This window comes from Asterias amurensis, chromosome 14 (assembly GCF_032118995.1).
Source record: "Asterias amurensis chromosome 14, ASM3211899v1".
In the NCBI taxonomy this organism is placed as follows: Eukaryota; Metazoa; Echinodermata; class Asteroidea; order Forcipulatida; family Asteriidae; genus Asterias; species Asterias amurensis.
In genome coordinates this window covers 4030598-4174776 of record NC_092661.1, presented here as the reverse complement: position 1 = coordinate 4174776, position 144179 = coordinate 4030598, and the positions used below count along the sequence as shown (strand labels likewise).

Genomic DNA, 144179 nt, shown 5'->3' with positions numbered 1-144179 from the left:
GCAATGTTTGAATCTTGTTTCTCTAGTTATTTAGGCTGTTAAGGTGACAAAGACACTTGGTCATTAATGTTTTGACAGGTTCTAAAAAGAGTTGGTATTTTTAAGATCATTTTGAAACGAGATAAATTGTGTGCGATGTCCATCAATAATTTTAATTCTTTTATGGTTAACATGAGAACGTTTTAACATGTACAACAGCGAAGTGTACAATGGATCAAACTAGGTGTTTATTAGCGTATTAGCAGTATTAGTGTAGACTTATTCAGTTAAACCTCGGAACAAACATAGTAATTTGTCACACGGCTAGGTAATTATAGGAAGCATAAACACTAGTCCAGTATTAGTGTAGAATTATTAAACAAATAACTAAATTAGTTATTTTTCAATTTGCTTGTTAAAGTGATTTTGTTATGAATATTATGCCAAAAAGACACAGCAGGAATAGGTAATCTAAATAAGACGTCACTTTGTTACTTTAGTCATGCACTGTTTGCAGAATCACAGGTGTCTTTCTAGATGGAAAAAAACCCTTAATTTTCCGACATCGACGTCAGACTCAGTTTTATGCAAAAACATTGTAGTTTATGATTGGTACGAAATCATTAGTATGTAGTGGTTGGTTTGCAGATTTACATGAAGTTAAGCAGTAGGAGTAGTTGTTGATCCTTGATGTTCAATACTTTATTGGGACTTCATCAGCAATTTGTAGTTCCGTAGGATTTGAAACTTTGTTCTACTTAGGATCTTATCGTCACTGATCAAACCTTAATTTTCCGACATCGACGCCGGACTCATTTTTACGCAAAAACATTGTAATTTAAAATTGGTGCGAAAATCACTAGCATGCAGTGGTTGGTTTGCAGATTTTCCATGATGTTAATCAGTAGGAGTAGTTGTTGATCCTAGATGTTCAATACTTTATTGGGACTTCATTAGCAATTTGTAGTTCCGTAGGATTTGAAACTTTGTTGTAGTTAGTTGTTTAGAATTTGTTTAGAGATAGGTTAGTTGTTTTTTCTCAGTCTAGTTATCCTCCATAAACCCAATGTCATCTACAATATCTCCTGTAATGATACTCAATGCAATGAAGATGCAAATCTGATGTTTGTGTACAACCTCACTTTTGACTTTGAAATTTGACATTGATCGTTTGAACGTGTAATCACACACTCTGTTAAATATTGCGATGTTTTAAAGAATCCAAAACTTATGATTGATTTGAAACAAATTTATGAAAAATTGTAGTACTTCTAATGCAAGTGAAACCAATACATTCCTGAGTATGCTGTTCTGTTTTTTTGTGCTTGTCACAAAAATTCACAAATTTTTTCAAGTTCAGCCGCCATGTTGGAATCTTGTTTCTCTGATCAGCGCATCATCATCTGGGTTGAAGTCTTCGTTATTCTGATGGTACAGGACTCAATCGGTGACGGAGTGGAAGCATCCTTTTACACTTCAACCAAAATTCGAACTTGAAACTTTACTCCAAGAACTTAGCGACGTGTTTGCCCGAACAGGGGGAGACGTCCGATGGTACACTTGATACAGATTCATCAAACATTTTAACGGGCAATTGAATCCTTTCCGACTTTTGTTTTGGACTTTGAAAAAAAAAAATCTTAAGTTTTTTTTTGGCTTCGGACTTTTAAAAAACAATCTTTTTAGTTTGTCAATCATGTAAGGCAGGACATTGGTAAAACAGACTATCAATAAAACATTAACTTGATTTAACTTAATAAAATGCTTTCCTTCCATTAATACTTAGATCATTTAGTCGCTTCACTTTCTAGATAGTAGTTGGCCACACCGACCGGCACACATGTTTGCACAACTCTGCTGCTTCTACAGTTCAGTGGTGCTTAAAAAAATCAAAAAAATCCCTTAAAAAACGCCTTTTTTATATAGACTAAGTCAGCCAAAAAAATTTCTCGTGCCGTTGTACGGTTCGAAATTAACTCCGTAAAAAGTTTGGCCCTACCCCCCCTATTATTAAAATATTGATCAACCAAGTGCACCCCCTATAGGGGTGCAGAAGAGACTGTATCCCAAAGCAATGTACACCAACAATATAATCAACTAGAAATTTGCACATGACTCTTATACAAGGCGTCAAATTCAAATTACCATTAGATTATATAGCTAGGTACATCAAAATGGAATACAGCCCCTTATTAAAGGTATCGTCTTATAGCTTGTTGTGACTTTAAAGAACAATAAAATGGAGTCCTATTGTGGACTTAGTCATTTTTTGACCAAAAAACTAGCCATTGTTTGTACTTAGTAATTTTTTGAGCAGAAACTCATAGTCAATGTTTGTACTTAGTCTTTTTTGGACTTAGTCATTTTTTTGACAAAAACACTTGGTAATTATTGACTTTCGGTGTTCTATTGTGGACTTAGTCATTTTTTCGACCAAAAAACTAGCCATTGTTTGTACTTAGTAATTTTTTGAGCAGAAACTCATAGTCAATGTTTGTACTTAGTCTTTTTTGGACTTAGTCATTTTTTTGACAAAAACACTTAGTAATTTTTGACTCTTTGTGTCCTATTGTGGACTTAGTCATTTTTTTTCGACCAAAAACTCATAGTAAATGTTTGTACTTAGTCTTTTTTTTGGACTTAGTCATTTTTTGACAAAAACACTTGTCAACTTCAAAAACTTTCCAAGATTGATATTATAAAGTCACAGAACAAGCTATAAGATGCGGCCTTTACAGAAGATACAACATTGGTAGTTACGCTATTGTGAATTGAACTTATAAGTTTAATGCAGGAATTTAGTGAACATGCATTACCTTTAATTTTGGTAAGCATGCAAGTAAACATTTATCTAAATGTCCACTTGATGTAAAAACTGTATTGAGTTAAACAATAAATAAAAAAATGTGTTATGAAAACGCTGCAAGTTTGAGATAACGTTTTTTGTGTCAAAATTTGTGCACTCTATATGCAGTATATGAATACCAATGTTGTACCTTCTTTATAAGTAAGAAATGCAACCTGTAAACCATAAAGGAGTCGAATTTAATTAGTGTTGTTTGAAAAGAAAAAAAAAAAACGCTTTGATTCCGTAAAAATTCTGAGTTCTTGTAAGATGAAGAAAAAGCACAAAAAAATATTTTGCAAGTTTGCAGAAACCAAATAGTTAATTCATGAGACTAGTTTTGTTTTTGTTAGCCATGTGGACTCCTTTTGGATAAAACAGGTTACATTTCTTCCTTGGTTGATCATTTATATTTCTTAGCTATGGTTGTCATTAGCCAGCTGATATTTCTTCTAGGATATTTTGGGGGTTTAAGTTGAATTTTGAAACTATACACATTTTCAATACTTTCAATAAAAACAATTATGAATTGAAAGCTGTATTTGATTTTACAAATAAAATTTTTGAACTGTGGCACTTGAAAAGTGCATTAAAAGAAAAGACATTTTGAAATAATTTCAATGAGGTTTTCAAACAGTAATAAGACATCAACTGGCATATTTCCAACCATCAATTTAAGCAACTATCAAAATGAATAGTAAGGAAGCAATAGGAGTGCCAAAAGCACCCACAAAAACAAAATTTGTTTTAATTGAAACATTAAGGAAACATAACATACAACATAGTCATAATCAAGTTCTTGAGGTTGGGGTGGGTGGGGTAATGTCTAACAGTGTGGATGCACTAATTGAGTGTTATTGTTTTCTTTCTTTGGAAGACATTTAAAGTTTGTTCAAATAAAGTCTTGAAAATTCAAATAAACAATCTAGTCTGGTTTGCTTATTATTTTCTGATGAATCCTAATATTTGGACAATTATCGGTTCTGTGAACAGCTTATAACTTTGATGACTTATTGGTGTTGAGGAACTAATCAAAAATAACTTTTAGAAAAGAATTAAGGTTAGGGATACTTTTGGTAATTAATCAAACAACAGTCTCCTCACTCGGTGTGCCTCAATAAATGCATAAATAACAAACCAATGGAAGTTTTGGCTCAAATGGTCATCAAAATTGAAAACAAATTATGAAAAAAACACCATTCCAAGCATGAAACTGTGTGCTTTCAGATGCATGAGAAAGGCTTCATGCCTGAAGCCTTTCTCAGATTCAATTTTTTGGGGGTGAAAAAAAATTACCACTTTCCCTAAAACTACATTTTACCACTATAAGGGGTGTTTTTGAACATTTCAAAAGTATGAACATTTCATCGAGAAGGCGGGCTGAATTAAATGAAAGTTTTTAATAGAAATTTAAATCTGATCCTTCAGAGCCCCCACAAAAAAAGAAGAAGTCATAAATAATGTGGATTTTAGGAGGAAAACAAGCATGATGGAAATTTTGGCAAATGTGTTGGTATAAATTGTTATGGCCCTGTCTAGTAATAGAAAATCAACATTTTGGTTGCCTTACAGAATGGTTGAGGCTTTGTACCTCAGTGACTGCTGTTGTGGCTGGAGAGACTGCTGAGATGCAGGGAGAGGCAGCATACACTTCTGATGAAAAGGAAACAGTCAGATTTCACGAACTCTGAAAAAGAACAAAATTATATTTTAAGTATGGATGGAAAAATTACTTCAACGAGACAGCGTGTTAATTAAGGGGCACCTTTAAATTATCTCCACATATACATGAACTGTACAGTACTTTATGTCGTCAAATCTAATTCCCAACACACAAGAAAACAATTCAAAAGACATCAAGCGCCCTGTGATGTTACTCTAAATAACACTTGAAGTGAAGGAATTGGAGTAACAAAAAACATGTGGATAACTTTCCGTATGGCACTACCACTTTTTCACAAAAAGGGATATATCAATCAGGTATTAAATTAGATACTATATTATTTTATTTCGAATGAAAGAGTGGTGGCGCCATACGGAAACTTTTCCAAACGTGTAGTGCAAAGCGTAAGAACTCATCAGAAAAATCGATGTGGGTCAATGTTTCAACGAAAATATCCGCCCCTAACAATATTTTCCTCACTTGTATTGAGCGGGAATTCAGTGGTTTAATAAATTTTAACACAATCTACGTTTCTTCGATTTGTCTTGGGCTATATAATTAGTAGCTGACAATAATTTGACTGTATTGCCACGGAGGTAGACCTCCATGGTATTGCCACGACAATCTTGTCTTAGAAACCCCCTCAAATCTCCTATTTTGCGTGAACACAGGAATCACTTACCTGATTAGGAAGATTCTATGAACATCCGTGCAGTTATCATCGTGAAAGTTGTTGAATTTTGATGTCGGTTTTCGATGTAAAATGTTGCAAAATATCTGCTTTTTCACCACACACGTGGAACTGCACATTCGATGCCCGCGCTCAAAAAGAAAATGGCCGCGGGGAGCGGAGTAAAGGGGTGCATAATAAACCTCGTTCCCAGGGGTGCACTCCACCAAATAATCTCCCCTGGCACACAGTGCAAAATGCTAAATATTCAAAAATACATGAAAAATACTTAAAAGTCTCACAGCTCTTAACTTGAAAGGGAAAATTATTGGTTGACTCTTGAATTTTATTCTCTGCTTAATTTTTTTATGGGGAGTCTCTGGGCCCGTCTAGTTGTTCTCCCTCCAAGTAAAAACACCCCTTCACAGGTCTAATTTTCAAAACGTCCAATCATCAATCTTGAAAAATGTACCTACATCTCTCAGCAAATAGGACCATTTATTTCAAGGTCTATGTCATCCAAAATACCTCAAGCTGGAAGTCAACAACCCCCAGGTCACAATTGGGCAACATTTTACACTGAAACACTTTCCGGGGGCTCTCAAATCTGTCTACAGAATATTTTCAGGGCCTACAAAATATGAATGAGCTTGACGCTCTGTTTTCTCCTATTTGGTGGGGTGCACCCCCAGGGGTGATCGATCTCGCCGCGCCATTTTTTCCCCAGCATGCCTTGCTCGATGTGCATGCGCGTGACGTATACGAACGGCATCCTTGTATTGGCCGAAATTTGAAAGAATCATAGGTGGTGAGGCCAGCATTTTTTTTTCCCAGCACTTTAGCCTATTTTTGTTTTTAAGGTCCGATGTTGTGCTCTTCATGATGCAGTAGGCTTTTCTGAAGTCTTTTTATTGAACAGAAGCCAATAATAATATTTAAAGCAATAATTAGGGTGTTGTTATTTTTGCTTGAACATTGGGGCAAAACTTCAAAAACTATAATGGGTAAAATCCAGCATTTCTACCCAATGCAGCCTTATGATTTTTTTTCGAGCGAGCCGTTCTCACGGCTACAATAGCGAGTGAAAATTTCTCAAGGTATGATTTTTTATGAGTGAAAAGTTCACAAGGCTATAATAAAAAATATAGCCTTGTGAATTGTTTAGAGTGAAAAGTTTACAAGGCCTGCACTTATAATTTTTTTAGAGCGAACAGATTACACGGCCTTATGATTTTTTTCAAGCGAAAATTTCACAAGCCTTGTGAACATAAGGCTTGTGAACTTTGCGATCGAAAAAAAATCACAAGGCTATAATAGCCTTCTGAATTTGTTGCTCGAAAAAAATCACAAGGCTCTTTTCGCTCGAAAAAAATCACAAGGCTCTTTTCGCTCGAAAAAAATCGTCTTATAAAATCTTCGCTCGAAAAAAATCACAAGCTATATAGTCTGGTGAACTTTTCGCCCCCAAAAATCATGGGGCATATAATAATATAGCCTTGTGTTTGCTCGAAAAAGTTCTATAGGTATTTAGTATTTGTAAATAATTTTTTTTTTTTTTTTTTGGGGGGGGGGGGGGACAAAATATTACAAGTGCTGGACTTACCCCTTGTGGGTGTTTGTCCCAGTTTTGGGGTAAAGTATGATGAAAAAAAACCATACCCCTTATGTTTTTTTTTCTTTTTCAATCAATCCCTTGTGATTTTGTTCAATATTTGGCAAAAAAAAAATGATTAAAATGAAGAACTGGCCCCCTGTAACTTTTTCCCGTTTCTTTTTGCTGCCCAAATTTGATAAAAATGCTGGACTTACCCCTTGTGATTTGTTCAATATTGGGCAAAACAAAATTTCTTCTTGTGATTATTTGTCTATCTGTGCCCAAATTTAATCAAAAGTGCAGGAGATACCCCCTTGTGATTTGTTCGGTATTTGGCAAAACAAATTGATAGAAATGGCATGCATCTTTTATCAACTATTTGCAAAAGGGTAGGATTAGCATTTTTATACATTTTGTGTCAAAAATTGAAAAAAAGTTCAGCACTTTTATCGAATTTGGGGCTTTTAAAGGCAGTGGACACTATTTGTAATTAGCATAAAAACCTTTTTGGGGGGAACGAGTAGATCGAGAGGTTGATTGTACAAAACATCGTGACAAATGACTCCCTCTGAAGTAACTTAGTTTTCGAGAAAGAAGTAATTTTCCACGAATTTGATTTCGAGACCTCAGATTCAGAACTTGAGGTCTCGAAATCAAGCATCTGAAAGCACACAACTTCGTGTGACAACTTCAGTGTTTTTTCTTTCATTGTTAACTTGCAACTTCGATGACTGATTGAGCTCAAATTTTCACAGGTTTGTTATTTAACGCATAAATTATGTTGAGATATGAGGGCGTCATAAATGCTCTCTTCCTAAAATCAATAGCCATATATGTATTAAAGGTTTTATGAAGCTTTAAAAAGATCAATTTCTGTTTCCTTTCATCAAAGCTCACCGCTGAAACAATATGTTTAAGCGGCTGGTATTGGAGTCCACAGATCTGACCCCAAACCCAAAGTTCGACAGTGGCACAATACACACACAGTAGGTGCATGTAATACAATACCTGTTTGTAATTCTGCCTATATACCATTCTATACTGGAGCCAGAACACATAATGAATACTAAGCATGACCTCAATAAAATCTGACCATTTATGGAAATTATTCAAGTAGGCCATTGATAGATCTGTGTAAAACCAACACACCAGTCAAAGTTCAATTGTAGACTGGGCCACCACCCAAGATTGGCGACAGAAAATTGTGTAAACTTTGCTTTAATCCAGTTTATTACATTGTTTGCTTTCCTTCTTTTGTTGAACTTTATACTGAGTATACAAGGTACGCCTATAAGCCTACATGGCTGTTCGCATAATTATTTTCCAAATTCCCACACGTCTGTATGCATGCATAGAGAGTGGAACCATTGCATTGCTTATTATCACAACCTATGCCCCATTTTTCTCGACTGTAGCAGAGTAAATCGGGTGACCAGAAATATTGAAAGGGACATTCAAAGATTTTTTTTTTTTTTATAGATATTATGGGTGTTGGAATTGGTCATGAATCATGTCAGAATGTTAAATGTGACAATAGGGTGTTTAACTGCTATGTGTGTGACGTGTGACTATTATGGTGGAGCTATCAAGGTGTGACTGGGTGTTCATGAGTAGAACAAGTTTAAAGGGAAGGTAATTTTGGTAATTACCCAAAACAAATATTAACTTAAAAACTGACTTGGTAACTATCATTGGAGAGCTGTTGATAGTATAAAACATTGTGGGAAACGACTCCCTTTGAATAATGTTTTTGAGAAAGAGGTAAATTTCTCACTCAAATATTATTAAAAGACTAGCTAGAAGTCTTTTATTCCTATCTGAAAGCACACAAATTCGTCCTCACAAGGGTGTTTTTTCTGTCATCATTTTCTCGCAACTGCGATGACCGATTGAGCACAAATTTTCACCGGCTTGTTATTTTATGCTTATGATGGCATACACCAAGTGAGAACACTTGTCTTTGACATTTACCAAACGTGTACAATGCCTTTAAGTCAGTGACTCTGGGCTGTTGCAAAAGCATGGAGGAAATAAAAAAGTGAGGGTTCTAATTTCTGACAACCAATAAACTGCATATTGCTTTATAGGGTGTCTTAAAAAGGTTTCAAATGAGGAAAAAAAAAAAAATAAAAAAAATGAGTGCCAGCATCTAGAGTTTCTTGGTTCAAATCAGTTTTCTTTTTTTCTGTTTCAACCCAACATTATTTTATAATCCATCTTTTCAATCCTCTTATAATAATTCAAAGTCTAGTCTGTATGTATTATGAGGAAATGAAATTAGCTGTTGCAAGCTGCTTACCAACCAAAAAGGACAGTGTCTACATGGTATATTATTAGAAAAACATAGTTAAAGATGCTATATCAGATTTTTTGCCCCAAACATTAAAAAATAGATTTTTTTTGAGTGAATGGTATTTCAAAGAGTATCACCCGCTCTAACGAAAAAAGTTTAACTTTTACTTTTAATGGTCAGGAATCATGACAAAAATTTAAAACGCTTCTTATAAATAACATAAGAATTGGTCACGTGATATATTGTTGGGATCCCGACAAAACCTAATTCTGAGCATTTTATTTCACTGCTACTAATAATTGGTGGATTTTTTCGAGCAATGGCTCAAATGAAAGCTTGTAACTTTCTCAACCCCCATCAAAATACCTATTAGATTTTAAATAATTTTTTGGGGTCAAATCGGCCAAAAAATCTGACATAGCATCTTTAAAGGCCTGACATTTCTTTCTAATGTATTCTATTGACTATGAGCCTCAATTGATTAACACAAATCTATAGACCTAGTATAAACTTTGTTAACGATAACTTGTACATTCTTTGAGTATTCTGGCAGGCAAGATACTACACTGGTTCTATGGGAAAAATTACTTTTTTGTCATAGTGTCCACATAAAACCAAGAGTTGTGAAAGTAAAAGCAGGGGTGGGTTTAACAAAGGTAGCCCTATTAAACTTGGGACTAGTCCTAGGAAATGCTAAGAGATAGGACTGGTCCTAAGTTAGGACCAGTAACTCATCCTAACTTAGGACTGGTCCTATCTCTTAGCATTGCCTAGGACTAGTCCTTTGAAGTTAGGACTACCTTTGTGAAATCCACCCCTGGACATGTTTTGAGATGTGCCCCCTTTCATCATACAAAAAGTTGATTAAGAATTAGACAGTGCAATCTCCATAAAATATAAGATTTTACGTGTTTTTTTCCATTCAGCTGTGTTCATATCGTGCCTGCAGGAAGTCCGACTCTGTGGCCTTTTTGTAAACATGTGATGTCACAGGTCACATCTTCCATACAAAATTAAAGAAATTTCAAAGTGAATTTAAAACTGAAGTAACGTTACAATTATTTACAGAGACTGCTTTAATTTTAAACTTAGTTGTGAGAGTTTCGCATAATGGTTAACTAATTACTGCCATAGTACGTGCCAACCTGCTCAAGTGTTTAAGTTTATTTTTAACTGCTCCAAATGTCAGATTGAAATTCAGTCCGGGTTCTGGGCTGAGATCCTGGAATGAGAATTCCAAGGGTTCGGAAATCGAGACACCAGGAAGATCACTTCTACATATGGTAAGACTTTGTGGATGTCTATGAACAGTTTAGAAGGACTAAAGAGGTCATCTTTAAAGGACTAAAGAGGTCATCTTTAAAGGACTAAAGAGGTCATCTTTAAAGAACCAAAGAGGTCATCTTTAAAGGACCGAAGAGGTCATCTTTAAAGGACTAAAGAGGTGATTTTTTGTTTGTAGCACTGCAACAATATTGGTGTTTCAAAACTAAAATTGTTTCGAAACTAAAATTTCTCTGGTCAATACAAACATGTTGGGATTTTGACCAACAAATTGCGCTCAAGGGTAACACACACTTTTTGCAGTTTACAAAATTACAGCACCTCAGCAAGTAATATTTAAAGGGATGCGTTGTACCATCATTAAGTTTAATGTAAATTTGTGGACATTTGTGTTGTGTGTTGTACAAAGAGTACCCGAGCCCTTTAAGGGAGAACTCCGAGTACATTCCAACATAACATTATATTTCGTCTTTCTGAAACCATCGAGGAACCAAGTCACCGAAGCAAAACCAATGAACGCTTGTATTTGCACAACTCTTCAGGATTTAAATCGTCATTATCCTCGTATAATGTGTAATCTCCAAGCTGTAGTTTGGGAAACGTCCTGGTGTTAAATTCCAAACCACCCCACCCCCTTTAATTGAGTCTGAAGGTGAAGCCAAAAGTAAACAAAGACTTGAGTCAGGACATTTTCCAGATAAGTGTTCGGAGTCTGGTTCCAGACCAGTTAAAGGCACTGGACAATATTGGTAATTACTCAAAATAATTGTTAGCATAAAAACTTACTTGGTAACGATTAATGGAGAGCTGTTGATTTCATTGTAAAAAATGGCTCCCTCTGAAGTAACGTAGTTTTTGAGAAAGGGCTCCCTCTGAAGTAACATAGTTTTTGAGAAAGAGGTACATTGTAATTTTTCACTCAAACATTAAAAAGACTTCAGGCTAGAAGTCGTTTATTTGACACAGTAAACAAATTTGTGCAACAAAATTGTGTTTTCTTTCGTCGTTAGTCTCTTGAAACTTTGATGATCAATTGAGTCAAAATTTTCTCAGATATTTTATTTTATGCATGTTTATTATAGGGATACACCAAGTGAGAACACTGGTTAAACAATTACCAAAGGTGTCCAAGCGCCTTTAAGCGCTGTGGACACTATTGGTACATGTAATTGTCAAAGACTAGCCTTCACAGTTGGTGTATCTCAACAATATGCATAAAATAACAAACCTGTGAAAATTTGAGCTCAATCTGTCGTCGAAGTTGCGAGATAATAATAAAAGAAAAAAACACCATTGTTACACGAAGTTGTGTGCTTTCTGATGCTTGATTTCGAGACCTCAAATTCTACACTTGAGGTCTCAAAATCAATTTCGTGGAAAATTACTTCTTTCTCAAAATCTACGTCACTTTAGAGGGAGCTGTTTCTCACAATGGGTTATACTATAAACCTGTCCCCATTACTCGTAATCAAGAAAGGTTTTATGATGATAATTATTTTTAGTAATACCAATAGTGTCCACTGCCTTTAAGAGCTGTGGAATGTACTTTGGATGATAGTGCAGTAATCTGACATGTGAACGCTGATAATCTTTTTGATAATAGATCTGTGAAACTCCCCCGAAAAATTGCAAAATAAAATTTTAGAAGCGGGGACGACTAAGATCATTAACACAAAATAAACTGTAAAAAAAGAGAACAAAATCTGCATTTGTTATTATTAGGCTAACAATAATAACAGAAACACATGATAAAATAATATTATTATTATATTTCTGGTAATGAAACCAAGCATACCGTATAAATATGCGAACGATATTTTAAATTTACCAATTTTGTATCAGCTACATGTACATCTGGTCTTAATTAACATGTTGTTATCATTTTATATTCGCAAAAAAAGGCGAATCTTTATACATAAAAATTGGCGAGATATATTTTCGGGATTTTATTATTGTTTTTCTTGTGTTTGAGATGATCAATTGAAACATCCACCTGGAGAAATCATTAAGTGCACATTTTTGTTACTAACAATTTATGGCTCATTCTCAGATTGGACAGGTTTATTTTGATTATTTTTTTTTTATTACAACTAGCTGTATTGTGCGTGACTCCTGAATAGAAATCCTGTACAAGACGATGAAAGGTGGCGAAGATAATTAATTGATGGCAAGCATTTGATGCCAGATAATGGCTGAAAAGAACCTGTGTATTGTGGCCAGGTAATTGGAAGTGGCCACACGAGGCAGGTTGCTGCACTGGTGGATACAGCTAGCACTGTTTTAAAGGCAGTGGACACTTTTGGTAATTACTCAAAATAATTATCAGCATAAAACTCTTCTTGGTGACGAGTAATGGGGAGAGGTTGGTGGTATAAAACATTGTGAAAAACGGCTCCCTCTGAAGTGTTGTAGTTTTCGAGAAAGAAGTAATTTTCCATGAATTTGATTTCAAAACCTCAAGTTTAGAAAGTGAGGTCTCGAAATCAAGCATCTGAAAGCACACAACTTTGTGTAACAGGGGTGTTTTTTATTTCAATATTATCTCGCAACTCCGACGACCAATCAAGCTCAAATTTTCACAGGTTTGTAATGTTATGCATACATGTACATATGTTGATATACACCAAGTGAGAAGACTAGTCTTTGACAATTACCAATAGTGTCCTGTGTCTTTAAAGTGTATAATAATTTACCTATGTGTAGTAGTTTCAGCTTCTTTAAAAAGTCAAAATCAAAGAGATGTTTTTATGAGTCGCGCAATGTACCAAGATCGATTTCACAAAACTCTTCCTAACTTAGGATTAATCTTAGGACTTATTTCATGGGAAGCTTTTTACCATCATTATCTTTAAACTGTTTTGTTAGCACAAAAAAAAATTATGTAATCTACGGTACATGTACTAGTTCTTTTAAGCGTATTTTAAAAGCAGTCAAGTTCCCGGAAACATTTTCAGTATTCACTGCATAGCTCTCTCCTTAGAAAAATAATAGTATCAATGACATACTATCGAAGAATTTCTAAACAAAGAGATCAAAATAGAATGTAGTAATCTCGCGATAGCGAAACTTCATAACATGAACAATAATAGAAAAGCACCGCCCCCATAATAATTGACGACTTGATGACTTTTATAACAAAGATGCATTTTGTTGGTTGTTGTTGAATGACTTCGAGATCTATTGTGGGATTATTCGAGTTCTGACCTTCAACAGCTTTTTGTACATGTAGTCTGCACAAGTACAATACACATTGGAAGTACATGTATTGCTTCATTGCAGGCATTACCTTGTGCCCTGATTTGGTAAAATGGTGCATCTCAAAAAAAAATATTTCAAGAAAAATAGAACTGCCTTTTAATTCTTGAATATGGGATGGTGAATTGTTTTTGTTCACTCATCCAATAAATGACAAAAGTGAAAACCCATAAATATTATTAGGTTTCCACTTTAAAAAAAAAGACTTTTTGATATCATTGAAGAAACTTTTATTAGTTTATTTGAGATTTTCAAGTCAGAATCATGGAAAGATTGGTTAATTTTCAGGGGACTTTGTATGTAAGCAGGCATGGCAGGGAGAGTAACTGCTCTGGGAATCGAGGGCACTCACACATTACAAACACATTAACAATTGTTTTGACATTTCAAATATAATATGAATAACTCCAGATTTATTTGTCCTTCCTTAATTTCACTGTTGGTTATTTCATTTGACAGTCCAGTCTGCTGAAATACAGTACCAGTGCAAACATGTTGTATACTCTTTGAGAATAAAATGGAAAAACAAAAAGCTAAACAAAAAGTGTTCGTGTAAACAAAACAATACAAAAATGGTTTGGAGACGGCAAACTTATTTGAAAAAAAAATACAACAAAATAAAAATAACATCTTGGAGCCAAATGATGCACCCCCAACCCAAAGTTAAGACCTCCAAATAATGCCCTTTGTGTATGTTTTCACAACATGAAGCTAAAATTTGAGCTAGGATTCGATTACAAAAATGCTTAAAAAATTAACCATACAGATAATCAAATTTAATTGCTTAGCAAGTGTGATGTCACAATGTAAATAATTATGGTGAAAAATACTTCTTGAACTTTACAGCAGGGCACAATTTCAATGCTCTGCTTACCGCCAAATTCTGTGCTTATGATCTCAATTCTCCGCTTACGTGCAAGTGCCAAATTTCTGCGCTAGTAACGCAGAATGCCTAGTAACGTTGAGTACACACATGCACAAGCCAAAATTACCTGCTAACCCATGAAATACGCTTGATGTACATTGTAAGCACAGAGTTCCCTGCTTTCACAAACGCCGATTCTTTGCTAATGTTAGGCAGAGCCAAGCAAATGAACTCTGGATACGTTAAAGGAACACATTGCCTTGGATCGGACGAGTTGGTCTATAAAAAGTGCTTGGAACCGTTTTTTATGAAATACATATGGTTGGAAAGATGTTTAAGAGGTAGAATACAATGATCCACACAAGTTTGCTTCAAAATTGCGTGGTTTTCCTTTTACTGTGCGAACTAACACGGTCCGCCATTTATGGGAGTCAAAAAATTGACTCCCATAAATGGTCGACCGTGTTAGTCGACGAGGTAAAAGGAAAACCGTGCAATTTCGAGGCATGTTTGTGTGGATCATTGTATTCTACTTTTAGAACATCTTTCCAACCATATGCATTTTGTAAAAAACGTTTTCAAACGCTTTTCAAAGACCAACTCGACCGATCCAAGGCAACGTGTTCCTTTAATGTATTAGTTTATGCATTTCTTGTTAAAAAAACTACTGCGTGAAATAAAGAACATTATTTTGGTTTCCGTGTAATTATTTGAAGTAACAAATTGTCTTCCAACTTGTCAGTTGCCAAAACGGAGATACGAACATCAATAATATAAATTTCAAAGCAAACATACGATGTACATGTTTATATTTTTCTTTTAATTTTTCATAATTTTAAACATTACACATGGAATACATAAAAGCACAGTTGGATGTTCAAAGCAATAAGGTGTTTTGGGCTAATTTAAGAAATGATATCTAGTGAATACTAATTGTTATTCTTAATTAGTTAATTTACATATAATATAAAGAAGAAAACAAAGACAGATACCTAAATGTAAGAAAATGAGGCAAATTAAACTAAAAATCACAAGCTTTTAGCTATTTCTGTCATACTTTTAAAAGAAAACGGCGTCTTAACAAATAAGTCTAAATAATGCCAATAAACAGAAGGTAAACTAAACAACAGCAAATAGAATAGTACAACTACATAGACACCATTTCAAAAACTGTGTCCCTCAATTCCAAATAATATACGCAAAGAACATGACGAAGGGAAGAGTAACTGGCAACCAAGCACCGCGTCAAACTAAATCTCAAAACAAATGGCGTGCCATGGCCGAGTGGATAAGAGCACATGACTCTGGTGTTTTTGATTGGCCGAGTGTGGGTTCGAGTCCAGGTGTGACACAGGTTTATAGTGCAGTGAAATATGAATAGTGCTAAACTTTTAAAATCGCAACATTATTGTTTAATGCCCCCAGCAGGTGGTCATGGTGTATAAATGCTCCCAGGTCCACCTATCTAAAAAATATATTACATTAAAGGCAGTGGACACTATTGGTAATTGTCAAAGACTAGCCTTCACAGTTGGTGTATCTCAACAATATGCATAAAATAACAAACCTGTGAAAACTTGAGCTCATCAATCGGTCGTCGAACTTGCGAGATAATAATGAAAGAAAAAAACACCCTTGTCACACAAAGTTGTGTGCGATTATGGTTGATTTTGAGACCTCAAGTTCTAAATCTGAGGTCTCGAAATCAAATTCGTGGAAAATTACTTCTTTCTCAAAATCTATGGCACTTCAAAGGGAGCTGTTTCTCACAATGTTTTATACTACCAACCTCTCCCCATTACTCGTTACCAAGTAATGTTTTATGCTAATAATTATTTTGAGTAATTACCAATAGTGTCCACTGCCTTTAAATGACGAAAATAAGCTCTATATAAAGCACAATGGTGACTGAGTGCAAATGTTGTACAGCGATTGTCACAAACACAACTGTGACTACTAATTTTCTAGGCTACAAGAGATTCTTTGTCCACTGTGTTAACCTGCCTGGCCCTCCGACTTTCAGCGCCTGTCCTAGAAATACTGAGAACAGGTGAATGCTGGCCTTGTCGTACGTATCATTTTTAACACCTACATAGTACGTGCATTAGATGTGCATTTGCTCTATTTTTTTATAGTGTTGGATGTTTTCACATAATCAGGGGATAGTACACATACTTCCAATTTTTTAACAAACAAAAGAAATAAAATACATCCATGTCAAAGGTTAGCAAAGGTTGCAGGAAGTACCTGCAGTTTAAGCTTGGGCGATATCGATTTATTTTATTCACGATATATCACCGACAATATATCACGATATTCGCGATTAATTAAATTCGACATCATCAGTCTTCAAACTCCCAAGGAAAGTTGTAGAAGAGCTGTCATCGCATAAGAGAGGTGTTCTAATGACCTATTCTTCTGGTTTTACTCCAAACCTATGGGGTGCAAGATGTCTCAGCTAGGAAATACATCGCGATATTGCAATACTTAATCGATATTGCGATATATCGCGATAATTTTGATATCGGATCGATTTGGTTTTAATACATGTGTTTCGATTAAAACCAAATCGATCAAATACCAAAATCGTTTCCAAATAAGTATCGCGATAATCGATAATAACGTGGTATCGCCCAAGCTTACTGCAGTTACAATCCCAGAAAAAGTTAGTGGACCCAGTCGTTTAAATAAATATGTAGCGCCTGAAGTATCAAAGGAAGCAATTTACTAATCCATGCACATGTTTAGTCTAAATAAAACTGACATTCTTCTATAAAGAGAGCTCATGAACCAAGAAAGCCATGAAAAAGCTGACTGGATACACTTCAAAAGGTCAAAGCACTTTGTTTTTGTTTCTGTGAGAGTCCAGTGCTGCGAGCAATTGTGCAGATTTGAGCACAAAGCCGCTAATTATTATTATTTATATGATATTAAATGAATCTGTTTGTACATGTATGAGGAAAGGTGTTTTAGGGCAATCCGGGCCAAGGGGCAACAACGCATGAACAGAGACATGCTGTACAAATGCAATGCCAGAGGCATCCAGGCTAAGACTACATGTAGGTACACATTTACACCAGGGCAAATTGCCCAAGAACACCCAGACATTGACTAGGGAGGGCAGGGCACCAAGGTATGACCAGTGGTGCAAAGGCAACTCCAGTAATAATTATAATTTGGGGGGGCTAATCGTCCTTACTCGCAGCTAAGAGCTGAATTGCGAAGGACGCGGCTACAACGTGTTCGAGAAGCAGGCATGCAAGGGCGCATTCAGCTGCCAGCCACATCAACCCATTATGACCACGGAGCACAGCCAAGATCGAAAGTGTTTGATTTTTTCCTGAGGGAGGAAAACCGGTTAGTCTGGAAAACCCTTGTGGCACAGCAGAGAACCAACGCACAACTCAACTCACATATGGCCCCGACCGGGAATCGAACCGGGGTCACCTTGGTGAGAGGCGAGCGCTTTACGCACAAGCCAACCGTGCCACCCAAGTAAATAGCGACTCGGGACACAAAGGGAAATTGGCCAAGAGCACCCCGGCATTGACCAGGGGTAACAAAGGCAATGGTCACGGGAAATTAAGACAATGACATTTAAGGCATTTGGGCATTTGAGAAATACCCTAGATGCATTTTCATGATGCCTACATAATACATTATCTGTCAGACCCCAAAAGTAAAACAAGATTTGTATTCATCATGTTCATAGGGACAACAAGTCGAAAACAAATCGACCTCAACCAAAAATTTGAATATAAAGAAACTGATACTGTACATGTATACAATGAGCAGGATACATTGTAAGGCAGCATTTCATGCCATTCAATTGACAAAGCAAGCCACTGCTTGTGAAAAGACTACCTTTTTCCAGCAGTGCATGCATTTCAGTGACTGCAGTAGACATGATAGTCTCTCTCTAAAGCAGCTAAAGGTTCTCTTCCAGACAATTTCTTAATCTTTGACAAAGCCTAAAACCAACTGAATAATGACAGCCTCAGCTATAAATTGCATGTACACGTACACGTACCAAAGAGGTGTGATTATTTCCATTTCAGATTAAATGATTTGCCCAACAAATAAAGCCATTTAAGATCTCATTCCAAACTAAATATTATATCATTCACAAATAGTGATTCAGAGAGCTTCTTCAACTCCAAGTACAGTTGACATCACATAAATATAAAGGGTGCAAAGTTGAATATCCAACCAGGAGCTTGTGGTTAAAAACATGCCCTTGGTTATTCTTTCTAGTCATACAGTTCATTGTTACCATAGTGCAGTTTCCTCTTTCAATATTTACATAGCTTACTGACAGGCTCGACAGTCACTGTCGACGCCCTACGTTTGTGAAATATTGGTTGGTGTTTTGCCACTAGACAAAAAAAACACCCCTTAGATTACTATAAAACCAATCAGGGGTGGATTTCACAAAGAGTTAAGACTAGTCTTATCTCGAGTTAGGAAGAGTTTATCGTCCTAACTTATACATTTATTACGTATATCTCCTAGGACTAGTCCTAAGTTAGGACTAGTCCTAACTAGGACTAGTCCTAGTTAGGACTAGTCCTAACTAGGACTAGTCCTAGTTAGGACTAGTCCTAACTAGGACTAGTCCTAACTCTTTGTGAAATCGACCCCGGGACCTAATTTCTTAGAGCTGCTTAAGCACAAAAAGTAGCTAAGCACAACAAAATTATGCTTACCAGAACAGGGTTTCCAACCAAAACACCATGTCACATGCATAATTTGTGACTGGTATCCTGCTCATTTCTGCTGAGCAGAAGATGTAAAAAGTGGGACAGTTCTTTTCAGAACTGAGAAGTCTCTCAAGTTTCGAAAATCTACTTTGTGGTAGAACAAAACATAGTAGAATGAAAAGCAAGACAAATTCTCAAAAGAACAAACATGTATGTACATGTACATGTACTACATGTGTTACCGCAAACCAAATTGATACCTCAAATCCCACATAGCAGAAAGTTGTTCAGCAATATTTTCTGCTTAAAGCAGCTCCATGAAATTGGGCCCAGATCTAACCACTAAATGGAAGTTCAACGAACCACTAGTCTGGTTCCTGATAACTAGTTCCTATGGAAAGCATAAAATGAAGGTGGGAGTCCGTGCATTTCAGGAAGATAATATTGAGGAAAAAAAACCTTAGTTTCCTACTTGTTTTAAAATCACATTCAAATGGGGATCCTCAACTCTGCTTTTGGGGGAAGTTAATTTTATCGAAATCTAAACAAGGGTAGGGTAGGGGGCGGGGGAAAGATTGGGTTCGCAAATTCTTTTAGGTATAATGTAAATCATTCTTTAACTTTTGAAGGCTGGTCAAAAAAGTGCTTAAAAAAGTACTGCGGCTTCACAATCAGATACTTAAATACAAACAGGGCAGTCAGTTGCTCAAACGGTAGTTCTAAGAGTTTCCAGAAAGTTTTGAACCTTAATACTTTTTTGTCTCAGCAATTGGTACAAATCTGTGTAACTACAAAATTCTAAATAATTTTGCAAAAAGCACATAATTCGCTGAGACAGCCCAAAACCCAATCCAGAGGTTGATTCAAACCAAGTTAAGTTTCCTCAAGAAACTAAAACAATTCAACACTTGTCCCTTATAATATTGTTGATTGTCAATTTCAACTCAATAGCGATTATAATTTGTTGAAGTTGTAGGAATTACGTTAGTCTGTTATTTCAAATTCTTTAAGGAGTACAGGGGATAAAACTGGACAAAGTTTCAGAGTTTATCAAAAAACTGTGAAGTTGATTTTAAAGTCATTTACAATGTACAAGAATAATCCGTTGGAAAAAAAAGTACAGGCCTGGAATTTCTCAAAGGCCACGGCTTCCTTTGCCCTGGTCTTGCCTTGGTGCCCTTCAAAAGATTACATAGACACCTTAAATGCATGACATCATTCAAGTAGGGCGCCCTCATCTAGAGGTCAAAAGGAAGATGTTCATTTGCCAATCTTGTGCGCAGCGCATACAAATCAGCGCGTTTCCATTGTTTCATCGTTTACCTCTAAGCATTGCCTCTACGAGTGCAGCTTGGTGACGTCAAGGCACAAGGTTTATGGATGTGATGTGCCCCTTCCAACATTTTGTCCAAAGTGAAAGGCCATGCCTTTTAAAAAACTATGAAATTCCAGGCCTTAAAACAAAAACAAAACAAAAAAACAACATCCGAAACATGATCTAGAGGAATAGCTTGCCTTATTTGAGTCTGTAACCTGTTTTTGTCTTGATGTACAATCGGTCGAGTCCTCTTGTCTTGAACCAGCCGAATTCGATGTCTCGGTCCGAATACTTTGTCTCCTGGTACACCTCCTCTTGCTTCCAGTCCTCAAGATAGCGCTTCAAGCGCCCGTACTTGTTCTCCTCGTCTGGGATTTCGTAGCCCTGTTGGAGAAAAAGGACAACTTATTTAATTCTTGCGTTGGGGATAAAAATATATATGCTACAATATATCTTTAGTAGCACAGGCCTAACACTTCCTGAAAGCAACAAGGGGGTTTGCCCCATGGCCATTGCCTATGCCCTTGAAATGCTCCAATAGAAATTTACAGTTTCCATACTCCAGGGCCCAATTTCATAGAGCTGCTTAAGCAAAAAATTTGGTTAAGCACGAAAATAGCTTGCTTATTTTACACATGTTACTGGCAAAAATTTCATGCCATATACATGTACATTGCTTGTGACTGGTATTTAGCTGTTGTTTACTTAGCACAACATTTGAGTGGAGTCTTGGCCAGTATTCTGATTTTACTAAGCATGGATTATTTTGCTTAAGCAGAATTTTTTGCTTAAGCAGCTCTATGAAATTGGGCCCAGGAGGCAACGGGGGCGATTGCCCACATGCCCCCTGGCCATTGCCTTGGTGCCCTTGAAATGCTCCAGTAGAAGTTTACAATTTCCTCATAGGACAAAATGTCTTGGTCATGTTGGTGCGTTTGCCCTTTCAAAAAAGGAAAGCATTAGGCCTGCTACATGTACTTGTAGCAGTTGAGATAGAAGAGTGAATCCAGAGGGTGGTGGGTTTTAGTTAACTTTAGAACTTAACTGCATTATAAAACTCTGGGGAGGAAAGCTCATTGGTTAAAAAACCACAAGTTCAAAAAAGAAGTAAATGTGCTTACAGGCTTTAATGAAATTGGGCCATGGTCTTAAAGTATTCAGTACTTGAATGATCTGATAAACTACATTCATTATAACCTCAGACAGTTCCGCTATTCCTATTGGTGGAGAGCGCGTCACGTGGGTGTGTATAAACCTTTGTTTATGACCGGTAAAAAGTGTTAATTCATGGGCGTGACACGCGACCTTGCACCTGTTTTTATAAGACAGTTTCTTTATTCCTATTGTTCCCTATTGGTCGAGAGCAACGGCTGAAACAGTTGTGCCACATCGCGCCACACGCGCAACGCGCACAGCATTCCCTTATAAGGAGTTGTTTACCCGAGGGCGGCGGAGGGCTTTACCATTTCATAGCTGGAGGGGTGTTGTGTTGAAAGAAATCATTTAACAATATCATTTTTGCATTTATTTAACTTTTTGACCCCAAAAAATGTATGATGTTTTTGACGGAAAAGGTATTTATAAATGAGAATCAAAGTGTGTTGAATCGGTTTTCAACTAGTGGTTTAAACCTGCTGAGGCCTGGTTCTTTATAATTTACCTCAATTTCGTCTCGGTAAAATTATCAAGAACCAGGCCTCGTTGGGATTAAACCACTAGTTGAAAGTCTCTTTACCACACATTGATTCCCTTGATAAAACATTGGGGAGGAAAGCTCATGGTTTAAAAACAACAAGTTTAAGAGAGAAGTAAATGTGCTTACAGGCTTTAATGAAATTGAGCCATGGTCTTAAAGCATTCAGTACTTGAATGATCTGATAAACTATAGATGCCAGCCTGAAATACACACTGTGTACTGTGTGGCGAATGCATCTTCAAGGTACACAGTTAACCCTCCTACTGTCTGACCATTCAATGGTAAACAAACTACCTGGGCCCAATTTCATGGCTCTGCTTACCGAAAGCACAGAATCGGCGCTTACGGAAGCGGGGAATTTCACGAGGTAGTATCGATTTTTGACTTCTGCACGTGCATACTCAGAGTCACAAGGCATTCTACGCTTACAAGGCTAGTGCAAAAATTCGGCGCTTGCACCTAAGCGGGGAATCGTGATCGTAAGCGCAGAATTAAGCAGTAAGCAGAGCCATGAAGTAGACCCTTCCCATGAATGTAAATTGCACATAGCGCGTGCGCATTAACATTTTGGTTGGCAAAACTGAGGGAATATCGCGCTGTTTTGTACACGGCTAATGGCTGCGTGACGCAGACGCGATTGCGCATCTGCTTAGTGCACAACTCTATGGCGTTTGCCAACCAACAGGATCTGTACGCATGCGTGAAGGTAATTAGCATATTTCATGGGAAGGGTCCATTGGGCCCTGTATGCCAGCCCACAATCATGTGGTTAATGCGGATGTAGTACACAGTCATGACAGTCATGACAGTACACCATCCTACTGTCAGATCATTCAACAGTGTTCAACTGTTCAATGTCATCCACTGTGGTTTTCAATGGTAATGTAGTCATCTTTAATAAACTATGCCAGCCTGCATGCAATACAGTTTAATACATGTGGTGAATTCATCAACACAGTACACAAACAACTTTAAAGACAGTGGACACTATTGGTAATTGTCAAAGACCAGTCTTCTCACTTGGTGTATCTAAACATTATGCATAAAATAACAAACCTGTGAAAATTTTAGCTCATGTGGTCGTCGAAGTTGCGAGATACGAATGAAATAAAAAACACCCTTGTCACACGAAGTTGTGTGCTTTCAGATGCTTGATTTCGAGACCTCAAATTCTAAACTTGAGGTCTCGAAATCAAATTTGCAGAAAATTACTTCTTTCTTGAAAACTACGTCACTTCAGAGGGAGCCGTTTCTCACAATGTTTTATACTATCAACCTCTCCCAATTACTCGACACCAAGTAAGGTTTTATGCTAATAATTATTTTGAGTAATTACCAATAGTGTCCACTGCCTTTAACACTCCTGTGTAGACATTGTACGTGTGACACTTCATTATATCAATCATTCACTGTGGTTTTGAATGTATACAACAATGTATGTGAACTAGTGAACCCAATGTATGCCAGCCTGCAGTTTAATGTTTCAAATAAGTTAGCTGGTAAACTCATCGGAGTTTTTACTAAGTGTACATTAGTAGGTACATGTACATATCTAGGTCAAATAGTAGGCCTGGATATGGATTGCATTTGGACTGAAGTCTATGTAACTATTTACATACAGAAAGGCATTGCAGTACTTGAGATAGTAAACAAACTGTTGTAGCTATCTTATTGTTTGACTATCAGTGAACATGTCCCAGACTATGACCCTGGCAGCCCTGCCTAGGTTCTGCTTGGCAACTACCTCCTTATCAAGATTGACACCTCCGCTCATTAAAATCCTCAGACATGATACTTCACAGAGGCAACGAAGGCGATTGCTTCCGTGCCCCCTTTTCATTGCCTTGGTGCCCATGCTCTGCAGTTGAAACTTACAATTTTCTTATATGGTGCCCTTTGCCAAGGAGAAAATGCCTTGGTGTCCTTGCCCTTTCAAAAACCAAAGCATACATGCCTGAATTGTGTTCCTCCTTTTCCTGGATTCAATAGGGCCTAACTACAGAAATCTACAAATCTGACAACATTTCACCAGGTATTTGTAGAATATTATTGTGGTTTCTGGGTCACCGATCAGCAAGACTAGAGCCTAATTTCATGGCTCTGGTGACAGTGATCAAAGAATCTGCAGGGACTTACGCACTTACTTCAAATGTATTACACTACAGGTTAGCAGGGAGTTCTGCCTGTGTGGTTAAGTGAGTCCACTCACTACATACACCATGTACACAGCAAGCGCAGAAATTTGGCGCTTACCCTGTACATCATGTACATGTAAGCAAAGAATGGTGATCGCAAGCCTAGAAATTTTTGGTAGGCAGAGCAACGATTCATGGCTCAAGTAAGCACACCATTTATCTTGTCTGACATACTTAAATTCGTTCTTGCATTGTGATGTACTTTTTTAATTGCAAATATGGGAATTCACCCTCGGAAATGTTCTATAACCAGAAAACCCTGGCCACACTCCTTCAGAGAAGAAAAGGTGAATAAAGTCAAATGGGATCACGGCTTTGGTCTATAGGATCTTTTGACAGACCACCAAGGCAAAGATCAGGAGCAACAGAGGCCACCATGGCCCCAACAGCCCCATTGACAATCCTGGCCTACCATCCAATCTCACCCTCCCCAGGCATGGAACGTCATCTCTAAAAGGGCAAGGCCATTTTTATTTTGCAAAGGGCATTTCCATAAGAAAAACTTAAAGTCAGTGGGAAATCTTTTGAAGGGGCACCAAGGCCAAGACCAGAATGAATTTCCCATCATGGATTATAAAGTGATTCGAATTGAAAAGTAAAAGAGGCCCCAGCCTCCATATGCCGCAATGCATCTGGGGACTAAAAAAATTAGTCACGCCTAGTGTCGAAGTCACAAAATTTTGAGGCGCCACTAGTCGAGTAGTAAATTTCACTAGTCGCCCAGGCCTACTTTTAAAGAAGCACCAAGGCCAAGAGCAGGGGCACCGAAGGCCATGGCCAGACATGCCTCCCTTGCAAAATAACCAAAACTCACCTTGAAGATCTTGCCAGCGACTACGACATGATGAAGCCTTGGGAGTAGTCGGAGGTCTGGCTGTGTCAAGTGGTCTCCATCCAGGTATTTCTTCCCGCTTTCTTCCAGCTTGAGATTTAACTTCTCTAGTTCTCGGTTGAGGGCAGTCTTCATCTCTTCTTCCTTGTTGGGATTTGTGTTCTTTAAGTACCTGTTACAAAGAGAGGAACAAAAATAAATAATGATGACGTTTTCTAAAGCGTCGGTATCCACAAAACTGCCCAAGGTGCTTGCTCCAATTAAGGGTAGCATGGTTGGCTTGTGCGTAAAGCGCTTGCCTCTCACTAAGGTGACCCCGGTTCGATTCCCGGTCAGGGCCATATGTGAGTTGAGTTGTGCGTTGGTTCTCTGCTGTGCCACAAGGGTTTTCCTGACTATCCAGTTTTCCTCTCTCAGGAAAAAATCAAACACTTTCGATCTTGGCTGTCCTCCGTGGTCATAATGGGTTGATGTGGCTGGCAGCTGAATATGCCCTTGCATACCTGCTTCTCGAACACGTTGTATAGCCGCGTCCTTCGCAATTCAGCTCTAGCTGCGAGTAAGGACGATTAGCCCCCCAAATTATTATTATTTCAAATTTACTATTAAAATAAAGTTCATGTTTCAGTGGTGCACAGGAAAGACTGAAAAAGGGAGCTGCATAAAATAAAAAATGTTGGCAACAAGGCTGTGTGAAAGCACTAAACAAAACAGCAGTGAGAAGCTGCTCCCTCTGAAGTAACAGAGTTTTTGAGAAGGAGGTAATTTCACACGCAAATACTATTAGACATCTAAAAGCACACAAACTTTGGCAAGGGTGATTTTTTGATTATTCTCTTGCAACTTTGATGACCAATTGAGTATAGATTTCTTATTTTTATGCAGGTAGGGATACACCAAGTGAGAATACTGGTCTTTGACAATTACCTAAGGTGTCAGGGGGTGGTTTTCACATAGAGTTAAGACTAGTCTTATCTCAAGTTACTTGCCTAACGTGTAGTAGTAGGACCAGCCTTAAAGGAACACGCTGCCTTAGATCGGTCAGTTGGTCTTTAAAAAGCATTTGTTACTGTTTGTTGTAAAATGCATGGCTAGAAAGATATTTTAAAAGTAGAGTACAATGATTCACACAAATTTTCCCCGAAAATGTGCGGTTTTACTTTTACTTTGCGAACTAACACGGTCGGCCTTTTATGGGAGTAAAAAATTTGACTTCCATAAATGGCCGATCGTGGTAAAAGTAAAACCTCCCAATTTCGAGTGATACTTGTTTGGGTCATGGTACTCTACTTTTAAAATATCATTTTAATCATGCATTTTACAAACGGTTACAAATGCTTTCCAAAGACCAACTCAGCCAAACCAAGGCAATGTGTTCCTTTAAATTTTTAATATCTCCAACAAGTCGGACTAGTCCTAACTCTTTGAAAAGTCTACCCCTGTGCCTTTAAGGATTCTTGACTTACCCTGTGAATTTTCTGTACAAATCGATCCCAACCTGCTGCAAGGCTTTCTTCTTTGGGATGAGACAGGGTTCCCTGAAGACTTGCTCTAGGTAATCTACAATGGTCTGGACGTCTGATATGACACGATCGCTAACTGGGTCGACGAGACATGGCAGTTTGCCCACTGTGAAAAAAGAAGAAAAAAAATATCTATCATTTAAAATAATGCATCCATTGTTGTTTTCATCGTCTGAACTTTTGACACTTTGTGATATTGTCCAGCGCTAGCCAAGACCAAGGACAACAGAGGCCATGCATGGCCTCCATGAAATACCAGTCTGACTAAAATCGGTGCTTTCAGCCGGCCGAAGGATATGCAGGAGCTACTAGGAACAAGTTCGGGTGGTGACCATTTGTCAACCGCTGGTCAATGTTCCATGGTTACCTATGCATTGAATACATCCTGGGTACCAGGCAAAATCAACCAATGGTCGACTATAGTCGACTAAAGTACAGTCGCTTCTGCTGTGATAAAACTTCAATGAACCCATGGTTCATCCATGATTTTTGGATGAATCGAGGGGTTACTATTATCGCCAACCAGGACTTCCATGCTTGATTGACTGCCAACAGTTGGCATGTTCCAACCCTAACCATTCTAAATGCAACAATATGCACCAAATGGAAATAATTGTATCTTTTGTATTTGGCTGTCAACTCGGATGTCATTCTTTGACTGAATTTGTTGCATTCACCAGTCAAGTGACTTCATATTGGTGTTGCATTCAATTTTCCTAGTGATTACGACACACACCTAGGCCCAATTTCATAGACCTGCTAAGCACAAAAATTTGCTTAGCATGAAATTTCTTCCTTGATAAAAACAGGTTTACCAACCAAATTCCCATGTGATTTTCAGGATAGGCAAACAAAAGCTGAATACCAGTAACAAGCACTATGCAACAAACGGAAATTTGGCTAGTAATCCTGTTTTTATTGAGGAAGAAATTTCATGCTTAGCAAATTTTTGTGCTTAGCAGCTCTATGAAATTGGGCCCAGATCAACTTAAAGGATAACGTTGCATTGGATCGGTCGAGTTGGTCTTTGAAAAGCGGTCTGTAACCATTTGTTATAAAATGCATTATGGTTAGAAAGATGTTTTAAAAATAGAATACAAAGATCCACACACATTTGCCTCAAAATTTTGTGTTTTTCCTTTTACTTTGCAAACTAACACGTTCGGCCATTTATAGGAGTCAAACATTTGACTCCCATAAATGGCCGACCGTGTTTGTCGAAAAGGTAAAAGGAAAACCACGCAATTTTGAGTGATACTTGTGTGGATCATTATATTCCACTTTTTAAAATATCTTTCTAACCAATGTATTTTATAATAAACGGTTACAAACGCTTTTCAAAGACCAACTCGACTGATCCAAGGCAACGTGTTCCTTTAATGCGCATACATTAGCAGGGCAAACACCCTTGATCAGTCCTAACACAAGCAACATGCCTGCACAATGAAACAAATTCCCTTGTTGCGTTTTGTTGCATTTGGTATGGTTCTCATTTCAACTATTTTCTGTTGTATTTGACAGGGTCCAACATGTAGAGGGACCCTAATGGGGGTTATGATCTCAATGCATTATTTGAGTTGAATTGTTTTATTTTTAAGAAAATAGAATTACGTGTCGCTTTTGCAAACAACTTATCAACCAAATGGACCGAGGGTATAAATGCAAAAAATAGTTAAAATGTTAAAAAATAGTTAATGGCCTGACGTTTTGACCCTAGCAGAGTCTTTCTCAAAGGAACATTTCAGTTGACTCAAATTACAGTCTACCCTGACTTAAACTACAGTCAAGGTAACCGTATGTATAACAAACAACACACATCCTGAAGATGATCAGAACATAAGTCTGATCAAAACATTCGAGTTGTTAACCAACGTTTTCAGAACCAATACTACGACTCAAAAGAGATGTTCACACGGTGTTACCGCAAACATCTCTAATAATTACACTTCCAAATTGTAAAGTTTCAAATCCTATTACTATACCTCATACATATTCATGACAGAGAGTCGAGTTCTCATTGGTCCATTCATCATCACGTGCCAGGTGTTAATTTTGCTAACTACCAAGCGCGCACGTGAGGTGAGTATTCATGCAAGTGGTAAATGCGCATGACAAGTAATAGTTCCCCGGGAGCTATTCTACTTGTCATGCGCACTACCATTGCGCGACGTCATCCCCGGGCGCTATTGATTGAGGCACCGTTTTGTATACACGCACGAACAGCGCTCTCTTAGCGACATCCAACACATGAACAAACTTATCATGTGCATTTGTTTCACAGTAATCATTTTCTCTTGCTCAAAACTCATGTTCCGGTAACTGAATATGTATGAAGTACATAATGTATAGTAAAACAATAACATGGCTTATTTCGGGTGACTAGTCGATGAGCTCCCCTCTGTATTGGAAGTTGACAAACTAGTTGCTTCGCCTCGGGAACTAGTTTGTCAACTTCCAATACCTCGGGGAGCTAATATCGACTAGTCACCCTCAAACCATGTTATATTTGTTTAATAACACACATCCTTTACCTGATAATTTGTCGAACTCTGGTGATTTCTTAATTGTCTCTGTGATAACCTGGAACTTTGCCATTTCATTGACTTCACTCTTAATGGTGAGAATCATATAGATTTGCTGGCAGTGGACGTCGTCTCCTAAGCCTTTAAGATCATCCCCGGCCTGTGGAGAAAAAAGCAGCGAAGTGAAAAAATTTAATACTTGATGGTTTACCCAATTTACATAATGTAGGTCATCAGTGGTCAGTGCTGTTTTTGGTCATTTTAATTGATGGCAAACAAATTAATCGTTTTATCATCAGTCATGGTGACTTGAGCTGCCTGTTCAGAATTTAAATGAAATTCAATACGTAAGACATGCTCTAAAATGATATCTTCAATTCAATAGATCTGGTAAGATACTGAACACCAGCTTTTTCTGTAGTGTAAAAATGTACATTTCTGACTTGAGTGGTCAAATAACATGGGCAATACAAAAGGTTATAATAACAATTTGGGAGGCTAATCATCCTTACTCCATGAACTCGCAGCTAAGAGCTGATTTGCAAAGGACGCAGCTACACAACGTGTTCGAGGTACACATGCAAGGAAGGGTGCCTTTAGCAGCCAGCCAATACAATATATAAATACAGAAAAGTAGTTCTTTTAAAATAAAACTCCATCAGAATCAGATAAACTCATAAATACAAATAATTTTGATATTCTAATTCTAATCTTTTTTAATTGTAAAAGTTCATTGAACCTGCTTGCAATTACCAGACATGTTCAGAGACGACATTCCATTGACAATCACATGTTGGAACACTTCAATTCAAGAAAGTGGATCCCCTTTTTTAACCAAAATTAAAGCAGGCCCCCCTCACCACCACATAGTTTTCATCTAAACTAAGCCACTAGATAATAGATTTCTCCATTTTCAACTTCTGCAAATATCAGTAAACAAGTGAAAGGAAGGCCCCCCTAAATCACCTTCATTTTTCCCCAACTTAGCTCTAAAAGTAAAAAAGTCTGAAACCAGTGCGGTGTCCGGAAAATGGGCAATCATGTTGACAACTTCAATTTCTTGTTTGCCTTCATTATTTTTGGCAAGCTTTCTCACCCAACAAAAAACTGCAAACTATTGAGCTAAGATTTATATTCTCCATCACGGGAAATTTCTGACACCTACCCAGACGTATAACCTCATTTGATCCTCAGGCCGTAAGACCTTCTGGACGGCGGGAGGGGCTTCTTCAACGGGAGGCGGTGGCGGCGGTGCATCTGCCTCGGTCACTGCATTCTCGGACTCGGGTTCATGATTTTCATCTCCATTTTCTTCAGGGTTCATATCTGGCGAATAAGGTTCCGGCAAGTCCTCTTCTGCGACGTCATTTATCTCCTCATTCTCGTAATTACTGTTGTCTGCCATTTTGGCCTGTTTATTATGGAGAACAGCGTGTAAAATGCGACTTTTCAGTCGATTGTCTTCGTTGTGATAATTTAATATTCCACACAGAAGTTTCGGTTATGGCGGCTCAATACCAATGCGTAGGCACTGCGCACAATTGATGCATAATAATGACACACGTAGAAAACATGCAGTTTAGAATGTGTGGACCTCGCCCAGGCCAAAAAGAGCAAGATTTGGACACGTCTACTTTAAAAAAGGGGGAAACAAAATATAATTACGCTTTGGCATAGCTTTAGTAAATAGATTTATGCATTTGAATCTGACACTTTACTTCACAAAAGTACATAATCAATCTAATTTGATAAACAAATTTAATAATCAAAGTATTTTATAAACCAATTTTTATATTTTTAATGGTACACTCGTACCATTGTTTACCTTTGCTGTAAATGGTTTGGCCTCGTATCAAGTGTAGCTCCAACGGCGCTGCTGCTGCTCTGCAATAACTTGCTAGTCTCTTTTTCAGCCGTTTTTCTACACTAGGCAAGGGTAGCCTGGAAGAACATTTACTTTCTTGGATGCCTGTTTGCTTGCTTTTTGGTTTTCTTTGTTGACAAAAAATAAAACCATGTAATAACATTAAAATATAACAATATCTGAAATAAGATCACAAATTGAAAGAGAGAGGGCTCTAAAATGTTGGAGTATGTTTTCTTTTAGAGGCAAAGTTTTGGTTCAAACTGTGCAAACACAAACTATTTTGTTTTTTTGATGATATGACTGCTGCGATTACAGGAAGTAATCCAAACCCATATTGGGATTCAGTGACATCAAAAACATTTTATCGTCCTTCCTTGTATGCTCTCGATGATAACCAAACATCCTTGAATTGTTAAAGGGCCACTATCAATATACACCACAGGGGGAACTGACTGATGGCTTAATTTATAAATGATTTTTGGGGTTGAACAAATAATTGACTAGAGTGGGATTCGAACCAACAACAATCATAATACTAATTTACCCAGTCAGTTTCCCTCATGGTTTATATTGATATCTGAAACAAAAAGTCGCATCCCTTTAAGGTGATCCCCTGGCTGCCGCTTTCCAGATAAGTAATTGTATCCGTTGGGCGTGATCCCAGGCTACACGGCAGTTAACAGTTACAGCTTCTGACTGGCACCCTGAAAAAAGGGACACCACCAACATAAGGCTAGATAGCTCAGTTGGTAGAGCGCTGGCATGTTATTTCCAAAGAAGATAATACTATGATTCTCTTCATCCCCTCTCGATGTTTTTCCCAAGAAACATTATCTTAAAGGCACTGAACACGCTTTGTACATGTCAAAGACAGACGTGTCCAATGCCTTTAAGAACCTTGGGTGTCATACTTTCACCTTCTTATTGGACTTGATGTCTCCACTTGATGGAGAGGTCTCAGACATTGCAAAGAGTGCTTCAATGCGAGTTGGTTTTCTTTATCAAGCTTGGAAGTTCTTAGCCGCAGGGCTCAATTTCATAAAGCCTAAAAGCACAAAAACTTACTAAGCAGAGAAAAGTACAATGTATTGCTAAACAGAAATAGGTTACCCAGTCAAAATCACATCAAGTTTACACTGCTGGGACTGGTGCCCCAGTCAATGTTTTGCTTTGCCAAGAAATTTGCGGAGCAGTATTTTCTGCTAAGACAGCTTCATGAAATTTGCCCAAAAGGCCTTGCACACTTTAATAGACCAAACAGAAATTGTTTGTTTGGCCATGGGCCCTCAAAGGGTAGGTCAGTCGAAATATTTATTACTGATTTATTTAATTAGGATGGGATTATAAACTCTTTGTTATTAAAATAATAAACTCAAATTCAAAACACAATTACTCTTTCAATACGTGTATACTGAACTCTTTTATTAAACGTCTTTGAATTAGTATTTAATACTAACAACTGTTCAACTAAAAACATGTTATGTTGTTGAAGTTGAGATGTATGCTTTACTACTGGAGCTACCAGCTAATGTACTATAGAAACTGTATAGTGTAGAAAGAGTGTTTAGAAATGCTGCAGTACTGAAATTTCACCAGAATATAAAGTAAAGATTATACAAACAAGTTTATGATTTAAAGACACTGGACAGGTTTTGGTAATTGTCAAAGACCAGTCTTCTCACTTGCTGTATCTCGACATATGCACAAAATAACACACCTGTGAAAATTTGAGCTCGATTGGTCATTGAAGTTGTGAGAGAATAATGGCAGAAAAAACACCCTTGTCGCATGAAGTTGTCAGCTGAGGTCTTGAAATCAATTCAAATTTTTTACTGCAAAATTACTTCTTTCTAAAAAACTCATTTATATTAGAGGGAGCAGTTTCTAACAATGTTTTACTCAATAGCTCTCCATTGCTCGCTAACAATTATTTTAAGTATTTCCCAATAGTATCCAGTGCCTTTTGAATACAGTAGAATGAAGTTGCACAGTAATTGATAGAATTGATATCTGTTCCCCGATACTTCCTTTGAGGAAGCAAAGTCACACGCTGTTAGTTTGTTTTTTACTGGTTTAACATTACGGAAGAGGCCTACTTTTGTTTCATGTGTTAAATTCCAATCAACCCATTTGTTTATTTATGAATTCAAAAAGTGACCGCGACCTCATGCTTTGACCCTAGTTGACGGCCCCGCCGGTGCTGCAGGCAGTTGACCAAAAACACATTAAGTAGGATTTTAAAAATACTATGGTGGGAAATAAGATAGTAAAGGTTTGCAGTAACACCATGTAATGATAATCTCTGAATGAGTTGGGGTGGTTCTGAAAACTGTTGGTTTCAACTCAGCGTTTCGGTCAGTATGCTCTCACCGCAAACTTTTACAACGACATTTCAGTTGATTACTCGTTTTGATTTTAACGAAACAGGTGAAACTCTGCCATAAAAGGGTCTATGTACTTTTTGTATGACAAAAAACACAATGTCCACAGATTTACATTAAACTTACACAGTTTGAAGATATTGATAGTAGAAACCTTCCCTGAAAAAAAATACTTGCTGAGGTACTGTAGTGTTTGAGAAATTAGTAAAAAAATGTCATGTAAATAATTTTTGTCTCAGTGATCGTGAGATGAAAATTATTTTAGCAAGTAAAAATGTATTTTCATGACATTGTTTTACTCATTTCTCAAAAACTACAACACCTCAGCAAGTAATATTTAAGGTACACTTTCTACTATCATTATCTTCAAACGGTGTAAGTTTAATGTAAATCTGTGTACATTGTGTTTTATGTTTCAAACAGGACCAAATCCTTTAACATAATTTTGAGGGCTCCCGCCTCTAACCACCACACCCTTCCCCCTTCAGTTATAACCAATGGACGTTTGTAAACATCATGTGTTAAAGAGGTATTTAGACAATGGCGACGTCTTTAGACTAGTCTCAATCTCCAGCAGTTTCTTCATAGTATGACATGCCTCTTGCTTTCTCCCCATCTTGGTCAGTAACAGAGCATAGTTGTACAAAGCGTCAACATCATCTGTAATAAAACACACAACTTATTTTTTTCACAGGAGTTTGGTGAACACTGCCACAACACTGATTTGGACAAAGGACAACTTTGGCAATAAGCCATTTGGAGTTAGATTTTAATAACGTCTGTTACAATGACTTGCTTAGTCATACTGTACCGCTTACATTTGAATTCCTCAGACTATAGAGACAGTTGCTATGTCAAATGGTTCCGGGCAAGCTTTTGCATAGCAACCTCCAGAGGGGCAAACCTGGTACCAATGTGCCGTACACATCAATTCTGAATAGTGTATGGGTGTTCAAACCTTATGTAACTACGCAAAAGCTTGCCCCAATCAAGTGACACAGCAACTGTCTCTATAGTCTGATGAATTCAAATGTAAGCGGTTTATTGTGACTAAGCAAATTCCAACACATCACCCCCATCCTTCAACAACTCCATTGGCTTCCGGTTTCAGACAGAATCAAGTTCAAAATAATGCTCTTTGTTTGAAAACGCCTTCACTCCTCAGCACCTGTCTACCTCAACAATCTTCTCTCCATTTATCATCGCGACAGCCGACTCCGTAAATTGGACGCCGCAACAAAACTTACTCCCACCATCTGTAAGAAACTGGTTGGTCAGGGTGCCTTTGATTACAGCAGCCCCAACCTATGGAACAAGCTCCCCCCAGAAATCCGCCAGTCGGACTCAATCATGACATTCAAAAAACTGTTGAAGACCGAACTGTTCAGAGCCCATTAATTTGTTTATTGTTTATTCTCTTTCTGTTTAGCGCCTTGATCTAGAGTCTAGGATGTGTGCGCTTTATAAGAACTTTGTATTAAGCCAGTCATTGTACCAGACACTATTCAAATCTAACTCGCAAATGACTTATTGTCAAAATCCAGTACTCTCACTTGGTGTATCCCAACATATGTATAAGATAACAAATCTGTGAAGGACTCAATTGGTCATCGAAGTTGCAAAAGAATTTACTTCGAAGTGGAAAAACTGCGGCACCTCCGACCTAGGAAGTTTTTTGCCATTTCTTTAGTGATTATCAAATGTGTACGATGTTCCCTTTAAACGCCCAAACAAAGGCTGAACAAAACAAAAACTGACAAGAGTGGGACTAGAACCAACAACCTCTGGATTAACGTGCCCATGCTCTACCAACTGAGCGTGGGAGTGTCGTGGCCGAGCGGTTAAGAGCACCGAATTCAAACTCTGGTGTTTCTGATCAGCAGAGTGTGGGTTCGATTCCCCAGCCGTGACATTTGTGTCCTTAAGCAAGACACATAACCACTGCTTTACATGGTGCTAAGGATTAGGTCTTATATCTCAAAATTCGCCCCACTCCTTGCAGTAATAATACCTGGCGCTTTGTATCCTTTGGCAAAAGGCGCGTTATAAATACGGTTATTAATATTATTATTATTATTATTATCTAGCCCTATGTTGGCAGTCTCCCTATTTTGTCAATATCTTTGTTCGGGGGTGCCCAAATAAAGGGGCAGAGATTGATAATACAATAGAGGGGGTGCTTACCTGGAGTGCACTGTAAGCTTAAGACGAGCATTTGAAGTGCTTCAGGATTCTTCTTCTGACCAATCAGAATCAGTGCTTTATTGTTGTAGGCTTTGGTCTTGATCTCTAGAAGGCTGCTGCTGATTGGCTCAAGCTTTTTGACTGTTGTTTCTTCGCTAGGACCTGGGTTACTTCCATTATCTTTAAAAAGACCATCACAAAAAAAGTAAAGGATTTTACACAATTATGTTAGGTTAGTGTTGGAAGTGCCTTTGTTGCCTCCATGAAGTATCAGGCCTGCTGATTGTTTGTGTTGGGGTTCTTTCTCATGACAAGCTAATAGACTGATGTACACTAACTGCAGTCTTTTTTCCCAATTTCTTAAAGGCAGTGGACACTATTGGTAATTACTCAAAATAATTATTAGCATAAAACCTGAATTGGTAACGAGAAATGGGGAGAGGTTGATAGTATAAAACATTGTGGGAAACGGCTCCCTCTGAAGTATCTTAGTTTTCCAGAGAGAAGTAATTTTCCACGAATTTGATTTCGAGACCTCATAATTTAGAATTTGTGAGGTCTCAAAATCAACTTCGTGTGACAAGCTGACAAGGGTGTTTCTTCTTTCATTATCTCGCAACTTAGACGACCAATTGAGCTCAAATTTTCACAGGTTTGGTTTTTAATGTATATGTTGAGATACACCAAGTGAGAAGACTGGTCTTTGACAAATTACCAAGAGCGTCAAGTGTCACAGAGAAATGAGTAAACCAGGCATGAGAATGGGTGATGATAAAAAAACCGCTTAAGGGCCCGCTTAAGGGCCCTGGGAGCTCTGGGTATTTTAGAAGCTCTGTGGTGGTCTCTGATGCATTTCTGACACCTATTTTTCCAGGTAGAAGTGAGCTACTTTTGTGTGATTTTTCCTTTTTTTAATTTTTAATAATAGGTTTTAGGGAAAATAAGGGATGTAAAGCTCAAGCAATTCAAACAATTTTGGGTTCGCCTGCGATTTTGTAACAAGTCCGGAAAAAGAAAGCAAAAAAAAAAATAATAGTAATAATATTTTCATTTTTCTGACGATCTTATCCCTTATTTCTGCCTTTGAAAATGCTTTTTTTCTCACCAACACCCATTTTTATAGGTTCTTGATTTGAAATTCGGTTGTGTAAAAGAAATTCTTTTGCAATTAAATGTTTGTGATTTTAACGATCCGTCGGCGACGCACATTTTAAAATATATCTGGCGAGAGCGATGTGTTTTTGAGAAAGAGGTTTGTTATTCAGCATAGGGTATAACTGGAACGAGGTTGAGATTAGACCCCCAACATAGAAATAGAACCAATGAAGAAAGCATGTCGTCCGGACGTACAGTGTGTTCGCTGGTTCCCAATATATCTTTCGCTGGTTGTGAGGCAATAACAGGTACCAGTTTTCCATGGCCTGCCGGCGATCTCAGATTCGTGCCGCGCCGCTCATTGGTTCGTGTACAAACCTGCACGTACACAGTACACAGTACACATGGTGCAAACACGTGCATTGTTTTTTCAGTAGACTTTCAAAAGTCTCCACACGTGTTATCTTTGCTGCAGCAGCAAGCGAATTACACGCAAACATTATTGAACCGTACCACTATAAACGAAGCAAGGAATGAGGCAAGTTTATAAATCTGTCGCTGCTGCCGCATGCATGCGCGATGCCAGGAAGACCGCAAGCCGTAAACTGGGCCAGTTGCTGGACGGCAATTTATTGTTTAGTTCTTAGGTGCCGTTTTTTTCTTGAACGCCGTACGTGTGGATCCGCGATAATAACAATTACAAAGGTAAACTGACATTGTCTGACTAGAGAAGAGGGATTAGAGAAATCCAAATGTATACCCCCAAAAACCTACCCCCCCGAATTTTATAGCAAATTCACATCGAACTCGGAGACCACAATTTTGAAAGGAAAAAAAACGGAATTCCGGTTTAAACCGGAAGATTCTCATGCCTGGTAAACAATGTCACAATTAATACGCGAAAGTTAGCTGTGATTTTCAATTTTGTTTTCTTAAAAACTTGACAACTAATCAGCTGAAACTTCTATACGCAAATTGTATTTCATACATCTTCATTCACAGTGAGTAGTGGTTCATGTCATTGCCCAACAAAATTATCTACAAAAGGTATCCAACCCTTTCAGGATGCCTATTCTTAAGTACCTGAGAACGATTCTATTCTTCTTCTTTTCCTCTTTGGGGAGTCATTCCCCGCCTCTGTAGAAGTCCTCTTGCCTGTCTCAAGACGATCGTCTTCCTTTGAGTGTCGTCCAACACGCTCCTCCTCCTTCCTTTTCACCCCAGCAAGATGGTTCAGTAGCTCGTTGTTTATTCGCAAAGCATCTGGTAACTCTTGCTTCTTGATCAGACAGTTTGCTTTTAGTAAGAGAGCGTTCGCAAGGTACATCTTTTGATTCACTTTTTCCGTTTTCTCAGCCTCCTCAGAATGTCTTGAGGCGATTCTCTCAAATCTCACAGACGGGGATCTGAAAGGGAATTCCGATTCTGACAGTGTACATTTTGATGTTCTACCGTCCGACGATTTCAAGTTCTGAGTTGTGCTGGACGAAGGAAGCATATTGTGGTCCATGTCTCCATGACGACTGTTGCCATGGTTACTGGTGCTTGGCACCGCATCTTCTTGGGACTCCTGTTGCCTCCTGGCACGATCTGTTTGGCTGGGCTGAGACTCAGGTTTGGTCTTTCCCTTGTAGGCCATTTTGGTGAGGAGTTTGTCGAGGAGTGAGATGGACTTGTTGATGTTATTGTTATAGTACAACGACAAAGCTGCTTCAAGATAAATCGTTCTAACAGATGGGAGACCTGAAGAGCTTTGCAAGCGGCTGGTAGATGACTACAACAGAAAAAAGAATTGAATTAAAAATATTAGGGATACCAAGTACGCCCTCAGTGTTCTTTCTTTGTGACGTGTCGTGGCCTAGCGGTTAAAAGCATGACTCAAGCTCTGGGCCCAATTTCATAGAGCTGCTTAAGCAACAAAATTTTGCTTAAGCAAAAACATTCATTCTTAGTAAAATCAGATTACCGGTCAAGACTCCACTCAATTGTTATGCTAAGTAAACAACAGCTAAAGATCAGTCACAAGCAATGTATATGGCATGAAATTTTGGCCGGTAGCATGTGTAAAATAAGCGAGCTATTTTTGTGCTTAAGCAAATTTTTTGCTTAAGCAGCTCTATGAAGTTGGCCCCTGATGTCTCTGATAAGCAGAGTGTGGGTTCGAATCCCAGTCATGACACCTGTGTCCTTACATTTTGAATTATGAGAGCACTCTTTTTACACAGCACCATGTAAAGGTTTACAAGGTGCTGTGGCGCAATATGCTGCCAATCAAACCAGGAACACCAGGGCAAACCCCTTCTCTTTTCGATAAGTGCACTGCGGGCTCTTTTACATGCGTTACACAACAAACGGGACCTACCGCTTTAAGCCCCATCCAAAGGACGAAGAATCATGGTTAAGTATCTTGCTTTAAGGACACAGGTGTCATGACCGGGACTCGAACCCACACTCTGCTGAACAGAAACACCAGAGCTTGAGTCGCGTGCTCTTAATCACAAGGCCGCGACATGCCACCAAAATACTGTAAAGCTTGTTAAAATCTAAGCTCCGTGAGTTTTCTTTTCACCTACCTCGTTGGGTAATAACGAGTCTGCCTCCTCATGCAGTAACTCCTGGTACCTTTGGACAGCATCACTGTATCTGCAATAAATCAGAGGCATAATGGGAGTTGAGGCATTGCATTGGTGAGGGATCAATATATATCTGGTTTGCCGTGACACCAACGTGTGCATCTACTTGCTGGGTAAATTTTAAAAAAAAATTTTTAATCAGCAAGTCAAACCACAGAGCATGTCTTAAAGGAACACGTTGCCTTGAATCGGTCGAGTTGGTCTTTGAAAAGCCTTTGTAACCATTTGTTATAAAATGCTTTGTTTATGACCGGTAAAAAAGGTTAATTCATGGGCGTGACACGCGACCATGCACCTGTTCTTATAAGACAGTTTCTTCATTCCTATTGGTCGAGAGCAACGGCTGAAACAGTTGTGCCACATCACGCGATACGCGCACAGCATTCCCTTATAAGGAGTTGTTTAACCGAGGGCGGCGGAGGGCTTTACCATTTCATAGCTGGAGGGGTGTTGTGTTGAAAGAAATCATTTAACAATTATATTTTTTGCATTTATTTTACTTTTTGACCGAAAAGGTATTTATGAATGGGAATCAAAGTGTGTTGAATCGGTTTTCAACTAGTGGTTTAAACCCGCCGAGGCCTGGTTCTTTATAATTTACCTTGACTTCGTCTCGGTAAAATTATCAAGAACCAGGCCTCGTTGGGATTAAACCACTAGTTGAAAACCTCTTCATCACACATTGATTCCCTTAAAGCCATTGGACACTTTCGGAACAGAAACAAAATTAAAAGTTCACAGATTTACAAATAACTTACAGGGTTTATAGAAGGTAATGGTGAAAGACTTCTCTTGAAATATTATTCCATGAAATGCTTTACTTTTTGAGAAAACATTAAAACAATACCAATTCTCGATATCGAGATTTACGGATTTATTATAAACACATGTCATGACACGGCGAAACATGCGGAAACAAGGGTGGGTTTTCCCGTTATTTTCTCCAGACTCCGATGACTGATTGAGCCTAAATTTTCACAGGTTTGTTATTTTATATATAAGTTATGATACACGAAGTGTGGGCCTATAGACAATACTGTTTACCGATGGCTGTAAGTGTCCAATGGCTTTAAGCAAGATGCTTTGCTATAATTGCTTCTCTCCTTCCAGGGATATGAATGGGTACCTGCGAGGGTAGAGGTTGATTTTGTGTTTGTAAAAGCCTTCTGAGCGCACAGCAGCTCTGGCTGTATACTCCCCAGGGAGCTGAGAAAGCTTATAGGAATATTAACCAGAGCAGCATTCATGTTAAGCGCATTGAGACGTTTTTTGTAAAGCGCATTGATATGTGCAAAGTGCATTGATACGTTTATTGTAAAATGCGCTATATTAGAGCTAGTGTAAGCCCTTAACTCAACTACATGTACGACTACCAGTGTATTTTTTTTAATTTCAGGCTCCAAGGAACAAAGCTCTTTCAAAACGTAACCCCATTTTAACCCCATTAATCTTTATTTAAAAAGCGGCCGTCACACTTCCTTTCCCACACACTCCAGCCCATAAGTCACTCCTAGGGTATGCGCACCCGATACCCCCAATGGACCATGCACTTGACCACCACCAACATCTGGTCAGTGCTGTCTGAACGCTAGGGGTTTTTATTGTTACGACCACCCCCTGCTGCTCCTAGAAGTTAAACCGGTTCGGGTTTAACTTAGTACGCTGTCTGAACATTACATTACTGAACATTACATTACCCTACATTTCTGTGGATAAAGACAGGCGCCCAGTCTACCCTCATGCAAGACCAAATTACTTTGAGGTCGCCTGTTGGCGACCGAGTGAGTGAGTGTAATAATATCAGTACCTTGTGATGTCCAGGGACCTCCTTGCCAGTGTGTACATGATAAACCCAACGCTTAGAGTTTCTTGACTGAAGCTGTAACAACCATCCGTATGTAATGATGCGGTTGCTAGGCAACCTGAGATGATGTCATCAGCTCCTTCATCAGAATCTGGGGATGACTTTGTGTCTTTGAGAGTCTAAAAATATGAAAACAAAAATACCCAAATTTGTAGCAGGTTTGAGTGCGCCTAGCAGAGTTACATGTACATGTACATGTACAATCCAGCTAGGTTGGGTGTAGCTTGGCACACTCGGCTACATCTTTCGAGACCACACCCTTCCTATATCCTAGACTTGATTCAAGTCTCATTCTCGTTTGAGAGGTCCCTAAGCTATTACCTCAAGGTGCCTGCTCACCGTCAAAATGTGGTATCGAGAATGGGACTTGACGAGGTCGTTTCTTACTCTGCACATTGTTGTTGGAAAATCTCTGCACGTTGTTATTGAATCTCCCCAAATGGGGAGATGTACAAAACCAATGGGAGCGTGGAAGCGCTGCCCTGCCGGTAAAATATTCATTATACTCTGTGACATCACAGTAGAAGACTTGTAAGGCACGCGCCTATACGCAGCACGCACGTGGGGCGGGTAAACTCATTAGCAGGCAAGGGGGTGTCGGTGTCAAAAGTTATAAGTCGTTTGATTGCACTTCCCAAAATTCAAATTTTGCAAACAAAACCGACCCCAATGTATGTTACAACGTTTTACTTAAATTCAAATGAACATTTAGTGCTTTCTTTTTTATAATTAATTGGTTATTAAAAAATGTATTTCAATCATCAACTAAGTACTTAACCCACAAGTGACAAATGAACTAGTCTTCTTTTTGGGTGCGTTTGATTGGTCAAAACGTATCACGTACCAATGTTACATATTCATAAGAGAATACATTTATATACCAGGCGACTGCGACTGTCCCGCATGCGGAACAGGTTTTGGAATGCAGAGCATCACAAAACAGTAGTTTCCTGGGAATGGCACGGGATTGGGACTTGAGTCAAGTCTACCTATATCCCTGAAAAGGCAGGTATTCAATCAGTGAATCATACCTGTCCTATGGTACTGTGCCGAGACATGGACAACCACCAAACGGCTTGGGAAAAAGCTAAGGGTGACAGAGAGGGCTATGGAAAGGATAATGAAAGGAGTATCAAAGAAGGAGAAGGTGGCAAATGAGAACCTAAGAAAGAAATCAAGAGTGCAGGATATTATTAAGACGATTAAATCAAAGAAGTGGAGATGGGCAGGTCACCTAACAAGGAGGTATTACAACAGGTGGGCATGGAAAACAACCAACTAGATTCCAAGAAACTGGATCCCAAAAAAGAGGGAGATAAAACAGAAGATGGATAGATGAAGCATGATCAGTTTACTAGTGCAGTCCTCAGTCCAACAGCATGTAGTAACTCCCAACACCAAAACTATTGGACTCTGATTATGGTGGTATGCCTGATCCCAGGTAAAGCATGATCAAGTTACTAGTTCAGTCCTCAGTCCAACACCATACAGTAACTCTCAACACCCAAACTATTGGACATGATTGTTGTGGCAATAATACCATGATCAATTGACTAGTTCAGTCCTCAGTCCAACACCATATAGTAACTCTCAACACCTAAACTATTGGACATGATTGTTGTGGCAATAATACCATGATCAATTGACTAGTTCAGTCCTCAGTCCAACACCATAAAGTAACTCTCAACACCCAAACTATTGGACATGATTGTTGTGGCAATAATACCATGATCAATTGACTAGTTCAGTCCTCAGTCCAACACCATAAAGTAACTCTCAACACCTAAACTATTGGACATGATTGTTGTGGCAATAATACCATGATCAATTGACTAGTTCAGTCCTCAGTCCAACACCATACAGTAACTCTCAACACCCAAACTATTGGACATGATTGTTGTGGCAATAATACCATGATCAATTGACTAGTTCAGTCCTCAGTCCAACACCATAAAGTAACTCTCAACACCCAAACTATTGGACATGATTGTTGTGGCAATAATACCATGATCAATTGACTAGTTCAGTCCTCAGTCCAACACCATACAGTAACTCTCAACACCCAAACTATTGGACATGATTGTTGTGGCAATAATACCATGATCAATTTACTAGTGCAGTCCTTAGTCCTACAGAATCAAAGAAAACATGCAGTCAGATTTTAAAAGGTATGGGTGTTGAAAGGTTTAAAAGCTTGCAATCTCAGGCCTGGAATTTCATCTTTGAGAGGGGCAAGGCCATTTTCATTTTGCAAAGGGCACTTGCACTTTGCACTGGGAAACCTTTAAAGGCAGTGGACACTATTGGTAATTACTCAAAATAATTATTAGCATAAAACCTTATTTGGTAACGAGTAATGGGGAGAGGTTGATAGTATAAAACAATATGAGAAACGGCTCCCTCTGAAGTAACGTAGTTTTCGAGAAAGAAGTAATTTTCCACGATTTTGAGACCTCAGATTTAGAATTTGAGGTCTCGAAATCAACCATCTACATTAAAGCACACAACTTCGTGTGACAAGGGTTAATTTTCTTTCATTATTATCTCACAACTTCGACTACCAATTGAGCTCAAATTTTCACAGGTTTGTTATTTTATGCATATGTTGTGATACACCAAGTGAGAAGACTGGTCTTTGACAATTACCAAGAGCGTCCATTGTCTTTAAGTCTATAGGAAATTTTTGAAGGGGCACCAAGGCCAATAGCAGGGCCATCACTCTGTGTCCTGGCCTGCAATCTTGACTTACAAATCTTACCTTAAGAAGAATATTAAGTGTCTCAAGCTCCGCGTCATGAAGTTTCAGACGGCGATAAATGAGGGAGACATTGTATAAAGGACAGAGGTACGAAAAGTCAACCTTCAACGCTCCTTGAAATATCTGTCTAGCCGTGTAGGACTTGTTCTGTCAAGACACAAGAAAGATAATAAAAAAGACTGGTAAAACTTACTTGGTAACGAGCAGTGGAGAGCTGTTGATAGTATAAATCATTGTGAGAAATGGCTCCCACTGAAGTAACGTAGTTTTTGAGAAAGAGGTAATTTGTCACTCAAATATTGAAAGACTTCAGCTGAAGCCTTTTATTATGCATCTGAAAGCACACAAAGTAATGCCAAAGGGGTTATTTTTTCTTTCATTATTTTCTTGCAAACTAGATGACCAACTGAGAGCCCAAATTTTCACAGGTTTGTTATTTAATGCATTTGTTGAGATACACCAAGTGATAATACTGGTCTTTGACAGTTACCAAACCTGTCCAGTGACTTTAACGTGTCCAGGGGTCGATTTCACAAAGAGTTAGGACTAGTCCTAAGAGATATCATAAACGTACAGCTAGTCCTAAGTTAGAACGAGTAACTCGTCCTAAGTCGAGATAAGACTAGTCCTAACTCTTTGTGAAATCCACCACTGTGCCCTAAAGCCATTGGACCCTTTCGGTTCAGAAAAAAAGAAATAAAAGTTCACAGATTTACAAATAACTTACAGGGTTTACAGAAGGCAGTGGTGAAAGACTTTCCTTGAAATATTATACCATGAAATGCTTTACTTTTTGAGAAAACAGTAAAACAATATCAATTCTCGATATCGAGAATTACGGATTTATTTTAAAAACATGTAATGACACGGCGAAACGTGTGGATACAAGGGTGGGTTTTCCCGTTATTTTCTCCCGATTCCGACAGCCGATTGAGCCTATATTTTCACAGGTTTGTTATTTTATATAGAAGTTGTGATACACGAAGTATAGACAATACTGTTTACCGAAAGGGTCCAATGGCTTCAAAGGCAGTGGACACTATTGGTAATTACTCTAAATAATTTTTAGCATAAAACCTTACTTGGTAACTAGTAATGGGGAGAGGTTGGTAGTATAAAACATTGTGAGAAACGGCTCCCTCTGAAGTCAAGTAGTTTTCGAGAAAGAAGTAATTTTCCACGAATTTGATTTCGAGACCTCAAGTTTAGAATTTGAGGTCTCGAAATCAAGCATTTGAAAGCACACAACTTCGTGTGACAAGGGTGTTTTTTTCTTTCATTATTATCTCGCAACTTCGACGACCAATTGAGCTCAAATTTTCACAGGCTTATTATTTTATGCATATGTTGAGATACACCAAGTGAGGAGACTGGACAATTACCAATAGTGTCCATTGTCTTTAAGCAATTTGGGGGCTTTTATGGATGTATTTTATGAAACAATCAAAATCTTGTATAAAGTAGTACTACTGATGACTTACTAGTGTTGCCATGCAACAGCCAACCAGGTTGAGCGATTCCACTTTGACACGTTTAGAGATGACATCACAGTCACTAATGGCCGTAAGAGGCATGAGCTTTTCTGTGGCAGATTTGACGTGTCCTTCTTGGTACAAGCAAAATCCTTTCAAAGAAAAATTAGACAAACATGACGACTGATTATTCAATTTCAAAGTCTTTGTGTAAAAGCTCTGGGCCTAAAGTTCATAGAGGCGATTTTGTGCTTACTGTGTGAGTTTTCCATTTCATAGCCGTCCGTAAACAAACGAAAAAGGCTTACAAACCTTCCAGTGCTTACTGCATGACAACATTAACTGCGTCACAATACAAGTCAATGGTGACCGCACAAGATGGACGCCTAACTTTCTTGCTGACCTGAGAAATACGCTTATGCTTAAGCAATATTTTCTGCTACAGTTAGAACAAAACAAAAAGCTTACAAGACAAGATCGACGCCTGAAACCAAGATGCTCCAGAGTTGCGCGTCCAGTTGCTCCTAGCCATGCTAGCTGTTGAGAGAGGTCAAACTTTTCATGTACCTAATTTAATCATTTTGGTCTGGAGCAACTCTAGAATGCCCGTCTGAAATTGGTGTTTCTCAAATCGCATTCACTACCCAGGGCTTGAATTTTTAGGGGGAAAAAACACAAGCGCTTAGAGAATGAAGTGTTAATTATTAGGCGCTATATAAATCGAAAGTTATTATTATTATTAAGACCCCAGGGCGTGTTGCACAGTCAGCCCTCCTACTGTCTGACGATTTAATATCGTCCAGTCATTTTGAATGCATTGTGTAGTGTAGTATGCATTCACCACATGATATCATATTGCAGGCTGGCAAAGTTTATCTATCATTCAAAACCATAGTGGATGGCATTGAATGGTCAGACAGTAGGAGGGTTGACTGTGTACTGTGTAGATGCATTCACCACATGATATCATATTGCAGGCTGGCAAAGTTTATCTATCATTCAAAACAACAGTGGATGGCATTGAATGGTCAGACAGTAGGAGGGTTGACTGTGTACTGTGTAGATGCATTCACCACATGATATCATATTGCATGCTGGCAAAGTTCATCTATCATTCAAAACCACAGTGGATGGCATTGAATGGTCAGACAGTAGGAGGGTTGACTGTGTACAGTGTGGATGCATTCACCTATGATATCATATTGCAGGCTGGCAAAGTTTATCTATCAATCAAAACCACAGTGGATGGCATTGAATGGTCAGACAGTAGGAGGGTTGACTGTGTACTGTGTGGATGCATTCACCACGTGATGTCATATTGCAGGCTGGCAAAGTTTATCTTTTATTCAAAACCACAGTGGATGGCGTTAAATGGTCAGACAGTAGGAGGGTTGACTGTGTACTGTGTAGATGCATTCACCACATGATATCATATTGCAGGCTGGCAAAGTTTATCTTTTATTCAAAACCACAGTGGATGGCATTGAATGGTCAGACAGTAGGGGGGTTGACTGTGTACAGTGTAGATGCATTCACCTATGATATCATATTGCAGGCTGGCATAATTTACTTATCATTCAAAACCACAGTTGACGATTTTAAATGATACAATATATTATGCCAGCCTGCAATATGGTTTCTTGTGATGAATGCATTTGCACAGTGCACAGTCAACCATCCTACTGTCTGACCACTTAATATCATCCACTGTGGTTTTAAAAAGATAGATAATGCCTGCCTGCAATATTGTGGTCTCATTATATGGCATGTATGGAAGGAAAATCATGACTTACTCACCTTGGATAAATATTTGAATCAAGTTGAGTGGTTCTGGAAGTCTGCATTTGTTTTTGTTTATTCTCGCAAGGCAGCCATCCCATTGGCCAGTTTGAAACAGGCAAACAACCAATAGGAATTGTGTCAGATCTGCAGCATGGACAGAAGACGAGCCTATGAAAGGAAAACAGAAATAAAGGAGATGCATAAGGTTTTTTTTGAGACATTGCTGTTGATCCAAACTTGCTATAGTCATGATGTTTCTTTAGGCTGGGTCACCGCCACTAAACTTGTTCTCAAAATGTCCGAACTCGTTCTAAAAAAGCACTCAACAGGTTATGTCTTGCTAGACGTATAGCTTTGACCAGAAAGTGTGACCCTAGTCAGTTTTATTCTAGTAATGAGTTGGGTATGTCTGACTAACACTTGACCGCACCATGTCTAGCACGTCCCTAGTATGATCTAAGTCTGGCAATTATGTTCGTAGTACGTCTGTTAGCCTTCTCGTTTTAAGTACGATGCCATGTCTTATTGCAGGACGGGATGGTAGCCCAAAACTTTTGGAGTTCTAGAGCACCTCTTCCAATCAAACCAGTTCGAGCCCGTCACGCTACTACAGCTACTCAGCACATACATTTAAAGCTCGTTCGGCTAATTTTTTTCTGCTTAGCAGGAAATACTTAAGCAATGTTTTCTGCTTAGACTATTTTGACAAGGTCCCTTACCATTATCTTGCAGAGCGTTAACATCCACAGTTAAGCGACCAGTTTGTAGACTTAGCAGTAACACAAGTGACGAGATCTAACAAATAAAATCATGTAAACAAAACCATGAAAGAAGCGAACTAAGCCATGGGTTTATGCTTTGATTTGACAAGTGTGACACAAAAATAACAAGTTATCAAAAACTAAACCACAAGGAAAACTGACTGGGTAAAATGTTGTTATAATAATAATTAAAAAAAAACAGCTCTTATATAGCGCAATTCTAAAGAAATGATCAATGCGCTTTACACACAAACAGTAGCAAATATAATACACAAGAATAAATAAGTTTTGAGGTTGCGTTTGAAAGCTGAAACTGTTTGAGCGGACCTTATGGTATTTGGTAAGGAGTTCCAGAGAGTTGGCCCGAAAACACTGAATGATCCATCGCCTATCTGCCTGCTACTCTTTGGGATGAAAGACGAGTAACGTCCCGGCTCGATCGCAGGCCTTCCCTAGATGGTACATGGGTGGCAATGCAGTCTTTTAGGTAGACAGGCGACAGATCATTCAGAGCTTTGTAGATGTAGAGTAGTGTTTTGAACTTGATCCTTTTGTCAATTGGCAGCCAGTGTAGAGTGTTTAACAGAGGAGATGTGGGGTTGAAAAAAAAAATTACCAGCGCGGGATTTCAACCAACGAATTCCTGATTGGCATTTATACAGATTTAAAACAATCGCATGGTTCCAAAAACATTTTGCCTTTAAGTGAACTCGGATTATTGATTATATCCAAAGCTGGATTGTAACGGAGGTAAACCTGTTCCAAGAGTAGAGGACAACGGCCCCTGGAAAAAACAATTGCAGCCTTCACCTTGAAGTGGCCTTCAGGCCTTGTGTGTCTGGCGACTTGCATAAAATAAAATTTAAAAAATCACCTTTTGTGTGTCACCTCTAGATGCTCTTGACTGCACCTTTAAGGCTTGGTTGAGGATCTTTGTAGCCTCTTGATGCTGACGAGTAGCCATGTGACCTAGACTAGCCACACAGCACTCCAGCAACACAGATGAGATAACATCAGCTGGTACTGAGTTACAAGATAAAAAGTGATAAAAGAGTTGGAAAAGTCATAAAAAAGGTCTGTGTTAAAGGCACTGGACACGTTTGGTAATTAAAATTTTATTGTCAAAGACTGGTATTCTCACTCCACTCGTTGTATCCCAACACATGCAGAAAATAACAAATCTGTGAAAAATCTGACTGTATTGGTCATCAAATTTGAGAAAGAATGAAAGAAAAACACTTATTTCTAAAATTTGTGTGCTTTCAGGCCCCTAAAAAAGGCTTCATGCGAGAAATTACCTCTTTCTCAAAAACTATGTTTCTTCAGAGGGAGTCGTTTCTCACAATGTTTTATGCTATCAACAACTCTCCATTGCTTGTTACCAAGAAAGGTTTTATGCTAACAATTATTTTGAGTCATTACCAATAGTGTCCAGCGCCTTATGACAAAAGTCGAAAACCCACATCCATTCCCTGTTAACGATTGGGTATTCAGGTTGGCGTTAGGGGTACCTTTCCTCACATTCCACCTATAGGCACGATAGGACGCCAGGTGGAATCACAATGGGGGGTACTTTGTGGATTGGGTTTTCAGTCCTGACATGTACCTGCCTGCGTGGGTTTTCCCTGGAATAATTGTCTGGGATTTTCCTCCTCATCTAAACATAAAACTACTACCTGTTAATCCTGGCCAGCTTGAAATGGGTTGTCTCTGTCCCTTGTTCCCTGCTCTTCCCTCTCCCACCCTGTTCTCCTATCCTTTCCCAATCTACCCTACTCTCTCATCTATTCTTCACATGTTTCTTGTTGTATCCAAACCTTATGTCAGTCATCATCATTCAGGACCAGTGCTTTAGTTGTCATTATTTACATGTAGCATGTATGCCTTCATGTAGTTCTGTTCAACATATGTTTTTTTTTCTTCCTATAACTATAATCTTATTTGCAGTTACATGTATTGTTACTGTTCAAGTTGTGAAATGGCCGAATAAATAATAATAATAATAATAATAATAATAATAATAATAATAATAATAATAATAATAATAATAATAATAATAATAATAATAATAGTATTAATGTCTTTTGTAACACCCCTTACAAATATTCTGCCTTTTCATTGGTTTAGAGCGCATCACATGATATGTCTCTAGTTTTACTAGACGACGGCCGTGTGATAGTGCATCGTTTGTTGTCGGACTATCACACGGCGTGCAGTACCCAGACGTCTTTTTACCCACCTCAAACCCAATTTGTTGTGCATCTGTGTAGCTGCGAAGATGATAAATAGTCTGTTGGGGGTGTTATAAAACAAATATTGACTGCTTTACATGTAACTCGTGCTGTATGGTTAAAACTACGATTCCCTCGGTGGTCCCCGGACCGTTCCATTTTCCCTCGGCTGCGCCTCGGGAAAATAGAGTGCTCCAGGGATCACCTTGGGAGTCGTAGTTTTAACCATAGCACTCGAAGCAGTCAATATTTGTATACTATCCATTAGACTACTATCCATGGGGTTCTTGGCTAGTACGGTGATCACTTTTCTGAAAGTCCTTGGCTTCACAACCAGAATAAATGATAGTCAAAGATAACTTACGTAGGTGAGCAAATCCGGTAATTTTGATGAGAAGATCTTGTAGCTCGGCTGATCTGTCTTCATTTACTCTCATCGCTGAACACACTGAGGAACAGAATAAAACCTGGTCACTGAATCAGGAGGTATAGAGATAAACATTCAGACTCAGGCAAGACTCTGTAATCACAGTTTAGATTACACTTCTGCTCACTTTTAAAGGCAGTGGACACTATTGGTAATTACTCAAAATAAATATTAGCACAAAACCTTACAAGGTTACGAGTAATGCGGGGAGGTTGATAGTATACAAATATTGACTGCTTCGAGTGCTATGGTTAAAACTATAACTCCCGAGGTGATCCCCGGAGCGTTCTATTTTCCCGAGGCGAAGCCGAGGGAAAATAGAACGCTCCGGGGATCACCGAGGGAGTCATAGTTTTTAACCATTGCACGAGTAAAAGCAGTCAATATTTGTTTTATAACACCCCAAACATTTCTAAATACTGTACTATTATTATTAAAGGAACACGTTGCCTTGGATCGGACGAGTTGGTCAAAACAAAAGCGTTTGTAACCGTTTTTTATAAAATGCATATGGTTGGAAAGATGTTTTAAAAGTAGAATACAATGATCCACACAAGTTTGCCTCGAAATTGCGTGGTTTTCCCTCTACTGTGCAAACTAACATGGTCGGCCATTTATGGGAGTCAAAATTTTGACCCCCATAAATGGCCCACGTGTTAGTCGACGAGGTAAAAGGAAAACCACGCAATTTCGAGGCATGTTTGTGTGGATCATTGTATTCTACTTTTACAACATCTTTCTACCCATATGCATTTTATAAAAAACGGTTACAAACGCTTTTCAAAGACCAACTCGACCGATCCAAGGCAACGTGTTCCTTTAAGTTACAGACCTGAATGCTACAATCCATGGACGACGCGAATACAGATTGCAAACACTTTTACTTACTGTAGAGTCGTGCAATCCGAAATGGTTACAGACTATTAATTTATCATCCTCGTACACGCAACGGACGTCTGGGTACTGCACGCCGTGTGCTAGTCTGTCGGACTAGCGCACGGCGCCGTGTGCTAGTCTTCGGACTAGCGCATGGCAAACCGACGCACTATCACACGGCCGTCGTCTAGCAAAACTAAGACATGTCATGTGACGCGCTCTAAACCAATGAGCAGGCAGAATACTTGCAAGGGGTGTTATAATATAAAACATTGTGAGAAACAGCTCCCTGAATAACGTAGTTTTCGAGAAAGACATATTTTTCCACGAATTTGATTTTAAGACCTCAGATTTAGAATTTGGGGTCTCGAAATCAATCATCTGAAAGCCCCAACATTGTGTGACAAGAGTGTTTTTTCTTTCATAGTTTGATGACCGACTGAGCTAAAATTTTCACAGGTTTGTTATTTTATGCATATGTTGGGATACACCAAGTGAGATGACTGGTCTTGGCAATTACCAATAGTGTCCAGTGTCTTTAAAAGGAAGGTATACGTTTGGTGAAGCATTTCAAGTAATGTGATAATGTAAAAAGATATCAGTTGTTATGCCCCAAAATTTAAATCTGAGAAACGCTACTGTCAGTAATGGATTGTGATAATAATAATAATAATAATAATAATAATAATAATAAGACTTGTAATGCGCACATATCCACCCTGCTGGGTGTTCAAGGCGCAGTAAACCAAAACAAAACAAAACAAAAACACAACACAAAGAAAAACAGACACAACAAAATTAGTCATTCAAAACCTGTGACATAAGATAAGTTTTGAGAAGAGACTTGAATTTTGCGGTACAAAGACAAGATCGAAGATTAAGTGGTAGAGAGTTCCAGACGCGTGGCGCGGCTACAGAAAAAGACCTGTCACCCCATGAGTGTCGAGACTTGGGTTCAATGAGGAGAAGCATGGAACTTGATCGAAGATTCCTGGATGGAGTGTAAACTTGAAGCAGTTCAGAAATATAGTGGGGAGCCTTGCCATTTAGAGCTTTGTGGACAATGAGCATCAGCTTGAAGATGATTCGTTGAGAGATAGGGAGCCAGTGTCGTTCTTTCAGAATGGGGGTGATAGAACAGGATTTTCTAGACAGTGTCACAATGCGGGCAGCAGTATTTTGGAGCCGTTGAAGTCGGGAAATCTGGTTGTTAGGAAGACTGTAGAGAAGAGCATTGCCGTTGTCAAGACGAGAAGTAACAAATGCGTGAATGACCTTTTCAGTGGCACTTTTGTCCAAGTACTTGCGAATCTTACCTATATTCCTGATGTGATATGATGATAAACGAACAATGTTGTTGATGTGTGGCTGAAGTGTCATCGATGAATCAAAAATAACCCCTAAGTTCCGAGCTTTCAGCGAGGGAGCTATCCGAGCATCACTGATGGAGATGTATGTGTGAAAATACAATGATTTCTTGTTGCTGTTTTCTCAGCAATTAGCTGTATATGCTCAAACTTTCAAACCAATTGTGTGACTTTTGTTGTACTTTTATTCATTATTTATTTTTGCCTATTAATAAGCATTGGCAAACCAATAAAATTATCCTACCTTTACATACATGTACATGTAGAACACTGGCAAATTTTGCACAACAAAAGAGAGAATTATACTGAACTAATTATTCAAAGAAAGATCAAGAAGACTTTTGAAACATCTCGTAAGGATTCTTACCCCTATGAAAGCAAGTACGGGCAATCTCCTTAATCTGGTTCAAACCGGTTTCAGCAGGGTCAGTGGCAGCTTGATAGATCTGGTTTGAGCCGGATCGTGGCAGTTCTCTGGAGTTTAATCGTTGTAGGAGTAATACCGAGGTGTTGAACGATGCAGCGAACTCGACTGGGAGGGATTTCATTGATGAAGGTAGACCTACAAGGAAACAGATGAGAACAACTATAAAAGTCTTTGTCGGGCACTCAGTTTTCATAGGGGATGATACGTTGGACTTCTAAAGTGACTCATATTGGATGACAGACAATGCCTCCGCCGGACAGCTCGTCTGATCAAACAACTCAACGGTTGAGACAGCTCGACTGTTCAGACAACTCGACCGTTCAGACAACTCGACGTTGAGAAAATTTGACAGATGGCCAAGACAAGTCGACCGTTAAACGGTAGACCTCTGCTATTGACATGTTTACACAAATTTCCTGTAATCCCTAACCCTAACCCTAACGCTAAATTTAACCATTTACACTAACCCTACCCCTAGGCCCCCCCCCCCCCCACCTTCCCTCTGCGCACAATGCTGAGGCCACCATCACGGCCATCCATCGACTTGACTTGGTCCTAAGTCGAGTGGTTTTTAAAAAAAAACGGCCATCGATTTGTCAGAATGGTCAAGCTGTCTTAACCGTCGAGTTGTCCGAACCATCGAGTTGTCCGACGGACGAGTTGTCTGCATGAAGTCCCTCGTATTACATACCTTGGTAATATCTTTCCCACAACAGCTCAAAAAAAAAAAAAAATCAAGTTTTTGCAATCCAGTTATTAAGATACAACTTGTGTTATAAAAGCTGCTGGTTTTTTGCTTGGTGACATATTTCTGGATCCCAGCCATGCCAGCTATAATTGGGCTGTCCCATCTGTATTATGGTCAGTTGGGACAAGTCACATCTCAGTTGGGACCAGTCACAACTACAGATGGGACCAGTCACAACTACAGATGGGACCAGTCACAAATACAGTTGTGACCAGTCACAACTACGGGACCAGTCACAACTACAGTTGGGACCAGTCACAACTACAGTTGGGACCAGTCACAACTACGGGACCAGTCACAACTACAGTTGGGACCAGTCACAACTACAGTTGGGACCAGTCACAACTACAGATGGGACCAGTCACAACTACAGTTGGGACCAGTCACAACTACAGTTGGGACCAGTCACAACTACAGTTGGGACCAGTCACAACTACAGTTGGGACCAGTCACAACTACTTATGGGACCAGTCACTACTACAGCTGGGACCAGTCACAACTACAGTTGGGACCAGTCACAACTACGGGACCAGTCACAACTACAGTTGGGACCAGTCACTACTACAGCTGGGACCAGTCACAACTACAGCTGGGACCAGTCACAACTACAGTTGGGACCAGTCACAACTACAGATGGGACCAGTCACAACTACAGTTGGGACCAGTCACAACTACAGTTGGGACCAGTCACAACTACAGTTGGGACCAGTCACTACTACAGATGGGACCAGTCACTACTACAGCTGGGACCAGTCACAACTACAGTTGGGACCAGTCACTACTACAGCTGGGACCAGTCACAACTACAGTTGGGACCAGTCACAACTACGGGACCAGTCACAACTACATTTGGGACCAGTCACAATTACAATTGGGACCAGTCACAATTACAATTGGGACCAGTCACAACTACAGTTGGGACGATTCTAAAGTTAGGGCGTAACATTCTTACCGTGCATCACCGATGTGATTGCGCAGAATCCATCTATTGCTCTAGAGACGTCAGGTTCACCATCCGTGGATAACAGCTCCTCCTGCTTACAGAGAGAGAGAAGAGATCAACGCGATGAGTCTGAGGATGGTCCCTAGCAAGTAACCCCCAACCAACACCATAGCACATACTCTAGTCTTATTATGCATAAAAAAATGGCTCTCTTTTGAAGGCACTGTACACTAAAGGGTAAATACTCAATGTAATTATCATGATTATTAGCATAAAAACTTACTTGGTGACAAGCAATGGGGAGCTGTTGATACACTGTAGTTTAAAATAGTGTGAGAAACGGCTATCTCTGAAGTAATGTAGTTTTCGAGAACGAAGTAATTTTCCCGACTACAATATTAAAATTTGATTTCGAGACCTCAGAATTAAATTTTGAGGTCCGACATGCCCGAAATCAAGTTTCTGAATTATCTCTCATCTTTGACGTTATTTTGTGCAGATACACCAAATTACTTCTTTCTCGAAAACTAAGTTACTTCAGAGGGAGCCGTTTCTCACATTATCAACAGCTCCCTTTACTCGTAATCAAGAAAGGTTTTATGCTAATAATTATTTTGAGTAATTACCAATAATGTCCACTGCCTTTAAAACTTAATTATTAGTTATATATGTTATGTACTCAACCCTCAATGTCAAAATGAGATACTCCTTTCCTTTGCGTTTTTTGGCAACAAAATGGTAAAAACTAGTGAAAAAGTGGTGGCAGAATACGGAAGTCTTTCCTTGAGAAGCAGCAACATCTTATTCTCTGCTGCTTCCGATTCTCAATTAATGTACTGAGCCTGAGTGAAGATTAAACGACATGACACTACTGACACTCCACAGTTCAGTTGACACAACAAACACACAGTTGTTAAACATACTTCTTAAAACTATGTGAAGGCTCCCCCTTGAGGAGCCGTAGAAGTTAGTTGTTGCGATAACGTTACCCTCCTGCCGACGGCGTACGTACCTCCGGCTACGCCGTCGGCAGGAGGGATACGTTATTGCAACTACCTTACCTTATAATATATGTTAAATTTGCATCGGGAATAAAGAATATTAATTTTGGTTTTCACCCATACACCGATGTGTGTCAGCACTGTATACTCAGTACTTTCCCGAGTCCTGTGAAAAAATATCACGGGCATGTTACTCGGGTGGGATTCGAACCCACGACCCTTGTAATTCTAGAGCAGTGTCTTACCAACTAGACTACCGAGGTTGCCCGGTAGCTAGAGGCAGTTCGAATCTTATGTTTTGACAGCGGGTACCGCAACGATATAACATATGTTAAATTTGCATCGGGGATAAAGAATATTAATTTTGGTTTAACCCATACACCGATGTGTGTTAGCACTGTATACTCAGTACTTTCCCCCGAGTCCTGTGAAAAAATACCCGAGTAACATGCCCGTGATATTTTTTCACAGGACTCGGGAAAGTACCGAGTATACAGTGTTAACACACATCGGTGTATGAGTAAAACCAAAATTAATATACCTTACCTTAGTTATAGTTTCTTAAGTAAGTTAAACACACACCTATTAATATAGACCCAGTAACTGGGGCGCTGTATTCCACTTTTGAAATTTTGTCATTAGCGGTCGTACACCGCACTTATTATTGTAATATTTATGACAAGTCGATTGTGAATGAAAAAAGGGGAACTTAAATTGAAAAGTTGTCAACAAAAATCACAGTCACTCACTCACTGACTGTGATTTTTGTTGATAACTTTTAATACACCATACAGAAACGACCACAGATTCTTTCTCTATGACTACATGGAAATTACAACAACATGGCAGTTGACACTTGACAGACAACACAACACATTTGTTACATTACAGTTACACAACAACACGTGAACAAAACACGTTGTACAGTAAAAACCAGCAGTACGCAATACAGTGCACGTAGGTGGTGCACACATGGTGCACTCAAAAAGCAAGCAGTGACTAAAAAGAAGGAACTTGCTGATTGCTCAGCAACTCACTTTGTAACTGCAGACAAGTAGGTTATTTTCCACCAGACATTGAGCCACACCAGACGTCTTCGATTCTGTAACTGGTATACCTTCCAACAAAGACCTGCAAGTCTTGAATCTTCCTCCAAGGAAGTTATCAATCACATCATTCAGAACTTTCTCCATCTTCGTTTCTCACGGTGCCAGCGCCGAGTTTACTTTTTGCATTTTGACGCCCTCTTGTAACTACCGCCCTCTGTTGGTGAATACCAGCAGTTTGTTTATGTTCATCGGGTTCAACCTTAATCAAAATCGGCCGTAATCATTATTAATTTTTCACTTACTGTTATTGGGCCTCTGTTATCCCCTTTTTATTGGGCGCTGAAACTTGTTTTTCAGCCTTGCCAAGGGCCTACTGCAAAATTAATTGTTGAGGCTGACGCTCCGTTTTCTCCCTTTGAATGATGATGGAACATTCAAAATGATGCCCGACTCCTGTCTGCTGAACACGCCCAGCCCTGCTTCGGTCCGCTGACCACGCCCTGGCTCAGCTCCTATATCCGCTGTAACCACGGCCGCAGCCCCGCGTCTGCTGACCACGCCTCGGTCCCGCTCCTGTCCGCTGACCACGCATCGTCCGAGTGGGGACGCGTCCCCACTCCTGTCCGCTGGCCATACCCAGTCCCCTGTCCGCTGACCTCGCCCATGCCCCACTCCTGTCCGCTGCCGCCTCTGTCCCGCTCCTGTCCGCCAACCACGCACCGTAAGTGGGGACGGGTCTCCACTCCTGTCCAATGACCAAAATACCCAGTCCCCATTCCTGTCCGCTGACCTCGCCCATGCCTCACTCCTGTCCGCTGACCACGCCCCGACCCCGCTCCTCGCTTACCACACCCTGTCTACAGACCACGTCCCCGTGCCGTCCCCGCACCTGTCCGCTGACCGCGCCCCGTCCCCACAAATCTCTCAGTCCGTTTCTTGTTTTCAGAGGAGACGCATTGTTACGTTATAAACCTGTAATGGGAACCCGCCAGGTGATGCCCATTATAAAGCTCTACAAAAACCCGACCCCACTGTCAGTTTGTCCGAAGTTTGAGCCATAGAATGAAAATCATACCCCAATAATAACCGATAACGGCAGAAGGGATGATGAGGGAAAAAAGCAATAAAAATCAAATTTACGATTGTTTGCTCTAAATTACACTTAATTGTTGACCAATTATTAATAGTTATACGAACAAAATAATTGTGTCTAAAAATAGAGTTTATTGGGATATTATACACGTGGTAATATTTTTTCAGTCATTTTTAATAACCGTAACGAAATTCCCCTTTCGGTTGAAGAGATTTTTTACAACAACTGTTTTTTTTTTCCCAGAGCAATTTGCACCATTTTACCCTATGGGGGTGGGAGGGGGGTTACTGGAACCGGCCCTCCGTATTTCCAAATTATTTCTCGCGTGATTTTTTTTTATGAACTTGAAAAAGGTGTTAATTTCACCAAGTTGATGACTAGCACTTTTCCATTATACGCATGGTAGCGATCTGTTTTTGATTTACATGGATTGTCATGGCTTTCCTTAGTTTTCCAACCTGGGCCCAATTTCATAGAGCTGCTTAAAGGAACACGTTGCCTTGGATCGGACGAGTTGGTCTATAAAAAGCGTTTGTAACCGTTTTTTTATAAAATGCACATGGTTGGAAAGATGTTTTAAAAGTAGAAAACAATGATCCACACAAGTTTGCCTCGATCCTGCGTGGTTTTCCTTTTACTGTGCCAACTAACACGGTCGGACATAATTTTATGGGAGTCAAAAATCTGACTCCCATAAATGGCCGACCGTGTTAGTCGACGAGGTAAAACGAAAACCACGCAATTTCGAGGCATGTTTGTGTGGAGCATTGTATTCTACTTTTACATCTTTCTGCCCATATGCATTTTATAAAAAACGGTTACAAACGCTTTTCAAAGACCAACTCGACCGATCCAAGGCAACGTGTTCCTTTAAGCACAAAATTTTGCTTAAGCAAAAAAAAAAAAATCCTTGCTTAGTAAAATTTAGATTACTGGCCAAGACTCCACTTAATTGTTATGCTAAGTAAGCAACAGCTAAATACCAGTCATAAGCAATGTATATGGCATGAAATTTTGGCCAGTAACATGTGTAAAACAAGCGAGCTATTTTCGTGCTTAAGCAAAATTTTTGCTTAAAGCTCTATGAAATTGGCCCTTGGTTTGGCATGAAAACTCGGGCTGTGACGTGAGCACAATGTGACCCCGGTCCTAATGGTGCTAATTGGATATTCTCCCCCCCCCCACCCCCACCCACCCCACCCTCCCATAAATTGTAATTTATTGGCAAATCTTATCCAGCGGTATAGACCTACATCTTCCTCCTCAACACAAACATGTCACGCGGGACTCGCGGCTAAATTAACGGTATCTTATTAACCCGTTAAAAGCAGACAACCGAAGAAGACCGGAAAACCAATACAGTGTAATGCGTGTAATTACATCGGATATCCATCATTCAAAGAGACTAAGTGAAGATTAATTACAGCGAACCTTATTAAACCGTGATTGATCGATGAGGGATTAGTTATTACTAAGTGAACAAAAATATAAAAGGCCAGCTTAATTACCTCGTACACCCCCCCCCCGCGCCTCTCCTCCATTTTGTCCCTAAGTGACAAGTCCACGGTTGGCCAGTTATAGCTCAAGATCAACTGCTGGATGGTCGTATTAGACCGGGGTGTATGATTCCGTTTTCTATCGCTATAGTACGAAGTGTGTACCTGATATTCTCAGAACAAAATAGGTCCACATAATGTAGGGACTTTAAACCCTGTTAGACTTCTTCTTTTGGGTCCATCATCTACTCTTCAAAATGTTTGGCCAGCATCTTACAGTCATCTCGTTGGTGACATCAGGTCTTCTCAAGGGCTGGGCATCGTAAGTGTGGCATAGATTGGGGACTTTTACACACGTCCACAAAGTATCTTCCAACGCTATAGTACGGAGTGTGGACCCGAGAACAAAAATAGGTCCACATAATGTATGGACTTTAAACACTATTAGACTTCTTCTTTCGAGTCCATTATATACTCTCCAATGGCCAGGATTGGGCGCATCTTAAGCCATCTCGTTTGTTGCCATCAGGTCTTCAAGACATTCAACACTGCTCCTCAAGGGCTGGGCATCGTAAGTGTGGCATAGATTCGGGACTTACTCATGTCCACATAGTATTTTCCAACGCTATAGTACGAATGGTGGACCCGATAACAAAAATAGGTCCACATAATGTAGGGACTTTAAACACTATTAGACTTCTTATTCTTTCGAATCCATTATCTACTCTTCAATTGGCCAGGATTGGGCGCATCTCACACCATCTCGTTTGCTGCCATCAGGTCTTCAATGCATTCAATACTGTTCCTCAAGGGCTGGGCATCGTAAGTGTGGCATAGATTGGGGACTTACAAACTTCCACAACGTATTTTGGACCCGAGAACAAAAGACGTCCACATAATTTAGGGACTTTAAACACTATTTACGCTTCTTCTTTCGAGTTCATCATCTACTCTTCAAATGTTTGGCCAGGATTAGCCACATATTACAGCCATCTCGTTTGCTGCCATCAGGTCTCGTTTGCTGCCACTCAAGGGCTGGGCATCGTAGGTGTGGCATAGATTGGGGACTTACACACGTCCACAGAGTGTTCTTACAGTGTGTTGAAGATTTTCCGTGTATAGAACAGAGGAATAAACTCACACAGTGCTCCACCATCAAGCAGTATGTGTGGGATGCGAACTCAACAAAAAACTTGCCCCATCAGAACAAAAGAGGTCCACATTGTGTAGGGACTTTCAACACTCAGTAGACTTAGTGGCGTCCACACTGTTATCCACAGTGTTGGAGAATAGGATTTTCATTGTACAGTAGGAATGACCCACACAGTGACACTACAACACAGAGCTATTTTGACAAACTTTCCATTCTATCACCAAGCAACATGTTGGGTTAAGCAAACTCAACCAACCCACCTCATCTGAACATCTGAACAAAAGAAGTCCACATTTTGTAGGAGCAGAATGTGGACAGAATGTTTAAACATTATGTGGACTTAGACACGTCCACACAGTGTTGAAGAAAAGGATTTTCCGTGTACAGAACAGAGGAATGAACTCACACAGTGCGTGAACTGCAACCATACTGTGCGCTCTATCACCAAGCGGGATGTTGTGGGATGCAAACTCAACAATAATCCTGCCCCATCTGAACATCTGAACACATTCTGTAGGGCAGAATGCGGACAGAATGTTGAACACTATGTGGACTTAGACACGTTCACACAGTGTTGAAGAAAAGGATTTTCCGTTCACAGAAGAAAGGAAGGATCACATACTAAGGATCACATAGTAACAGCAACACAGAGCTGAGTGACCAACCCTATCACGAAGCAGAATGTCGTGGGAAGCGAACTCAACCAACTTGCCCCATCTGAACATCAAACTCAGTGAAGAGATCGCATACATGTTTCGTCTGACCGAAAAACCATATATGTTTGGATTCTGTGTTGTGTTGGATTTAGTCACCATACTCTTACAGGGCTTCACTTGTTACGTTTTCTGGTGCGGTGGGTCTAGACTATGCCACCCGACCACTAGACTTTTGTTCAACCAGAGTTTTGCTGAGCTTTGCGTCGTTCTGGGACACGCTCTCAACATCTTGGCCCCGAGCCCGGTTGATCTACCGCCTACCATAGCCTCTGAGGCCCTCTGTCGTTTGTGGCTGTCCAGGTTCCTCCTCTGGGGTTTATACAGCGTTGCTCTGCACAGTCTCCTACTCTCAAGTTTTGAACGTTACCTAGCAACCGTGCATCCGATCAAACACAGGACCAGTTTTGGGACCTCACAGGCCACAACTGGGATTGCAATCGTTTGGGTGTACGGGTTTGCCTGGTCGACAGTTACTATCGCCTATACGACCATCAATCCTGAAACGGGTTTGTGCCAAACTTCGGAAGGTCCAGTTGCGATCCCGGTTGGGATTGTACTTGGTACGTGCGGTGTTTCCCTACCTGCTATGCTTCTCGTGTTTTTCTTCTTCAGCATTTTCTGGAGGCTCCGCAAGACCAGCTTGAAGAAAGGAAAAATCCACGGAGCCGTGTTCCGAAAAGCAAAAATTAACACTCTAATCTCAATGGCCATTGTTTGCACCAACTACCATCTGATGTTTATCCCCGTGTATGTGATCTGCTCCTTCAAAATATTCACCTTTCTTGAAGACCCTGGGGCCGTGATTGACATCGCACTAAGGATGTGTGTTGTCATGCCGATTATTTGCGTGTTTTGTAACCCATGGATTTTCTACTTTAAGAACCAAAGATTCCGCTATGCTTTTAAGAAGGCCTACCTCTCTGTTCGTAAAACGTTTAAGAATGAAGTTGACGTTGTTACATAATGGAGTCCACAGATTAACTTACGACACCTCGATGTGTGGCTTTTAAGCAAAAAGCAATTTTGTTATTTCCTTTAAACGTGGATGGATTTCACTAGTACTGAAAAACCACGACAGTGGGTGGTGTTTTCTTAGCAAGTTTCTCCACATGTCACTTTTATTGTATTTTCTTATAGTTTCCCTATAAATCAGCATTACGTTGACTAAAACCAATCTATGAGTATAACTGGTGAATTTAGTTAGCTATGCTGTCATAAAAAGTCTTTAAATGTGTTTGGATTTCACCTTCTTGCCAGCGACGAACTAGGGTAAAATGGAGGGGGAGGGGGGGGGGGGGGGCAAACGGGGGTGCAATATTTTTTCTTAGGCCACTTCTGGACAATCAGAACTATAGATTCCAGGTGCATTTTTAACACAGTCCTCTTGTTACACCATTTACTAATAGCGTACCTGTCATGAGCAAACATTTTTGTCTGGGAGTGAATGGAGAAAAAGTTTTGAAAACATTAAATTTATCACATTTAAAGCCATTGGACCCTTTCGGTACAGAAAAAAAAAAAAAAGTTCACAGATTTACAAATAATTTACAGGGTTTACAGAAGATAATGGTGAAAGACTTCTCTTGAAATATTAGTCCATGAAATGCTTTACTTTTTTAGAAAATGGTTTAACAATATAAATTCTCGTTAACGAGAATTACGGATTTGTTATAAACACATGTCATGACACGGCGAAACGCGCGAAAACAGGAGTGGGTTTTCCCGTTATTTTCTCCCGACTCCGATGTCCGATTGAGCCTAAATTTCCACAGGATTGTTATTTTATATATAAGTTGTGATACAAGAAGTGTGGGACTTGGACAATACTGTTTACCGAAAGTGTATAATGGCTTTAAAGCTTATGAAATGCAAAATTTTACTCTGGAAATGGCCAACTCAAAAAGTCAATATTTCAAAGGGGGGGGGGGAGGAACAATCCTTTAAATTACGCCACTGCTGTTTTGTGTAAAAGGAAATATATTATGTTTAGTAACCACTTGCCTTTAAATTTCGTAGTGTTTTTATCTGATACAGTGTGTAAATAATTTTGTGGACTTATTGTTTTAAATATTGTAAGTTAGCAGATAATAAATATGGAGCAAAACAATGTTAAGAATGGTAAATCAAAATTTATTTTGCAAGGGATTAGCAAGATGAGATGACACAATTTTTTCAAAGCTTAATTATTACTTACAATGCAATAGATACATGTATGTCAATCTTTTAAGGCACTGGATACGATTGGTTGTTACTCAAGATAATTGTTAGCATAAAAACTTACTTGGTAGCGAGCAATGTATAGTAGTATAAAACATTGTGAGAATTGACTCCCTCTGAAATAGTGTAGTTTTTCAGAAAGGGGTAATTTCTCACTCGAAAAACAAAAGACTCCAGCTGAAGTCTTTTACAATGCATCCTTTAACACATGCGCAAGTAGGGTATTTTTGCTTTCATTATTTTCATGGAACTGTAATAATTAAGTTAAAATTTTCACGTATTTTTTATTTTATGCATACATGTTGGGATACACCAAATGAGAACACTGCCGTCGAACTTAGGATTAATCTTAGGACCTAGGCAGTCTTAGTATCCATAGACGTTAGGATTGAACCCATCCTACATGTAAGTAAGGACGAGTTACTCGCCCTAACTCGAGATAGGATTAATCCTAGCTGGTCTATGACCATTGCCAAAGGTGTCCAGTGCCTTTTCATTTATTTGCCAATAGATGATAATAAAGAGTCGTTTATTTTAGAGTCCGATTTGGTAGGTAGTGCTGCAATCCAAATAGTGAAAATACTTGTTTATATTTTTTAAACTGGTTTTGAGAGTGTTTCAAAAGTCAGGCATGTTCTCTTGTGCAAATGAAAGTTCGCGAGGACATACATCTGAAATCCATTCGACCAGCACCGGCAGAATGTTCTTCTGGACCACAACATCATTTTGCCCAGTGATCTCAACTTTAGTACATGTACCAGGGTTGTCCAGTGATCCCTACTTGGGCTATCAAGTGATCCCTACTTGGGCTATCAAGTGATCCTACCTGGGCTGCACAGTGATATCTACTTGGGCTATCCAGGGATCCCTATCTGGGCTGTCCAGTAATTCCTATCTGGGCTGTTCAGTGATTTCTATCTGGGCTGCCAGTGATCCCTATGGGCTGTAGTGATCCCAATGCTGCCCAGTAGTCCCTAATTGGGCTGTCCGGTGATTCCTATCTGGGCTGTCCAGGGATCCCTGTACATGGTAGTGATTCCTATGCTGCCCAGTAATCCCTACCTGGGCTGTTCAGTGATCTGAATTCCCAAATGGGTAAACATCTCATGCACTCTCCTCTTGCAATCTGCCCATCTCTTCCTCCGTCAACTCAATCCCAAGATCTTTCTTCAAGATGGCGATATCCTTAAGTTGTTCCTCCCTAAGTTGAAACGTAAACTCTTGTAGGGCTTCCTTCCGCTCTAAGAAAGCCTGCTCACAGAGGGCCTTTTTCTCCAAGTAGCGCTTGGTTTTCTTCCTGATAAGATACTTTGGAGGCGGGGAGTACGTAATACCTAGCTTCTCCAGTAACCGCTCTGAGAGCTCAAAGTTTATCTTGCGCAGATTTTTGATGTTTTTGCGCCGTCTGTCGATCATCATGAGCATGATTCTTTTGTTCCCTTTATCCTGCATGACAAAAAATAAGATTGATTGCATTGGCTGAAAAGAATCGCAACTAGTTTTGGTTTCCGTACAGTGGCATGTCAGGCGCTGGATGTTCATTGGAATTTAAGCCATTGGCGTGTTTGATTTGAATGTTGTTTGGTACAATGACATGCTTGATCACAAGTCACCACTATACATGCTATGCAATTGTTGCCTGCTGTGACGGGGTCCATGGCGTTTTGTACACCCCGAGGGGGAAAATGGCAACCGAGGTGAAGCCGAGGGTTCCATTTTCCCTCGAGGGCGTACGAAACCCATGGACCCCAGTCACAGCGTGCAACAATTGTTTTGTTATACCTCTGTTTAATTGTTATTCCTCTTCTCAAAGTTCTGTTGTCATCTTCAAACATTATTACGACGGACTATTCATTGTTTAATAAGCAGACGAACAAAAAACAATTCCCTCAAACCCACGGTTGTTTCGTATAGAGCGCTGGAAATCGACCAACGCTCGGAACGATCAAGGTGATGTACACCGGTGTACATCACTTTTCATGTTACCCGGCCAGTCGAGCCATGTAACATACGTTTTTGTTGCGCGTCACGTAATTGGTTCTCGACCAATCAAACTTCCCAGTTTGTTACCGAGGTATAACAATTGCGATTGAATTCCTCAGACTTTTGTTATAAGACAGAGACAGTTGTTATCTCACATGATTAGGGGCAAGCTTTTGCGTAGTTACGTAAGAGACGCGAACACACATACACAAATCTGAATAGATGTGTATAGCACAATAGTACCAGGGTCTGCTCATCTGGAGGTTGCTCCATGTACACAAAAGCTTGCCCCTAATCATGTGACAAAGCAACTGTCTCTGTAGTCTGAGGAATTAAAAATGTAAGCAGTACATTGTGACTAAGCGAGTCATGGTACCAGACATTATTCAAATCTAACTCGCAAAGGTCTTATTGAGTGTGTACTGTTGACCCAGTAGGCAAAAACTGACGTTACAGGTTTGTTTGATGAACTGTGTTCAGTCTTGCAGAAATGTTTCAAGTTCCGTGCCGAGTTATTTCATGAAATTTACAATTTTTTTGTTGACCATGGAATACACAAGATATTTTTTTTTATAAACAATGGAACATGACAGATTTACTTACCCTTTAGCCTTGCTCAAGGCAGTCGCATTATTCGCTCCGAAAAGACGCTACTGTAAACCCACCCGTATACCCTGTGCATGGTGTGTGCGATCACACCGCATGACCCACCCGTATACACACTGTCACATCGTACGAATACTGTTCACACAAGTCATCGCACTCGTACCACTAACCGCATGCGGAGGCCGTCAGGCCGACAGCCTTGTCGGGTCTGTATCTTCCCGTTTTAATGTGTTGTATTGACAAAATTCCAATAGTGGACGAAATTGGGGGGGCTCTCGGATATGCTAGTATGCAGCCATGAATATGTATATCTTTCGTCAGACCTATCAGACAACACAGGATGTGAGGCAAATGAATTAATCATTTTGACGTCTAATCACGCACTTCCCTTATCACGACCTTTGGACCCTATCATGCTCGTGTGTGTTGTAAATATGTCTCGTCTTTCGCGGGCATTATGGTAATGAGCTGACCGTGGGAACTGTTCGCTTATTATAGTAATGAGGTCAGTGGCTTCAACACAGATCCTACAAGGCTGTCGGCCTGACGGCCTCCGCATGCGGATAGTGTACAGGGGCATCGTGTCGTGCGATGTTACGCACAGTGAATACGGGTGGGTTTTTATACAGCGGCGGTCTTTTTTCGGAGTGAATAATTCGACTGCCTTGAGCAAGGCTACTTACCCTTGGGAACTGCTGGACATGTGGCGCTAGATTCCTTATTGCTACCGTGCATTTTGCAACTGTAAGAAAGATGGAAATAACGTCGTGTTAAAGACACTGGACACTATAAGCATTGTCAAAGACCAGTCTTCTCACTTGGTGTTTCTCAACAGATGCATAAAATAGCATACCTGTGAAAATTTGAGCTCAATTGGTTGTCGAAGTTGTGAGATAAAAATGAAAGAAAAAACAGCCTAGACACACGAAGTGGTGTGCCTACACATGCTTGATTTCGAGACCTCAAATTCTAAATCTGAGGTCTCAAAATCAAATTCGTGGAAAATGACTTCTTTCTTGAAAAATATTTCACACACGGAAAAGTATAGCAGATTTGCAGCCCATATCAAACTCGGCTAGTGTGATACTTATGTCACTATACCTCATACATACTCCAATCATCATCACGTGCCAGGTGTTAATTTTGCTGATTACCAAGCGCGCACCAGAGTATTCGCACAAGTGGTAAATGCGCATGGCAAGTAATAGCTCCCCCGGGAGCTATTTTACTTGTCATGCGCACTACCATTGCACGACATTATCCCCGGACACTATTCTACTTGTCATGTTTTTTACGATCATCGTGGTACTGTTTTGTAAACATGCACAAACAGCGCTCTCTTAGCAATATCCAATACATAAACAAATTTATCATCATGGGTATTTTGTTTCAGTCATCATTTTCTCTTGCTCAAAACTCATGTTCCTGTAACTGAATGTGAGTAAAACAAATATATGGTTTATTTTAAGTTTGGGCGATACCACGATATTCTCAAATATCGCGATATTAATTTGGAAACGATTACGATATCGAATCACTTTGGTTTTAATCGAAATATTGATATATTGCGATATATCGCAATATTGGTCAAGTATGTATTTCCTAGCTGAGAAATCTTGCACCCCATAGGTTTGGAGTAAAACCAGAAGAATAGGTCATTAGAACACCTCTCTTGTGCTATGACTGTCTCTTCTACAACTTTCACTTGGAGTTTGAAGACTGATAATGTCAAATTTATATTGTCGCCGATATATCATGAATAAAATAAGTCGATATCGCCCAAGCTAAGTTTATTTCAGGTGACTAGTTGATTATTAGCTCCCCTTGATATTTGAAGTTGATAAGCTAGTTCCCTCGGCTTCGCCTCCTTCCAATACCTCAGGGAACTAATATCGATTTTAACACACCTCTTGCTCGTTCTGTATTCTGGTTGGCTGAAACACGGTCACATGGGATGTATTAATATGGACTAGTGATCACGCGCGCGTGTTTTGCGGGAATAGTCTTTGTATTTAGTGCCCACGGTAACAGCACCCTCTCTTGACTTGAACCGTGAACAACAACTACAAAACTCCTTTTTCTGTTCTTATTTGACATAAGACCGAGCTGTGTTATAAAACACATATTGACTGGCATAATTCGGTAACTAGTGTACATTGGATGTCTATTCCCCCTCGGGCCTGTGAGTGACCAGAATCAGGGCTTTCGGTCTCGGGAAATAGGTCGCTCTTCTGGTCACTCAAAGTCCCTTGTGGGAATAGACGTATACTAGTTACATGTACCTCGTTGCCAATCAATATGTGTATACTAGTCACCCTTAAACTATGTTATATTTGTATAATAACTTACTGCTTGTCAAGAGCAGGTTAGCATGGCTTTCATCTGTTGGATCATGATCGATATCCTGCAATGTGTTTACTTCTTGGAGTTTCTTGATCTCTCGCTGCGAACAAAAATAAACGATCAAAATAAATGTCTCACAATCACGATTAAATTATTTTCACAAATGTTAAATTTGCATCAGGGATAAAATTGAATATTGTTTGGTTTGACACTTGCATAGATGTGTGTAAGCACTGTGTACTCAGTACTTTCCCAACTTCTGTAAAAAGAAATCTTAAAAAAGATCACACGCATGACTACTTAGGAGGGATTCGAACCCACAACCTTTGTTGTTCCAGAGCAGGGCCCAATTTCATGGCTCTGCTTACCGCCAAATTCTGCGCTTACGATCGCGATTCCCGCTTACGTGCAAGCGCCAAATTTCTGCGCTAGCCTTGTAAGTGTGGAATGCCTAGTAACATGAAGTATGCACGCGCAGAAGCCCAAATTCGTGAAATAGGCAGGCCGTAAGCACAGAATACCCTGTTTTTGTAAGCACCGATTCTATGCTTACGGTAAGCAGAGCTGTGAAATTGGGCTCAGATGTCTTACAAACTAGACCGACCACTGAGATTGCGCGATAGCTGGAGGTAGTTTGAATCCTATGTTTTTCATTTTCATTCACCTTTATACGCTTAACATGTCAACATAAGCCATGTTATACCAGAATATTAACCAACAGATTGTGTGATATTTATTAACAAATAAGTCTGTGCTGAAGTTTTCTTGTACTTAATTTTGTTTACTTAAAGGGAAGGTACACGTTTGGTAATTACTCAAAACAAATATTAACTTAAAGACTGACTTGGTAACGAGTATTGTGGAGCTGTTGGTAGTATAAAAACATTGTGGGAAACGACTCCCACTGAAGTAGCGTCTAAAATAATAATAGAAGACTTCTAGCTAGAAGTCTTTTATTCCTATCTGAAAGCACAAACCTTCGCCAACAATGGTGTTTTTTCTTTCATCATTTTCTCGCAACTCCAGTGACCAAGTGAGCTCAAACTTTCACAAGCTTGTTATGTTATGCTTATGATGGGATACACCAAGTGAGGACACTGGACTTTAACAATTACCAAACGTGTACCTTCCCTTTAATGTATGTTTTGTCTGTGAAGATGTATTCACTGCTTGATATAATATTGTAAGCTAACAAATTGCATCTATCATTTGAAACTACAGTGGGGGATGTTGAACGGTCAGGCAGTAGGAGGGTTGACTCAATGACTGAGTACTGCGCAGATGCGTTCACTACATGACATGCTGGCATAGCTTATTTATCATTCATAAATACCTAATACAGTTTCGCTATTCCTATTGGTGGAGAGGGCATCATGTGGGGGTGTTTAACGGATGATTTATCACCAGTAAAAAGTGTTGAAACGTGGGCGTGACACGCAAGCTTCTTGCACCTGTGCTTATATAGGACAGTTTCTTCATTCCTATTGGTCGAAAGCAACGGCTGAAACATTTGCGCCACATCCAAGATATGCGCACAGCAATCTCCTTGCATCTCCAAAGGAGTTGTTTACACGAGGGCCTTACCATTTCATAGATGGAGGGGTGTTGTGTTTAAAGAAATCATTGAACAATTTATAATTTTTGCATTTATTTTACTTTTTGACAAAAAGTGTTGATGTTTTTTTACCGAAAAGGTATTTATGAATGGGAATCAAAGTGTGCTGAATCGGTTTTCAACTAGTGGTTTAAACCCGCCGAGACCTGTTTCTTGATAATTTACCTTGACTTCGTCTTGGTACCGTAAAATTATCAAGAACCAGGCCTCGGCAGGTTTAAACCACTAGTTGAAAACCTCCTCACCACACATTGGTTCCCTTAATCAAAATCCATCATAACATTGAATAATTGGCCACAAACATGACAAAGTAGGAAGTAACAGGGTTGAGATTATTTGTATTATTACTTCAAGTCAACTTACCCTGGGTGCAAACTCTAGACTGAATATTCTCTTGACATCCTCACTTGCACTAAAACAACATTTGACAAGAAATGGTATATTATGAATGAAGTCTAGAAAAATTTTGGACTCACATAAATGGCCGACCGTGTTAGTTCGCAAAGTAAAAGGAAGACCACGCAATTTCGAGGCAAATACATGTATCTGTGGATTAATGTATTCTACTTTTATAACATCTTTCCAACCATATGCATTTTATAATAAACGCTTTTTAAAGATCAACTGGTCCGATCTGAGGCAACGTGTTCCTTTAAGGAAATAAAAAAATTAAAATAATGGCGTGCTTAAAACGGCTCTCACTGCAGGGTTAAACAAAATGTTTTACATATATCTACACAGTAGGATGTTTTTTAAAGAGCCATGTATAAAAGTATACCACGGTGCCTTTAAAGGCACTGGACACTATGTCAAAGACCAGTCTTCTCTCTTGGTGTATCTCAACATTATGCATAACATAACAAACCTGTGAAAATTCGAGCTCAATTGGTTGTCGAAGTTGTGAGATAATAATGAAAGAAAAAACACCCTTGTCGCACAAAGTTGTGTGCTTTCAGATGCTTGAGTTCGAGACCTCAAAATCTAAATCTGAGGTCTCAAAATTAAATTCGTGGAAAATTACAGTTTTTTCAAAACTACGTTACTTCAGAGAGAGCCGTTTCTCACAATGGTTTAGACTATCAACAGCTCCCCATTACTCGTTACCAAGTAAGTTTTTAAGCTAATAAATATTTTGAGTAATTACCAATAGTGTCCACTGCCTTTAAAAAGAAGGTTTTGCATAGGTACATTCTGAAGGTCTTGAATCTCATTTCTGCTTCATGTGTTTCTTTGTTTTGCTTTCCTATTATAAAAACATTATTCCTGTTAATATAAAAAAGGTTATCTGGCCAGTCCAAGCCAGCGACCTTGTTGTAACGGAGTCGACTATACTTACTCTTCTAATTCCTTGATTTCTTCGAAGCCAGACTGTAACTGGGTTGGTTCCATTCCCATATACCGATCAAATGTTTCTTTGAAAAGAAAAAAAAAAGACCACCATAATTTATTAAAATGATGACATGTAAACGGTTTCACATCAAAGCCACTCTCAGCTCTCAGGCAAGCCTTTCAATTCAATTTATTTAGCCATTTATCTCAGAAATGTTGGTACAGATTCTTTGGGAGTGTCGTGGCCGAGCGGTTAAGAGCACCGAATTCAAACTCTGGTGTTTCTGATCAGCAGAGTGTGGGTTCGAATCCCCAGCCGTGACACTTGTGTCCTTAAGCAAGACACATAACCATTGCTTCGTCCTTCGGATGGGACGTAAAGCCGTTGGTCCCATGTGTTGTGTAAACGCATGTAAAAGAACCCAGTGCACTTATCGAAAAGAGAAGGGGTTCGCCCCGGTGTTCCTGGCTGGATTGACAGCATATTGTGCCATAGCACCTTGTAAACCATTACATGGTGCTTAAGGATTAGGTCTTATATCTCAAAATTCGCCCACTCCTTGCAGTAATAATACCTGGCGCTTTGTATCCTTTGGCAAAAGGCGCGTCATAAATACGGTTATTATTATTATTATAGATTCTGTATTACAGAATACCCCTCTCCCAACCCCAGAATAAAATCCTTTGGAGAACCCTGAACTTACCTTTTTTGACTCTTCTTGAAAACTTAGATGCTGCCTTGGAAGCATAGGTTCTTACTGTTGAAGAATTCAATCAAAAGTGACTCAAGTTAATATTTATCTTACATCAGTGACAGATCATGAAGGGAATGCCAAAATAAATTCAGTGCTAAAGATACATTATTCTCAAAATAGGCATTAAAAAAAAACTGGGGGGAAAAAACCGCAAGAACACTTGGCCTATTTATTATTATTGATGACAAGTCAAAATGAGATAGTCTTGCATTTTTGCAGCCCCTTTGCCCTTCGAGTTTGATACAATTAAAATACTACCAACCAACCAACCAATGCAATAAAAATGTTGATGAAAAAAAATGTAAATTCAAAACAGAAAGAATTTGGTAGAAAAGTTTCCGTATGGCGCCACCACTTATTCATTCGATATGAAATAATTATAGTATCTAATTTACCTCAATGAGATATCCCTTTTTGTAAAAATGAGTGAAAAAGTGGTGGCACCATACAGAAAGTTATCCAATTTGGTAATTCAATCATTAATTTAGAATAAAATAGAATAAAATTAATATCTGAAACAAAAAGTCGCATCCCCTTAAGGTGATCCCCTAGCTGCCGCTTCCCAGGTTGTATCGTAATTTGGGTGTGATCCCTGGCTACACGGCAGTTAACGGTTGTATGGCTTCTGACTGGCACCCCCGAACAAAGATATTGACAAAAATAGGGACACCGCCAATATAGGGCTAGATAGCTCAGTTGGTAGAGCGCCGGCACGTTAATCCGGAGGTCGTTGGTTCGAATCCCACTCTAGTCAATTCTTTGTTTAACCAAAAATCATTTTACAAATTTACCCAGTCAGTTTCCCTTGTGGTTTATATTGATAAAATTAATTAACTTAAAATTAAATAAAAATTAACAATGAATAAGTTAGATAATTCAACAACATTCAACAAAACGAAATCAACAAAACAGTACAAGAAATGCATACTCATCGTGTGAGGAATGAACTGTTTATGTTGATCCCACGGTTGATCGAACAACTCATCATGATCTTGTCTCCTGAATAACCGACAAGAAGCACTGCCTGTTGCAGCTGCACAGGAATTCAATGCAACATTACCACACACCGCTGGGGTTGTTGACAAGTTTCGACAAATCTGTCGAGATAATCCACAGCCTTCAGTCGTTAGTCGTCGAAACATTGTTCATCAATATCTTGGATAAGTTCCGTAGATATTGCCTGTGTTTGACACCCTCTAAGGTGATCTGGGGAAGATTTCAGGCGTTTCAAAATAAGAATTTAACCGAGCACACGAGCAGTGCGAGAGGAGGTCGCCATTTTTGATAATTTGTAGCGCCCTTTACGGTCAGATAGAGCCAATCACATTAGACTTTTAAATGCCAGGGGTGCGTTCCACTCGCGCAAAACCGTCGTTCGTCGCAAACGTTCGTTTTCGCTCCGTTACAGATGGTTTTCTGGAATCGACGACGAAGGGAAGCCCGGCTTTTCTAAGCAAGATGTTCGATAAGCATAAATAATTCAAAGGTTCGGGAAAGCGACACATAAGTAGTAGTTCTCATTTAGCATTTAATTAAAGACAGTGGACACTATTTGGTAACTGTCAAAAATTAGTCTTCACAGTTGGCGTATCTCAACATATGCATAAAATAACTAACCTGTGAAAATTTGAGCTCAATCGGTCGTCGAAGTTGCGAGATAATAACGAAAGAACACCCTTGTCACACGAAGTTGTGTGCTTTCAGATGCTTGATTCCGAGACCTCAAAATTCTAATTAATCTGAGGTCTCGAAATCAAATTTGTGGAAAGTGACTTCTTTCTCGAAAATTACATTACTTCAGAGGGAGCCGTTTCTCACAATATTTTATACTATCAACCACTCCCCATTACTTGTAATCAAGTAAGGTTTTATGTTAATCATTATTTTGAGTAATTACCACTAGTGTCCACTGCCTTTAAAGAAATATAAACATTCGGAAGTTTGTTGAGAGGGATCAGTCGTCGAAAAATGAATGATCGGCTTTGTTGTTTGTGACCGAAATAAGTATTTATTTCGGGCGGAACAGTAACTTGAGATCTGCTCCAGCAGTGCAAACCTTGAAGTTCGAATCCCATCCAGTTTATAAAACACATTGGGTTAGGATTAAAGGGGTCAAGTTTTGATTAGAAATAATTATGAGATGTGTACACCGAACAATAAGTGTTTGTAAATAATATACATGTAAAGTTTTTCTTTATATATCTTTTACGAAAGAACCATAATACTACCTGAAGATAGATGTTGCAGCAGGCAACCATTATAGAGGGAAACCCCAAACAATCACGTAGTGTCTGAACAATCAATCCACACGATTCAAGCCTTCGTCCCTAGATTTAAACTGGGGTGCACTAAAAGTTCACATGTTAAAATGTTCACCTTAGTTTGTATTTTGTGAATTATTCATGTTTGGAGCATTATGAAGGGTTCCAACAGCCGGTGTGGACGTTTTTTATTGTCATTTATGAGCTAGCAACCATTAGTGCAACTTTTGACATCACAAACAATTTTAGCTCCCCATTTAATTGTTTACACCTGTTTTCATAAATATAAAAGTCATAAAAAAACCTTATTATCTTCGCAAGCATATCAACCTGAAAAGTACAAGTCGGTACTTGCAGTAAGTGGGATATTTTTGTCAAACAGCAGTGCAAGATGAAATTTGAATTAACTCCAGTTTGTAGAACGGAGACGTTAAAAAAAATTCCGTTCATTTTGCCATCATGACATCATTAGATGTCAGGTCACGCGAATTCAATGCTTATAGGTAACCAAAGATTATCTCCTGCACCACGTGTCATCGAGTCGTTATGTTTGCTCTTTCTTGTAGCTCTTTGGTCGGACACTTCCCCTGCATGTGTGCAAAAGTTGCTGTTTCTGTAAAAACAAATTCCCACGATATGGGCCAAGAGCTATGCTATTTATTGATTCCTTACGTTTTCTGACATCTTGTGCAAAGATCATTGCGACAAGCGTAATTACACCGACCGAATTCAAAACGTAAGGAGTCTCGAAACGGCTTGAAATAGTGCACGACTGCATGCAATTTCCTCACTTAAAACGCATGAAAACGGCTTTGATCTGTACTCATCTTTCTCATACATACAGCTTATAGAATCGGCTCGGAAATGCGACCACCGTTTTCCATACTTTTTGGAAGCGTCTAGGATAAGCACGTACCGCTTCTCCATGCTTACTTACAATTGAACATTTCTGGAAACAGTTTTCTGATATGCATCCACTTTGTTATTCAGTATGTTGAAAATCGCTTGAAATGTGCGACGGCCGTTTCATATAATGCATGAGCAGCACTTAAAAGAAGAAATCAAAACTGTTCTTTGCGCCGGTGACATGTCCCCTATACAGCATGTCAATATTACATTGGTCGCTTAGAAACGCAACATGTTTCTTATTCGTCATTGTCGAAAGAACCATAAACCCGAAGATACTTGTGTAAAAGGGTAAATAAATATCAGTTTTTAAAGGCAGTGGACACTATTGGTAATTACTCAAAATAACTATTAGCATAAAACCTTACTTGGTGACGAGTAATGAGGAGAGGTTGATGGTATAAAACATTGTGAGAAATGGCTCCCTCTGAAGTGCCATAGTTTTTGAGAAAGAAGTAATTTTCCAAGACTTTGATTTCGAGACCTCATATTTAAAACTTGAGGTCGATGACCGATTGAGCTCAAATTTTCACAGGTTTGTTATTTTATACACCTGTTGAGATTTGTTGCGCAACCCTGGTAGAGGGAAACCCCAAGGTCTGAACAACCAATCTACACGATGCAAGGCTTCGTCCCTAGATTTAAACTGGAGTCCACATCAGTAAAGATCACATGGTAAAATGTGCACTTTAGTTTGTACTGGTGAATTATTCATGTTTGGAGCATAATTAAGTAATCAAGGATTCCAACAGCCGGTGTGGATGTTTTGTTATTGTCATTAATTTATGAGCTAGCAACTATTAGTGCAACTTTTGACATTACAAACAATGTTAGCTCTCCAACTACAATACACCGTCACTGAAATTCATTAGTCAATTTTATAAATAACTACACATAACAATTAAATAAGTACCAATAGAAAATAAATCCGAAAAAACAAGTCTTTACGAAGTGTCTCTTAATTTAAAGATAAATAGAAGTATACATTTAAAAAAGAAGAAAAAAAAATCATTACCGACCAAAACATAGAAACATACAAATTTCATTTTCATTAGGGAAAAAGGGAAATAACTCAAATGGAAATAAAGTAATTAATAAATTGGTACTTAACAGTTTATATTTCAAATATTGAAATACCAAACGGGAAAATTCAAAAGTTAAGCTTCGAGAATCGGGAAAACGTTTTGTACCAACTTCATAGGCTCAGAATTCTCCGGAGTTTGTCAAGGTCCAAAAAAATCAATGACACATTTCAATTCACAGGACTCGGGGAAGTACTGAGTATACAGTGCTACACACATCGGTGTATATGGGTAGAAACCAAAAATTAATGTTCTTTATCCCCGATGCAAATTTAACATCTATTAAATCGTTTGCAGTACCCGCTGCTAAAACATAGGATTCGAACTGCCTCTAGCTACCGGGCAATCTCGGTGGTCTAGTTGGTGTGACGCTGCTCTAGAATTGCAAAAGGTCGTGGGTTCGAGTAAAAATGCCTGTGATTTTTTTCACAGGACTCGGGGAAGTACTGAGTATACAGTGCTAGACAAATCGGTGTATATGGGTAGAAACCAAAAATTAATATCATTTCAATTATAATGTTGTCTTTATTTTTTTATTTTATATTATGCTTATCTTTGTTTACGTCGATTTGGGGGTTCATAATTCCTTTCTCGACAAAGGAAACAACATCAATTGGAAAGAGCCCCCATATGACATTATTATCCCAATTTCACGGCAAAAGTTTTATTATATCATCATTTATTGGGCTCTTTCTGAGCGTGATGACGTCATTGGATGCAAACATGGGAACTCTCATTCTTTTGATATTGTGGAATGGTCCATTGTTTATTTATCTCCTCAAAACCTCCAAAAATGGAGAAAATAAAAAGATTCATAAAAATTACATCAAATAATACAGTAGAAGGGATAGAAACTCGTAAATAAAGAAACGGGAAAACTCTGACACTCTCGGACGACCCCATACCAAAATGAAAAAAAATATGAAACAATGTTAAAGGTTATCAAGGACGTTAAACTCACGCTGGCCATCATCTGGGAATAGCAATGAATTAAATAGCACATGACGTCAGAAGGAAGACACTTTATCAATGGTGGATTGTTTTTCGTGCACAACCTTAAATACAAGCTTATAAATTTATTCAATCTACAAACATAACTTTTAAGACGGCGTCTCATAAAGTTGCATTTTTTCAAAATTTGAAACCGGTGCCACATTACATAAATTTCAGTGTAAAAAAAACCCACCGGCACGCTGTTTCCGAATTGAATTAAGACTACACGTTGAGCATCCTCATCTCTGATCCTGCTGGATCTTCTTTCTCATCTTCAACGTCTTCATCTTCGATCTGTTCAAACTTCTTTCCACATCCTGGAAACGCGACCATTTGGCGAAAAGTCATATTCCTAAATTAAAAAAATTCATAAAATAACAATAAATAGTTTTTGTATAGCGCATTTCACAATCACCATCATTGCGCTTTTATACATTTAATCTCTGGTTTGTGATTATTTTATATATTTTTATCTGTTTACTTGTATTTGTACCTTTATTGTTTTATGATCATATTTGATGGATCTTATTTTTGACCTTTTAATTATTTAGCTTTTTGAAAGCGCCCGGGAGCATTTTTAATGGATTTGGCGCTATATAAAATGTGTTTTATTATTATTATTTTTATTATTATTTATTGGACCAATAACATCCCTTTAATCTTTCTCAGCTTCTTTGGGAGTAAAGACATTATTTTATCATACTGCCTCCATCCTGGTCTTGTTCCTCGTATCGAATAACAATAATGAATGCTAAAAATATTTTTGCAAACAGGAACCAGGCTGTTCTGTTCTTCCAGCCTCGGTTTGGTAACATTGATATCAATGGGAGAATTCAAGATGATCGACAGGCAGGACCAGAAATGACCCGGATTTCGGATCACATGAAGCTTGACTCATTTTTGGGATCAGGCAGAACCCAGGGAACTCCAAAATTTATTTTACAGTACCTCGAACTCACACTGCCCAAAGACGGATCAGGCCACATGGAATCCATAACCGGGTTGGCATCGGAAGTTCCTTATTTGTTTGTCAGCATATTGCGCTGCAGGACCTTGTAACACATTCAATGGTGCTATGTTAAAGGAGTAGATCTCATAATTTAAAATGTATAGTACCACATACCTTGCGGGAAATACTGTATGTTAAAGGCAGTGGACACGTTTGGTAATTGTCAAAACAATAGCCTTCACAGTTGGTGTACTTCAACATAATGCATAAAATAACAAACCTGAGAAAGTTTGAGCTCAATTGGTCATCGAACTTGCGAGATAATAATGAAAGAAAAAAACACCCTGTCACACGAAGTTGTGTGCGTTTAGATGGTTGATTTCGAGACCTCAAGTTCCAAATCTGAGGTCTTGAAATCAAATTCGTGGAATTTACTTCTTTCTCCAAACCTATGGCACTTAAGAGGGAGCCGTTTCTCACAATGTTTTATACTATCAACCTCGCCCATTCCTCGTTACCAAGAAGGGTTTTATGGCAATAATTATTTTGAGTAATTACCAATACTGTCCACTGCCTTTAACGCGGAAATGCCCGCTTTATAAGAAGCGACTTTTACTGTTACTCACTTGCCAAACGCTTCCCCCTCCTCCATGGTTTGAGGTAGCTTTGTTCCCAGTGTATCGGGCAGTAGAAGCGTGGAGACACCAGCCAGCAGAGCAAAACTTCCAAAAACAAGGAACGGAAACTGGAAGAAAGTGACGTCACCAAGATAGAGGACATACGGGGAAGCAATGGAGCCTATACGGGACACGAAGGAGCCCATTCCCACACCTACATTCCTGGTGGTACGACAAAACAGAGAACATGGACTACAGATGCATCAGTTTGACCATATCAAGACGTAAAGGCACAAGACGCTATTGGTAATGCTCAAAGACCAGTCTTCTCACTTGGTGTTTTGAACATATGCATTAAAATAACAAACCTATGGACAATTGAGCTCAATCGGTAGTCGAAGTTGCGAGATAATAATGAAAGAAAAAAAAACACCCTTGTCACACGAAGGTGTGTGCTTTCAGATGCTTGATTTCGGTATCCTCAAAATCTAATTCTGAGGTCTCGAAATCAAATTCGTGGAAAATGACTCCTTTCTCGAAAACTCACGTCACTTCGGGAGCTGTTTTCTCACAATGTTTTATATGCTATCCACCTCTGCCCATTACTCGTTACCAAGAAAGGTTTTATGCTAATAATTATTTTTTAGTAATTACTAATAGTGCCCACTGCCTTTATTAACTTAAAAACTGACTTCGTAACGAGCATTAGAGAGATGTTGATAATATAACGAAGTAACGTAGTTTTTGAAAAAGAGGTAATTTCTCACTAAAATAATAAAAAATATATTTTTCTTATCTGAAAGCACACAAATTCGCTCAACAAGGGTGTTTTTTTTTCATCATTTTCTCGCAACTTCGATGATCGATTGAGCCCAAAATTTCACAGGCTTGTTATTTTATTGTTATGATGGGATACACCAAGTGAGAAGACTGGTCTTTGAAAATTACCAAACGTGTACCCTTATAGACGCTTTCATTTTACCTGACGGGCGTCGGGAAGAGTTCTATCGTGAAGAGGTAGACAATCGCATACGACCCTGAGATGCACAACTTGCCGATCATTGCGATAACTAATATTAAAGTGGTCGAATCTACGGAGAAAAACACAAATAATTTAAAGATCGGGTGATGTTGGGAACACAATGCTTGGAAAGTCAGTAAAGGTGCAGCCGAGGGCACCCTACTGAGATCAATGGCGTATTATTTGCAAACATTCTATATTATGAGCGTTCGTTTAGCTTCCCTGGGTCACACCGGTCTTTCCCGGTACGTTCGAATTGCTTTGACGGGGCTCACCCGGGACAACCCCCAGTGCCACTCGGGTCAGCCCCCATCCTTTATTTAGGTTTTTACATGCCTATAGTGTAGGCCCTCCATGTATGTAATGTAGGTCGACATATGGAAGTTTACAACACTCACCGGTTGGAATGGCCATCGCGCAGAGCAATGACACGCCCCCATGAATTATGCAAATCAGCCACTTACGGTTGACTCTACCCAATAGCAGCTGGCATACGATACGGTTAACATACCTGTTGGTATGGCCATGGCGCAAAGTAACGACACGCCCCCAATGGTCATGAATGTGCAAATCAGCCACTTCCGTCCGGTTCTATCCAATAGCAGCTGGCATACAATATAGGCGGGAATTTCAACGGCACCGGCGAGAAAGAACGCCAAGTACGGATCTTTGCCGAGATCCTCCGAGAAAAAGGACAGACCGTAGTAAACTAGATTGTTGCTCAACCTATATGTAAAAGGGAGAAGATTGTAGTAAACTCAACAAGGGGAAAAACATACCTTCAGATAGTCACCTTGCACTTGGCCGCCATATTGATGAAATGTGCAAACGTAAAAGGTTATCATTGGCCGATAGCTGTTCGCAGTGTGTAATGTGTGCACTTTTCATTGGTTAACATCAAAGATGACGTCATGTGCACTACATCATAATTGGGCGCTTTGTGCAATCAAAAGAATTTGCCATGAAGTAAATTAAGAGAAGTTTTTGAAAGCTCAAAGAGTATTATATAATGGTCTACATAAATTGTGTGTGTGTTTTAAGAGCTCACCAAATGAAATAAATGATGAGAGTTTTCTTCCTCATGTTAGGATATCTCATCAGATCAAAGATGGTGTACGTCTTCACCGTCTTGGTTTTTTTTCCAATGATCTGAAATTAATAGTAGATTTAACACTAGACACTATTGGTAATTGTTAAAGACCAGTCTTCTCACTTGGTGTATCTCAACATATGCATAAAATAACAAACCTGTGAAAATTTGAGCCCGTTTGGTCATCAAAGCTGCGAGAAAAAAACACCTTCTCACACGAAGTTGCGTGCTGCAGATGCTTGATTTCGTGACCATAAGTTCTAAATCTAAGGTCTCGATATCAAATTCGTGGCAAATTACTTCTTTCTCGAAAACTTCAGAGGGAGTTGTTTCACACAATGTTTTATACTATCAACAGCTCCCCATTACTCATATTCAAGAAAGGTTTCATGCTAATAACTATTTTGAGTAATTACCAATAACTAATTGCCTTTAAGAATCTTGAATTTATTATAAATAGTATATATTCGGCCAGTTCTCATGGAAGTCCCCAAACACACATTATAATTCTGTATGCTCTAGCAATGCACGAGGTTGTTGGTTCGACTCCAACCCGAGTGAATTGCCTGCTGCGTTTTATTTTACAAAATCCAAGAAAGTACTGAGTATGCAGTGCTCGATACACCTCATGTTATGCAAAACTAACATCTTTTAAAACAAAACAGCAGTATACCAACAATATAGGAATTTAACAAAATACCCTTTAAAGGAACAATGCAGAATTGGTTTTTGTCAACAAAACAGTCGGTGGCAGTGTAAGCACTTTATTTAATTCACCATACATAAACTGACAGACCTGTATAAGTTTGCGATCGATCGGCCATCTGGTCACGAGAGAATAGCGAAAAACCGATTCCAAATTAATTTTGCATTACGTCGATGCCAAAATAAAAATGAATAAAACGCTCACTGAGCGATAAACCCCAAACGCGAAATTAGATTATTAGATTATTTATTTCTCATCAAAATGAAATTTCAGACAGAAATATTTCAAGGGATGTTTTCTGATTTCATCATCATTAGACCGCGTAAGTTTGAAATAAATCTGTGATCTTCACCAATCTTCTTGTGTCTTACCAATTCTGTAACGTTCCTTTAATTAACGCATATCAAAGTATGATCTTACCATTATAAGTAAGTTATATTTTAAGATTCTCGGCATCGTCAAACAGAAAAATTACTTGACAAGATAATGATATGGGAGTGTTTACCTTTTCTCCAGTTTGTGAAGAATGATCACGGAACACACTTTCTGGTATCTTCACTTTGTTTATTTTTGCCGCCTTTCTGACGATCTTCTCTACTTCTGCCGTCTTGCTTTTAGATAACAACCATCTTGGAGACTCTGGTACGATACTGAAGTGCAATACAAGAATAAACAAACTAAAAAAACACACGCCAAGAACATCAACATTAAAGTGGTGTATTCGACTACCCACCGCTGTTAAAGGCTCTGGACATTTTTAGTAATTGTCAAAGAACAGTCTTTTCACTTGGCGTATCTTAACATAAATGCGTAACCAAACCTGTGACAATATGAGCTGAATTGGTCGTCGGAGTTCCGAGAAAACAATGGAAGAAAAACACCCTTGTCGCACATGTTGTGTACTTTCAGTTTTTTTAATTGAAAACGTCAGCTAAGGCATCTCATTTGAGTGAGAATTACTTCAACAAACACTACGTAACTTTAGAGGGAGCCGGATCTTTATACCTAGTAAGTTTTTATGCTAAGGATTATTTTGAGTTTTTACCTATAATTTACAGTGCCTCAAAATAAGTGAGGCCTTTTTTACGGGGGGGGGGGGGGGGGTTGGTAGTCACGTCTCAAGGAATCTTGTACTATTTTACCTTGTTGCGAGGCATGTGATCACTGCAATGTATAGACCATGTGAACTTTGTTTACAACAAGTGCTGTGACCCTGTACATTCTTTGGCTAGTCTGGCAGGCAAGATACTGCACTGGCCATATGGGAAAGTTGATACTTTGTGTCATATTTTCCAGATAAATCCAAGAGTTATAAGTGAAAGCTGGACAAGTTCTGAGATGTGCCCCCTTTCATCATATCAGAATTAGACAGTGCAATCTCCATAAAATATACGATTTTATGATTTCTTCCATTAGGCTGTGTACAAATCGTGCCTGCAGGAAGTCCAGGCTTGGTGGCTCTGTTGTAAACCTGTCATCATAGATCACATCGCTTCTATACGTTCTCTCTGCAGTTCATAATCATACCGGCAAACTTACAAATAATAAGCCAGGAATATAATCGGTGGGATGGATATCGCCAACTCGATAGTGTGCCAGTCCCGCAGTCTCCACGCTATCAACGCCATAGACATGTACCCAATGGTGTAGAAGTAATCGATGATTATTCCTGCAGTGGCCCGCTGGCTCTTGCCTACCATCTCAGTGGCTGGAAAAGAGAATAGCACACCAAGCATTAAGCGCAGCAGAGAGGAGAATACACAGAGACGTAGTCTCTAGCCAAGTCTCTCCAGTCACTTTGTTATGCTCTTGCTAGCTCCAAACCACTTGGCCCTTTTTTTTATTTTAAACTTCGTTCGATGCAAGTTTATTCCCAAACGAGGCTAAAATTCACTGTGTATTAAGGAGCTACAAGAATAAAACATTATGTTAAGTGAAAATAACTCAAGGGGCTTAAAGACACTGGACGCTATTGGTGATTGTCAAAGACCAGTCTTCTCACTTGTTGTGTCTCAACATAAGCATAAAAAACCTGTGAAAATTTGATCTCAAATTGATTGTCGAAGTTGCGGGATGATAATGAAAGAAGAAAAAACACCCATGTCACACGACCTTGTGTGCTTTCAGATGCTTGATTTCAAGACCTCAAAATCTAATATGTCTCAAAATCAAATTCGGGGAAAATTATCTTTCTCGAAAACTAACGTTACTTCAGAGGTAGCCGTTTCTCGCAATGTTTTATACTTTTAACAGCGCCCCATTAATGACCAAGTATTTTTCTATTCTAATAATTATTTTGAGTAATTACCAATTGTGTCCACTGCCTTTAAGGTGGGAATTTATTTTACTCTTCAAACAGTTTAGATTGTAGGGTGGAGGAAATTATGCAACAGGTACGGAGTTCAAAGAGACGCAGTGGGTGAAATTAAGTTTTCAAATAATGACAATTAAGGCAATTCGCTCCCTTTCGCAATTCGCGTGAAGTATGCTAACCGGGCTTAAAAAAACATTCACCTATCACTATGGCAACAACAAATGTTCCAGATGCAGAGACACCGAGCAGGAATTGCATGAAACAGAAAAGGGCGAAGTTGGGGACGAACGACGCCCCAATTCCGGCAGCAACCTGGGGAATAACAATAACACAAAATGATACTTTGAGGTACATCGCAAGCTGCAAAATTTCACCAAAAACGCACTGGACACTACTGGTAGCTACTCAAAAGAGTTGTTCGAATAAAAACTTACTGGGTAATCAGCAATTTTTTTTTTCTGTCATTATTATCTCGCAACTTAGACGACCAGTTGAGCTCAATTTTCACATGTTTGTTATTTTATGCATGTTGAGATACACCAAGTGAGAAGACTGGTCTTTGGCAATTACCAATAGTGTCCAGTGTCTTTAAGGGAAGCTTTCCATCATTATTTTAAAACCATGTAAGTCGATTTCACAAAGAGTAAGGACTCGTCTTATCTCGAGTTAAAACGAGTAACTCGTCCTAACTTAGGATTAATTTTAATGTATGCAGGCTACAGTGCAGGGTTGGGACTCGTCCTAAGTCCTAAAATAAGTCCTAAGTTAGGAAGAGTTTTGTGAAATCGACGGCCGGGTCTTTAAGAAACTACCAACATTGATCCACCCTGCACTCCACAGAGAGTCTCACACTTACCTGGAGAAGGATTGCCAGTGTGAACGACTTCTTCCGTCCAGCAAAGTCAGCGAATTGGCCAAAGATTAAGGACCCCGTCATCTTACCGATGAGGACAAGCGTCTTAGATAACTGCCTCTTAACCTTGTTTTTACACACCAAGTCCCACTACAATAGAAAAGGGAAATAATTTGTACTACTACCAATAATAACCGTAATTATAACGCCTTTTTTTGCCAAAGGATACAAAGCGCCAGGTTATTATTGCAAGGAGTGGGGCAAAGTTTTAGATAAAAGACTTAATGCTTAGCATCTTATAATGGTTTGCAAGGTGCTGTGGTGCAATATGCTGCCAATTCAGCCAGGAACACCGGGGTGAACCCCTTCTCTTTTCGATAAGTGCACTGGGTTCCTTTACATGGAGTTTACACATCACATCGGACCAACAGATTTACGTCCCATCTGAAGGACGAAGCAATGGTCAAGTGTCTCGCTTATGGACACAGGTGTAACGGCTGGGGATTCGAAGAAACGCTTGAGAATCAGAAGTCAGAAGCTTTGTGGTTTATATTGAAAAAGAAAATGTAAAAGAAAATATGATATTTGGGGTTGAACAAAGAATTGACTAGAGTGGGATTCGAACCAACGACCTCCGGATTAACGTGCCGGCGCTCTACCAACTGAGCTATCTAGCCCTATACTGGCGGTGTTCCTATTTTTGTCAATATCTTTGTTCGGGGTGCCAGTCAGAAGCCATACAACCGTTAACTGCCGTGTAGCCACGGATCACACCCAATTACGATACAACCTGGGAAGCGGCAGCGAGGGGATCACCTTAAGGGGATGCGACTTTTTGTTTCAGATATCAATATAAACCACAAGGGAAACTGACTGGGTAAATTTGTAAATGATTTGGGGGTTGAACACAGAACTGACTAGAGTGGAATTCGAACCAACGACCTCCGGATTAACGTGCCGTTGCTTCACCAACTGAGATAATGTGAACTGAAGAAATAATCTATGATAATATGAACTAAAGAAATTGAACACCATTTTGTCATATGTTTTTTTCTGTGTCTTGTTTGCACACATACATTGGCACATATGTACAGGCTTATGATAGTTGTATTTGCAAAGTTAGGACAATGCAGATCATTGGTATAATACTTAAAAAATCTAAAAACAAAAAATATGTAAAAAAGGACTGCAGTTGCTGATTGTATGACCTACTTTGAAAAGGGATTGTTTTCGAAGTAGTATGGTTTAGACAGATTAATTTTACCCAAAACATTTTAATGGGTTATCAATTTCTGTACGCGGTAAAGCGTACACACAGAGACAGATATTGACATTAGTATGATTAAAAACATTTTCAGAGGTTAATCGAACTTTATAACAACAATTAGTAACCTATTGATAGCATATCTAGATTAGGGTCTGCGAAATATGTTTTTCAACAAGTTTAATAATAACAAGGCGTGACATGGCCTAGCGGTTAAGAGCACCGGATTTAAGCTCTGGTGTTTGATCAGCAGAGTGCTATGGTGCATACAGTAGCCACAGCCACAGTCATGAACACCAGTGCGAACCCCTACACTTTTCGACAAGTGCATTGGGTTCTTTTACATGCGTTACATAACACATGGGACCAACGGCTTTACGCCCCATCCGAAGGACGAAGCAATGGTGTCTTGCTTAAGGACACAAGTGACACGGCTGATGATTCGAACCCACACGCTGCTGATCAGAAACACCAGAGTTTGAGTTCGGTGCTCTTAACATGTCATATTTCCAGGTCAAATTGAAGAAGAACAAGGAGCCATTCCTAACATGATTTGTTTTGTATACATACTGCATCTCTTTGGAACTCCTTGCCTGGTGCATGTTTCCATCCATCCTACAATTAAGACTGATTTAAAGGGGTGGATTTCACAAAGGTAGTCCTAACTTAGGACTAGTCCTAGGCAATGCTAAGAGATAGGACTGGTCCTATCTCTTAGCATTGCCTAAGTTAGGACTTAGGACTGGTCCTATCTCTTAGCATTGCCTAGGACTAGTCCTAAGTTAGGACTACCTTTGTGAAATCCACCTCTGGACACTTTTGGTAATTGCCAAATACCAATAGTCTCACTTGATGTTTCTCATCATAGTGCATGAAGTGACAAACCTGTGAAAGTTTGAGCTCAATCGGTCGTAGAATAATGACAGTAATAAGAATAATGTCAGAAAAACACTCATATCGCACAAGTTGTGAGATTTCAGATGCCTTGAATTAGACCACTCCGCTGAGGTAAATTCAAAATGAGTGAGAAGTTACTTCTTTCTCAAAAACTACGTACTTCAGAGGGAGCCATTTCTCCCAATGTTTTATACTATCAACAGCTCTCCATTGCTCGTTACCAAGTAATTTTTTATGGTAAATGTTATTTTGAGTAATGACCAATAGTGTACAGTGCCTTTAAGAGGAATACCATTGCTACCTTCAGCTCCCCTGATATTTTCATAATCAATAATAATTGTTCATCTTGTATAGCCCCATACTAAGAGTGGCCTCGTTTTGGGCGAACTTGCATAACAAAAAGTTATAATAAATGAATAGAATAAATGTAAACACATGGAAAGACCCCTTGTTTTAATCATGCTTGACCCAATTAAGGAAGCTCACCTCAGAAACGGCAGTTTTAGTGTACGAAGTCGAATCATACACCCATTCATCGCATGGAATAGTCTCCCGTGGTTCGTCCGGACTACACTCCAAACCACCGGGGCCGATGGAAATGTTGTACCGTCTACAGCTGTCCCAGCTCCCGTCATCTTTCCTCGGCACTGCGCACGACATCAAAGCCTCCTCGGAGGTATTGTAGGTGTACCCATCGTAGAGGCTACAATGATGGTCCGGTGAGGCACTGAGGAAGGTATTGCCGAGGCTATGCCAGGCACATGGGATAGCCAGGAGGCATAGAGTGAAATAAACCACCTTTTGGTATCTACCAAAATCCCCTAAGTATTTCAGAGCTTCGTCGAAATGCATGGTGACTTCTAAGTTAGTTACGAGCTGTATATAGCCTATGTATGAATGAGCTGAGTGCAGACAGGAAGATCTCACCATGAACACACAACTGCGAAATGGGGCTTGTATTGTGGCGTACAGAAACTAAGAACCATAGTTTATTCTACGACAAATTGTCGGAATGAATGTGATCATGTCGACTGAACGCACTGTAGCAATCCACTGTTGCGTATAAACCTTTGAAGATGAACAGAACTTTTTATTAAAGCGGCATACGGCTTACAAAGACTTTAAAGTAAGGTTTTACCAAAAAAGAAGTGCAAACAGAAATAGTTTGTTTAGAAGACTTTCACAATAGGACAAAGGGCAACACAACGCCCAATGAGCAGCACTATAATGACGCCCGGGGCTTTTTGTTGTACACACTGGATTTTGCATTCCTTTTCGAAAAAAAAAACTGATTTCAAAGCGCTTCCCAGTCGTAGTGGCCTCTTAGTTTTATTACAAAATACTTTCAATTCTCAGACCGTCACCAAAACGATTACCTACTGAAAAATAGTATTTGAAGAAAATAACAGATATGTAAGTAAATAATACTAATTTGTCCCATATGTATCATGTTTTTCTAATTTTTGCTTTTGTTGTTGACAGTATTGTTTTTTCCCGAACCACGTGATTCCCGAGTCACGCTAAATTGTAGATATTTGTATATATAATAGAGGTATTCATTTAACTATTTAATTATTTTGTTTATTGTTATTATTATTGTTATTTTCTGAGCTTCTGTTACTTACTGTGCCTGTTATATATTAGAAGTATTTACTGGAGTGTCTTTTGATAGTGTGTTTATTTGATGTATGCCTTTGCTGATGAATGTTGAATAAACGGAGTAATATAACTCCACATCAAGAGAAAAAAATAATAATAATAATGTAATAAATAACCACATAAATAGATAGGTGAACATAGATACCCGATAAGTCAAACAAACATTACGTTTTAAAAATAGTACTTTAAGAAATAAACAATAGAAAGTAATTACTTGAGAAAAAAAATGAACTAAATAAATTTTAAACAAAAATTAGAATAAAGAAAGGAGTATTTAAGAGGCTCTTGAATAAGTTCGTTTATAAATACAAATGTAATTTCATTCAAACCAATTTCATTTAAAATAGAGGAAATAAATACCTATTGATAAATATAAACATAACCAAACGTGTACCTTCCCTTTAAGAGTCTCTTCTGAAATTTAATTTAAAGATAAATAAAATTACACATTTTAAAAAGAAAAAAACCCTTCATTACCGACCAAAACGTAGAAACATTTATAAAATATTAAAATTCCAAAACAAGAAAATTTAAAAGTGGAGCTTCGAGAATCGGGAAATCTTTTTGTACCATCTCCATCCATTGGCTTAGAATTCTCCGGAATTTGTCAATGCCCAAATACTTTACGTAGATTTTGGGGTTCACAATTCCGCTCTAGACGAAATAAAAACAATCGGTTTGAAAGAGCCCCCATAAAATGACATTGTTATCCCAATTTGGCGGCAGAAGTTGTATTATGTCATCACTTAGGGCTCTTTCAGAGCGTGGTGACGTCATTGGATGCTAACATGGGAACTCTCACTCTTTTGATATTGTGGAATGGTCCATTGTTTATTTATTTCATCAAAACCTAAAAAAAATTGGGAAGATAAAAGGATTAATAAAAATTAAAGGTTGTCATTGACGTTCAACTCACGCTGGACATCAACAGGGAAAAGCAATGAATTAAATAGCACATGACGTCAGAAGGTATACACTTTATCAATTGCGGATTGTTTTCCATGCACAACCTTAAATACAAGCCTTTAAATTTATTCAATCTAAAAACATCTTTTAAAGACACAGGACACTATTGGTAATTGTTAAAGACTAGCCTTCACAGTTGGTGTATCTCAACATATGCATGAAATCACAAACCTTTGAAACTTTGAGCTCAATCAGTCATCAAAGTTGCGAGATAATAATCAAAGAAAAGAAAGAAAAAAAACACCCTTGTCACACGAAGTTGTGTGCTTTCAGATGCTTGATTTTCAGACCTCAAAGTCTTAATCTGAGGTCTCGAAATCAAACTCGTGGAAAAATTCTTCTTTCACGAAAACTACATTACTTCAGAGGGAGCCGTTTCTCACAATGTGTTATACTATGAACCTCTCCCCATTACTCGTTACCAAGAAAAGTTTTATGCTAATAATTATTTTGAGTAATTACCAATAGTGCCTTTAAGATGCGTCTATAAAGTTGCATTTCTTAAACAATTGAAACCAGTACCACATTCCATAAACGTCAGTGTAAAACAACGGCACGCCGTTTCCGAATTGAATTAAGACTACACGTTGAGCATCTTCATCTCGGAGCCTGCTGGATCTTCTTTCTCATCCCGATCGTGATTATCTTCGATTTGCTCAAACTTCTTTCCACATCCTGGAAACGCGACCATTTGGCGAAAAGTCATATTCCTATAAAAAAAATAAAAAAATAACAATAACTATAGTTTTTGTATAGCGCATTTCATAATCACCATAATTGCGGTTTTATACATTAAATTCATGGTTTATGATTATATATGTTTACCTGTTTACGGAAACGGGTCAGACCCCACGGAACCCATAACCGGGTTGACATCTTATCTACCAACTATTTTATTTAGGGGTTCGCTCCGAAGTTTGGCAGCATATTGCGCCGCTGCACCTTGTAACCAATTCCATGGTGCTATGTTAATAGATCTCATAATTGAAAATGTAGCCACACATACCTTGCAGGAAAACACGGTATGTGCGCTTTATAAGAAGCGACTTTTACTGTTACTCACTTGCCAAACGCTTCCCCCTCCTCCATGGTTTGAGGTAGCTTTGTTCCCAGTGTATCGGGCAGTAGAAGCGTGGAGACACCAGCCAGCAGAGCAAAACTTCCAAATACAAGAAACGGAAGCTGGAAGAAAGTGACGTCACCCAGATAGAGGACATACGGGGAAGCAATGGAGCCTATACGGGACACGAAGGAGCCCATTCCCACACCTACATTCCTGGTGGTAAAGGAAACAGAGAACATGGGAACATACTGATTCACGAGAACATGGAACATTAAGTACTGATGTATCATTTTCTAAAAATAATTATTAGCATAAAACCTTACTTGGTAACAAATAATGAGGAGCTGTTGATAAAACATTGTGAGAAACGGCTCCCGTAGTAACGTAGTTTTCAAGAAAGAAGTAATTGTCCACGAACTTTACTTCGATACCTTAGAATTAGATTTTGAGGTCTCGAAATCAAGCATCTGAAACCACAAAACTTCGTGTGACAAGGATGTTTTTTTCTTTCATTATTATCTCACAACTTCGATGACCGATTGAGCTCAAATTTTCAAAAGGTTTGTTATTTTATGCATATGTTGAGATACAGCAGGTGAAAAGACTGGTCTTTGACAATTACCAATAGTGTTAAGTGTCTTTAAACTTATAGACGATTTCATTTTACCTGACGGGCGTCGGGAAGAGTTCTATCGTGAAGAGGTAGACAATCGCATACGACCCTGAGATGCACAACTTGCCGATCATTGCGATAACTAATATTAAAGTGGTCGAATCTACGGAGAAAAAAAAAAATAATTTAATGATCAGGGCCAAATTCCATAGAGCTGCTAAACACAAAAATTTGCTTAGCATGAAATTTCTTCATTGATAAAACAGGAATACCAACCAAATTTCCACGTGATTTTCAGGATTAGCAAACAACAGCTGAATACCAATAACAAGCAATATGCAACAAATGAAAGTTTGATTGGTAATCCTGTTTTTATCAAGGAAGAAATTTCAGGCTAAGCACATTTTCGTGCTTAGCAGCTCTATGAAATTGGGCCCAGGTGTTGGGGAAAACAATGATGGGCCAATGAGCAACACCTTTTTTAGCCTGAACATCTGACGTCACACTGGAGACTTGTGAATAATGTCAGAGAGTGGCCTCTAGCCTAGGTCATATTCCCGTCCGCGTATTTTGTTTTCCTATGACGAACGTGGGCAATTTACATAAATGGGCGTAGTTAACTATACATTTTCCCATGCACATGCGTACTTCGACGTAATAATAATTGTGGAAATACACTCACGCATGTTAAACATGTACACATACACGCATACACGTACACATGTTACATGTACACATGTTACATGTACAATGTACATGTATATTTAGTACCATTCACCGTGTAAAACTGCGTATTTGTAACTCTACCTTTTGTCCATAAAATGCGTCGCGCTTGCTCTCATTGCCAAGTCTTGATTGCCCGATAAAATATGTTTGGATATGGTTGGGAGGGGGAGGGAGGGACATTATGAAAATAGACCATGGATGGTATATCTCCATGGTTGGACCATGGAGGAAGAAATAGGAGCCAGACTGGTTCATCACAACCTGTATAAGAAGAAAGGCAGGTTGTGTGGTCCCCATTTATTTACCACAACTATTTTCATTCCACATACCACCACCAGTGGCCAAAAGTCCCTTGCGGTCATCACTAAAGCTCGTGCATGCGCGAGAGTGTTTTTTGGGGCAAAAACACGCCTATTTTATGTTAATTGCCCACGTTCCGCCCATAATCACCTTTCAACTACATTCATTTCAAACACAGTTGAATCAAACATACCAACATTTACATACACGTACAAGAACTGTATACAATACACAAGACACTGTATGCAGACAACCGAAAGTGAACTTTACATATCAGTGTTTTAATTGGTCGGATGTGATTTTTGTCAGCTGCACCAACATTAAAGACAGGGTACCAGTGAGTCTACTGCCCTCCAGCCAAGGGCGCCCTACCTAAATACTTACCAGTTGGAATGGCCATCGCGAAGAGCAATGACACGCCCCCTGTCGTCATGAATATGCAAATCAGCCACTTCCGTCCGGTTCTATCCAATAGCAGCTGGCATACAATATAGGCGGGAATTTCGACGGCACCGGCGAGAAAGAACGCCAAGTACGGATCTTTGCCGAGATCCTCCGAGAAAAAGGAAAGACCGTAGTAAACTAGATTGTTGCTTAACCTACATGTAAAAGGAGAAGATTGTAGTAAATTTAAAGGCAGTGGACACTTTTGGTAATTGTCAAAGACCAGTCTTCTCACTTGCTGTATCTCAGCATATGCATAAAATAACAAACCTGTGAAAAATTTAGCTCAATTGGTCCTAGAAGTTGCGAGATAATAATAATAAACAAACACCCTTGTCACACGAATTTGTGTGCTTTCAGATGCTTGATTTCGAGACTTCAAAATCTAATTCAGAGGTCTCGAAATCAAATTCGAGGAAAATGACTTCTCTCTCGAAAACGACGTTAGTTCAGAGGGAGCCGTTTCTCACAATGTTTTATGCTATCAACAGCTCCCCAATACAAGTTACCAAAAAAACTGTTTATGCTTATATTATTTTGATTAATTACCAATAGTAGCCACTGCCTTTAACAAGGAGCAAAATACCTTCGTATAGATCCCTTGCATTTGCCGCCAACTTTGATGCAACGTGCAGACGTAAAAGGTTATCATTGGCTAATAGCTGTAAGCAGTGCGTAATGTGTGCACTTTTCATTGGTCTACATCAAAGATGACGTCATGTGCAATACATCATATTGGGCGCTTTGTGCAATCAAAATAATTTGCCATGAAATGAATTAAGAGAAGTTTTTAAAAGCTCAAAGAGTACAATATAATGGTTCACATTTATTGTCTGTGTTTTAAGAGCTCACCAAATGAAATAAATGACGAGAGTTTTCTTCCTCATGTTGGGATATCGCATCAGATCAAAGAAAGTATACGTCTTCACCGTTTTGGTTTCCTTTCCAATGATCTGAAATTAATTCAAAAACATTTTAACCTGACATAATGTTTAAATGCATCAAACGTTTCTTAGATTGTGTATTCTAATTACGAGTTAAAGGCAGTGGACACTATTGGTAATTACTCAAAATAATTGTTAGCATAAAACTTTCTTGATTACGAGTAATGGGGAGCTGTTGATAATATAAAACATTGTGAGAAACGGCTCCCTCTGAAGTAACGTAGTTTTCGAGAAAGAAGCAATTTTCCACGAATTTGATTTCGAGACCTCAGATTTAGAACTTGCGGTCTCGAAATCAAGCATCTGAAAGCACACAACTTCGTTTGGCAAGGGTGTTTTTTCTTTCATTATTACCTCGCAACTTCGACGACCGACTGAGCTCAAATTTTCACAGCTTTGTTATTTTATGCATATGTGGAGATATACAAAGTGAGAAGACTGGTCTTTGACAATTATCAATAGTGTCTAGTGTCTTTAACCTGAAATACTTATGCATCAAACGTTTCTTAGATTATGTATTCTAACTACGGATTAACTTGTATGAAGCAAGGGTGTTTTTTCTTTCACTGTTTTCTTGCAACTTCGATGACCAAGTGAGCCCAATATTTTGTATACAGGTTTGTTATTTTATGTATGTTGGGAAACACCAAGTGAGTTAATACTGGTCTTTTACAATAATTAAAAGTATACACAACCGTTTAGGTAAGCCGGGTACAGTTAGGTAAGCTGGGTACAGTCAAGGGTGGTAGGCTTTGTCTAAAAATACCGAAAAAAATTAAATAGGGCTGATATTTGCTGAGTTTGAATAGTATACGGAATTGGGAGTGTTTACCTTTTCCCCAGTTTGTGAAGAGTAATCGCGAAACACACTTTCTGGTATCTTCACGTTGTTTATTTTTGCCGCCTTTCTGACAATTTTCTCTACTTCTGCCGTCTTGCCTTTAGATAACAACCATCTCGGAGACTCTGGTACGATACTGAAGTAAAATACAAGAAGAAAAAAAAAGAAACTAAAAAACACACACCACAAACGTCAACAACAACAACAACAACAACAACAACAACAACAACACCAACACGGTGCACCCAGTCCGACTACCTACCCCGTTAAAAGCACTGGGCACCTTTGGTATTAAATTGTCAAAGGCCAGTGGTCTTCTAACTTGGTGTATCATATAACAAAGTGAATATTTGAGCTCACTTTGTCGTCGAATTTGTGAGAGAATAATGGAAGAGAAAAAATCCATGTCAAACAAGCTACAATGTATGTGTGCTTTCAGATTCCTGAGTTCGAGAATTCAATTCAAATGTTCAGTGAGAAATTACTTCTTTCTCAAAAACTACGTTACTTCAGAGGGATCCGTTTCTATTACCAAGCAAGTTTTTATGCTAACAATTATTTTGAGTAATTACCAAGAGTGTCCAGAGGCTGTTGAGGGTAGCAGTCTTGTCTCAAGCAAGCCTGTAATATTTTACCGTATTATGTAATATCACCCTCCACGTTTTTAACGTGGCGTGTCACATACAGGTGAGGCTAGTCATTATAGCAATGGACAGTTTCCTTCGGTGGTTTATAATCGTTTATTATCATGCCATCAAAACTTACAAATAGTATGCCAGGAATATAACTGGTGGGATGGAGATCGCCAGCTCAATGGTGTGCCAGTCCCGCAGTCTCCACGCTATCAACGCCATAGACATGTACCCAATGGTGTAAAAGTACTCGATGATCAATCCTGCATTTGCACGCTGGCTCTTGCCAACCATCTCAGTGGCTGGAAAAGAGAATAGCACACCAAGCATTAAGCAGAGCAGAGAGGAGAATAAACGTAGACGTAGTCTCGGGACAAGTCTCTTCAGACACTTGGTCTTTTAATTTGTTTGACTTGTGTTTGATGCCAGTTTGCCCCGAACGGCCTGAAAAAAAAAACAATTCTTAGACTAGGTAAAAATCTACTCTAAGAAAACATTTGAAACAGTGGGGATTTAGGAATTTATCTTCCTTTTTAACAAGTTTAGACTGTATTTAGGATGAAATCATGCAAAGCGTTACAAAGTGGTGCAGTCATGGAATAAAATTTAGTTTTACAATGTGATTACGTCTGCATACCTTTTTGTAATGATTTTTTAGTTCTTAATTGACCCTTATATGCAGGCTAAATAAAGGGGGGGGGGTGGTGTAAAAAAAACTTGCTTCACTTTCGCAATTCGCGTAAAATATGCTAACCGGGCTTTACCAATCATTCACCTATTACTATGGCAACAACAAATGTTCCAGATGCAGAGACACCGAGTAGGAATTGCATGAAACAGAAAAGGGCAAAGTGTGTGACGAACGACGCCCCAGTTCCGGCAGCAACCTGGGGGATAACACAAAAACACAAAAACACCTTTAAAGATGTACATCGTAACTGCATCATTTCACTTAGAGGCACTGGACGCCATGAGAAACTTTTGGGACACTTGGTGGCAGCAGACTGACCAAGTAAACTCCATTGTTCTCGGTCATGTGCGCACGCTCAGAACTACGTAAACAATAGAAATTTACCCGGTAAGTCTGCTGCCATCTAGCGCCCCAAAGTCTCCCATTGGTTACTGCTCAAAATAACTGTTGGCATATGAAGATCATTGGTAAGATAAATCAAAGTGAGAAACGGCTCCCTCTGATGAAGTAACGTATTTTTTTTTTTTTAGAAAGAAGTAATTTCGCACTATTTGAATTGACTTCGAAACCTCAGCTGAGGTAACGAATGCAAGCATTTCATGAAACCACACAACTTGTGCGACAAGAGTGTGTTATCTTCCGTTGCTGTCTCACAACATCGACGACCAATTAGAACTAAACATTTTCACAGGTTTGTTATTTTATGCATTATGTTGATATACACCAGGTGAGAAGACTTGTCTTTAACTACTAATAAAGGTGTCCAGGGGTGGATTTCACAAAGAGTTAGGACTAGTCTTATCTCGAGTTAGGACCAGTTACTCGTCCTAACTTAGGACTATCCATGCAATTTGTATATCTCATAGGACTAGTCCTAGACCCCTGATAGTGCCTTTGACCTCCATAATTCAACTGAAAAATTTGAACAAATACAGAACTGACCAAGATTTATTCACCCGAATATTTCACACTTACCATAAGAAGGATCGCCAGTGTGAACGACTTCTTCCGTCCAGCAAAGTCAGCGAATTGACCAAAGATTAAGGACCCCGTCATCTTACCGATGAGGACAAGCGTCTTAGATAACTGCCTCTTTACCTTGTTCCCACACACCAAATCCCACTACAACATAAACGGAAAAACCTACGAATAACAATAAACACTCGGAAAAGTACTGAAGGCTATTGCAAAAAAAAGGTGCTTTTAACTTTGTCTTAAATAAATTTAATGTTTGAGCTTGTTTAATGTTGTCCGGAAGACTAAAACCAAAATTCTGCTGCTGCAAAAGCTTAAATTTCCACGTTCTGAAATGGCCTATACACTTTGTTGATAGTCGTTGCCTGAGTGGACGATCAGGACATCACGTGGGAGTGGGAACGACAAACTCGACTATTTATACGACCCGCCGTCGATTTCACAAAGAGTTAAGACTCGTCTTATCTCGAACTCGTCCTATTTCAGGATTAATTTTAATGTATGCAAGCTACAGTGCAGGGTTGGGACTCGTCCTAAGTCCTAAGACTAATCTTAAGTTAGGAAGAGTTTTGTAAAATCGTTTTGTGAAATCGACGGCAGCACACATACAGACTTTGGCCGTTGAGTCACGTCACCGTTGCCGCAACACACCGTCAGCTGCCGTTCCCTGCCGCAAGCCAATCCGCCAAATAGCGTTCCCACCCGTCAGCGAATTTTGATTTTGCCCCTTTCGCTTTGTCGCCAACGTTTTTAAATTCTCACGTTCGTCACATTCCGTTGGGTATTTGCCGCTACTATGTGAGCCAGCGTTTAAAAGAGTCGTGCACTATTTTGCTTTGTTTAATATCAGAGGGATAATATGGGTGGGTCTGTTTTTATAAATATGACGTTTACAAAAAATCTGCCCAAACAAACAACAAAATAATAACAATAAACCAACGCCCCCGTAGATATATGGAATGATACAGTCTATGATCTCAGCAGGTTACTGCACTTTAAAAAAAATTGTGAAATGTTGAAACAAACAAAAATAATAAAATAGATAATAGCATTACACCAACGCCCCGTAGATTTGTGGTATGATACAGGGTGCGTTCGATTAGCTGCCCCGGGTCGACCCCGGTGTGTGGCGTTTTCTTTTTCCAGGACGAACGTGTGCAGATAATTACCCACGTTCGTCCTGGAAAAAAACCCGCCACACACCGGGGTCGACCCAGGGAAGCTAAACGAACGCACCCATAGTCGTTGATCTCAAAGACTTTGGCTCCCCAGGTTCCTGCACTTTAAAAAAATACCTGATGAAATAAAAACAATTTGTCGTGTCACACTCGAAAAAAAAAGTACCCAGTGTTGCGTAAAATTGTACTCTTTGTGATGTGATGTTCAAAAGGGAATGTGGTGGTTTGAAGGGTAAAACGCTACGCAACAAGTTGTCGATCTATGCGTCAACTTTCTTACCAAACCCTAGTGTCAAACTATACTCATCAAATAGCTACCTTATTACTCAGTAGTTGGGCAACATTACCCGAAGTGTTGAGTACAAAAAAAATTTGCATTTTGGCCGCAAACACGGACCATATTAAAAAACAAATACCCTGTAATTACAACTATGCTGTTGTTAAAAGGCAGTGGACACTATTGGTCATAACTCAAAATAAATATAAGCATAAAACCGTACTTGGTAACAAGTAATGGGGAGAGGTTGACAGTATAAAACATTAGGAGAAACAACTCCCTCTGAAGTGACGTAGTTTTTGAGAAAGAAGTAATTTTCCACGAATTTGATCTCGAGACCTTAGAATAAGATTTTGAGGTCTCGAAATCAACCATCTGGAAGCACACAACTTTGTGTGACAGTAGTGTTTGTTTATTAATATTATCTCGCAACTTCGACGACCAATTGAGCTCAAATATTCACAAGTTTGTTATTTAATGCATATGTTGAGATACACCCAGTGAGAAGACCGGTCTTAGACAATTACCAATAGTGTCGCACAACCATGGTGCTTCGTAAAATTGGGGAGGTATTGTTTTCTGATCTACCACCAGCCAGGTTTTTGATGGATGATACCCAAGCCAACATCCGTGGACTGTAAAGGGTGTAACCCTGTTTTCAGACACAGGAGTAGGTGGCAACGGCCCATTGAAGAAGACAACATAGATTGTAGCACACACCTTGAAGTGGCCTTCAGGCTTTGTGTGACTGGCGACTTGCATACAAACAGACACAATATTCTAATCAATAATAATGAAAAGTGAGTGAAAAAGTGGTGGCAGGATACGGACATTTTTCCAGGGTCGGTAGAGAACGAGATGAATGATATTTTTTTAAGGATGCTTTTGGTAGCCGCCCACTCCATGATGCAGAATAAAATGAGAAGTTTAGCTGTAAGAAAATTGTTCGTCTTGAATAAAACATCGTCTGCATGGTGGTGGCTGGGGTAGTGTGGGAAATTTGATTTGAAGATTAAATCAACACATGTTTTAGTTTAGTTTTATTACGCTTTACACTGGTATACAAATATAAAAATTATACATAAATAACGATTCAAAGAATCAAAATAGATTGAAATAAATGTGGAAACTTGAGCAGACCCCTTGCTTGTTCTATCATGCTTAAACCTCATTCCGGGAATCTCACCTCAGAAACAGCAGTTTTAGTGTACGAAGTCGAATCGTACACCCATTCATCGCAAGGAATAGTCTCCCGTGGTTCGTCCGGACTACACTCCACACCACCGTTACTGATGGAAATGTTGTACCGTCTACAGCTGTCCCAGCTCCCGTCATCTTTCCTCGGCACCGCGCACGACATCAAAGCCTCCTGGGAGGTATTGTAGGTGTACCCTTCGTAGAGGTTACAATGATGGTCCGGTGAGGCACTGAGGAAGGTATTCCCGAGGCTATGCCAGGCACATGGGATGGCCAGGAGGCATAGAGTGAAATAAACCACCTTCTGGTATCTACCAAAATCGCCCAAGTACTTCAGAGCTTCATCAAATTGCATGGTGACTTCTAAGTTAGCTACGAGCTGTACAGGAATCTATGACCAACTGAGTGCACACTGCGATCCATGAACACACAACTGCGAAATGGGGATTTATGTGGCATACAGAAACTAAGAACCATGATTAATTCTATCAACAAATAATGTCCCTGCTACACAGAATAAATGTGTTCCGGTCTACTGACGTAATTTCAAATCACTGTGGCGTATAACCTTTGTTTGAGAACTTTGTGATTCTACGGCTGAGAAAAGGCTTTAAATAAGGTTTTAAAAAGAGAGTTCGAAACCTTTAACAACAAGCTCAGGGTGGCATGCGGTGGTGCTCAATGTGGCGTGGTACTGCCCCCATCTCCTATTGTGACGGTCCTCTATACTATTAAACTAATGGTCTTTATCCCTGAATGCAAGTAGTAGGATGGGCTGAAAAAGGTTGACTCAACAGAGGGCGCTATCAGAAGAAATTTCTGTACAATTTCGTTGGTTGACAGAATCTCTGGGCTCTGGCTGAAAGTAAATTTTTGAATTCAGACTCACCCAGTTTATTTTCAAACTTCATGGAAATAGTACAGGCTTCTGGTGAGATGCCTGAGGACAGAAAAAAGCATAACATAAGCAGGAACACCCGGGCAGACAAATGGACAATTCAAAGATGTTTATAGGACGCGGTTTTTAGATTTGTTTGATGTGCTTAAAGGCAGTGGACACTATTGGTAATTACTCAAAATATTTATTAGCATAAAACCTTACTTGGTAACGAGTAATGGGGAGAGGTTGGTAGAATAAAACATTGTGGGAAACGGCTACATCTGAAGTGCCATAGTTTTCGAGAAAGAAGTAATTTTCCATGAATTTGATTTCGAGACCTCAGATTTAGAACTTGAGGTCTCGAAATCAACCATCTAAACGCACACAACTTCGTGTGACAAGGGTGTTTTTTCTTTCATTATTATCTCGCAAGTTCGATGACCGATTGAGCTCAAATTTTCACAGGTTTGTTATTTTATGTATATATTGAGATACACATACTGTGAAGGCTAGTCTTTGACAAATACCAATAGTGTCCACTGCCTTTAAAAGGGTCCGCAATTTTGTTGGGTCAACAATTTGGTTTTACAAAATGGCGGCCTGTGTATTAAGTTAACGAGGTAAGAGGAAAACCACACAATTATTTCTAGGCATATTGTGTGGACACTATTGGTAACTGTCAAAGACCAGTCTTCTCATGTGTATATCTCAACATATGCATACAAATTAATAACAAACCTGAGAAAATTTGAGCTCGATTGGTCGTCGGAGTTGCGAGATAACTATGAAAGAAAAACACACCCTCGTTACATGAAGTTACGGCTTTCAGATGCCTGATTTCGAGACCTTAATTCTAAACTTGAGGTCTCAAAATCAAATTCGTGGAAAATTACGTCTTTCTCGAAAACTACGTCACTTCAGAGGGAGCCGTTTCTCACAATGTTTTATACTATCAACAGCTCCCCATTACTCGTTACCAAGTGGGGTTTGATGCTGATAATTATTTTGAGTAATTAACAATAGTGTCCACTGCCTTTAAACTATACTTTTGTTTTATCTTTATAACCTTGTTTTAATTTCATAACGAACAGCCCACGTTTATTTCAAACTGCATTGTGTGTAACTGCATCGGGGATAAAACGTAATTTAGTTTGTTTAGAAGACTTTCACAATAGGAGGAGAGGGCAACACCACGCCCCATTGTGTAGCACCAAATGTCACCCTGAGCTTTTTGTTGTACACACTAGATTTTGCACCCCTTGTGGAAAACCTTATTTTACAGCCTTTTCCCAGCCGTAAAATTAGAAGTTCTGTTATACTACCACGGTTTACGCCACAGTGATCAACTATTATACCATTATGCCAGTAGAATTGCGTTTTATTGTCAAAATAGTCCGAGGCCGAAGCAACGTGCGTGCTTCTTTGCTTTAAAAAGTATCTATTGAAATTACCATACATTCACAGAGTTTTTCTCAAAAAGAAATTGTCGTTTATTTCTCTCCATGGTTCATTTATGAATGGCACTTAACAAGAAAAAGAAATTGCACGCAAAATCATAAAGTATAAGTTTCCCTTGCCATTACCTATAACCCTGGTCACATACGTGAGACAAGTGGTGTGACATATTGAGTGGCCAAACCATAATACAAAAAATAAGCCCCGATACAATTCTACGAAGGCCCATTAGTGCCAGCAAAAAAATAAAATTCAAATCCGTTATAACGGATTCGCAATCCGTTATTACGGATTAGTAATCCGTTATAACGGATTTGCAATCCGTTTTTACGGATTAACAATCCGTTATTACGGATTTGCATTACGTTATTACATCCTGTTAAAAATAAAAAATAAACTCTCAAATCTCAAAAACTAAACGGAGTTTTTCTCCGGGGTCAATGCACTCTCATTTCAAATTTACCTGTAGGCCCACCGGACAGATTGAGTTACCATTGAGTCCCATTAGTACCATGCCAATATTAAGGGTGTGTTCAAACTCGTTGTTGGGTGAAATTGTGTGTCAAACCAACCGAAAAGTCCCGCCGAAGTTCAAACTAAATGTCTGCCATTTTTAAAATTTTTCGTCGTGACGTCATGCACCTCGGTCAGCCCCAAGTGACCCCCATTCTACAAGCAGGGCACTTGGAGCTGCTTTGCCTCTTGTTAATGCACTAAGAAATTGCCACTGGCGTCGGGCTTTTCAATGCGGGAGATTTTTTGTTCTAAATCAGTTTAAAAATGTAAAAATATGAGCTCAATCGGTCATCAAAGTTGCGAGATAACAATGAAAGAAGAAAACACCCTAGTCACACGAAGTTGTTTGCGTTTAGATGGTTGATTTCGAGACCTCAAGTTCTAAACTTGAGGTCTCGAAATCAAATTCGTGGAAAATTAATTCTATCTCGAGAAACATCATGCAGAGGGAGCAGTTTCTCACAATGTTTTATACTGCCAACCTCTCCCCATTACTCTTTACCAAGTGAGGTTTAATGCTAATAACTTTTTTGAGTAATTTATACCAATAGTGTCCACTGCCTTTAACACAAAAATGATTTTTTTGGGGGGTGGCATTTCTAAAGAAGAAAAATTGCTACACGGGGAAGCCCCGCGAATGACGTCAAAGCTATTCGAACGCACCGGGGATCGACCTGCGGAGAGCTAATAGAAAGCCCACGGCCGTTTCACTCACGTTGCGTGTGCATAAGCAAAGTATGCTGAATGTATTTGTTCGTTTTTTTTTTCATACCTCCACTGACGAGCTAACGGTTAAGAAACAAAATGGCGTCGCGACCGTTCGTAAACGATGCAGTGGCCATACAAAGTAATCAACATTTAAACCCCTAAACAACTCAATCCAACCCCCTATATATTTGTAAGTATATCATGACACATCTGGGCCAAATTTCATAGAGCTGCTAAGCACGAAAATTTGCTTAGCATGAAATTTCTTCCTCGATAACAACAGGATTACCAACCAAATTTCCATGTGATTTTCAGGATAAGCAAACAACAGCTGATTACTATAGTAACAAGCAATATGCAACAAACAGAAATTTTGTTGGTAATCCTGTTTTTATCAAGAAAGAAATTTCATGCTAAGCAAATTTTTGTGCTTAGCAGCTCTATGAAATTGGGCCCTGGTGTTCAATATTGTTGCGTTCAATCTTCAGTCTGGACACCGACGTTGCAATACGCTGCACTCATTTCCAAGGCATGGAATTTCTCTTCCTGGTTCTCGTCATCCTCGTGGTCGGGAACCCGACGACAGTTCGGAAGTTTGAACATTTCGCGGAAAGTCATGTTCCTGGCACAAGAAAAATAATAAACAGAAGTCCAAACTAATAATAGCTATGTGAGGTACATTTTAGTGCCAAAATACTAACTGCATCTGCTCGGACTCACACATTATGCAACGCCAACAACACTAAAAAGCCTTCATCACCGCCCTTGTCAAATTTTATTTTTGTCTTCACAAACAGGAAGCAAACTTATGGAAATTCCAAGAGCCACAAAAACGAAGAAAGATTATAATAATAGTGGGGTTTTTTATAGCGCGAATATCCGTCACTCAGTGACGGATATGTACATACACATAGACCTTTTCGCAAATACCGGGGCGCGCGCGTAAAGCTTGGAATTAGGTGCATTATGGTCTTGCTGGTATCCAAATTTGATCCATATCTATCCCACAATGCACCTCATTCAACAGTCTGCGCTTGCGCATTGGTATTTGCGATAAGGTCTATGGCCATGTACACTAATTCAATGATATACATAGAGCGCCCTCTCTTGGTGAACGGTGATGAAAAAGGCAAATTTGTGAACAGTCTGAAGAAAAAAAGCGCTTAGAGCTTCTCGCACCATGACTACTTCTTCCCCAACTTACTTGCCAAATGCTTCCCCCTCCTCCATGGTTTGAGGTAGCTTTGCTCCCAGTGTATCGGGCAGTAGAAGAGTGGAGACGCCAGCCAGCAGAGCAAAACTTCCAAATACAAGAAACGGAAACTGGAAGAAAGTGACGTCACCAAGATAGAGGACATACGGGGAAGCAATGGAGCCTATACGGGACACGAAGGAGCCCATTCCCACACCAACATTCCTGGTAGATTTAGAGAGAGAGAGGTAAACATTGTTCTAAAGGTAGGTTAGATTGTTTTGGGTCGACTTTATCCTGAATAGGGGACTTTCTGGGACGCTTGGTGGCAGAAGACTTAACCGGGTTAATAATAAAATCCATTGTTCTTGGTAATGTGCGGAAGCTCACAACTACGTAAACAAGGCAATTTACCTGGACAGTCTGCTGCCACCTAGCGTTCCAAAGTCTCCCATTGCATTATAGACCAGAAAATGACATGGATATTTATGGTAATCACTCTTAAAAAAATTGGCAGTACAAACTTGTGGTTTTAGAAGCTTGTAGCAACGTGCACCGCGACAATTTGATAGATATTTTCTGGGGATCGTGATTTGTCATGACAAAAGGAGAAAAAGATGTGCATTTATTTTCTTCTTCTTACCTTACAGGTGTCGGAAACAACTCGATTGCATACAGGTATACAATTGCATAGGATCCTGAAATACACAACTTGCCGATCATTGCAATGACTAAAGTCACCGTGGCCATATCTAAACAAAAAACACAACAGCAAGTTTTTGTGGTTACTTTTCATTGTGAGTATGCACCAAACATGGGTGAAGACCACTTCTGTATAAGGGGCTACGAGAAGAAAACATTTAAAGGCAGTGGACACTTTTGGTAATTACTCAAAATAATTGTTAGCATAAAACCTCACTTGGTGAAGAGTAATGGGGAGAGGTTGATGGTATAAAACAAAGTGCCATAGTTTTCGAGAAAGAAGTAATTTTCCACGAATTTGATTTCGAGACCTCAAGTTAAGAACTTGAGGTCTCGAAATCAACCATCTAAACGCACACAACTTCGTGTGACAAGGGTGTTTTCTTCTTTCATTATTATCTCGCAACTTTGATGACTGATTGAGCTCAAATTTTCACAGGTTAGTTATTTTATTCACATGTTGTGATACACCAACTGTGAAGGCTAGTCTTTGACAATTACCAATAATTTCAGATGAAAATAGCTATGGGGAGCTGAAGGTTTAGGAATTGATATTGCTCCTAAAACAGTCTAGGTTGTAGGATGTAGGGAAACATTGTGATAGGTAAGGAGTTCCAAAGAGATGCAGTACGGGAATAGAACTGTAATTGGAATGTCTCTTTTGGAACGACTGTTTCAGGTGCCTTACTTATTTTTGGCCGAACACTCATATACACTAAAAACAGATTCTTCTTTTAATTTGCATATTTAACATACATGTTTAACATACCTGTCGGCATGGCCATGTCGCATTACAACGACACGCCCCAATAGTCATGAATATGCAAATCAGCTTCTGCCCAATGGCAGCTGGCATACGATACAGTGGTATAGACATGGCGCAGAGCAATGACACACCCCCAATGGTCATGAATTATGCAAATCAGCCACTTACGGTTGACTCTACCCAATAGCAGCTGGCATACGATACGGTTAACATACCTGTTGGTATGGCCATGGCGCAAAGTAACGACACGCCCCCAATGGTCATGAATATGCAAATCAGCCACTTCCTTCCGATTCTACCCAATAGAAGCTGGCATACGATGTAGGCGGGAACTTCAACAGCACCGGCGAGAAAGAACGAGAAGTACGGATCGTTCCCGAGATCCTCCGAGAAAAAGGACAGACCGTAGTAAACTAGATTGTTGCTCAACCTGGTGGTTTAATTTAAGGACACAAGTGTCAAAGACCAGGATTTGAACCCATGGATAATATTAACTTATAGACTGTTGCTCATCCGCAATTATTCATTTGTTAAAGGCAGTGGACACTATTGGTAATTGTCGAAGACTAGCCTTCACAGTTGGTATATCTCAACATATGCATAAACCTGTGCAAATTTGAGCTCAATCGGTCATCGAAGTTGCGAGATAATAATGTAAGAAAAGAACGCCCTTGTCACACGAAGTTGTGTGCGTTTAGAAGGTTGATTTCGAGACCTCAACTTCTAAATCTGAGGTCTCGAAATCAAATTCGTGGAAAATTACTTCTTTCTCGGAAACGATGGCACTTCAGAGGGAGCCGTTTCTCACAATGTTTTATACCATCAACCTCTCCCCATTGCTCATCACCAAGAAAGGTTTTATGCTAATAATTATTTTGAGTAATTACCAATAGTGTCCACTGCCTTTAAAAGCATGATTATAAGCTTCCTCGTTCTGTATAATCTGTAAGAAACTTACCACAACGATAACTGTTCAAATTTGAATAACCGAAAACAAAGTTTTCTTATTCAGCAAAACACTAAACTATTATTGCTTTGTCCTTAGGATAGGGTAGTTACATAATACGTTTAATATGATTGGTAGTGCATGTATATAAACTGACCCCGAACACTTCAAGAAATATATGCAGGGGTCGGTGTTGCTTACAGTTTTCCATGGCTTGCGAGCTACAGTGATTTACTTATGAGGTATCCCTGATTTCATTTCTAGGGCCTATTTCGTAACCATGCATGCATGGCCCCATTTCACAGACGTGTATTTCATGGCCCAATTTTAGCCCTTTAAAAATATACTATTAAGAATAATAAGGACGAAATCAATCACTAATTGTACACGTGAAAGCAAAACTTGTATTGATCCTACAACAAGAATATATAATAACATATATAAAAAGAATAACTGTTAGCTAATATACTGCAAACTATTGTGGGTCGATATATTATAGTTTGCACTTTATATGGTCTTAGGCATAGTAAGAAAATGCTCACCAAATGAAGTATATTAGAATTGCTTTTTTCCTCATATTGGGATACCGTAACAAATCGAAGAACGTGTATGTCCGACCCACGGACGCCTTCACCTGGATAGAAAAACAAAAATGCGGACTCTCAGAATTGCCTGAATACACTTAAAGACACTGGACACTATTGGTAATTGTCAAAGACCAGTCTTCACAGTTGGTGTATCTCAACGTACGCATGAAACAACAAACCTGTGCAAATTTGAGCTCAATTGGTCGTCGAAGTTGCGAGATATAATAATAAAAGGGGAAAAAAACACCGTTTTCGCACCATGGTCACACGAAGTTGTGTGCTTTCAGATGCTTGACTTCGAGACCGCAAATTCTAAATCTGAAGTCTCGAAATCTAATTCGTGGCAAATTACTTCTTTCTCGAAAACTACGTCACTTTAGAGGGAGTTGTTTCTCACTAGGTTTTATACTATCAACCTCTCCCCATTACTCGTAATCGAGAAAGGTTTTTAGTTAGGACGGGTAAACCTGTTCTATCGTCTTCGGATACGGAACTTAACTCCTCCTAAGTCCTATGATTAATCCTAAGTTAAGGAATTGGTGAAATCGACGGCCAGGCCCATGAGGACCGGAGCCCGGGGAACCTGGTGTTTTTAGAGTTCAAACAAGCTTCTAGATTCCAAGATGATGTGACGTTGGTGAACAAAGAAAGAATCAAAAAGAAAAAAGAAAAAAATTTCAAATAAGTAGACAACCTGTTAATAACACTGACCTGTTCTTCATCCTTGGTTTCAAGAGGTTCATCTTGGAAGACACTTTCTGGTATCTTCACTTTGTTTATTTTTGCCGCCTTTCTGACGATCTTCTCGGCCTCTGCCGTCTTGCCTTTAGATAGCAACCATCTTGGAGACTCTGGTACGATACTATAAACAGAAAGACGGATTTATCTCATATTCATGAAGTCTGGGTACTAGACAGGTTTCTCAGATTTAAGCCTGTTTTACACTCTAAAAAAACTCATAGTAAAAATAAAACCAGTTTCAGGTCCTTGGAGCTTGACCTTTACCTGGGTTTAATAACCTGGAAGCTCTGTCAACATGACCCGGAAGAGGTCAAAGTTACCCGGAAGATGTCAAAGTTACGCAGAATCCGAGGTGAAAATCCCTTTGTTTTAACGGGAAAAAAAACTTTCCGGTCAGACCCCTTGGACCCGAATCTATGGGTTAGTTCTAACTCTGACATTTTTAGTTTTAGGATAAAAACAAAAACACGGTTCATGCTGCCTGTGGATGAATGCGAATGCGAATTTTGACGTCACATGGCTGTTTGCAGGAGTTGCCCCAACATCTCTTTCGAAAAATTTTGTTCGTTGCGAATCAGTGACGTCAACATTCTTACATCGGCATTCCAATTCGCAGGAAGTATGAACCGGCCCAATTTAATAGAGCTTCTCAAGTAGAAAATATAGCTTAACGGCAGTGGACACTATTGGTAATTCCTCAAAATAATTATAAGCATAAAACCTTACTTGGTAACGAGTAATGGGGAGAGATTGATGGTATAAAACATTGTGTGAAGTGGCTCCCTCTGAAGTAACGTAGTTTTCGAGAAAGAAGTAATTTTCCACGAATTTTATTTCGAGACCTCATGTTTAGATGAGGTCTCAAAATCAACCATCCGAAAGCACACAACTTCGTGTGACAAGAGTGTTTTTTCTTTCTCAACTTCGATGACCGATTGAGCTCAAATTTTCACAGGTTTGTTATTTGATGCATATTTTGAGATACACAAACTGTGAAGGCTAGTCTTTGACAATTACCAATAGTGTCCACTGCCTTTAAAGCATCTCTATGAAAATTGGCCCTCGTCGAAGGTTAATTGAGAGCATATTATGTTATTATAATAAGTAACATTGAAGGTAGAGTTTAAATCAACACAACTTACAAATAGTAGGCCAGGAATATAACTGGTGGGATTGATATCGCTAGCTCAATGGTGTGCCAATCCCGTAGTCTCCACGCTATCAACGCCATAGACATGTACCCAATGCTGTAGAAGTACTCGATGACTATACCGGCTGTGGCTCGCTGGCTCTTGCCTACCATCTCAGTGGCTGGAAAAGAGACTAGCTTGGCATTAGATGGGGTTAAAGACACTATGAAACTTCTGGGCCCATTTTCATAGGGCTGCATGCTTAAGCACGGAAATATGCTAAGCACAACAACATTGTGCTTACCAGCAAAAGGTTACCAGCCAAAATAGCTTTAACTGTGGTACCGTGATTATAATGGCTAAACAGATAATGTTAAGCAGTAATTTCAGCTTAAGCAGCTCTATTTGGCCCGGGTCTGAATGACCCTGATTCTCTGATTCCATGTTGAAGGGGAGGGGGGGGGGGGGCTGTGACATGAAGTCTGTGTCAAAGCTGACAAGAAAGTTTGTTAAAGGGATGGTGCACGTTTAGTAATTGGAGTTCACTATTTGTTTCAGGCCTATAGAGTTGCAGATACCATGAAACTAACGTGTGCACAGCTAATTTCAAAAAGTAGTTCCGTTTTTTAGATATTGCCGAGAATCTGGAGCGGTTATGTTTACTCAGTAAGAATGATCCTGCAATTTGGTGTATACAATCAGAGAAACGAATAATTATCATTAATGCTTCTCAAATTCAAACTTTGTGGGGATAAAAAGTTATATATTTTTTTCCATTATCGCAGTACTTTGAACAGAAGTTTCTTAAAACCAATAAATTTTACTTTTCAAAGATGTTTCACTTCTTACCAAGTAATTTGTTGATTGCGAATAATTTGCAGAGTTATTACCAAACGTATACACAACCTCTAAATTTACGTAAAATTTGAGTCAACAGCCCTTTTAAAGGCAGTGGACACTATTGGTAATTACTCAAAATAATTATTAGCATAAAACCTTTCTTGGTGACGAGTAATGGGGAGAGGTTGATGGTATAAAACATTGTGAGAAACAGCTCCCTCTGAAGTGCCATATTTTTCGAGAAAGAAGTAATTTTCCACGAATTTGATTTCAAGACCTCAAGTTTAGAACTTGAGGTCTCGAAATCAACCATCTAAACGCACAGAACTTCGTGTGACAAGGGTGTTTTTTCTTTCATTATTATCTCGCAAGTTCAATGACCGATTGAGCTCAAATTTTCACAGGTTTGTTATTTTATGCATATGTTGAGATACACCAACTGTGAAGGCTAGTCTTTGACAATTACCAATAGTGTCCACTGCCTTTAAAACTAGTTTCTGGGTCGCCAAACTAGTAAATTTGAATGTCCTGAATTTAACCGAATACATTGTTTCATGGACAGCGAAAGAACCATAATGCCCCAGCCTTTATGAAAAAAACTTTTCCAAGATAAAATCTACTAACTTTATTTGTGTATAAATGACAAAATATATCACCTATTACTATGGCAACCACAAATGTTCCAGAAGCAGAAACGCCGAGGAGAAATTGCATAACACAAAAGAGTGTAAAGGTGTGTACAAAAGATGCCCCGGTGCCAACGCCAACCTAGTGGAAATTAAAACAAAACTTTATATAAAGAAAGGAGGGAAAACATTCCAGGAGCCAATTTTACAATACACTGTAATACTGTTCTTATAATAAGGTCACTTGTTACCTCCTAGGCTTAATTTCATAGAGCTGCTAAGCACACAAATTTGCTTAACACGACATTTCTTCCTTGATAAAAACAGGATTACCAACCAAATTTCCTTTTGTTGCACATTGCTTGTTACTGGTATTCAGCTGTTGTTTGCTCCTCTTAAGAATCATGTGGAAATATTGTTGTGATTCCTGTTTTTATCAAGGCAGAAAATTCATGCTAAGCAAATTGTTGTGCTTAGCAGCTGTATGAAATTGAGCCCTGGTGGAATCGGCACAGGCCTAATAATTAAAAAAAAAAAAAAAAAAAAGTCAATTAATTATTCAAATAAAGCTTACAATATGATGCTTATAACTACTGGGAAGTTGTGTATGGGTATACATCAGTTTAAAGGCAGTGTACACTATTGGTAATAACTCAAAATAATTATTAGCACAAAACCTCACTTGGTAAAAAGTAATGGGGAGATGATGGTATAAAACATGATGGTATAAAACATTGTGAGAAATGGCTCCCTCTGAAGTAACATAGTTTTCGAGAAAGAAGTAATTTTCCACGAATTTGATTTCGAGACCTCAAGTTTAGAACTTTTTTAGAAATCAAGCATCTGAAAGCGCACAACTCCGTGTGACAAGGGTGTTTTGTCTTTCAAAGTTATCTCGCAATTCCGGCGACCAATCGAGCTCAAATTTTTACAGGTTTGTTATTTTTTATGCATACGTTGAGATACACCAACTGAGAAGACTGGTCTTTGACAATTACCAATAGTGTCCACTGTCTTTAATACTAGCGCGTTTTTTTCGACATAGACACTGTATTGGGCTGAAATTTCGATATATGAACTTTAATTGTATATTTCACGATCATAATGCCAACATTCGTCAAAAACCTCCAATATATTTGATTAACACTTACCATAATGAGTAAAGGGAGTGTGAACGCTTTCTTCCTGCCGGCGAAGTCAGCAAGTTGACCGCATACCATAGAGCCTACCATCTTCCCAGCTAGAACCAGGCTCTTCGAAAGCTGCCGTTGGGCATCATTCTCACAAACAAGGTTGAACTGTCAACATGAAAATAATATAATGTTATAATAGGTAACACTTTATTGCCTCATAGTAATAGTAATTATAATAATAATTAATTAATAATAATTAACCATTCCTGTATAGTGCATAACACATAGTAATAAAACATGTCCATATAAGCACTCTTGAGAAAAACACAACAGAATATACAAAGACAATAACAATACCTATTATAATATATTATTATAGGCACTAAATGTAATATCATAATGTTAAAATTCCCGTATGAAATATCACTATGTCCGTTTCAACAGAACATCTTTGATTTAGAAAAAGTCTTGTCCAATGTGATATTGGAATAGTTTCAGCGGTTCCGTAAAATCTGCCCTTTACGACCTGCTTTTGTCAAATTGTGTAAAAAAGTAAAATCTCAGTTCATTGATTCTTTTGAAGGACCAGTTATGACATACTTATTATTTCTAAACAATATTTCGTCTTATTTTTCTCATTGTTCATAACATTAGTCACAAGTTGGGCACGTGCGTAGAAGGAATTACACCTATGAATAATATCAAATAGGCATATATATATATTTTCTTTTAAGGCAAACTTCGCAAAACGCATTCCAGTGGTCGCGATCGATCACGGCGTTATTGGAGGATGGCTCAGCGAGATCGCACCATTGGGAACGAGGTTGCGTTGAGAGAGCAGCATCATGTGACGCGAGTACAGGGACATAAACACGCAAACAATCATTACAATGAAGTTATCATTGTTTGATTATTACTATTTATCACCGCTCTGTACAAACATTATTCGATTAGACACAGTTTGACAATCAAACTATAATTATGTCCAAAGTCCAAGAAAGAAAGGTGGTTGGAAAATTTTACTGACAGGTCACAGGTCACGTAAACATAAACTGGCCCCGAGGTACTGGCTTATGTATACACCTTATACGACGGGTTTAACAGAGAATATCCAAAACCATGAAGGCGATGTCAAAGGTGGTTATATGTGGGTTCACGGCAGATCTCTGACGTATTTCACGGCCCACGAATTGAACAACATGATAGATATTGATTTGTTGAGTTTAACCCCTAGACCGATGTGTGTTAGCACTTTATACACTCGGTACTTTCCCGAGTCCTGTGAAAACATATCACAGGCATTTCACTTTGATGTGATTTGAACTTAGGACCCTTGCAATTCTAGAGCAGTGTCATACCAACTATAGACCACTGAGAGTGCTGGTAGCTTGAGGCCGTTCGAATCCTATGAGCAACGGGAACTGCAACGATTTTATGGTAAATTTGCATCGAAGATAAAGAAAGCATAGATACTGCGAAACCATAAACCGCGTCACAATGTAAACCATGCGATAAAACATGATTTGTTCTATAAATACATCTGCTAGGGGTAGATCAATGGCTTCAAAGTATGGTTTTATTTACTTTTTGATATTTTGGAATGATTAGACACAATTAAATGGGTCTGGGATATCCGATGGTTAAAGGGTTTCCAGCCAGCGCATACTCCAAAGAAAAATTTCTCCCGACAATGCCGGCATTAAGGTAACAGAACACATGTTCCGACATTGTTCCGATACCCTACAGAAATACATGTTCCCAATTCTATCGTCTCAATGTTACAACGTAACGGTTGCCCCAACCCTAACTCTAACCCTTCTAGCGTGTAGATCACGATGCGTTATCAGGGCCAAATTCCATAAAGCCTGTAAGCATAAACACTTGCTAAGCACAGACAAATCTTGCTTAACAGAAACTAACTTCCAGCCAGAATTCCATAAAGTTTACATAGTTGCAACTGGTACCCCACTCATTCGTTTGCTTAATGGAATTTGCTAAGTAATATTTTCAGCTTTATGAAATCAGCCTCATATAAACATACAACAGTCACCGATTTATAGGTCCAACTGAGAAGGAACACGTCAAAAGAAAATTAATATTGAAAAAAAAATTAGCAGGAGGAAATGAGGGCAATATTTCATGTTTAACATGATCGAGTTTGTTGTTTACTAGCTTATTACCTCTGTTACCGCAGTCTTATCGTAAAAGGTCGAGTCGAACACCCATCCCATATCACATGGAATAGTCTCCCGTGGTTCGTCCGGACTACACTCCACACCACCGGGGCCGATGGAAATGTTGTACCGTCTACAGCTGTCCCAGCTCCCGTCATCTTTCCTCGGCACTGCGCACGACATCAAAGCCTCCTGGGAGGTATTGTAGGTGTACCCATCGTAGAGGCTACAATGATGGTCCGGTGAGGCACTGAGGAAGGTATTACCGAGGCTATGCCAGGCACATGGGATGGCCAGGAGGCATAGAGTGAAATAAATCACCTTCTGGTATCTACCAAAATCGCCCAAGTACTTCAGAGCTTCATCAAATTGCATGGTTGCAAATTATCAGATTAACCAGCAACAGCGTACCGTGCAGGTTTTGCATCAAACCCGTCAACTTTACGTGACCCAGTAGCTTTTTAGTGGTAGGCCCATCAATGACAGTTATGTTATAGTTTTTATCTGTCTTTAAAATCATACATCAGAAAATATTGACTCGTTGATCACGTGTCGCACAAAGGTTTCTATGCAAGCCGAATGTATTTTTTGTGTATCTTTTATCCGGCGCGGTCTCCACGTAAAATCTCACGGCCGCAACATAACATTTGGGAAATGTGTAGCTTAAACATCTCAAATATTTTTGTTGCTTTGCTTTTAATACTCATCGGGAAAAGTTCACTTGTGAACTCATTATTACGTGAGGTAAGTTTTGTGAAAGGTTTGTCCAATATCAAAATAACTTAAAGTTATTAGATTTATATAGAGCCAATGATGCAAGGTGCTTAATATCAGGAGAATGGAAAGACCAAAGTAATGGGCCCGGGAACACTCAGCTTCAGATTAGCGTTGATTCAAGGCTGTTGGTGGAGTGTGCCCCGGCCGGTGTGGCACGAATCGGCACTGTGCAGTGCTATACACGAACAACGTATACTGTATTATGTACAGTACATTGTACAGCGAGAACAGTAGAGAGAAGTCGTGAGTACGGTCGTGTCTTTCAACCTCGTACGCGTCTCACGTACATGTACAATGTAATGTTCACCGTACAGATGGTACATGTACATACGTGTACATTCGCGGTTACAAGATGCACGCTTTGTGTTAAGATTGGGGTGCGCTGGCGGAATTCAGTGGGGACTCGGATTATGCCGGTCGCGGCGGCTGGCTGGAGCGCCTTGATCAAGGCTAGCTTCAGATTGGAGAGAAAGCTGGATGAGTATTGTGACCCTTTTTGACAGAACAGTCTGAGCATTAATAGGTTCAAACTTATTGTGTACGTAGAATCGGGTGGTGATGTGATGTAGAGTAATTAAGTTACGGGTATAAAATGAAAACACGGTGCAAGCTGTCCTTGGTAAGGGGATAGTTTTGTAAAGATTTATCAAGAAAACCTTTACAGTCACTGCGTGTACATGTACATTGTCATTCGGTAGAACAATGTACTTCGTTCCACGTCACGAAAGCGCGCCACCAAGCGATATCGAAATGATTAATACAACTTTTGAGTAATAAATTTAAAGTTAATAACAGGTGCAAAACTCATGGTGACAAATAAATTATTTAAAATATATTGTTTTATTAATCTCAAATCAAACAGTCAGCCCACAAATGAATATTTCAACAAATCAATGTTTTAAACCTTAAAGGCAGTGGACACTATTGGTAATTATCAAAGACTAGCCTTCACAGTTGGTGTATCTCAACATATGCATAAAATAACAAACCTGTGAAAATTTGAGCTCAATCGGTCATCGAAGTTGCGAGATAACTTTGAAAGAAAAATAACCCTTGCAACACGAAGATGTGTGCGTTTAGATGGTTGATTTCGAGACCTCAAGTTCTAAACTTGAGGTCTCGAAATCAAATTCGTGGAAAATTACTTCTTTCTCGAAAACTATGGCACTTCAGAGGGAGCCGTTTCTCACAATGTTTTATACCATCAACCTCTCCCCATTACTCGTCACCAAGAAAGGTTTTATGCAAATAATTATTTTGAGTAATTACCAATAGTGTCCACTACTTTTAAATCATACATACGTAATGTGATAAAAACGAGAAACTTTTAAGAAACAACTAGTTAAGGTTACGCATACGAATAAATGAAAACAACAATTTCAAGGACAAAAAATAAAAAAAGACTAAATTATGCAGATGGTAGAAAACTTTCTAGAAATATAATTATGAAATTGGACATTACGTTAAAAAATATCAAATAATCTTCCTCCATACAAAACAATTAATCACAAAATCATCATCATCATGTCGAGCGCCATCTAGAAGCTCGAGCCTGCCCAGTGATTTTTCTCCAGATGTTCCGGTCCAGCATGCAGGAGCGAAGTTCCTCAGCAATGGTCAAGCCGGTGTCTCGTTTTAGTGTGTCTACAAAGGAGAGACATCTTCTCCCACGCGAGGCCTTGCCTTGGGTGGGCTCCCACAGGATGGTTGGGCAAGCGGCAAGCTCCGAGTGGCGGACACAGTGCCCAGCGAGCTTGAGTCGGCGTTCACGGATCTTCTCTGTGGCCTTTGGCCAACCAGCACACAGGTTGGAGTTTCTCATGTGGTCCTGCCAGGGGATGTTTAGGGCCATACGCAGCATCCTGGTGTAGCAACCATCCAGAGACTTCTCCATACTGGTGGTGAGGGTCCAGGTCTCAGCTCCATATTGTAGCACTGACTCCACTGTTGCGACAAATAGTGATCTTTTCAGCCGGGCACTCAGCGTTGATGACCATACCTTTTTCATGCTGTGAAGCACGGACCACGCCTGTCCTTTTCGTATCTTCAGGTCTTTTTCACTGGAGTTGATCCAGGATCCAAGGTATTTGAAGTAATCACAAAATAAAGTAGGCCTACATTAATAAATAAAGTAGGCCTACATTAATAAAAACAATAAAAATTACGCAATTAAATGAATCAATTAATTAGGTTAAACAATTAATGGTAAGCATAAGGGTTTGATTGCAGCATTTAAATTTTTAGTTGATTTGAAAAGTAGGACATAAGCTTTCACAACTGCCCAATCGGAGAATGTTTGAAAAGGCAAAGAAGATGTGTCATCTCATTGACACAACTGTGCCGGGAGATAAAAGGTTTGCTTCGAAGGAGATGGAACGAGATTCAAAAGTACCAAGACCTGGCATGTCCAGGGAAATTCTTAAGATTTGGCAGGTAAAAGTGAAAATAGTACCCGTGGTGGTTGGAGCGCTCGGCACCTTTCCGAAAGCACTGGGGGACATTTCTAGACGAAATAGGAACTAATGTGAAGAAAGATACGTTCACCAGAAGGCGGCCACGGCGGTTCTGTGAACAGCAATGCTCATACGAAGGCCTCTGACTGAAACGGGACTTTGTACAACTCGATGGGTTACCGAAACAAAGGAAAATTTGATCACAGGCCTGTATGCTTCGTTTTTTTAAAGGGCAAGGGCACCGAGGCATGTTCTGCTGAGGCACCCTATATAAGGAGATTGTAAATTTCCACTGGGCATTTCAATGGCACCAAGGCTATGGACAGGGGCATCGAGGCAATCGCATTAGTTGCCTCCGTGAATAATCTTCTTTTGTATGCTGTGATTAAATTAATTATAAAGTTCGTCATAATTTATCAAATCCACAAGATGGGCAGAATTCCTAATTCTTCACGATGTTGTGCTCAGGAGCGAATGGGCAGCGTGTGGTTTTCTCCGCTCCAGTCTCATCCACACTTGGGCAGTTTTCCTAATTCTTCACAATGTTGTGCTCAGGACCGAACGGGAAGTGTGTGATATTCTCCGCTCCAGTCTCGTTTACGACTAGGATGTTGTGTTCCCTGTAGCCTCCCGCTCCAGGCTGTCCCTCTGGAATGGTTATCATCGGTTCCATCGAGACAACCATGTTGGGCTCAAGGACCGTTTCAATATCCTCACGAAACTCCAAACCTACAATGATAAAAAAAAAATACACTCAACATTTGTGACGTTTCTTGACAAAGCAAAACAAACTATGGTGTTTCTGGTCGGCAGAATGTGAATTCAAGTCCCAGTCAAGGCACTGATGTCCTACTAAAACCCTAAGCGCATTGTCCTCCGGATGTGACAATAAGCGGTCGATACCGTGTACTAGGATTGGAAATAGAAAAAGTAAAAGAACACGGAACACTATCACGGAAGCACCTTTGCTTATAGACCTCTTTCCCTGGGCTTGCGACCTACAACGATTAAGCTCACTAATATGCGGCATCCTTTCAACACAAACAGATGTGTAAAACTATCTTTGTTTTTGTTTTAATAATTAGATCATTTCTTTACCTGCCTCCCGTCCGTAATAATGGCACATTATCCCGAAGGAATGTCCATAGCCGAAAGTACGATACTTCAACAGATCGTACTTCCGGTAGATCTCATTGAGCTCCAGCGCGACGTCCTTGCATTTTACACCGGGTTTGATGAGCTCCATGCCCCGTCGGTGCACCTCGCAGTTGACCTCCCAGAGACGGAGTTGCTCGTCTGTGGCATGGTCGATGAACATGGTACGCTCCAATGCTGTATAGTAACTGGGATAAACAAATTAATATGTAGCCACTTTGAAAACAAAAAAGGGGATTAGTGGTAATTCATCAAACCATTTTACAAATTCAAACAGTGAGGTTGGCTGACTTTACTAAAACCTCGGCTTAAGACTTGATTTAAAATACCGTTATCATGTGAGAGGTCCCTATTTAGCATATCGCGCTAACAAGCAGACAAGCCGCATATAACAGTGCGCCCTCGCCGTCAAAATGTGGCCCCGCGTGCGGAACAGGTTTGGCAGTGCAGTGCACCACAAAACAACAATTTTCTGGCGATGGCACGGGATCGGAACTTGAGTCAAGTCTAGCCCGGCACGGTCTCCGGCTCCGGCTTCAGGCTCCTTCTGCTGATCTTCAAACCACTGCGTGCAACAAAAAAAGTGTATGCTGGCTGCCAAAAAGCGCGCCCTCTGTCGAGCTATCTCTGTCTAGTTTACATTACGTTACGAGTATGAGATAGTGACGTCTTGGACCAAGACTAGGGGTCTAGAGATTGCAACTCACCCACTGATCATTGGAAACATGTTGAGGCTCACAATGTCTCCACTCACAAAAGGTCTGGTTGTGACAGAGTTATGAGCACCGTCGGTGTTTATACCACCTTGAACCCAAGACCATGCTAGCGTAACAGACAAAAACGGGAATCTTCGTTAGTGGCGGTAAAACCAACCGGATGATGGTCTAAGTTATTAAATACTATAATGAACCCGATATTGAGTCAACGACTCGTACAAAACTTAGCCCCAGTCTGCCATGTTGTTTTATAGATCTTACCCCACCAATGCCAAAATATTCACCGACAGCTATCAAATGGCAGTCTTTATTCCAATGGGAGACTTTGAAGCTAAACTAAACTTCCATTGTAGGTGTAGTTTTGAGCATGCGTATATTGCTGAGAACAATGGATTTTACCTGGTAAGTCTGCTGCCACCAAGCGTCTTAAAGGTCTCTCATTGGACTCATTGCACACTTCAGATCAAACTTGTCTTTATTACTCACTGTCTCTCAGTTCCGTATGTGGATACGTCTTCGCAATCTCCCTAACCATCGCCCCCTGTGCCGCCATTGCAACCTCGTACTCGGGAACACCTGCAGCCAACACCGCGCGCCCAACGTCCCCGCCGATGTCACCGACCCGAGCGCCCTCTCTGATCAGTGCGATCTCCTCTGGTGATTTGATCATTCGCATAAACATGCTGGGTTCAGCAATGTCGATCACCTGAGCGCCCGGGACGGCATTTTGGAAGTTCTTGAAGTCTTGTAGAGGAATATGGTCGAACTCACATCCTACCTATAGTCGAGAGAAAATAGTGAAAGTTGGCCCATGTCACACGAGACATCTTACAGGCAACCAGTTCCCCAAGGCAATCTCCAAGAAGAAAGGGCATTCACATTTGAATGTTCTTACATTATTTTCTTGGGTATCGTAACACATTGTTTACAAAATAAATCTGATCGAGGCACCAAAGTAGTCATGTATACATGAACTGCAGTCAAGTTGCCTGTGGAAATTCCCCGTTTGACAAGGCCGTAATGTTAATAGTCAACATGCATTCCTAGATCCAAAAATGAAAGTCGGGGACACAGACTTCGCAATTGCTGCACCGCGCTTATGGAACAAGTCTTTACGTCATTGGCTGTGTTTAAACCTTTCTTCCAGGCACATTGTTCCCAGACCTTTCCTAAGTTGCTCCCCTCTTTGTTTATCTTCCTGGCTTGTCGCTTGTCCGTTTTTGTATTGCTTTTGTTCTTGTGTTGCCCTCCCTTTGTTTGTATAGGCGCTCTGTTTTGTATAGCGTTATATAAATGCATTCTATTATAGGCATGCATCTGCATGCATGAGACTATGGCGTCTGCGTTGGAACTTAACTCATTTTAAAACTTTTATTCGGTTTCCTTAAAATAATGCGTTGACATTATGTTTTCAACATGGCGCCTGCGCACAGTTTGCTATTGAAACTGATATTCTGTTTTGTTTGAACATACCTTCCCTTTGACGTGCCCGAGTTCCTGTTCAACAGCTCTCCAATAATTCCCGCTTTGCCAGTCGGTGTAGATGACTGTATCTCCACATTGATTCCTCCTGGAAAATTTGAACCATGAAAAAGATATCAACTGGCAATGATGGTTTAAAGGAAATGTGTACCATTGGTCTTTGGGAACGTTCAAGTGTTTTAATCATACACACATGAAGTGTTGTACATACTCAATAAAATTATCCTGCGAAAATTTCATTTCAAAAGTTGGTCGCGTATACGAGATTTCGCCGAAACTCCGGAGCGAATACATTGATGAATATTATCCGTACATGAATATACAGTCTGAGAAGCATTTACCGCAGCCGATTTCACGCAACGCTAGGATTAATTCTATCTCGAGTGAGGACGAGTAACTAGTCAATTAGTCAATCAGGATTCATCTTACAGAGCAAGGTTGGGACTCGTCCTAAGTCCTAAGTCATATCCTAAGATTAATCCTAAGTTAAGAAGAGGTTGGTGAAAACGACGTCCGGTAATAACGTTACCAAATGAATGCTTCTTATAAATATTTAAGCATAATTTTCATGACCGTCAGTTTCAGAGTAATTTTTTTTGTGTTCATAATGTGCAGAAATTAAAATTTAAAAAGGGTTCATCAACAAAATTATCCAGAATGCATTTTATTGCAGTCGTCATTTCCTCTTGCTCCTATTTGCAACCGTAACTGAATATGTATGAAGTATAGTAAAACAAATATAACATGGTTTCTTTCGTGTGACTAAAATAGTCGAGTATTGTAGCTCCCCTCGGTATTGGAAGTTGACAAACTAGTTCCCTCGGCTTCGCCTCGGGAACTAGTTTGTCAACTTCCTCGCGGAGATAATATCGACTGTCACCCTCAAACCATGTTATTTTTGTATAATATCTTTGTTTTATAACTTTGAGAAGCGTAACACCCGTTTCAGACAGGCGCACCAAATAGATTAAGAGCGACTCTAGGTCGACCAAAATAAGTTTTGGTTTCAGATGGGCGAACTTAACATAACATTTACTGTAGGTTCATCTCATGACAAGATCGACGTCTGAAACCAAGACGCCAAAGTCAGTCCGAACGACTGCAACATTAGAGCTTTCGATTTCCATTGGAACCTTGCATGTACTTAAATCAGAATTTAGTTCGGTGCGACTCTGGAGCACCTGTCTGAAACGGGGTGTTACTGTAGTTTCTTCTGCACCGTGTAAGTCCCGGGGTTGATCTCGCAGCTCTCACAGGGGCTCTACACTCAATGTGAATGAGACGTACCTGGTAGGCTGTCCATAGTCAATTAGCGCTGCAATGATAACAACCTTCTCAGGGGTGACGACGAGACCATACGGACGTCCAAACGCAAGGTACAGAAAATCAGAATAGTAATTGATAGAGTGATAGGATGTGAAGAGGGCGCCACCTATTGAGTTATTCTCCATGTAGGTTCGGAGCTTGGACAATCGGCTTTCTAGTTCGGCCTTGGAGAACGTTGGCTTCACCTGGGGAGAACAATTGAACCATAATCGAAATTAGGGTAATTAATTGGGGTTGAACAAAGACAAATTGACTAGAGTGGGACTCGAACCATTGACCTCCAGATCAACATGCCAACGCTCTACCAACTGTGAGCTAACTTGCCCTATGTTAGCCTTGATCAAGACTGTTGACATACTGTTTCCCCGGCCCGTTTCGCGGCACACGCATGCAGTGCATACACGAATGTACATTACCATTCCCCGGCCCGGTTCGCGTCACACGCATGCAGTGCACGGTGCATACACGAATGTACACGACCATACATGTACATTGTACTGCGAGAACAGTATAGCGTAGTCATGAGTACAGTCGTGTCTCAACCTCGTACGTGTGGAATGTACACGAACATACATGTACATTGTACTGCGAGAACAGTATAGCGTAGTCATGAGTACAGTCGTGTCTCAACCTCGTACGTGTGGAATGTACACGAACATACATGTACATTGTACTGCGAGAACAGTATAGCGTAGTCATGAGTACAGTCGTGTCTCAACCTCGTACGTGTGGAATGTACACGAACATACATGTACATTGTACTGCGAGAACAGTATAGCGTAGTCATGAGTACAGTCGTGTCTCAACCTCGTACGTGTGGAATGTACACGAACATAATGTACATTGTACTGCGAGAACAGTATAGCGTAGTCATGAGTACAGTCGTGTCTCAACCTCGTACGTGTGGAATGTACACGACCATACATGTACATTGTACTGCGAGAACAGTATATACATGTACATTGTACTGCGAGAACAGTATAGCGTAGTCATGAGTACAGTCGTGTCTCAACCTCGTACGTGTGGCTCTAACAACACTTAGAACCATGGAGGAAGAAAAAGTACTCATGTACCGTACGTGTACCATACAATTGGTAATGTACACAATAGGTATGTGTGTGTACATCTGCTGTACACGTATAATATTGCACTGTGTTATGTATGGGGTGCGCTGGCGGAATTCAGTGATGGGGTCTGGGATTTTGCAGGTCGCGGCTGGCTGTAGCGCCTTGATCAAGGCTAGCCTTATGTTGGCGGTCTACCTCTTTTTTGTTCATTCTTTTGTTTGACGGTTTATATAGTATGGTTTATATTATAAAAACATGACACTTATCAGAACTTACCAATAGATGGCGTCATTTGTCCAGTATTTACGAACAAGGGGCTGTATCAAAGTTTTGTTTTAAATGTTGGTCACGGTCAACAAAAATGACGTCTTCATGGCAACAAATGACGTTAACATGGCAACAATCGAGCGGCCATTTTGGGTGGTTTTGCCATGTTTTTAAAGTTATTATTATGTTTTAGAATACCGCAGTAAAACCAACCCTTTAACGAGGCCACATTACCATTTAACAACGCCATCTTATCTCTAGAGTGTTGCCAGATCTTGAAGACACACGGCACCTTTGGTAATTGTCACTTGAAGTATCCCAGCATATGCATAACATAACAAATCTGTGAAAAATTTGACTAAGCTGGTCATCGAAGAAAAAACACCCTTGTCGCACGACGTTGTGTGCTTTCAGATGCTTGATTTTGAGACCTTAGCTGAGGTGAGGTCTCGGAATCAAATCAAATATCTTAGTGAGAAATTATTTTCTCAAAACTACGTTACTTCAGAGGGAGCCTTTTCTCGCAATGTTTTATACTATCAACAGCTCTCTATTGCTGGTGAAATAAGTTGTTAAGCTAATAAAAATAAAATTAAAATAAAAATTACCAATAGTGTCTTCAACAACAAAATAAATTAAGTGCTAACAGTCACTGAGTGCATCAGGTTTTCTGTTCACAGATTTAACCAAAACATACACAAACCCACTAACAATATCACACATTTTAATTTCAGATATTTACACTGTACTCTATAATATGGAGACTGGGGGAAGTCTATTAACATCACCCCATGGTGCACACTATCTTTTTAAAGTCAACAGCACTTGTTAGAACTAGCAAGGACAAAGCCACATTGTTTAGTAAACAGACAAGTTTACACCATAGGGCAAGGACTTTTACACAAAGCAGGGTTAAATCCATGTTTCGCTATTAAAAGTCTTTCGTTATTTTCTTGCATAACCAATAAATTGAGGCATTTGTATGACCAAGGCTTGCGTATGTTGGATGAAAAAGGTTTTTATTAGCAAAACATGGACCCTGCTTTGTGTAAACATCTGTCCACTGACCTCTCATTATAATGACTGTTTGGGTTTACAATAATCTAACAATTCAATTCAATAGCCTAGCCTGGGCGTTGGCTATCAATCATGGAGCAAAGTTAGCGGTGAACACTCATGGAACGCCCCTTTGTGGATTAACTGGCACGGTACCAAGTAGGCATTGTCTGTCATGCTTCAAAGGTTTGATCACACATGGGTAAATACCAATAGAAAAAAGCAATTACCATAACAAATTACATGGTAAGTTAAGCCCTGCCGCTGTTGACAGTATACAATAATTTGTATATCCATTTGGGGAAAATTTTCCGTATCCTGCCAACTTTTCTTTTCAGAAATGAGAAGTCTCCCGAAACCAGAAAATCTACCCCGCGATAGTAAAACATAATGGCAGACAGTTCTCTAAGAAAACAAGCTCTACCTGGCAAGTAGACACCCACAATGTCCTTACTCTATGCATGGAGGAATAAATTAGATTTATTCCTCCATGCTCTATGGTGTTACCACAAACCAAATATTGATACCTCACCATGCAAATAACCTTTTTGAGATATGGACACCATATGGAGTGCACTATTTGGTTTTGCTGAATATACAACAGAATTGACGGTTCTCCTTGGATAATTTAGTGCAGTATTTCTATCTTGAGCGATAGTTTGGTTTATCTTATATTTCATAGTTCCTTTCTCCTGTTGTTTGGTACGTACTTTTGCCATGTTCTTCCTGTGTTGTTATCCAAATAAAGTCAATCAATCAATCAACCACCCCGAACCTTATAGTGTAATAATGTGTCCACTTATTATCTCAAACATGGCTAATGCCTCAAATCTCATAAACATACACTACCTTTTCGCCGTTCGTTATTGTCAATAGACTTGGTAGGTTTGGATCAGCAGCGGTGCTGGAGTGCAATCTACTGGAGTGCTTTGAAGTATTAATGTCAGCACACAAAATCGGCCTGCTGTAGGTGGTAACAGCTAGCCCGCCGCCGCTCCTTCGTGAAGCACCCCGGGCTGGTGCGACCACCAAACGGGCAAGTCCTCTCGCGATGAGCCTGAACATAGTTTCCGCGACAAATAACACAAAATACTGGCAGAGAATTATATGAACTGCTTCTTTGAAGACTGAATTTGCTGACTGTTCAGCTTGAACGCTCTATTATTGAGCCAGCAAAAGTGAGAATTCACCCGGTTGGCACAGGGGGCGTTGCTTGTTTTCGAATTCACAGCTGTGTGTATGGTGGTTCGGCGCTCTATCTATCCCCATGAAACTCCGTATGTTGTCTAGCCTGGTATTGTCTATTGTCATTTACCCACCCGCGACAGGTTAGCCTTGATCAAGGCTGTTGACGTACTGTGTGTGGCCCGGTTCGCTGCACACGCATGCAGTGCATACACAAATGTACATACATTGTACAGCGAGAACAGTATAGCATAGTCGTGAGTACGGTCGTGTCTTTCTACGTTCAACCTCGCACACGTGGCTCAAACAACAGCCTTGATGGGTTTGTAAAGCTTTATCGGAATTCCGATAAAAGGGTATTCATGATGTGGGCGTGTCATTCTAAACATTGGCCAATCACAGGCGCGATTGAGAATGACGTATTACTGCTAGCAATCATGCCACGTCCATGTGTGTGTGCGTACGCTAGCTGTATGGACATACTACGTGCTTTTATAGCATAGCGTCGTGAGCGTGGTGTATTATTAGCTATGATTGTAAAGGGGTCTGAATGCGCTGCCGGACGGGTGAGCCGGACAAGACTCGCCCGGTCGGTAATGGTGTTGAACAACTTCGAACAACTTCCGTTGTCTTGCGTTTCATTATAACACGAGGACTAGCATCATAATTATATTACAACGTAGCTGGTAGATTTGTCCCTGAGTTGAAAGCTGCTGTACTATAAGTGTAACGTTGTAGTGTAGTACTAGTATGGCAAGACTTAGTTTATGAAATTGAACTTTACTTGTAGTTGTTGTTCAGCCACACGCCATCTGCTACCGTCTGGTATGTTCGACAACACATATTTCCGATCCCCAACTTTGATTTACCGCGAGAAACGTAATAAATAATATATATGTATACAGTAAGACAAAATAAACAGCTGGGTTTCTTATCTCATCTGGTCTGTGTTTGTGCTTCAAGGGGATGGGGTGTGTTGTACTGTCATATGCCCAGCACCTAAGAATTGTTACCAAGTAGCCATCTTGCCGGAAACCCATGACACCTGGATACTTTTTTAACCTTTCTCAAACACATTTGACATGGTCTAATTGTCTTCCTTCTATTTCTCAACCCATGATTGATGCATTAACCGCGGTTGTTATATTTTGTTGAAAGTTTCTTTAGTGGTTTTGCAAATTATACACCACTGATTTCCAGCGACTTCCAGTTTTGTTTTACTAGTATAGTAGGGATTTCTCCCTCGCCCGCCGCCATTGCAACTACAGCCACGAGCACATGTGTGCGAGTGCTTGCAGAACGTTGTGATTGACATCGCAGCGAGAGTTTATAGGTCACCAACAACCAATGAGAACGGGTTGTTAGTATACATTAGCATAATGAGCTCCGCCCTAAATTTTGGCAGTTACAAAACCATCAAGGCGCTACTTAGGAAGTACCCATGTACCGTAAGTGTACCGTATACAGATGGTACATGTACATGTACAGTACGTATGTGTACATACGCTGTACACATATCATATGCACTGTGTTAATTAATGTATGGGGGTGCGCTGGCGGAATTCAGTGATGGGGACTGCGATTTTGCAGATCGCGGCTGGCTGTAGCGCCTTGATCAAGGCTAGCGACGGGTAGATTTTGGATTCCGCTTCAGGCTTAGCCTTGATCAAGGCGCTCCAGCCGCGAACTGCAAAATCCTAGCCTCCATCACGGAATTCCGCCAGCGCACCCCCATACATAATACAGTGCATATAAACGTGTACAGCGTATGCACACGTTCGGTACATAAGTACTTTCTAAGTAGCACGAGGTTGAAGACACGACCGTACTCATGACTACGCTATACTGTTCTCGCTGTACAATGTACAGCATAGACAATGTACATGTATATGTTGTTCGCGTATACACTGCGTGCAGTTTTTATGCCGAATCGCCGCGCACCGGGCCGGGGCACACTACGCCAACAGCCTTGAATCAAGGCTACTTCAGGCTCCATTCTCTCGTCAGAGAAGCCCTGAGCCCGACGCGCAGGTCAAAGGTAGCCTGAGCCGAGTCTGGAGCCGAAATGGAGCACAAACATTTAGTTTTGTCTGTTTGGCGCGCCATAGGCCTTCATTCTAATGTGCATTTTATGCTTTCCTTGCGTCAGAGATGCACCCATACCATTGTGTTTGATAGTCTAATTCATTCAAGCGTACCAATATATAAAAAATATAGAAAAATCTCATCCTTCTTACGTGAACAGCCCTTTATCTGTCTCATGCTCAGCTTCCAAGAAAAATAGGCTTATTCTTGATCTCAGCGTCCTCAACAAATTCATACCAAAAACGCGCTTTAAATTGGACGACTGGAAATCGGGTATTCAATTTCTGTCACAAAATGCTCTCATGGTTACATTCGATTTAAAATCGGGCTACCATCATTTTGACATTGCCCCTGCCTCCCAATGTTACCTGGGGTTTTCTTGGTCTATTAACGGGGTAGTCGCAGACATTTCGAATTTACGGTTTTGCCTTTCGGGCTCAAATCCGCTCCTTACATATTTACCAAAGCTCTGAAACCTTTGGTCACCCACTGGAGGTCATGTGGAGTTTTAATAGCTCTCTACTTGGATGATGGTTTCATTGTCATCCCTAGACCTAAGGAAGCATCAAAACACAACCAGATTGCCTTAAACATCTCTAACCACATTCGTTCTGATCTTTTAGAAGCAGGTTTTGTATACAACATTTCTAAGAGTATTTGGAGCCCTGTATATTCTATCGATTGGTTGGGTATGAGATGGGACACTGCACAGGGTACACTTAAGATTCTTGATCGTAGGATCGTTAAGATTAATAAATCTATTGATTTTCTTCTACAGCAACATACGTCTTTCACAATAAGAGATTTGCATTCATTCGTAGGCCAAATTTCGTTGTCCCCCGTTGTTGGTAGTATTTCTAGATTAATGACTCGTCACTGTCAAATGACAATCGCAGCAGCCTTTGATGAAAACGTTCCAGTCGTTCAGATTTCTGTCTTTCTGAAGTTAAGTTTTGGAGAGCTAATGCCAAAATTTTGAATGTTCGTTTTGTTTTCGCTCACCGAGTTGTTAACAAGATAATTTGCTCAGACGCCAGCTCCACCGGTGCGGGTGCTATAATCTGTAACGAGGTTCACACAGCCCACAAATTGTGGACTAACACAGAATCAGTCCAAAGTTCCACTTGGCGCGAGCTCGAGGCGATTCGCTTTGCGCTCTTGTCTTTCCTACCTTTGATTCATGCCTCTGAGTTGAAGTTGCTTACCGATAGTCAGTGTGCAGCAAAAATTATCGAGTCCGGAAGTATGAAACCAAACCTGAACAATCTGGCTGTTGACATTTTCAATATTTGTCTGAACAACTCTATTCGCATTGATGTTGAGTGGATACCCAGGGCTAAAAATGACCAAGCTGATTTTGTCAGTAGGATTCTCGACACGGACGATTGGTCCCTTTCAGAAAAGTTTTTCTCTGTTATCAATGCTCGCTGGGGTCCATTCACAATTGACTGCTTCGCTACTTTTTATAATACTAAACTGCCCCGATTTTATTCTTGTTTTTGGAACCCAGGTTCTTCGGGTGTAAACGCCTTTGCCCAGAACTGGCACGGTGAGAGTGCATTGTTGGTTCCTCCTGTAGCCTTAGTGGCATCAACACTTAAACACATGCATCTTTGCAAATGTAAAGGCGTAATAATTTTCCCCTGGTGGCCTTCGCAACCCTTCTGGCCTTTACTATGGTCCCAATACCGTACCTGGGTCAAGGACCTTATTACTGAAGTTGGTTATCTCGCGCTTAAACATGGCAAAAATCACAACTCCCTACTTGGTTCAAATGATTTCGAGGGCTGCGTTGCAGCCACATATCTAGATTTCGTTCAAATTTAATCCCTTCTCACTCTTTTACAGTGATGAGTATCACATATTTTCATTCTTAATTCTTCCTCTCTTTTTTTGTGCATACAGATAGTCCACAACCACCCATTTTGGCTCGATTTTCCCCTCCAATTCCAAGCCCAGAAAGAAATAATGCTGCTAGATGTAATGTTTGCTAAATCCGAGGGTACGGTTATGGCTTATTTCTATAAATGTCGTCAATTTTTATCCTGGTTAGAATCGAAAGGTATTCCTCTGGTGCTCCCCTTTTCTGAACAAGTATTAGCAATTTACTTGTCACATATAAAATCACATTCAAACTCTGAAAGTCCTTTGATTTCTACTGCTGCTTCATTGAGATGGTTACATTCATTGGTTAATGTCAAAAGTAACCCGCTTGATGCACCCATCATTCAACATGTGATAGTCAGCGGTAGGCGGGAACTCCATCATCCGCCCGCACAAAAACAGCCAATTTCCCTTAGCCAAGTCAAAGCCATTGTTCGCGGGTCCTGATGCCTCGCTTTTAGATCTTAGATCTGCTTGTTATGTCTCCCTCAAATATGCTCTCCTTTTTCGACACAATGAGATGGCAGGTATGAAGGCTACCCACTTTTCTGAATTGCCAAACATTAAGGGTATTTCAATCTTTATCCCAAAATCAACAACTGACATTTTCAGGGATGGTTTTACTGCTTTTCTTTCACTGGACACCTACTCACCAGTTGCGATTTTACGCCGATTTTTACAGGCTGCCGGAATCAATCTGGGTCAAGACAAATATCTGTTCACCCCTGTTAAATTTTTGTCCAGAACAAAAGCGTACAAAATTGGCGCCGATAGACCCTTAAGTTACACTAGGTGCAGAGAGTTGTTTTTTGAGGCCCTTAAGCGCATAGGCGTAACCGATCCAAAGGTATACGGCCTTCATAGCCTAAGATCAGGCGGGGCTTTACACCTAGCTAACAAACATGTTCCCGAAGCTTTGGTTATGCAACAAGGTCGCTGGAAGACCACTAAGGCAAAAAAAAAAAAAAAAAAAAAAAAAAAAAAAAGCCGTTTGTGATACCACCATTATCCCATGCTGTAAACAAATAATTTGAATCAAATCCTATTGCCCTCTTTTTCCTTTATTATGGCGTGTCCATTAACACTAAACTGTTTTTCATGCGTATGAGCGTAGCGAAGTAGCATGAAAACTGGCCATTTTCTATTGTGCTCTCAGAATATTATTAAAGCAGGTTTTACGTTTCGGGGAAAACGCAATTTTTCTGTTTCTGTGCTTTCCTGCTTTTTCACAAAACGTTTAAGAGTCATTTCAGGTAATTAGTTGACATATTATTTGCTCACGGTCAAAAAATGAATTTGTTTATACTTTGTGGGTGGCAAGGCCTTGGGGTGCAAGTAAACAAAATTGCATTTTCAATTCCATATATAGCCCGTTGCCATGGTTACGGCTTATTTTTTTAATTTATTTGCCATTTAAGGCCGATTTGGGGGTTTAAAAAACTGGTTTTTAGCTCATATTTACAACTCCACCCCACCGAAATGCAAAATAATTTAAAAAAACTTTGTATATCACTACAAAGTATCATCCTTGGCCTTCCTTGAGAAAAAAAAATTATTGCTTTAAATATCACCCTTGTGCTATTTTTGCATCGAGCATTACAGTATGTTTTTAGAACTTGCAAAATCGCCATTTTTACCCTATTTTTGGACCCAAAAATGTCAATTTGCCAGGGGTCTCAGAAAATTTTCCTTTCGGCTGTGATTAGGGCCAACATTGGTCTTGTCATATCTGGGCAATTGTATCCTGTTGTGACAGTTCTGCCTCAAAACTAGACTTTTTCCCCAAAACGTGAAAAAAATGCTTTTTAAGGGTCTTTTCAAATAATATTGACATACGTGGCCACGGTGAAAAAAGGGAATATTGTTCTTATACTTTGTGGATGGTAGGGACTTGGGGTCCAAAAAAAAAACATTTCAAATCATTATATAATACGTTGCCATGGTAACAGTTCATTTGTGTTTAGGCCACTTTAGGCCGATTTGGGGGTCTGCAAAACTGTTTTTAGTTAATATTTACAACTCCACCCCACCCAAAAAAAAAAAAAAATCATAAACCTTTTACATCACTACAAAGTATCATCCTTGGATTTACTTGAGACAAAAAATCATTCCTATAAATTTCACCCTTGTGCTATTTTTAGAACGTAGTTTTAGAACACCCAACTCGTTCTCACTACATTCTGAAAAAGTCTAGACTTGTTGCAAGACGCTGATGTGCACGGCGAGGACAGGGAGGAAGCGAGCGGGGGATCGCGAAAGTAGAGTGATGATATAACAAATATCGACTGCTTCGAGTGATGGTTAAAACTACGACTCCGCGGTGATCCCCGTAGCGTTGGATTTGTGAGGTACAAAAGGAAAACAATTGTATCTAATTTGAATAAATTGGGTACTAATTTATTTAAAAACGTATGGAAAAGTTGTGGCATGACAATATGGAATTTTTACCAGAAAATGTTGCTGGTACTGTGTTATATTAATTACTTTTTTTTCTGAATGCCCCTTTTAACGCTTGACTATCCTTGCGGTGGTATGATGACCAGGGTATGCTGAGAACAGACTTCACGGTGGGCCTATAGTCTAGTGGATTTGAAGCATTGCATGCTGAGGCACCAATACGGGAATGAAAGGGTAGCGATACATTCCTATAAGCCGTTTAAAACAGGCAAGGTCGTGGCCGTGCGTGCGATAAAGGCACTTACCTTCTGGTCAGGCCTTTATCGCACGGCCACGATCGACCCTGCAATGTTTTATACGGCTGTTTAAGAAGGAGTCATCTCTCTTCCATTCCCATTCAGAAATGCCACTTTGGTTAAAAAGGCGTATAAAACAAGTGAGAAAACTCGGATAAAACTTCTGACTGGTTTCCGACGTCCTTGAGCTCTGCACGTGTGGTGCATTTTTATGAGACAGTTTGCGGATATGCATTTGTGACCGTATATGCATCCTCGTAGTCTTGTGTAAAAAAAATAAGCTGCGAGATCGATCACCCCTCTCTGGAATCGAGCTTGTGGGCTAACCCGCACAAATTGCTACCCAAAAGACCGTCTATAAACAGCTCCAGCTGGTCATTATCAACCGTTTTAACACCGCACGTGACGCTCTCTTCAAATAAAACAATAACTGACCATGCATGCTTAGTTATTGGGCCATGGTTTAAAGATCAATTTAAACAAATTAACACCCTATTAAACTTGTTCTGAATCTTCACCAGTCTGTACCTTGATCGGCGGTAGTTCTTGTATTAGCTGGCCAATAGAGGGCGCACGATAGACTGGCTTGCCAGTAATTAATTTTGTATCGTGATATCGACGACTCCAATATCAAAACTTTGATGGGTGGTTACAGCTATTTTGTGTTTGTTATGAAAACCAACAATAACCCCCTGCAAAAACGACGACGACGACGACGACGGCGGCGACGACGACGGCGGCGACGACGACGACGACGACGACGTTGATGACAACGACAACGACAACGACAACGACAACGACAACGACAACGACAACGACAACGACAACGACAACGACAACGACAATGACAACGACAACGACAACGACAACGACAACGACAACGACAACAACAACAACAACACAGAAATAAAGTTACAATGTTTGAATAAATAAACCAAATGAGTGCATATCATTAGTGCACTTTGGGAAAACTTAAATCTCTCGTGGTGAAATTATCGCCCCGCTCGTGAAATGGTATAGTCCACATTTCACCTTGTGGTTCTTATTCTGCGACAATGTCTTATTATTTGCACGCAATATTTGTATACTGCTCTTAGGCAAAACTTTGGACTCAATTGGTCATCAAGAGCAGTTGTAAGAGAATATACTGGAAGTTGCACAAATCTGTGTGCTTTCAGATGCCTAATGAAGGGCTTCAGGCCTGAAGTATTTTAATATTTGAGTGAGAAATTACCTCTTTCTCAAAAAAATACGTTTCTTCAGATTTGTTTACTACCAACTGCTCTCCATTGCTCGCTACCAATAGGTTTTTATGCTTACAATTATTTTCAGTCATAAGTATCATTAGTGTTCAGTGACCTTTCCTTTTCCTTATCTATACCTTAGATCTCAGATCAATTTGAGTAGCAACTCAACACAAATTGGTTTTGTACAGGTTTGAAAGAAAAATGCCTACTAGCTTTGATCGGGAAGCTGTAGGAGAGTGTAAGCTAGGGGCCACCTTGGCTCTACGGGGTTGCAACTTTTTAATTTCAAACATTTAAATCTGCTTACTTGATCTTGCATTCATTTCGCGGTCAAATTCTACTTCCTACTTAACTAAAACATCATTATTCATGGAGGTTTCTACCTCCATGTATTTGTGTACATAATGTGCGTTGTATCCACTAATATCGCTGGTTGTATACAAACAGGGGTACAGTCTGAGGGTTTGCATAAAAGATTATGGAGCGCCGGTGGCACAAGGTTCATGAACTTGAGTTATATCTAACATTGGAACGAGAAATTCTCACAAGCACTTTTTCAAGGAATTGGGTCGAGTAAAAAAATAAACATGTTTAGCGTCCCCGCCCGCTTCCTTTTTAGAGGCCGCCTTCTTTTTTATTTTATTTTTTATTTAATTTTTTGTGTGTTTGAAAAAAGGGTTTAATAAACGATCTCAGCTAAAACAATCACTAATGTCTTGTCTGAATGTCTTGACCAAAATGTTTCATTTATGTATTGTGTGTTTGAGCAGTAAAAAAAACACTGGATATTTGACATTTTAAAAAGAATGGCGGCCATCTTGAAACAAAAAATAAAAAGCCCCTCCTCCTTCATTTTTTTGAGAAACCCAGACGCAAAATATGTTGATTTTTTTCTCTGCCTTATGTTGTGCTCTAGCAGCTCCATGAACTTTGGGCCGTGTAGGCATTCACTTCAGCACGAATTTATAATCTTGCACCCAAGGCGCTCTATAACACGTTAGACATAGTCTATGCATTATTAATAAGATATACAAAAGCCGCTATACACGAGCAATCCATAAATCGTTATGCAAACACATGAAGACTGCTAATAAACCCTATTGCAAATACAGTGATAAACATACCACACCCTTCGCAGTCACACACCATACCCCATGGTCCTAGATGGGAACAGTCGCTGGTTGCCTTATGTCTTAACGTTACAGAGAAAGTCAACACAGTTCAAGCTGGCACTTGAATAACAATGGACATGTTCCGCTGGTAATGGTTCAATCCAAGCGGTTCAAAAGGTTGCACAGAGGAAAAGAACAGAGGAAAGTTGATACACCGTGGAACAACTACCCGATCACACTGAATTTCTGACTTGATTTTACCATGGATGTAGGAATAACTTCATGGTTTTACGGGAACTTCTAAAGAAGAGAGCTTATGAAGACAGGTTTGAACTTGATGCTGGTGAACAAAATAAAGGTAAGGAATAAATGCTACACCTACTGCATACTCTGCATTTAAATTTTAGAGGATAAGGACATAGGGAAATTGGTACATCATTGAGAACAACGCATGCATCTACTCTTTCACTCCATTTCTGACTTGATTTTATTAGAACTTATGTTTGGATGGTCATTCCCTGCTGTTCCTTAAAGTGGTCATCGATAAGAAGAGAGCATTTTGAAGACATGTTTGAACTTGGTGTGCACAGAAGACGGTGAGGACTGCATACTCTGCATTTAAGATTCAGAGGGAAAGAACGGAGGAAAGTTAATACACCGTTGAAAACAACGCATGGATCTACTCGTCGACGTTCACTCCATTTCTGACTTTTTTTATTGGAACTTTGAATTGGAACGCCATTCCCAGCTCCACCAAAGTGGCAATGCCCAACAAGAGAACACTCGGAGACATGTTTGAGCTTGATGGTGGTAAACAAAATCAAGTGATGAATAACAACTGATGCTCCAGCTACTTCTTCATTTGCAATTGGGATTATCTACTAGTGACGCAGTTCTCGTAAAATGAACTTGAAGTGCCCCCTTCAATGCAGCTAGGATTTTACATACAGGGCATGAACGCTGAAGAGAGACAGTTTTTCTGAGCGGGCGACTGCCTTCGGTGCATACATGTGGAGTGTTTCGCTGTGTACAGTGCACGGATAATGATACCATAATTTACCAATGGTGACGAAATCTTAACGTGATTAGTGATTATTGTAACTAGTGATAACCATGTGCTTGGATTTTGTAATAATGGACGTAACTGTTGATTTTGTGCGTTTTGAGCAGGGCCGAAGCACATGTGTGTTTACGGTTGATCTTTGGACCATTGGGTGTTATGGCGCAGTGTCATTTACGGCACGGACAATTGGGACATGTTTGGTTTCTGATCTTTAAATTTGCAGGAGGGAGCAATCACACGAACCCGAATAAGCATAAGGTATGGAAGATATCTATGTCACACAATTTTGACTGCAGAACTCTGGTGGTTGTTATAAAACGTAATAAATTGCATCGGTTGTGGGGAAAATAAACCAACTGAACAACAGCAGGACAGTCCAACTTAAGACCTATGAACTGGACCACTATTTCGAGACAAGTCGACCCACAACAAGAAAAGAACAATCGATTATTCCCACGCCACCATGCTTGAATAATCGATGAAGTGAAACTCTGAATTCCTAGCAATGAGATAATTGATTTCTATGTAATGTCATCTTGAAGGTTCTCTATACATGTAAACAAACCAGTTTTGGGTCTTATGATGCATCGATACAAACACACTCAGAATTATTGTTAGCTGATTTCTTTTTTTTTTTGCCATGGATGACCATTTGAGATCTGTGAGCTTCAAAGCGTCAAGGGGTAGTAAGACCACCCCATCGAAGTCAACCTTTTCATCCAAGAAACTTGAGATAGCATGCTCTATCATCATCGTCTTCCAAATAACCACCGTGTCCTTGTATATATTTTACACGGGTACGAAACCTCCCGGGAGGGTCACCAGAGTTGGGAAGCACGAGGAGGTATCGCCTCTTGACGATCCGAGTTGCTACCTCAAGGATAAACTCGAGACACCTCAGCTGCCCACTGTACACTCAATCTTCGCAGACCCGTTCACCAACGAGGTTGTTGTGGTTGGAGTTCGCCTCTGGTTTGAGAGGTGGCTCACGGAGGCTTTCCTCTGTGAGTTCAGAGGCACACGAGATGAGGTTTTCATGAGCCTCACTGACCCAATGCTAGAGGACTTTCAGAGGTTCGGTGCTACCCCACAGTATATCATCATCATGACATGCCCGTTACCGAAAGCTCTTTACGGAGTACCGAAGTTCAACATGACTTTAAGACGTATCTTAAACTCAACCACAACTCTATCCTACGAGAACATCACAGTTTGCCAGACCGGACAGCGTGAGAGTAAACCAAACTATTTATCCATGTGTACTATGGTGAAAAACATGGATGCTGCAGTACCACCGTGGCTTGAGTACCACCGTAAGTACGGAGTAGAACATGTGTATATCTACGATAACGCCAACCCCGCTACTAGCACTCTCCGCCAGAGCTTGCGGAGATTCGTCGAGGGTGGATTTTTGACGATCATCCCGTGGGGGCACGACCACTCGCCCCGCAAGACCTACTTGGAGGTCCAGATAGCCCATGAGAACGATTGTCTATGGAGGAATCGCCATCGCAGTGAATGGATGATAAAGATAGACGTGGATGAATTCTTACAACCAATGGATCCTTCTATGAATTTAATATCCGATGTGATTCGTAGGTACAGCCCGGTTGGGGCGAGAATCGGGTCTCTGCGAATCCAGAACTGGTTTTTCTGCCACGGGCGCAAACAGCCAAAGAAACGCAATATGAACCAACACGAGAGCGTCTTTGAGCGGAATCAGTACAGTAGCCGGAAACCCACGCCGGTCAACATGGGCCGGGACAAGGCGGTGGTGCGACCCACCAACGTGCATTTCTTTAAGATCCACGGAGTTAAACTCGGAGGCGACACCATCACTCTCTGCCCACGGACCGAGATGAGGATGGTTCACTACCGGGGGGATAACCGTCTACACCCCGGCTTCAAATGCTCCGATAGTCAGCCATTGAAAGACAGTTCTATGTGTAGACTGTGGGCACAAGCGAAGGGCGTGAACCCTAACAGCTCGGACCCAGATGGGCTCAATTGTATTTAAAATAATTTTTGATGTTCACCAAAATTTACTTTTTTATGTAAGAAAGTTTTTAGCGGAGTGTTTTTAAAAGCTGATTGACATGGCGCGTACTTTATAAAAATCCTTTTTATACATGCATTTTAATATTGTTGGTATGACACTGCTCTAAAATTGCAAAGGTCGCGGGTTTGAATCCCACCCAAGTAATATGCCTGTGATTTTCCTTTTCACACAGCTTGGGAAAGTACTGAGTATACAGTGCTAGCACACATCGTTGTATATGAGCAAACCAAATTTAATTTGCCTTATCCCTGATGTAAATTTCCATTATTAATTCATTTTTAATACTCACCAAAATGTACTTTATTATGAGAAAGTCGTTACGGCAGTGTCGAGGCTGACTAACATGGCGCGATATAAATGTTCACTATTATATATAATAAATAGGGTAGATGGCCTTAGCTTTCGATCCAAACCGGACCTTCTTCAGAGGCATGTTCACTATTATATACATGTAATATTATTATATTTTTATCAAGATAATGGTTGTAGTTTTAGAAAAGTAGCTAAGCATAACATTATGCTTACCAGAACAATGTACAATTTGCGACTGGCATCTTGCTCACTTCTGATAAGCAGACAATTATTAAGCAACATTTTCTGCTAATAAGCAGCTCATTGAAATCCAGAGCATACTGCGATCGAAGCGTTGATTGTACAGAATCAACGCTACTACTCATAAGAGATATGTAAAGGAACACGTTGCCTTGGATCGGACGAGTTGGTCTTTGAAAAGCGTTTGGAAACCATTTGTTATGAAATGCATATTGTTAGATAAAATAGCTAATTTTAAAAGTAAAATTTAATGATCCACACAAACATGCCTCGAAATTGCACTGTTTTCGTTTTAATTTGCGAACTAACACGGTCGGCTATTTTGTGGAGTCAAGTTTTTGACTCCATTGGCCAACCGTGTTAGTTCGCAAATTAAAAGGAAGACCACGCAATTTCGAGGCATGTTTGTGAGGATCATTATATTCTACTTTTAAAACATCTTTCAAATGGACCAACTCGGCCGACCCAAGGCAACGTGTCCCTTTAAGATTGGGCACATCCGTGCGAATATTTCAAGACAAAAATGTAGTTTGCTAATTCCTAAAAACGTCGTGTGGACGTGTGGAATATAGTATCCATGGTCTACCTAAGTAATACAACTGTGTTGGCACTTTTTGTTTTCATGTCCAAAAGCCCCTTTCACACGAGAGCAATTAAGCAAGGGTCCCTTGCTAAAATGTAGCATGGATGTAAAAAATTCATATCGTGTGAAAGGACGTATTTTTGTTCTGTTGGAGGACCCTTGAAAATTATTGTCAAAAATTGCTTTTATTTTACAACCATGCTCAAATTAAGCAAGGGTCCCCCTGTTGAATCGCTGCAGTGTGAATAGGGTTTTAGGCATGTTCTTCTAGCATAACCAAAATAGGAAAACCGAGAAGTATTGACTATATCTTACATCGATGCGATTTTAGGCATGTTCTTCTTGCATAACCAAAATAGGAAAACCGAGAAGTATTGACTATATCTTACATCGATACGATGCTGTTTTTGTTTAGCTTGTTTTTAAAAAGTATCCCGACCCAGGGCATTTCAATGGAGGGATGATCCATGCCCCTCCCTCTATCCCTAATCCTAAACCGCAAAGTATATTAGGGGATTAATGTAAAACTCGGATAATCCAATAGGGAACATCCGTTTGGGTCTTTTGATAGTTCTCTATAGTAGTATTACGAATTGTATAGAAAGTGCAACACCCTGTTCACTGTCGTGCTCAGATGTACTAGTCTGCAGAATGTGTAATCTTTGAAGTATTTCTTTATTGACTTATTTAGACAGGGTAACCTTTATTATAAAACCATTTGCTATCCCTTAGGGGTCTAATTTACAAACAGTAAAAAAATAAAACAGTAAAAACAGAAAAACTGAGTTTGATTCCAAAATTTGGTTTTGCCAATAATGGTGAACCGTGTCATTTCACGAAGAAAAGTGAAAGCTACACAGTTTAAAGGGATTGAACAATTTAATTGTGATTTTTAAACCATCTTTCTAACTCTATAATTTCATACGACTTTACATGGCCCCAAAATTCCAATATGCACACTTTTGCGTGAGCCGTGCAAATGTTGCTTAACACAAACAGAATGCGACGTTTTTATTGCTTGTGGTTTTCATATTAAAAGGCTGAAGTTTGCTTAGGGTGTCAACTCCTGATGTTCCAGGCGTAACCCTAAACAAAGCAGTTGTGTCTCATACTTCAAACACTGGTCTTCCTAAGAGCTCACGAGACGTCCGTATAAAGCAAAACGTAAGAGCTTTAGCAAACAAATCAAACAATGCTGCCACTTTTCACAGATCAATAAATATTTACTCTGTCTCAAGTTACAGTTCGTAGATACTTTTATTAAAGTTGTTTTCAAAATTTTAAAATCATGCTGTTTTTCTCCATAAAATATTGCTGCAAGAACAAAGTAAGAAATGAAACACCTTTATACATAGAACAAACTTTTAGTAATACACTTTTGTTTAGCAAAACAAATTATGTACTAAAATACTTCCTCCATAAAAATCAGGGAAAACAATTATTTTGTTGTTCAAAACCAGACAAAAAGAGGAGGACAGAAAACAAATTTCCGTTCATCAAACCCAGCTGAAAAGAGGAGGGATAGATTGTGTCTAGATAGTCTAAAAGGTAGTAAGTCTTCTTGACAAATTTAGGATGAAATTAATTCAAAAAAGTTGTGGTATGTTTTTCACAATTTCACGGAGGAAATAGTCAGACAAAAAAATCTTCATTTTTTTTTTTAAAGAAAATTTACGGACTTTACGGTTTACGAGATCAATTTAAACCATTGTCTCTAAAAATCAGACGGTGCCTTGAATACCCCAGACAGTTTCCGGCGTTAAACGGCCGTTGAACAACTCGTCCCTTTATACCTTTAGTTATCTTATTAATCAAACAAATCAACTCTAAGCAAGTCACATTAAAGACATTGGACACTATTGGTAATTGGCAAAAACTAGCCTTAACAGTTGGTGTATCTCAACATATGCATAAAATAACAAACCTGTACAAATTTGAGCTCAATCGGTCATCGAACTTGCAAGATAATAATGAAAGAAAAAAACACCCTTGTCACACGAAGTTGTGTGCGTTTAGATAGTTGATTTCGAGACCTCAAATTCTAAACTTGAGGTCTCGAAATCAAATTCGTGGAAAATTACTTCTTTCTCGAAAACTATGGCACTTCAGAGGGAGCCGTTTCTCACAATGTTTTATACTACCAACCTCTCCCCATTACTCGTCACGAAGAACGTTTTTATGCCAATAATTATTTTGAGTAATTACCAATAGTGTCCACTGCCTTTAAGTTATTGAGTAAACTTATGTTATCTTCATTATACAAAATGAGTGACCTTGTACACTCCATGGCCCTTCTGGGTGGCAAAATCCTGCTGTCTCGTCTAAGGGGAAGTTTACACTGTTCGGTGTAATTTTCATACAAATTCAACAGCAAATAAATTGTATCTGTGTGCAAAGTAGCACTTTGTCAACAAAACTGTAAAATGTTGAAATTGATAATAAACTATTTTCTTTAGACAAATTTAATTGTCAAATTGAATTTGCTTGAAAATATGATGAGTTACTTATATTGCAATTGCTTTGGAGGGTTTCGTACCCATCAATATCTGAATAAGTGTGAAAAAAAGGTAATTTCTAATAACAAATACAGCATGTTTTCAATCGCGTTAATTATAAAATTAACAGCTGGACAAGTTTTTTGACGTGTCACCTTTATTCGTTTACAAAGTTCGTAAACACCAGGGCTCAATTTTATAGAGAAGCTTAAGCAGAAAAAGATGCTAAGCACAACCAAATTTTGCTCAATACATGAGTAAGTTACACTTCAAACTACCATGTCAAATGTACCATTTGGGGCTTGTATTCTGCTCATTTCTGCTTAGAAGAATGTTGTTAAGCAATGTTTCTGCCTTTAAAGCAGCTCTATGAAATTTGGCCCAGAACATGCAATCCACATTATAAATAATTAAGCTTTAAAGGAACACGTTGCCTTGGATCGGACGAGTTGGTCTATAAAAAGCGTAAAAAATAAAAAATTGACTCCCATAAATGGCCGACCGTGTTAGTCGACGAGATTAAAAGAAAACCACGCAATTTCGAGGCATTTTTGTGTGAATCATTGTATTCTACTTTTACAATATCTTTCCAACCATATGCATTTTATAACAAACGGTTACAGGACGCTTTTCAAAGACCAACCCGACCGATCCAAGGCAACGTGTTCCTTTAAGCAGAAAAAGATGCTAAGCACAACCAAATTTGGCTCAATACATGAGTAAGTTACAATTCAAACTACCATGTCAAATGTACCATTTGGGGCTTGTATCCTGCTATTTTCTGCTTAGAAGAAAGTTGTTAAGCAATGTTTCTGCCTTTAAAGCAGCTCTTTGAAATTTGCCCCAGAACATGCAATCCACATATAAATAATTAAGCTTTAATGTATGTTTGTTCTTCCTTTGAGCTGTGTACAAAGTTCAGAGGTGAGAGTCATTACTAACGAAAAAGTCTGAAACTTGGATACAAATTCAAAGGTATGTTGAAATGTAGACTTCATTCAAGTCTCATTCTCATGTGAGAGGTCCCTAAGCTATTACCTCAACTTACTATGAAACAAAGCGTACAGTACAGTGCGCGCTCGCCGTCAAAATGTGGTCCCGAGAATGGGAAACAGGTTAGGGAATGCAGAGCATCACAAAACAGTAGTTTCCTGGGGATGGATGGCACGAGATTGGGACTTGAGTCAAGTCTAGTTGAAATGATGCCATTTCTACCTTTTGGATTCCGATAGATTCCAATGAGCTTTTGGAAACAGTTTCCAAATCACTAGAGAAGTAGACCAATGAGCAGGATTTCTTTATTTGTGGAAAAAATATTGTCTGATTTTCTCCACCAGGCCAACGTAAAAAGACTGAATTCAGCTAAAAGACTGAACAATCTCAACCCTGAAAGTTAATAGTGAAAGCAGGAAGTCCAGACTATGTGGCCCCTTTAACAGTAATTTGCGTTTGCGTTTCCTGAGTATATTTTGACTGTCTTCAGTTCCTCGTTTGTTTTACATTTTACTTCCTTATAATTGACAAGAACATGTCCACTTTATTATTCAAAATGTACAATAAACACCTTTATACGATGAATAAAGTGTGCACATCACTAAATAATCTCCAAAAACACAGTGCAAAAATACTAAATGTAAGAACAATATTTTAAACAAATACATCACTCATTTTGTGTTAAAGCTGTGGAAATGTTTGGTAATTGTCAACGACCAGTATTTACTTTTGGTGTATCCCAACAAACAATAAAGAAACAAACTGTGAAAATTTGGGCTCAATAGGTCATCTAAGTTGCAACAGAATAGTAAAAGAGAAAATACCACTGTGTGTGTGTGCTTTCAGATGCAAACAAAACACTCCATCTTTAAATATTTTATTATTTATTTAAGTGAGAAATTATCTCTTTCTCAAAAACTTCGTTACTTCAGAGGGAGCCGTTTCTCACAATGTTTTATACTATCAACAGCTCTTCATTGCTTGTTAAAGGCAGTGGACACTATTGGTATTTACTCAAAATAATTATTCGCATAAAACCTTTCTTGGTGACAAGTAATGGGGAGAGGTTGGTGGTATAAAACATTGTGAGAAACCGCTCCCTGTGTAGTGCCATAGTTTTGGAGAAAGAAGTAATTTTCCACGAATTTGATTTCGAGACCTCAAGTTTAGAACTTGAGGTCTCGAAATAAACCATCTAAACGCACACAACTTCGTGTGACCAGGGTGTTTTCTTCTTTCATTATTATCTCGCAACTTTGATGACCGATTGAGCTCAAATTTTTACAGGTTTGTTATTTTATGCATATGTTGAGATACACCAACTGTTAAGGCTAGTCTTTGACAATTACCAATAGTGTCCACTGCCTTTAATTAAACAAAGAAGCCACTGACATTATTTTACAAAAACAAGACACTGACTTTTTTTCTAGATTTAACCTTAGTTTTTATGTACACTCCTTATCATCACTTTATGAGGGCGTGGCCTGTACTCCCCTCCCTCAGCTTACCCACAGTCTAACTCTTGTTTCCAATGTCAGCATAAACCGTCTCCTCCTCCGTGTTGATGATTCTTGCCGATCCTCGCGATAGATTCAAGTCAGCGTAGATCAGACCTTCCACATTCCTCTGTCTTGGGTCATCCTTGACGAGACCGTCCTCACCACGGTC

The 144179-nt window shown here is 39.5% G+C and overlaps 9 protein-coding genes and 1 pseudogene across 10 annotated transcripts; 2 read left to right on the top strand and 8 right to left on the bottom strand.

The window, feature by feature from the left end:
- Positions 1-15247: 15247 nt before the first annotated feature.
- LOC139946725 (chloride intracellular channel protein 4-like) lies at positions 15248-30799 on the bottom strand. Its single transcript, XM_071944381.1, has 5 exons — positions 30400-30799; positions 29244-29394; positions 26656-26818; positions 25172-25361; positions 15248-20850 (listed from the first exon to the last, which is right to left on the bottom strand). Exons 1-5 carry the CDS (start codon positions 30637-30639, stop codon positions 20665-20667), a joined length of 930 nt encoding a protein of 309 aa, XP_071800482.1. The 5' UTR covers positions 30640-30799; the 3' UTR covers positions 15248-20664.
- A 2221-nt stretch (positions 30800-33020) lies between these two features.
- On the bottom strand, positions 33021-57487 carry LOC139946724 (uncharacterized). Of its 2 annotated transcripts, none has more exons than XM_071944378.1 (15): positions 57403-57487; positions 57089-57314; positions 55060-55144; positions 53300-53494; positions 50627-50710; positions 48906-49054; positions 47990-48065; positions 47286-47438; positions 45498-45640; positions 44017-44163; positions 41202-41377; positions 39335-39404; positions 37845-38535; positions 35667-35846; positions 33021-34142 (listed from the first exon to the last, which is right to left on the bottom strand). In XM_071944378.1, the coding sequence occupies exons 2-15, from the start codon at positions 57242-57244 to the stop codon at positions 33997-33999; spliced, it is 2451 nt and encodes an 816-aa protein (XP_071800479.1). In that variant the 5' UTR covers positions 57245-57314; positions 57403-57487; the 3' UTR covers positions 33021-33996. The 2 variants fall into 2 exon arrangements, with proteins under 2 accessions (XP_071800479.1, XP_071800480.1); XM_071944379.1 differs by having other exon boundaries at positions 55060-55141.
- A 5071-nt stretch (positions 57488-62558) lies between these two features.
- LOC139947504 (small ribosomal subunit protein uS15m-like) lies at positions 62559-73686 on the bottom strand. The gene is made up of 7 exons (XM_071945432.1): positions 73335-73686; positions 72356-72409; positions 71659-71734; positions 70686-70734; positions 68714-68807; positions 67048-67106; positions 62559-65221 (listed from the first exon to the last, which is right to left on the bottom strand). The coding sequence occupies exons 1-7, from the start codon at positions 73546-73548 to the stop codon at positions 64880-64882; spliced, it is 888 nt and encodes a 295-aa protein (XP_071801533.1). The 5' UTR covers positions 73549-73686; the 3' UTR covers positions 62559-64879.
- Positions 73687-77866: 4180 nt separating this feature from the next.
- LOC139947502 (organic cation transporter protein-like) lies at positions 77867-88307 on the bottom strand. Its single transcript, XM_071945430.1, has 10 exons — positions 87846-88307; positions 85202-85348; positions 84525-84657; positions 83571-83739; positions 82537-82681; positions 81284-81384; positions 80747-80961; positions 80197-80305; positions 79224-79436; positions 77867-78000 (listed from the first exon to the last, which is right to left on the bottom strand). The coding sequence occupies exons 1-10, from the start codon at positions 88287-88289 to the stop codon at positions 77871-77873; spliced, it is 1806 nt and encodes a 601-aa protein (XP_071801531.1). The 5' UTR covers positions 88290-88307; the 3' UTR covers positions 77867-77870.
- A 315-nt stretch (positions 88308-88622) lies between these two features.
- On the bottom strand, positions 88623-100877 carry LOC139947501 (organic cation transporter protein-like). The gene is made up of 10 exons (XM_071945429.1): positions 99855-100877; positions 97214-97360; positions 96323-96434; positions 95681-95849; positions 94907-95051; positions 93983-94083; positions 93071-93285; positions 91715-91823; positions 91048-91260; positions 88623-90694 (listed from the first exon to the last, which is right to left on the bottom strand). Exons 1-10 carry the CDS (start codon positions 100218-100220, stop codon positions 90565-90567), a joined length of 1707 nt encoding a protein of 568 aa, XP_071801530.1. The 5' UTR covers positions 100221-100877; the 3' UTR covers positions 88623-90564.
- An 865-nt stretch (positions 100878-101742) lies between these two features.
- Positions 101743-114720, bottom strand: LOC139947029 (organic cation transporter protein-like). The gene is made up of 10 exons (XM_071944848.1): positions 114268-114720; positions 112106-112252; positions 110985-111096; positions 109501-109669; positions 108329-108479; positions 107573-107664; positions 106300-106514; positions 105260-105368; positions 104629-104841; positions 101743-104046 (listed from the first exon to the last, which is right to left on the bottom strand). The coding sequence occupies exons 1-10, from the start codon at positions 114634-114636 to the stop codon at positions 103902-103904; spliced, it is 1722 nt and encodes a 573-aa protein (XP_071800949.1). The 5' UTR covers positions 114637-114720; the 3' UTR covers positions 101743-103901.
- Positions 114721-115881: 1161 nt separating this feature from the next.
- On the bottom strand, positions 115882-125852 carry LOC139947520 (creatinase-like). The gene is made up of 7 exons (XM_071945454.1): positions 125410-125852; positions 122132-122355; positions 120836-120932; positions 119849-120140; positions 119354-119468; positions 118590-118834; positions 115882-118220 (listed from the first exon to the last, which is right to left on the bottom strand). The coding sequence occupies exons 1-7, from the start codon at positions 125623-125625 to the stop codon at positions 118021-118023; spliced, it is 1389 nt and encodes a 462-aa protein (XP_071801555.1). The 5' UTR covers positions 125626-125852; the 3' UTR covers positions 115882-118020.
- LOC139947362 (uncharacterized) lies at positions 116561-117046 on the bottom strand. Its single transcript, XM_071945257.1, has one exon. The coding sequence runs from the start codon at positions 117044-117046 to the stop codon at positions 116561-116563; it is 486 nt and encodes a 161-aa protein (XP_071801358.1).
- On the top strand, positions 125828-131927 carry LOC139947361 (uncharacterized; annotated as a pseudogene).
- A 2789-nt stretch (positions 131928-134716) lies between these two features.
- On the top strand, positions 134717-141222 carry LOC139946719 (beta-1,4-galactosyltransferase galt-1-like). Its single transcript, XM_071944373.1, has 2 exons — positions 134717-135124; positions 135261-141222. The coding sequence occupies exon 2, from the start codon at positions 136470-136472 to the stop codon at positions 137844-137846; it is 1377 nt and encodes a 458-aa protein (XP_071800474.1). The 5' UTR covers positions 134717-135124; positions 135261-136469; the 3' UTR covers positions 137847-141222.
- The last annotated feature ends 2957 nt before the right edge of the window (positions 141223-144179 follow it).

What these genes read in the sequence shown, in the direction of transcription:
- LOC139946719 (XM_071944373.1), top strand. Translation starts at nt 136,470, where the DNA reads ATGGATGACCATTTGAGATCTGTGAGCTTCAAAGCGTCAAGGGGTAGT.
- LOC139946724 (XM_071944378.1), bottom strand. Translation starts at nt 57,244, where the DNA reads ATGGAGAAAGTTCTGAATGATGTGATTGATAACTTCCTTGGAGGAAGA. An exon ending in TAACGCTCTGCAAGATAATG is followed by an intron (nt 47,439 to 47,989) that starts GTAAGGGACCTT and finishes TTCCTTTCATAG; the next exon opens with GCTCGTCTTCTGTCCATGCT. An exon ending in CACTTAATATTCTTCTTAAG is followed by an intron (nt 41,378 to 44,016) that starts GTAAGATTTGTA and finishes TCATATTTTTAG; the next exon opens with ACTCTCAAAGACACAAAGTC.
- LOC139947501 (XM_071945429.1), bottom strand. Translation starts at nt 100,220, where the DNA reads ATGCAATTTGATGAAGCTCTGAAGTACTTGGGCGATTTTGGTAGATAC. An exon ending in CGCGATGGCCATTCCAACTG is followed by an intron (nt 91,824 to 93,070) that starts GTAAGTATTTAG and finishes TTTTCTCCGTAG; the next exon opens with ATTCGACCACTTTAATATTA. An exon ending in CTCTTCCCGACGCCCGTCAG is followed by an intron (nt 91,261 to 91,714) that starts GTAAAATGAAAT and finishes CTTTACCACCAG; the next exon opens with GAATGTAGGTGTGGGAATGG.
- LOC139947362 (XM_071945257.1), bottom strand. Translation starts at nt 117,046, where the DNA reads ATGAAAAAGGTATGGTCATCAACGCTGAGTGCCCGGCTGAAAAGATCA.
- LOC139947502 (XM_071945430.1), bottom strand. Translation starts at nt 88,289, where the DNA reads ATGGTGAGATCTTCCTGTCTGCACTCAGCTCATTCATACATAGGCTAT. An exon ending in CTCATCATTTATTTCATTTG is followed by an intron (nt 80,962 to 81,283) that starts GTGAGCTCTTAA and finishes TTTTACATATAG; the next exon opens with GTTGAGCAACAATCTAGTTT. An exon ending in CGCCATGGCCATACCAACAG is followed by an intron (nt 80,306 to 80,746) that starts GTATGTTAACCG and finishes TTTTCTCCGTAG; the next exon opens with ATTCGACCACTTTAATATTA.
- LOC139947029 (XM_071944848.1), bottom strand. Translation starts at nt 114,636, where the DNA reads ATGCAATTTGATGAAGCTCTGAAGTACTTGGGCGATTTTGGTAGATAC. An exon ending in ATAAGACTGCGGTAACAGAG is followed by an intron (nt 112,253 to 114,267) that starts GTAATAAGCTAG and finishes TCATGTTGACAG; the next exon opens with TTCAACCTTGTTTGTGAGAA. An exon ending in ATTCTAATATACTTCATTTG is followed by an intron (nt 106,515 to 107,572) that starts GTGAGCATTTTC and finishes TTAAACCACCAG; the next exon opens with GTTGAGCAACAATCTAGTTT.
- LOC139947504 (XM_071945432.1), bottom strand. Translation starts at nt 73,548, where the DNA reads ATGTTTCGACGACTAACGACTGAAGGCTGTGGATTATCTCGACAGATT. An exon ending in GTCTAGAGTTTGCACCCAGG is followed by an intron (nt 68,808 to 70,685) that starts GTAAGTTGACTT and finishes TTTTGTTCGCAG; the next exon opens with CGAGAGATCAAGAAACTCCA. An exon ending in ATGTCCAGCAGTTCCCAAGG is followed by an intron (nt 65,222 to 67,047) that starts GTAAGTAGCCTT and finishes TTTGTCATGCAG; the next exon opens with GATAAAGGGAACAAAAGAAT.
- LOC139946725 (XM_071944381.1), bottom strand. Translation starts at nt 30,639, where the DNA reads ATGGCAGACAACAGTAATTACGAGAATGAGGAGATAAATGACGTCGCA. An exon ending in AAATGAGGTTATACGTCTGG is followed by an intron (nt 29,395 to 30,399) that starts GTAGGTGTCAGA and finishes TTTTCTCCACAG; the next exon opens with GCCGGGGATGATCTTAAAGG. An exon ending in TTGTACAGAAAATTCACAGG is followed by an intron (nt 25,362 to 26,655) that starts GTAAGTCAAGAA and finishes TCTTTGTAACAG; the next exon opens with GTACTTAAAGAACACAAATC.
- LOC139947520 (XM_071945454.1), bottom strand. Translation starts at nt 125,625, where the DNA reads ATGTTCAGGCTCATCGCGAGAGGACTTGCCCGTTTGGTGGTCGCACCA. An exon ending in GACTATGGACAGCCTACCAG is followed by an intron (nt 120,933 to 122,131) that starts GTACGTCTCATT and finishes CAAATTTTCCAG; the next exon opens with GAGGAATCAATGTGGAGATA. An exon ending in TTATTACGGACGGGAGGCAG is followed by an intron (nt 118,221 to 118,589) that starts GTAAAGAAATGA and finishes TTATCATTGTAG; the next exon opens with GTTTGGAGTTTCGTGAGGAT.